Raw genomic sequence first — 144,179 nt, forward strand, 5'->3', positions numbered from 1 at the left:
GAGGCATCAGCGCCTGCTTCTTGGACAGCAGATAGGGAAGGTCATAACATAGGGGAATGGTCACCCTCATACACAGATTTTGTACCCAGGCATTCTGCCCCCCTACTGGGGTGATTGACTGCCTTGTGCATCTGCATGCTGTTGGTACTTAGGTTTGCTGTTTTCTTGCCTCTTCTCAGCTTGGTATGGCACATTCTGCAAACTACAGTTGTTTTGTTTGAAGGACTTTCAGAGAAAAAACTGCCATACACAAGGAACTACACACCCTGGGCCTGTTATCTAGCCATGTGGGGGAGGGCTCTGTGGAACAGTTGACAAACTTCTCCCTCTGGTCAAACCTCTACCTCTTTTGCTTGTTTTGTGCTACGGATCCATCCTTCTCTGCAGTGCTGTGCTTGCTATGTACAGTGGGGGAAATAAGTATTTGACCCTTGCTGATTTTGTAATTTTGCCCACTGACAAAGACATGAACACTCTATAATTTTAAGTGTAGGTTAATTTTTACATTGAGAGATAGAATGTTAAAAATAAAAATATAAATTTAATTTTGAGAAATAAGTATTTGATCCCTTACCAACTATTAAGAGTTCTGACTCCTACAGACAAGTTAGACGCTCCTAATCAACTCATTACCTGCATTAAAGACAGCTGTCTTACATAGTCACCTTTATAAAAGACTCCTGTCCACAGACAGTCAGACTCTGACCTCTACAACATGGGCAAGACCAAAGAGCTTTCTCAGGATGTCAGCGACAAGATCATAGACATAAACAAAGCTGGAATGGGCTATAAAACCATACAAAAGATGCTGGGAGGAAAGGAGACAACTGCTGATGCAATAGTACGAAAATGGAAAAAATACAAAATGACTGTCAATTCACATTGATTTGGGGCACCATGCAAAATCTCACCTCATGGGGTATCCTTGATAATGAAGAATGTGAGAGGTCAGCCTAAAACTACATGGGGGGAACTTGTTAATGATCTCAAGGCAGCTGGGACCGCAGTCACCAAGAAAACCATTTGTAGCACATTACATTGAAAAGGTTTAAAAACCTGCAGTGCCCACAAAGTCCCCCTGCTCAAGAAGGTACATGTGCAGGCTTGTCTGAAGTTGAACACCTGCATGATTCTGTGAGTGATTGGGAGAAGATGCTGTGGTCAGATGAGACAAAAATTTAGGTCTTTGGTATTAACTTAACTTGCCGTGTTTGGAGGAAGATAAATGCTGCCTATGACCCAAAGAGCACCATCCCAGTGTCAACCATGGAGGTGGAAACATTATGTTTTGGGGGTGTTTCTCTGCTAAGGGCATCAATGGGAGACTGGATAGAGCCTTGTACTGTAAATTCCTGAGTGACAACCTTCTTCCCTCCACCAAGACATTAAAAATGGGTCGTGGCTGGATCTTCCAACAAGACAATGACTCAAAACATACAGCCAAGGCAACAAAGGAGTGGCTCAAAAAGAAGCACATTAAGGTCATGGAGTGGCCTAGCCAGTCTCCAGACCTTAATCCCATAGAAAACTAATGGAGGGAGTTGAAGTTCCAAGTTGCCAAGCGAAAGCTTAAAAATCTTAATGATTTAGAGATGATCTGTGAAAGAGCAGTGGACCAAAATTCCTCCTGACAAGTTCGCAAACCTCATCATCAGCTACAAAAAATCTTCTGACTGCTGTGCTTGCCAACATGAGTTTTGCCACCAAGTATTAAGTCTTGTTTGCCAGAGGGATCAAATACTTGTTTATCACTGCAAAATGCAAATAAATTTATACAAAGTGATTTTCTGGATTTTATGTTTGATATTTTATCTCTCAATGTTAAAATTAACCTACCCTTAAAATTATAGACTATTCATGTCTTTGTCAGTGGGCAAACTTACAAAATTAGCAAGGGATAAAATATTTATTTCCTCCACTGTATGCCACTGAGCCAGGTTGGTTCGGTGGCCTCATCATCAACCACATCATCTTCCATGTCATCAAATTGATCCTCCTTTTGAGTAGTGATTTTAGGCTGACCTGATGGCAACTGTGCATCATGATTATCCTCCACCTCTTCAGACATGAATTTACTGTCCCAAACGTGGCTTTCTTCTGACCGTGGGTGCTCAAATGTTTTTGCATCACTGCACCCCACCTCTTCATGACCCTCTAATGGTGCACTGTGAGAGTCCAGAATAATTACAAGGGAACGTAAACAGTTCCTCATAGTGGCCAACGGTGGGGTCATATGTCTCCTGGGACTCTTGATAGGGGAGGAAGGAGGGTCAGGTTGAGGATTGTGAGGCCCAGCCTCTTGGCTACTGAGACTAGACCGTGTGGAAGACTTGGTGGAGCTGCTTGTCAGCATATTGGAGCCTTTGTCATCCAACCCACAACATCCTCGCTCTTGTCTGGGTTCGATAGTGGTGTAGCATGCAGACCAAGTTTTGACAGGAAGCTAGAACAAGATAAAGTCATTTTCCTATTTGCCAACCATTAAGAGTTCTGGCTCCTACTGACTAGTTAGATTCTTCTAGCTCCTACTGACTAGTTAGATTCTTCTAATCAACTCGCTACTGGCATTAAAAAAAAGCTATCTTACATAGTCACTAGTGATGAACGAGCACTAAAATGCTCAGATGCTCGTTGCTCGGGTCGAGCAAATTGGAATACTCGGGTACTCGGACAGAACAAGGAGTCCAATGTAAGTCTATGGGAGATCCAAGCATTTTTACCGCGATCTTCCCCCTGGGGGTCCTTTTAAGGTCTAAAAACGTCTGAAAATGATGGAAGCGCTGCTCAAATGACATGGGGACATTATGAGGATTGCCCCTGGAAGAATTTCTGACTCCTAGTTCACATCTTTAATCAATGTTGTCAGAATTTCATGCCATTTTTACAAGTGCACCAAAAAACATACCAAAACTAAACCAAAACAGATTTTGCTGGGAAATATGTTAAGGTACATCCTTTCCAGGTTAATGACTTGTATGTAAGGCAAAAGAAATAACCCCGGACCAAAATGTTCCTCCACCACTTGGGCTATGTTCAGACACAGCGTTTTTGAAGCGTTTTTCAACTTTAACATTGCTTTCAGCCAATACAAATGCATTCACTGGGAAATGTCATTGTAACATTTAAAAACCCTAGCTGGTCATGTGGTGTGTGACACATAAGCTGACCCATCTTGTTTCATTTATGAAGGAGAGACTCTTAAACTCACAGAGCCTAATTTTACCCTTGCATCAGGCGGCATTAATCTTCTTAAAGGGCCATTATTAAACAGAGGGTCTCCTAAACTGTTATTACCTATGCAGAGAGTGGATGGGCTGCCAAAAATTACCACGCAAAACCAATACCCCTTTGTTGTGAGCTCATTTTTGGGTTTGCCTCTGGCTTCTGGTGAGGGTTATGGAGCTGGCTGTGCTGACAGAGGAGTAGTGAGTTCTCTATCTTGACTCCCTCTGTTGGTGAAGGGAGGTAATGAAGCTGATCTAAATGGCAGAGACCGGCCACCTGAGGAAGAGGACTGCGATTGGACATCAGGAGTTTCTGATTGGATTTAAGGCAGCCGACTCCCTAGTTTCTGGCTGGTGATTTTTCCTGACTGTGGCTCCTGGTTTCCAGTTTGGTTCCTGCCTTCCTAAAGCTAAGTTTTCTCTGCTATTGTTCATATGAGTTTTTGTCAGGTTTACTTATTTTTTGTGTTCAGCCAGCCCTGGCTGGAACTGGGCTGAATCCCCATTTTGTCTTTGATCAGTTGATCGCTTTGCTCTGTCTTCAGAATATACCTGAGTGCTGATATAGTGATTTGAAGTCTAGCGACTTCAGGGCCTTTTTCTATCAGACGTGTTGGACATGCTTTTTGGCAGGGTTTTTTGCGTGATTGCAGACAGCAGCTTTTCTTTCATGTCCTTTCTAGTTAGCGAGGGCCCCATCGTTTGCTCAGCCTATCTTTCTACCTGTGTCTGTGTTTTCATCTTGTTTCACCGACAATACATGTTGGGGGTTATCTATTGCTTTGGGGTCTGCTCTGGGGCAATTTAGATTTTCCCTTTCTTTCTTTAGGCTTATTTAGTTCTCCGGCCGTGACGAGGCATCTAGGACCACCGTAGGCACACTCCACGGCTACTGCTAGTTGTTGTGGATAGGATCAGGGGTCTGCAATCCGCTAGTTACCAACCTCTCTGGTTTTCTGGGCTTAGCTTGCTTTTTGTTTTTTCCTCCTCGGTGACTCATTCATAACACCCCTTTCACGAGAGGTCCAGGAGGGCTTCCAGAAAAACTGTTGCATTGAATGCAAGGCCTGGCTTGACCCAAAAGTTACATGCACCCCAACTGGATGGCCACCGGAAAATCCACATTATTTATTTAGTAATCCCTAACGCCTTTCTTATGCATTGACTGCAAGGTCTGCCCTGCTGCCAAGTTATATTCCCCCCAATATGCCTTTGAACCCAGGTACTGGATGGGCCCAGGAAAATCCACTTCACATTATTCATTTTGTACTCCCATTCTGTTTTCTTATGCATTGACTGCAAGGCCTGCCCTGCTGCCAAGTCATCTGTACCCCAATATGCCTTTGAACCCACATACTGGATGGGCCCAAGAAAATCCACTTCACATTCATTTTGTACTCCCTTACTCTTTTCTTATGCATTGACTGCAAGGCCTGCCCTGCTGCCAAGTCATGTGCACCTCAATATACCTTTGAACCCAGGTACTGGATGGGCCCAGGAAAATCCACTTCACATTATTCATTTTGTACTCCCATTCTGTTTCTTATGCATTGACTGCAATGCCTGCCCTGCTACCAAGTCATATGCACCCCAATAAGCCTTTGAACCCACATACTGGATGGGCCCAGGAAAATCCACTTTACATTATTCATTTTGTACTCCCATTCTGTTTTCTTATGCATTGACTGCAAGGCCTGCCCTGCTACCAAGTCATATGCACCCCAATAACCCCAAATCCCCTCTTGGAAGAAACATGGAGGAGGGCCTCTTAACCAAAAATGTCCCATTAAAAAGGAACGGGTCTCCTAGACTTGTAATGCCCATACACTAAGTGTGTTGGCTGGCAAACATGTTCCCCTGTGAGGTACACCTCAACCCTCTCCATAACAAGTATTTAACGTTCAGCAAAAACACCCACCCTTGTTAGGATTTTGACAATGGTGTAGCAGCATGGAGCACGTTAACGCTGGTTATCTAGTGGCGGCGGATGATGAGACGTAGAGGAAGGAAGGATTAAAAACTATGCCCAATTTAAAGGAGCGGTTCTCCTAGACTTGGAATGCCTATACACTAAGTGTGTTGGCTGTCAAACATTTTCCCCTGTGGGGTACGCCTCAAACTTTTCCATAACAATTCTTTTTTGCCCAGCAAAACCACCCACCCTTGTTCATGTGACAACTCCTGGAGTGGACCCTCTGGGCTGTGATACCAACCCACTTCGGGCGAGCAGACCTAGTGAGGACCACCCCCTATACAGGGAGTGTCAAGGGCAGGCCCAGGGGACTAAAGTACCATGAAGTGTATGGGCTGGCGAATATTTCCCCTGTGGGATACACCTCAACCTTTTCCATAACAAGTATTTTACGACCAGCAAACCCACACATCCTTGTTCGAAATCCGACAGTGGCTGTTACAGCATGGAACACCTTAACCCTGTTGATCTAGTGGCGGTCGATGATGAGACTTGGAGGAGTGCCTGACTAAAAAATAGGCCCAATTTCTAGGAGCAGATCTCATAGACTTGGAATGCACATACACTTAATGTATGGGCTGTCAAACATTTTCCCTGTGGAGTACACCTCAACCTTTCTCTGAACAAGTATTTTACGCACAGCATAACCACCGACCCTTGTTAATAATTCGACACTGACTGTTGCTGCAAGGAACACGTAAACCCTTTTGATCTAGTGGAGATGGATGATGAGACTAGGAGGAGGGCCTGATTAAAAAATAGACCCAATTTCTAGGAGCGGGTCTCCTAAGCTTGGAATGCCCATACACTAAGTGTGCTGGCTGTTAAACATTTTCCCCTGTAGGGTACATCTCAACCTTTTCCATAACAAGTATTTAACACCCAGCAAAACCCCCCACCCTTGATAGGATTTCGATGCTGGCTGTAGCAGCATGGAACACGTTAACACTGGTGATCTAGTGGCGGTGGATGATGTGACGTGGAGGAAAGCCTGATTAAAAACTATGCCCAATTTAAAGGAGTGGGTCTCCTAGACTTGGAATGCCCATACACTAAGTGTGTTGGCTGTCAAATGTTTTCCACTGTGGGGTACACCTCAAACTTTTCCATAACAAGTATTTAACGCCCAGCAAAACCCCCATCCTTGTTAGGATTTCGACACTGGCTGTAGCAGCAAGGAACATGTTAATGCTGGTGATTTAGTGGCGGCGAATGATGAGACGTGGAGGAAAGCCTGATTAAAAGCTATGCCCAATTTAAGGAGCAGGTCTCCTAGACTTGGAATGCCCATACACTAAATGTGTTGGCTGTCAAACATTTTCCCCTGTGGGGTACACCTCAATCTTTTCCATAACAAGTATTTAACACCCAGCAGAAACCCCTACCCTTGTTAGGATTTCGACACTGGCTATAGCAGCATGGAACATGTTAACGCTGGTGATTAGTGTTGAGCAATACCTTCTGATATCGGGAAATATCGGATCGGATTGGATCGGACCGATACCCCAAAAATATCGGATATCGCCAATTCCGATACCGGAAACCAATGCAAGTCAATGGGACACAAATATCGGAATGAAAATAAACCCTTACTTTCCTTGTAGGCTAATTATACATGAAAGAAAGCAACTAAGAATAATGTAGAATGTATTAATAATGTAGAATGTATTAGGGGAGGTGGAGGAGACATTAAAGGCATAGAGGTTTAGCCCAATCAAATGGAATAGCAGGAATTAATTTTTTTTTAAGACGTTCGGAGTTACAAAGATATTGACTATGTTAAGCTTTTTTATATTTTGTCAGATATTTATGTTTCACTATTTCCATGCTCTTCACCTTCTTTTTTACTTCTCCCACACTTTCTCCTTCATCATCCTCTTCAGGGTCATCTTCTTGGTCTTCTTCGGGGTGGTCTTCAGGGTTGTCGTCTGAAGGGTCGTCGTTTTTGGGGTCGTCGTCTTCTTCATAGAATCATAGAATCATAGAATCGTAGAGTTGGAAGGGACCTCCTGGGCCATCTGGTCCAACCCCCTGCTCAAAGCAGGATTCGCTAAATCATCCCAGTCAGATGTCTGTCCAGCCTCTGTTTGAAGACTTCCATTGAAGGAGAACTCACCACTTCTCGTGGCAGCCTGTTCCACTCATTGATCACTCTAACTGTCAAAAAGTTTTTTCTAATATCTAATCTGTGTCTCCTCCCATTCAGTTTCATCCCATTGCTTCTAGTCTTTCCTTGTGCAAATGAGAATAAAGTTGATCCTTCTACAATGTGACAGCCCTTTAGATATTTGTAGACAGCTATTAAGTCTCCTCTCAGTCTTCTCTTTTGCAAACTAAACATTCCCAAATCCTGCAACCTTTCCTCATAAGACAGGGTTTGCAGACCGGTCACCATTCTGGTCGCTCTTTTCTGAACTTGCTCCAGTTTGTTGATGTCTTTTTTAAAATGTGGTGCCCAAAACTGGACACAATATTCCAGATGAGGTCTGACCAAAGAGGAGGAGAGGGAAATAATGACTTCACGTGATCTAGACTGTATGCTTCTGTTAATACATCCTAGAATTGCATTTGCCTTTTTTGCTGCTGCATCACACTGTTGACTCATATTCAGTCTGTGATCTATTAGTATACCCAAGTCTTTTTCACATGTGCTGTCACTTAGCCCTATTCCTCCCATTCTATATATGCTTTTTTCATTTTTATTGCCCAGATGTAGTACTTTGCATTTCTCCCTGTTAAAAACCATTCTGTTAGTTGCTGCCCACTTCTCCAGTTTATTTAAATCTTTTTGAATCCTCTCTCTCTCTTCTCTAGTATTAGCTATCCCTCCTAGCTTTGTGTCATCAGCAAATTTAATCAGTTTACCCTCAATTCCTTCATCTAAATCGTTGATAAAGATGTTGAACAATACAGGGCCCAGGACAGAGCCCTGTGCTAACCCACTTGAGACATTCTTCCAACTGGATGTGCAGCCCTTTACGACCACTCTTTGGGTCCGATCACTAAGCCAGTTATGAATCCACCTAACAGTTGCCTTGTCCATTCCATACTTAGTCATTTTTTCAATAAGGATTGTATGAGAGACTTTGTCAAATGCTTTGCTGAAGTCAAGATATACTATATCTACAGCATTTCCTTGATCCACCCAATCAGTGATACCGTCATAGAAGGAAATTAAGTTAGTCTGACATGACTTATTAGTTACAAACCCATGCTGACTCTGTTTAATCACTTCATTCTTATCCAGGTATTGACATACATGTTGTTTAATAATTTGTTCAAAGATCTTTCCTGGTATAGAAGTCAGACTCACCGGCCTATAGTTCCCTGGGTCCACCTTCTTCCCCTTTTTGAAGATAGTAACAACATTTGCTCTTCTCCAGTCTTCTGGCACTTCTCCTGTTCTCCAATAATTTTCAAAGATTATGGAGAGGGGTTCAAAAATTTCTTCTGCTATCTCCTTCAGTACTCTGGGGTGTAATTCATCTGGACCTGGAGACTTGAATTCATTTAGGTTAGCTAAGTGTTTCCTCACTATCTTTCTGTTTATAGATATCCTGGATTCTTCTGTTCCCTTAATAGGACAGTGAATAACAGTTGATGTTACATTTCCTTTCTGAGAGAAAACAGATGCAAAATAGGAATTTAAAAGTTCAGCCTTCTCAACATCCTGTCTTACCATTTCATCATTTTCATCCTGTAAAAATCCTATAGCATCTTTGACTTTTCTTTTACTTTTGACATATCCCCAAAATCCTTTATTATTGTTTTTGACATCTCTTGCAAGCCTCAATTCATTTTCAGCTTTAGATAATCTGATTTGTGCCCTGCAGGTTCTGCAGACAGCATTATATTCTTCTTTAGATATGCCTCCCTCTTTCCATTTTATAAACATTTTTTTCTTCCTTTTTAGCATGTGCTTAAGTTCTGTGTTCATCCATCCTGGTTTCCTTAAATGCTTCCTATTCTTCCCTCTTTTCGGAATTGTTAACAACTGTGCTTTGAGAATTTCATTTTTCAAGATTTCCCATCCCTCCTGGACATTTTTGTCTTTTAGGATATCCAGCCATTGGATCCATCCAATTCTCTTTCTGAATCCCTTAAAATCTGCCTTTCTGAAATCTAACCTTGACGTCTGAGTCTTCACAGGTCTTCCACCTCTAGTTATCCAAAATTCTAAAATAGCATGGTCACTACCTCCTAGGGTCCCAGCCACTTTTACCTCCTCAACCATTTCCTCCCTGTTTATAAGGATTAGATCCAAGGTAGCAGTTCCCCTTGTTTTCTCCCTTACCTTTTGGAAGATAAAGTTGTCAGCAAGAGAGGATAAGAATTTCCTTGACCTGTTAGTTTTGCCTGAGAGAGATTCCCAACAAATGTCTGGATAGTTGAAATCTCCCATGACAACTATGTCATATTTTTTGGAGAACTTGGCCAGTTGATGCATAGAGAGTTCATCCATATCTTCAGCTTGCACAAGCGGCCTGTAGTAAATGCCTACAATGGTGTCCTTTCCATTGTTCTGTCCTTGTATTCTTACCCAAACAGTTTCCACAGAACTCCCAGTCTCTGAAGCTTCAATCTCTGTGCAGATATACGTGTTTCTAACATACAATGCGACACCCCCTCCTCGTTTATCAAGTCTGTTTCTTGCAAATAAGTTGTATCCTTCTAGTCTTGTATTCCAATCATGTGTATTGTCCCACCAAGTTTCAGTGATTCCAATGACATCATATTTCTTTTCCTGTGTTAGTAGTTCCAATTCTCCTTGTTTGTTGCCCATGCTTTGTGCATTAGTATAGAAGCATTTTAGTTTGTGATTGGTTTCTCTTTCTCCAATATTTTTATTAATTAGATTCTTTCGTCTTTGTTCTTCCTTTCCACTTCTAATAGCAGAGTTCTCAATAGCATTTGTCAGGTGTATGGCTTTTTCTGGTCTTTTGCTTCCCTTCCCATGTTGTTCTAGTTTAAAGCTCTCCTTACAAGTGTAGCAAGGCGACTTCCAAATACATGCTTTCCAGTCTTCGTAAGGTGCACCCCATCTCTAGCAAGTAGTCCATCGTATAAGTAGTTCACTCCGTGATCCAGAAATCCAAATCTTTGCTGACGGCACCATCGACGTAGCCAGTTGTTCACCTGCAGAATCTTATTCCACCTCCTTGTTCCATGGCCATCCACTGGGAGGATGGAAGAGAAGACCACCTGCGCTCCCAGTTCTTTCACTTTCTTGCCTAAGTCTTCAAAGTCTCTGCAGATGGTTTCCAGGTCGTTTCTTGCGGTGTCATTTGTCCCCACATGTAGTAGCAGGAATGGGTAGTCATCTGTAGGTCTGAAGAGTCCTGATATCCTGTCAGACACATCTTTAATTTTTGCACCTGGAAGACAGCACATTTCTCTTGAAGTTACATCCGGTCTGCAGATAGCGGCCTCTGTTCCTCTCAACAGGGAATCCCCCATGACCACCACTCTCCGTTTCTTCTTCACAACATTTTTCTTTCTCCATCCAGGAGGACTCTGAAGGCGTACAAGGTTGCTGTTTGTGGGCAAAGTCTTATCCTGATGTATTTCTTCATCGTTTTCCTGCGTGAGAGCCTGGTACTGGTTTCTGAGCAGTATGGGTGCTGACTGCCTCCTGATCCTCCTGCTTCTCTGGGTCACATGTCTCCATTCCTCTGTTTCTTCAGGTGCACTTCGAATTTCTTCTCTTTCTGTAACATGAAGAGATAATTCTGCTCTGTCCAAGAACTCTTCACCTTCCTTAATGATCTTCAACGTAGCTAACCTCTCTTCAAGATTTTGCAACTTTTCCTCCAACAGGGACACAAGCTTGCATTTGTGGCATGTGAAGTTTGGCTTTTCCACTGGTAAATCTGTGAACATGTAGCAAGAAATGCAGCTCACCAAATGGCTCCTGGCCTCTTCCATCTTGAGATTTCTTAAAAACGATGAAAGATGAGCCAAGGTTTTTCCAATTTCCTCTTTTCAGCTGCAACGGCCAAAACCCAGTGATCGTTGAGCTCGCAGAGACTCTTCACTTATCCCAGAAGGCATTGGGAATATGAAAATGATCTCCTCAAGACTCTTCCCCTGGTTTTCCGATTTCCTCTTTTCAGCTGCAACGGCCAAAACCCAGTGATCGTTGAGCTCGCGGAGACTCTTCACTTATCCCAGAAGGCACTGGGAATATGCAAATGATCTCCTCAAGACTCTTCCCCTGGTTTTCCGATTTCCTCTTTTCAGCTGCAACGGCCAAAACCCAGTGATCGTTGAGCTCGCGGAGACTCTTCACTTATCCCAGAAGGCACTGGGAATATGCAAATGATCTCCTCAAGACTCTTCCCCTTCAGGGTGGTCTTCAGGGTCATCGTCTTTAGGGTCGTCGTCAGGGAGATCCAGAGTGATTACCAAAAGCCATTTCAAAAAGCTTGAACTTGGAAATGTAGCAGAAGGTACAAGACGGCTGAGGAACTGCTGAGAACCATCGGACAGTACTGGAACCAGGATGGGTAGCTGAAGGCACAAGCGCCAATGGAACTACCGAGGACCAGCTGATGGTACTGGAACCCGGTTATTAAGCAAGAGGTACCTGTGCCAGAAAGCACTACCAAGGACCAGAAGACATTGGTGGAACTCGGATACCGAGAAAGAGGCACCTAAGCCAAAGGCTCTGCCTGAAACCAGCTGACGTTACTGGAACCCAGGGGGACATATTCAAGATTGACTTCCAAAGAACCAGCTAATGGTACTGGAACTCAGATAGGCAGCAGAAGGTACACATGAAAAAAAAGTTGCAAGGCCACAAGCCGGCCGGAGTTACCGAATCCCACAGTCCTACAGGGGGAGCTTGTCCTATTGGCACTACGGAACCAGCCTTCATTGCCAGATCCCGCAGCCCACATAGGAAGCACCTAAACTGCAGGCACCATAGAGTCGGCTAACCCGACTGCAACACGACAGTACAACGTATTGGAGGCAAAGTGACGTTGACACTACCCGGAAAGAGCAGGCGTGCTGGAACCAGGCTGGGCAGGAGGGAGTACCCATGCCAAAGACACTTCTGAGCAGCAACTGGCGGTGTTGGAGCCCAGGGATTACAGTAGAAACAGAGTGTAGCCAGAGGCCTAATTGGAGCAAGTTTAATATTTGTAGTAGTGTGAATGTGGACAGAGCAGGACAAATTGCCATCCACACAGCAGGGGATCAGCTGATGTTACTGAACCCCATTAACACTGGAGCATGTGTTGACTGTGCAGACAGCACTTCTAAGCAGCAACTGGCGGTGTTGGAGCCCAGGGTAAATAATAGAAACAGAGTGGAGGCAGAGGCCTAATTGGAGCAAGTTTAATACCTGTAGTAGTGTGAATGTGGACAGAGCAGGAGAAATTGCCGGACAAACAGCAGGGGATCAGCTAACGTTACTGAACCCCAATAACACTGGAGCATGTGTTGACTGTGCAGACGGCACATATGAGCAGCAACTGGTAGTGTTGGAGCCCAGGGTAAATAATAGAAACAGAGTGGAGGCAGAGGCCTAATTGGAGCAAGTTTAATACCTGTAGTAGTGTGAATGTGGACAGAGCAGGAGAAATTGCCGGACACAAAGCAGGGGATCAGCTGACGTTACTGAACCCCAATAACACTGGAGCATGTGTTGACTGTGCAGACGGCACTTATGAGCAGCAACTGGCGGTGTTGGAGCCCAGAGATTACAGTTCAGGTGGTAGAAACATGAACACAACAGGAGACCTGGATACTGTTGCCAACAAATTATTTAATCTGGAAGAGGACTGGCAAATTCAGGCGAGATCCAGGCCTTGTTCATTTTCAGAAAAGTAAGCCGGTCAACGTTATCGGAGGATAGTCGCATGCGACGGTTTGTTAGTACACCACCTGCGGCACTAAAGACGCGTTCCGATAATACACTGGCAGCAGGGCAAGCCAGCACCTCCAATGCATACTGGCTAAGCTCTTGCCATGTATCCAGCTTAGAGACCCAAAACTTGAAGGGGGGAGAGCCGTGTGGGAGAGCACTGAGAGGGCAAGACATGTAGTCTGTCACCATCTGACGGAAACGTTGCCTCCTGCTGACCGGAGCCGTCTGTGATGGTGTAGACATTTGTGGCGGGGACACAAAACTTTGCCACATTTGGGCCATACTGGTCTTGCCTTGTGCTGAGGCGCTGCTTCTGCTCCCTCTTTGTGCAGAGCTTCCTCCACTACCTTGACGCACTGAGCTGCTTTGTAAAGCACTAGCAGCACTGCTCTCGGGTGGAATGGAGAACATGATGGAATGCACCAGTGTGTCTTGGTACTCCCACATTTTACGCTCCCGGTTCAACGGTGTTATTAGGCTTTGTAAGTTGTCCCGGTAGCGAGGATCTAGGAGGGTGTACACCCAATAATTAGCCATGTTGAGAAAGTGGGTGATGCGGCGGTTGCTTCTCAGGCACTGCAGCATGAAACAACCATGTGCTGCAGACTGCCAACAGACTGTGGCAAAGCCCAGATTGTATCAGCAGACTGCGGTAGAGCGCTGTGCACAGAGCCCGGCGTGTGTCAGCTGGCTGCAGCAGAACCCGGCGTGTGTCTGCTGGCTGCAGCAGAGCTGTGTTCAGAGCCCGTCGTGTGTCAGCAGACTGTGGCAGAGTCCGGCGTGTGTCAGCTGGCTGCAGCAGAGCTGTGTGTGACATGTGTCGCCCATGGCAGGCACATCTCTATGGCTGCGTGCGTGTACTGCTGGCCACGGAACAGCTTTGCTGCAGAGCGGTGTCTCTGTGTGCATGTGTGTAAGCTATATAATGAATCTGGTTATAAAATCGCTTCACTGCAGAGCTAGCTATATGTATGGGAATAGGTTGGCTATTTGTTATACTGTATGTGAAAGCTCTGCTGCAGAGTGATGTCTCTGTGTGTATATTTATTGCTGTGCGTCCGAGTTCTAGATATACAGTATAACTTGTATGCAGCCAATCACACACACTGCTCTGCAGTAGAGCTGTCATATACAATATAACATGTAGCCAATCTATTCACACACAGTACTTCAGGATCGCTGGTAAGTCGCTATGTGATCGCTGGTGAGCTGTCAAACAGACAGCTTCACCAGCGATCAGCACAGCGATGCCGAGCGCCCGGCATCGCTATGTTCGTTAGCGCTGATGCCATATCCCTGTAAAAAAATAGAATTAAAATAAAAAATATCGTTATTCTCACCTTCCGACGTCCCGCGCAGCATTCCCGCCTCTTTCCACGCTCCGGTCCCAGTAATCCTTTGCGAGAATGACCGCGAGTATGTCACGGTCTCACGGAAGCGCGACGTCTTGCGGTCATTCGTGCAAAGGATCACTGGGACCGGGAGCGTGGAGAGAGGCGGGATGGCGGCACAGGACGTCGGAAGGTGAGAATAACAATATTTTTCATTTTTTTTATTATTTGTTACAGCTGATCGCTGGTCTCCCGCCTGTCACACGCAGCGATGCGTGCTGGCCAGCGGGAGACCAGCGACGAAAAATATGTCCAGAGGTTTCTTGCAGCGATCAGCGATACCGGCAGGGGGGCCGGTCGCTGATCGCTGTCACACACAGCGATCTCGCTGGTGAGATCACTGTTGTGTCACAAAAGCTGCTATGTGTGACTCCCGCTTAAGACTTGGGATGATGTACAGTATGCTCTTATAATATGCGCAGCACTGGTTTTTATTGGTGTATTTATTTGTGTCTTTTGTATAGTTTTTCTATTGTCCAAGACCTTGAAGTTCTATATGGCAAGAGGGTTTGCTGAACTATTTTCATTGTTAAGGCACAGCTGTTGATTTCTGAAACTGAAACCACACAGTGAGTACGGGGGGTGGGCGCCATTATGCAGTTTGCCTCAGGCTGTAGAGAGGCTAGGTTCACCTCTGCCCTGTGGGGTACACCTCAACCTTTTCCATAACAAGTATTTAATGCCCAGCAAAAATCCCCATCCTTGTTAGGATTTCGACACTGACTGTAGCAGCACAGAACACGTTAAGGCTGGTGATCTAGTGGCGGCGGATGATGAGACATGGAGGAAAGCCTGATTAAAACCTATGCCCAATTTAAAGCAGCGGGTCTCCTAAACTTGGAATGCCCATACACTAAGTGTATGGGCTGTCAAACATTTCCCCCTGGGGGTAGATATCAACATAGTGTGGCCTTTTTTTTTTGGGGGGGGGGCATCATAAACACCTTGCAAAACTGTAACATGGTTTCATACACAGTTGCTCCTGGGAAGGTGCAGCTTTTTAGTAAAAATATGGCGGACGAATCATTCCATAAAGTGATCTGGAAAAGGGTCATGGTGATGACAGGCATGGGAAAGTACATGTATAATATTAGCAGTGGCTCTGGGAGGTATGAGATCCTGGAAACAGCCAACAACGAATTGTCATTTAGCCACCATCAATTACCATAATAGGGATCACGCCTGTAATAAGATCGGTGTACCAGATGCGCGTGTGAGACTCGTCCTTAGAAATTCCCATCTAAAATATGTTGCTAAACACGCACGTGTCTGTATAAAGGGCAAAGTGCAACATGTTCGTGGGATGCTGAATTATACAAAGCAGATCAGTGTAGGAGTAGGAGGAAAACCAAACAAACTGATGGGTGATCATGAAAAACTAAATTTAAAGAGGAGCGCACCGTCCATAACTATAAACACACCCGTGCAGCATGCTTCTTCATCTTCACCCATACATAATACCAATAATATACAAATGTCACAGTCTAAAAATAATTGTCTGAGTGTAACCAACACTGTTAAAAGAATGCCACAAAACGTAAATAACCACGACCCTTTGAAAAACCTGGTTTCCTCTTTACAACATATGGACAATGATGGTATTGATGACGACTTAGGCAGTGAATGTCTGGAAAATCATTTTCTCTAGGGCAAAGTTTACCTCTTACTAAAGTGGTACCGAATGAGGCTTACACATCTCTCTGGTATACTCAGCGTGAGATGCTTGACAGATGATATATTCTGATTTGTCCATGTCCACTTTTTGAAAGAGAGCTAAAAAGAAGGATGAATATGCAGGAAGACGTGTGATTTTGGTCAGTAAGAAGGTGATGTTAGGTACAGATGTGTGGTAAAGGGAGACAATGAATATCCCTCTACCTGTCTTCTTGCTTTTCAAAGACTCTGCCGATAACCCCAAAAAGGACATCTGCACCACCGGCCATGACCATGACCGCATCTGCAGGGGTAGTAAAGCTACCAGTCTTACCATCACCAGCATGATCAGGCACATGGCAGCAAAGCAACAGACTTTGTTAATAATAATAATAATACTTTATTTTTTATATAGCGCTAACATATTCCGCAGCGCTTTACAGTTTGCACATATTTTCATCACTGTCCCTGATGGGGCTCACAATCTAAATTCCCTATTTTTGGAGTGTGGGAGGAAACCGGAGTGCCCGGAGGAAACCCACGCAAACACGGGGAGAACATACAAACTCCTTGCAGATGTTGTCCTTGGTGGGACTCGAACCCAGGACTCCAGCGCTGCAAGGCTGCAGCGCTAACCACTGAGCCACCGTGCTGCCCCTACTTTGTTGGTTGAACACCAGGCTCCATGAACAGTGTCTGCAGGTAATACAACTGCTTCTTCAGCTGTTGTGCATGCAAGCCAATCCCCTGTCCATGGCGCATGTGAAGATGCCTCCAGCCCTGCACCTGTCATTGCACCATCATCAAGCACGTCCACATCCTTGTCCCAGCGCAGCCCTTAGTTGTCCATACCCTAGTCATTGGACCATAAGTGGAAATACGCAGCCAACACCCCACAGGCCACAGTACTAAATTCTCAAATTTCTCATCTGCTTGCGCTCAAAATGTTGCATTCTAGGCTCGTGGGAAATGGACGCTCTCCGCAACCTGATGGCAGTGACCGTAACAAGGTACTCGGTCCCCACCTGGCACTATTTCTCCCGGTCTGCCATCACGACATTAGACAAGCAAGCAAGTGTCCCACAACATTACCTGGGCCATCAACAATGCTGGTACAGGGAAAGTGCACCTAACCACAGACACGTGGACAAGTGCTTGTGGGCAGGAACGGTACATCTCACTGAGGGTACACTGTGTTTGCATAGAAAAAGTCATGACCCAGTCGGACATTGGGAGACCATGTCACAGATGTATGGAGGAGACAGGTTGGGAAAGGCTTTGTATGTCATATTTAGGGTTTTCAACTGTAGCCTATGGGCAATAGGAAGGCAGTGAAGGGCATGGAAGAGAGGAGAAGCTGTGGAATAATGGAGGGATAGTTGGATTACTCTGGCAGCAGAGTTTTGGATAGATTTGAGTGGTGCAACAGTGCATGAGGGGAGGCTACAGAGTATAAGGTTGCAATACTCGAGGCGGGAGATTATGAGGGCAAGCACAAACATTTTTAAGTTTCTTGTAATGTACGGACCCTGGAAATGTTTTTGAGTTGTAATGGACAGGAGGAGGCAAGGGCTTTGATATGTAGCTTGAAAGAGAGGGCAGAGTCGAGGATCACCCCGAGGCCACGAACATGAGGGAATATTTGTCCCGGTGTGCCGTCCCGTCATTACACAGGCATGTCCCACAACATTACCTGTGCCCTCCACAATGCTGTTACTTGGAAAGTCCAACTAACCACAAACACATGGACAAGTGCTTATGGTCAGAGATGGTACATCTCACTGAGGGTACACTGAGTTAACATAGTGGAAGTCGGGACCCACTCCGATCTTGGTATGGTGCCCAACCTCCCAAACAGGCTGTGCTGAAGTTAATATGCTTAGGTGACAAATCCCACAATGCTGAACAGTTGTGGACAGCTTTGAAAGAGCAGGTAAATCGGTAGCTGAGAATGCTGAACCCACAGCCAGGCATGACTGTGTGTGACAATGGCTGGAACCTGGTGGCTGCTCATTGGTGAGGCGAGTTCACACATGTGCCATGCCTGCCTCATGCGCTTAACCTAATTGGTCAATGTTTTTTGAAAAGCGACACAGCGTACACATTTTAGGAAGTCAGCTACAGCTTCATCTGCCTTTGCCATGATTCAGCAGTGCTTGCAGCGTCTGACTTACCAACTGGTATGTGATGCCCCCAGGCCTTGGAACTCTACACTGCACATGTTGAAAAGGATTTGTGAGCAGAAGAGGGCAGTTGGTGACTAGTCTACCAGCATCAGCAAGGTTGTCGGTATTCAGTTCTGTCTTCACACGTAACATCTGAGGAGTAGACATGGATGTCTGACATATGTAACATCCTCCAAAACTTTGAGGAATCCACCAAGAGGATGAGCATCAATGACACCATAATTAACGTCTCCATCCTGCTTATCTGTGTTCTAGTTTGAAGATTGATAGTTATTATAGAGCGAAAACATATTTACAGTTTAACAGTTTCAAACACAATAGTCCTAAGTAACAACGATAACAATAATACAATAATTAAACCAAAATAAAATGACCCTGCTGGTGACAGCTTACAATCTACACTAAATAACAATGATGACAATAATTAAACCCAAACAAAACAATCCTGCTCGTGACAACTTACAATCTACAATGAGGTGGGGGAGATAAAAACTACAGGGGTGTATTTACAAGAATGTATTTACAATGATGTTTGTGCAATGATATTACTGAGGTTAGTTGAAAGTCGTGAAGGTCTGAGGACAAGGAGGAGGAGGAGAGCATGGTCATTCATCCTCTTGGTGAGGACACAGAAGTATTGACTGTTAGCAGTCTTGCACGCATGGCTGAGTTTATGTTACGCTGCCTTTCCTGTCACCCTCGCGTTATCAAAATTTTGGGTGACAGGCAATACTGATTGATGACATTTCTAGGCCCACGCTACATGGAGAACTTTTCATCTCTTATGAAGTGGCAAACAGGTGTACTAAAATGTTGGAGAACCAGAAGACCCTTCTTGCGGAATTATTAAAAATATTCACATCTGAAAACGCTGGTCGCAGAGGTCACAGTTTGTTGGCCAAGCAAGGAGTACAGGTGAGAGAGACACAACTTCAAGCCAGCAAAGGCAGTAGAACACTGGCAAAGTTCAGGGAATGTTTTCTCAGACCCTCCCAACGCCCTGGCCCTGAGGCACCAGGGACTCTCACAAGGAGTGCAAAGTTTGGGAAAATGCTGAGGGAGTACCTTGCTGACCATACCAACATCCTCTGTCATTCCTCTGTGCCTTATAATTATTGGTTATTCACGCTGAACACGTGGCATGAACTGGCTCTTTCTACTGCGCACGTGCGCTGTACTCACGGTCAAGGAGCACATGACTCCTCGCTCTCTAGCGGTTACTGGGCACACAGCGCCTTGCTAAATGGCAGTACCGCTTTTATTGGCGGGAGACTATGGGAACAGTCCTTTACAGCGCACCTGCTCTAAGGACGGAGCACGCCACTCAGCCTCCTATGCGCTGCTCATCCACACCAAAAATCTGCTTTCTCTTAAGCTGGACCCCTGCCTTTAGGTCACCGGGTCTATCTGCTGCATTTAGTAGCAGTGTCGGCGCTTTGTGTGCATAGTACACAGCCCCCCTTGCTGCTTACACGCTCACAGCTGGGGACTCACCGCTGCTTTGCTTTTTTTCCCCTCAGATTCCTGCCAGGTTCCCTATCTAAACATGACCCCTCTTTCTGTGTAATGGGGCTTGTCCGTTTCCCTATTCTTTCCGCTGGGAAACAGGGGACGCAGCCTTGACAGTTCCGGACACGGTTCTGCACAGTTACCCGCAGCCCGGTCATCCTGACTCTGTACATATCTGGCCAATCAGTTCTCTAATGCAAGCAGCATAGAAGGCATGTTTTTCCAATTTTCTAGAGAAAATTATACAGTACATCCAGAAGAGTTTCAATTGTAACATCATTTGTGTGAATAATTATTCATACCTATTTGCTGCACAATATATTCATCTTTTTCAAGGTTTTGGAATATAATGTTGTAAGAGTGAAAGTAACTTGTTGAACTGTATTTTACCTCAAATGTGAAACTACTTGTCAATTGTCATCTTTACTATTTCTCCATTCCGTGTCCGGCTAGCCACTTCATTGATGTTATTAAGTTTCTTTGGCAAGAAAACAACAGCTCCATCCATATCACGTGCTTTTCCTATTAATTCATCATGCTGCTAAAGTAGAGGTGAGATTAGGGACTTAGATAACATCTGGGGACTGTAGTCAACATGACGTTGTGCCAACACCCACTGGGGTCTAGCTACCAAGTTGACATAATTTATGCACATCTGAACAGAGTTGTCAGAAAAAAAAATCCTTCAATTACATGTTTGATGGATTGTCCCGTGGAAACACCGATATAGTATTATTATTATTAATTTATTTATTTATATAGCGCCATTAATTCCATGGTGCTGTACATGACAAGGGGTTAGATACAAAGTAATAGATATCGTTTACAGAGAAAAAAATTACAATGACAGACTGGTACAGAGGGGAAAGGACCTTGTCCTTGTGGACTTTCATTCTGCAGGAGAATGGGAAAGAGACAGAAGGTGGGGGTGCAGCAACTTGGGTGGTGGTGTTGAAGTTACATCTCTGACCACCACACTTTCTAATTGACATCTCTTGAAGTGCAGCCAAAATGTCAAAATCTCTAGCTTCATTTATAGAAAATGCATGGGCTCCGTTTTGACGTCATCGCCCAACCAGTTCAGTATTAGTAGGTGAGGGCTTGTCAGAATCCTGCCCAGGAACACCAAGCTTCCGTAGTTGCGAGTACCGTTCCCATGATCTTCCACGTGCTCTTGCTCTGGCTCTTCCAGGCATGATTTCATCAAGAAGATTTAGCCTTCATAATACAGACAGATTACAACACCGCCTAAGCATTCTCCCTCTGCTACTCAGACTCTCTATCTGTGCATTGACTGCCTCTATGCAGAAGATGATGATAGATGGTAGTAGTTGGAGCATTAATATAACAAAAAGCGAAATAAACGGGCACCATCCAGCAATATCAATTTAGGTGGGATCACCTCATGCATATAAGTGAATTTACATTGAGACACATAAGAGAAAAGTATACGCACAAAAATAGGGATCACCACCAAATAATCAAATAGTTCAATAATTTTATTAAAGTGACACCACAGACAAACACTTTGTTAAAAACAATTAAAAAGTCTGAAAAAACAGACACAAATCACAAAACAATGGGTCATATTGTTGAATAGTAAAATACTATGAGCCCCAAATATAGCCGTGTACACACGTGACAGGTATCTATCAGTTTTCATAACCCAGGATCTATTCAGCAATTATAATCACAATCACAATGTCCAAATGCTGTTTGCCTATGAACCTTAGTCACAAATTTCAAATATCACAACAGCTGGATATAAGTTGTGAAAAAATACAAACAATTACTGTGTCATACAATATATTGCCAACATATTACCAGCAAGTCAGATCCTGGAGACATGGATTCACCTGAGCATGCTACCACATGGTTCCTGAGAGTGAACAGACATACGGCTACATTACAAGGAGCCCCCAAACCCACTCGTATCGACACAGTGATGTGTCTTTCTCAAGGTCAGTGCAATGCTCTGTTGTAGCCCTTAATATATATATATTTGAGATTAATAATTCTTACCAGCTGAGCTCGCTCGTGTCGAGGAAACAGATAAGCCTTGAGCTTAATGAGACGGCATCCTGCCGTTGGTAATGCGCAGGCGCCTGAATGTGACCACGGAAGTATCCAAAAATACCTATTACCAGTGCGCAGGCGCCCAAATGTATCAATGGAGATTTAAAAATTCTCCCTTCTAGAGACGCCGAGTCAATGTAAGTGCGCATGCGTCCAGAGCTTTTAGTCATTGGAAGCCATAGCGCAACCGCACCAGCCCATGATCCACTCCCACTATCAATGCGCAGGCGCTTGTACATTGTAACGAAAATGCCCCAGTCTCCCCTCCGGGACCATCGTCCTAATACAACAGCACATGTGTGAGAAATCTCACACAGTCGTGTACCACCGCGCAACCACAGTTCATAGTATAGCATGTCAGTTATATCAACATGGGCGCATAGGAACTTATTGTGAGACTATTTGTATAGCAGCCTGTGCCTGCGCAATGTTAGACACATGTGCTGTTGTATTAGGACGATGGTCCCGGAGGGGAGACTGGAGCATTTTCGTTACAATGTACAAGCGCCTGCGCATTGATAGTTGGAGTGGATCATGGGCTGGTGCGGTTGTGCTATGGCTTCCAATGACTAAAAGCTCTGGACGCATGCGCACTTACATTGACTCGGCGTCTCTAGAAGGGAGAATTTTGAAATCTCTATTGATACATTTGGGCGCCTGCGCACTGGTGATAGGTGTTTTTGGATACTTCCGTGGTCACATTCAGGCGCCTGCGCATTACCAACGGCAGGACACCGTCTCATTAAGCTCAAGGTTTATCTGTTTCCTCCACACGAGCAAGCTCAGCTGATAAGAATTATTAATCTCAAATATATATATATTAAGGGCTACAACAGAGCATTGCACTGACCTTGAGAAAAACACATCACTTTGTCGATACGCGTGGGTTTGGTGGCTCCTTGTAATGTAGCCGTATGTCTGTTCACTCTCAGGAACCATGTGGTAGCATGCTCAGGTGAATCCATGTCTCCAGGATCTGACTTGCTGGTAATATGTTGGCAATATATTGTATGACACAGTAATTGTTTGTATTTTTTCACAACTTAAATCCAGCTGTTGTGATATTTGAAATTTGTGACTAAGGTTCATAGGCAAACAGCATTTGGACATTGTGATTGTGATTATAATTGCTGAATAGATCCTGGGTTATGAAAACTGATAGATACCTGTCACGTGTGTACACGGCTATATTTGGGGCTCATAGTATTTTACTATTCAATAATATGACTAGAGTTGAGCGATACCGTCCGATACTTCAAAATATCGGATCGGAATGGATCGGCCGATCTTTAAAAAAAGTATCGGTATCGCCGATGCCGATACCGGAAGTCCCATTCAAGTCTATGAGACTTCCGGTATCGGAATTGGAAAAACCCTTTCCTGCCCTTGTACAGCCTCTCGGGGGTCTGTACGGGCCTTCCGGGGGTCTCTGCCAGCCTGCCGGGGGGCTGTGCCGGCCTGCTGGTGGGCTGTGAGGACTGCCCGGGGTCTGTACCGGCCTGCCGGTGGTCTGTGCAGGCTCCGGGGGGGCTGTGCCGGCCTGCCGGGGGGTTTGTGCAGGCTCCGGTAGTCTGTGCAGGCATCGTCCGATGGGACTACAAGTCCCATCGGGCGATGCCTGGTACCATGACAGTGATTGACACATTAGCCAATGATGGGACAGTAGTAGTCCCATCATCCGGCTAATGTGTTAAATGTAAAAAAAAAAAAAAAAAATACTACATACATACATACTACATGCATGCTACATACATACTACATGCTACATACATAGTACATATATACTACATGCATGCTACATACATACTACATGCATGCTACATACATACTACATGCTACATATATACTACATGCTACATACATACTACATACATACTACATGCATGCTACATACATGCTACATGCTACATACATACTACATATATACTACATGCATGCTACATACATACTACATACATACTACATATATGCATCATACATACTACATACATACTACATATATACTACATGCATGCTACATACATACTACATATATACTACATGCATGCTACATACATACTACATGCTACATATATACTACATACATACTACATATATACTACATGCATGCTACACACATACTACATGCATGCTACATACATACTACATGCTACATATATACTACATACATACTACATACATACTACATGCATGCTACATACATACTACATATATACTACATGCATGCTACATACTACATACATACTACATACATACTACATACATACTACATGCATGCTACATACATACTACATACATACTACATGCATGCTACATACATACTACATGCTACATATATACTACATACATACTACATACATACTACATACAGTCATGGCCAAAAGTATTGACACCCCTGCAATTCTGTCAGATAATACTCAGTTTCTTCCTGAAAATGATTGCAAACACAAATTCTTTGGTATTATTATCTTCATTTAATTTGTCTTAAATGAAAAAACACAAAAAGAATTGTCCTAAAGCCAAACTGAATATAATTCCACACCAAACATAAAAAAGAGGGTGGGCAAAAGTATTAGCACTGTGCGAAAAATCATGTGATGCTTCTCTAATTTGTGTAATTAACAGCACCTGTAACTTACCTGTGGCACCTAACAGGTGTTTGCAATAACTAAATCACACTTGCAGCCAGTTGACATGGATTAAAGTTGACTCAACCTCTGTCCTGTGTCCTTGTGTGTACCACATTGAGCATGGAGAAAAGAAAGAAGACCAAAGAACTGTCTGAGGACTTGAGAAACCAAATTGTGAGGAAGCATGAGCAATCTCAAGGCTACAAGTCCATCTCCAAAGACCTGAATGTTCCTGTGTCTACCGTGCGCAGTGTCATCAAGAAGTTTAAAGCCCACGGCACTGTGGCTAACCTCCCTAGATGTGGCCGGAAAAGAAAAATTGACAAGAGATTTCAACGCAAGATTGTGCAGATGTTGGATAAAGAACCTCCACTAACATCCAAACAAGTTCAAGCTGCCCTGCAGTCTGAGGGTACAACGGTGTCAACCCGTACTATCCGTCGGCATCTGAATGAAAAGGGACTGTATGGTAGGAGACCCAGGAAGACTCCACTTCTTACCCCGAGACATAAAAAAGCCAGGCTGGAGTTTGCCAAAACTTACCTGAAAAAGCCTAAAACATTTTGGAAGAATGTTCTTTGGTCAGATGAGACAAAAGTAGAGCTTTTAGGGCAAAAGCATCAACATAGAGTTTACAGGAGAAAAAAGAGGCATTCAAAGAAAAGTACACGGTCCCTACAGTCAAACATGGCGGAGGTTCCCTGATGTTTTGGGGTTGCTTTGCTGCCTCTGGCACTGGACTGCTTGACCGTGTGCATGGCATTATGAAGTCAGAAGACTACCAACAAATTTTGCAGCATAATTTAGGGCCCAGTGTGAGAAAGCTGGGTCTACCTCAGAGGTCATGGGTCTTCCAGCAGGACAATAACCCAAAACACACTTCAAAAAGCACTAGAAAATGGTTTGAGAGAAAGCACTGGAGACTTCTAAGGTGGCCAGCAATGAGTCCAGACCTGAATCCCATAGAACCCCTGTGGAGAGATGTAAAAATGGCAGTTTGGAGAAGGCACCCTTCAAATATCAGGGACCTGGAGTAGTTTGCCAAAGAAGAATGGTCTAAAATTCCAGCAGAGCATTGTAAGAAACTTATTGATGGTTACCGGAAGCGGTTGGTCGCAGTTATTTTGGCTAAAGGTTGTGCAACCAAGTATTAGGCTGAGGGTGCCAATACTTTTGTCCGGCCCATTTTTGGAGTTTTGTGTGAAATGATCAATGTTTTGCTTTTTGCTTCGTTCTCTTTTGTGTTTTTTCATTTAAGACAAATTAAATGAAGATAATACCAAAGAATTTGTGTTTGCAATCATTTTCAGGAAGAAACTGAATATTATCTGATAGAATTGCAGGGGTGTCAATACTTTTGGCCATGACTGTATATACTACATGCATGCTACATACATACTACATGCATGCTACATACATACTACATGCTACATATATACTACATACATAGTACATACATACTACATGCATGCTACATACATACTACATGCTACATGCATGCTACATACATACTACATGCATGCTACATACATACTACATGCTACATGCATGCTACATACATACTACATGCTACATGCATGCTACATACATACTACATGCTACATGCATGCTACATACATACTACATGCTACATGCATGCTACATACATACTACATGCTACATACATACTACATATATACTACATGCATGCTACATACATACTACATGCTACATACATACTACATACATACTACATGCATGCTACATACATACTACATGCTACATGCATGCCACATACATACTACATGCTACATACATACCACATATATACTACATGCATGCTACATACATACTACATGATACATGCATGCTACATACATACTACATGCTACATACATGCTACATACATACTACATGCTACATACATACTATATATATACTACATGCATGCTACATACATACTACATGCATGCTACATACATACTACATGCTACATACATACCACATATATACTACATGCATGCTACATACATACTACATGCTACATACATACTACATACATATTACATGCATGCTAAATGCATACTACATGCTACATACATGCTACATACATGCTACATACATACTACATGCATGCTACATACAATACATTCATACAATACATACATAGACATACAGTACATATAACATAGAGTAACATACTTACCAATACTTGTCACATTGTTCCCTGAAGCCATTGTCTTTTACAGAATAAATATTAACATAACAAACCACAAAAATACTCACCCATGATCCGAAGCAGTCCACGAGTGTGTCCCATGACGATCTTGGGTAGAGAACTGCAGCATCAGCTGATGCTGCCGCTCTCTACGGGCTGCAGGAATCCAATGACGGAAGGTAGGTATCCTTAAGTGGCGGAGGAATACAGTGCGGAAGGATACCTACCTTCCTTCATTGGATTCCTGCAGCCCGTAGAGAGCGGCAGCATCAGCTGATGCTGCAGTTCTCTACCCAAGATCGTCGTGGGACACACTCGAGGACTGCTTCGGATCATGGGTGAGTATTTTTGTGGTTTGTTATGTTAATATTTATTCCGTAAAAGACAATGGCTTTGGGGAACAATGTGACAAGTATTGGTAAGTATGTTACTCTATGTTATATGTACTGTATGTCTATGTATGTATTGTATGAATGTATTGTATGTAGCATGCATGTAGTATGTATGTAGTATGTATGTAGCATGTATGTAGTATGTATGTAGCATGCATGTAGTATATATGTAGTATGTATGTAGCATGTAGTATGTATGTAGCATGCATGTAGTATATATGTAGTATGTATGTAGCATGTAGCATGCATGTAGTATATATGTAGTATGTATGTAGCATGTAGTATGTATGTAGCATGCATGTAGTATATATGTAGTATGCATGTAGTATGTATGTAGTATATATGTGGTATGTATGTAGCATGTAGTATGTATGTAGCATGCATGTAGTATGTATGTAGTATGTATGTAGCATGTAGTATGTATGTAGCATGCATGTAGTATATATGTAGTATGTATGTAGTATGTATGTAGCATGTAGTATGTATGTAGCATGCATGTAGCATGTAGTATGTATGTAGCATGCATGTAGCATGTAGTATGTATGTAGCATGCATGTAGCATGTAGTATGTATGTAGCATGCATGTAGTATATATGTGGTATGTATGTAGCATGCATGTAGCATGTAGTATGTATGTAGCATGCATGTAGTATATATGTGGTATGTATGTAGCATGCATGTAGTATGTATGTATGTAGTATTTTTTTTTTTTTTTTTTTTTAACATTTAACACATTAGCCGGATGATGGGACTACTACTGTCCCATCATTGGCTAATGTGTCAATCACTGTCATGGTAGCAGGCATCGCCCGATGGGACTTGTAGTCCCATCGGACGATGCCTGCACAGACCCCCGGACATCAGCACAGCCCCCCGGCAGGTCGGTACAGACCCCCACAGGGTGCACAGCCCCCCGGCAGGCCGGCACAGCCCCCCCCCCGGCAGGCCGGTACAGACCCCCACAGGGTGCACAGACCACCGGCAGGCCGGCACAGACCCCGGGCAGTCCACACAGCCCCCCGGCAGGCCGGCACAGCCCCCCGGCAGGCCGGCAGAGACCCCCGGAAGGCCCGAAATGACGGCGCATCATGATGCGCACACACAGCGCATCATGATGACGTCATTTCGGCTGTCAATCAACTTTGAACTTCTGATTCCGATGCCCTGCCCGATATTGAAAAAATATCGGATGTCGGTATCGGAATTCCGATACAGCAAGTATCGGCCGATACCCGATACTTGCGGTATCGTTATGCTCAACTCTAAATATGACCCATTGTTTTGTGATTTGTGTGTTTTTTCAGACTTTTTAATTGTTTTTAGCAAAGTGTTTGTCTGTGGTGTCACTTTAATAAAATTATTGAACTATTTGATTATTCGGTGGGGATCCCTATTTTTGTGCGTATACTTTTCTCTTATGTGTCTCTAAGTAGTTAGAGCATTTAGCACAGTCATGAAGCAGCCATAACAACTTAAAACAGATTTTTTTCTACCAACATACTGTAAAATATGTGTTTTGTTTTTTTTTTTGGATGCAAAAGATTGCTGGATATAACAAGAGTGACAGACTGCAAAATAAGGGAATTTATCCCTAAAATGCCATAATTTTTGGCACACAGATGTATGAGGTGTGTCAGAGATATACCCCACTGCAAAATATGTGCCCTGTTTTTTAAAATAATGCAACATATTGCTGTATATAACTTGAGTAACAGACAGGAAAACACTGGAATACTGGCCTGAAGAACCCAAATTTTTATCTCACGGATGTATGAGGAGTGTCAAAGATATGCCCCACTGTAAAATAAGTAGCCTGTTTTTTATGCAACAGAGTGCTGGATATAACTAGATTAACAGACTGCAAAAAAAAGTGAATTTAGGCCTAAAATGCCAAAAAATTTTGCACACGGATGTATGAGGCGTGTCACAGATATGATCCCACAGTAAAATGTGGCCTGTTATTTAAAAAAATGCAACATAGTGCTGTATATTAGAGTTGAGCGAAACGGGTCAAAAAATTTCAAAAGTCGCCGACTTTTGGTAAAGTCGGGTTTCATGAAACGAAACCCGACCCTAGGGTGAGGTCGGCCACGAGCTCGGCGACTTTAGCCCCAAAGTCGCGATTCAAAAGTTTGTTTTCCGCCCTTTTTCAGCCAATCAGGATCCACGGACACTGTGGGCAACGTGATGACATAGGCAGGGGTCACCACCATCTTTGAGAAGGGCATGCAAGTGATTGGCTTGCTTTGGGGGGGCGTCACAGGGGGTATAAAAGGGCGTGCACGCCGACCGCCATGTTACTCATGCTGATCTCAGAATAGGGAGAGCTGCTGCTGCTGCTGATTCTGTAGGGAGAGCGTTAGGCAGGGAACAAGACACCAAAAACTGCTTCTGCTGCTAGCGATTTTGCCTGTACAACACACCAGCCACTGTGTGTGCAGTGCAAGTGGAGGCTATATTTTGCTGGATCAGCTGTGTTGGTTGTTAGGCTGCCTTATAAGGCTTCCTGATAGCTGCATTGCTGTTTTCCCACTGCTCTGCAAACTGCTTTTTTAAAAGCAATCCAAATTTTTTTTTTTGTCCTGGTGAGGTACTGAGCGTGCATTTTTTCACACCATACAGCGGTGCACGCTCCTCTCTCAGTACCGTGTAACGGCTGTTATCACGGCCACAGCGAAGCTATCTGTGTGTCACTCTGTAAGAATAAGTCGAGGACATGTACAGACCTACACCTTCTAGTTTTGTCTGCTTTTCAAACAGTTAAGTATATTTGCTGTTTGATCACATTCAAAACTATAGAGAGACAGCGTGTGTCAGTCCGTATACTTAAAAAACACGGAGCTTGACAATTTTACGGACACCGGACAGCGGTGTACGTGCACGCTCTTCTCTCAGTACCGTGTAACGGCTGTTAACACGGCCACAGAGAAGCTATCTGTGTGTCACTCTGTAAGAATAAGTCGAGGACATGTTCCGTTCTTACAGACCTACACCTTCTAGTTTTGTCTGCTTTTCAAACAGTTAAGTATATTTGCTGTTTGATCACATTAAAAACTATAGAGAGAGACAGCGTGTGTCAGTCCGTATACTTAAAAAACACGGAGCTTGACAATTTTACGGACACCGGACAGTGGTGTACGTGCACGCTCCTCTCTCAGTACCGTGTAACGGCTGTTATCACGGCCACAGTGAAGCTATCTGTGTGTCACTCTGTAAGAATAAGTCGAGGACATGTTCCGTTCTTACAGACCTACACTCTAGGGAGATTCCTATTCTGCCCAATTCTATAAACACCTTGTAGTTTGTCATACACTAGCCAATTTCTGCCTGTGACATAGCGGTGTGATATTCACTGGGCCTCACACAATAGAACAGTGTCCACAAGTGTGTTCAGAAATTTTACATCTCCCCTGTCCTATAGTGATATTTTTCACACCTGCGACATTGAGCCTGTGACATAGAGATGTGATATTAACTGGGCCTCACACAACCGTGTCCACAAGTGTGTTCAGAAATTCTGCATCTCCCCTGTCCTATTGTGACATTTTTCACACCTGCGACATTGAGCCTGTGACATAGCAGTGTGATATTAACTGGACCTCACACAACAGTGTCCACAAGTGTGTTCAGAAATTCTAAATCTCCCCTGTCCTATATTGACATTTTTCACACCTGCGACATTGAGCTTGTGACATGGCGGTGTGATATTAACTGGGCCTTACACAACAGTGTCCACAAGTGTGTTCAGAAATTCTACATCTCCCCTGTCCTATAGTGACATTTTTCACACCTGCAACATTGAGCCTGTGACATAGCGGTGTGATATTAACTGGGCCTCACACAACAGTGTCCACAAGTGTGTTCAGAAATTCTACATCTCCCCTGTCCTATAGTGACATTTTTCACACCTGCGACATTGAGCCTGTGACATAGCGGTGTGATATTAACTGGGCCTCACACAATCCAACAGTGTCCACAAGTGTGTTCAGAAATTCTACATCTCCCCTGTCCTATAGTGACATTTTTCACACCTGCGACATTGAGCCTGTGACATAGCGGTGTGATATTAACTGGGCCTCACACAACAGTGTCCACAAGTGTGTTCAGAAATTCTAAATCTACCCTGTCCTACAGTGACATTTTTCACTCCTGCGACATTGAGCCTGTGACATAGCGGTGTGATATTAACTGGACCTCACACAACAGTGTCCACAAGTGTGTTCAGAAATTCTAAATCTCCCCTGTCCTACAGTGACATTTTTCACACCTGCGACATTGAGCCTGTGACATAGCGGTGTGATATTAACTGGGCCTCACACAACAGTGTCCACAAGTGTGTTCAGAAATTCTACATCTCCCCTGTCCTATAGTGACATTTTTCACACCTGTGACATTGAGCCTGTGACATAGTGGTGTGATATTAACTGGGCCTCACACAATCCAACAGTGTCCACAAGTGTGTTCAAAAATTCTACATCTCCCCTGTCCTATAGTGACATTTTTCCCACCTACGACATTGAGCCTGTGACATAGCGGTGTGATATTAACTGGGCCTCACACAACAGTGTCCACAAGTGTGTTCAGAAATTCGACGTCTCCCCTGTCCTATATACACCTTGTACCTGGTTTTACATTACTATATAGTTTGTGGGATTTTGTGGACATTTTTACCAAAAATGAGGAAGGCTGGTGGAAGAGGCCGTGGAATTGGGCGGGGGTTGCCAGCTGGTAATGATGGTGTTGGTGGTGGATCTGATGGTAGTGGCAAAAGCAAAATAGGACCGAATGCAGGAGGTGTTGAGCCTGCGTCATCATCTGGCTCCGCAAGGCCTCGAAGGCTTAGTTTTCTATGAGTTGGCAAACCGCTTTTAAAGCCAGAGCATCAGGAAAAAGTTTTGGCTTACATTGCTGACTCAGCCTCCAGCTCTATCGCCTCCTCTTCTGAAGTTGTAAAAAATAAAAGCACTGAGTCGTCATTGGAGGGTCATGTTCATGAACCACACCTTTCCTTGTGTCCTTCACCCCAACCAAGATTGAAGGATGACGCAGGCCATACAACTGATTACTCCATGGAGCTGTTTTCACATACCATGCCTGGGTTATCAAGTGAAATGGTGAATTACCCAGGCCAAGATGAATCTGACATGGAGTGCACTGATGCACAGCCACTGATAGATGATTCTGCTGGTACATTCAGTCAGAGCACTACATTGTCCTCACAGTGTAATGAGCCAGATTCTGACCCTGATGAGACTCAGGTGCCCCTTCCCGCATACTATACCACCATACACGGTGACACAGAGGAAGGTGCACATGACATTGAAGAGGAGGTGATGGATGACCCAGTTGTTGACCCAGATTGGCATCCATTGGGGGAAGAGGGTGCTGCTTCCAATAGCTCAGATGAGGAGGAGGAGCATCCACAGCAGACATCGACATCGCAACAGCTGTTATCTGGCAGGCCCGGAGCACTCCAAAGACAGGTTCCAAAAATTAAAAGAGTTGCTGGACAGCTTGTCCAGACGGTCAAAATAGCACAGCGTGCTAGGCCGCAAAATGTCTTCCAAAGTAGGAAGAGTTCAGTGTGGCACTTTTTTGAACAAAATCCTCATGATCAGGCCAAGGTTATCAGTAAGAAGTGCGCAAAGACCTTTATGCGAGGGGAAAATCTGAAAAATTTGAATACCAGTTGCATGCTTAGGCATTTAACCAGCATGCACTTGCAAGCGTGGACACAACACCAAACCTCAAGTACCACATGTGCAACTGATCACAAAGAAGGTAGTCAGCAACGCTACATTGTTTCCCCCACTGTAAGCCCACCGGTTAGCACAGCAGCAAATGTTGAGGTGTCTTTGCAAGGCCAAAGCAGTCAGGGAATCCCACTGTTATATCAACGAAAGACTGAATCTAGGCCATCAGAAAGAACACCAACTCCATCACCATCATCAACCCTCTCTCAGTCCGCCCTGTCCACCGCTAGTTCCACCATATGCAGCTCTCAAGTCCAGCTCACCCTCCCAGAGACTATGAGTAGGTCAAGAAAGTACTCAGTCTCTCATCTGCATACACTGGGTTTGAACGCCCACATTGCCAAACTAATCTCGCTAGAGATGATGCCCTATCGGTTGGTGGAAAGCGCAGCTTTCTGCGAACTCATGGCCTATGCAGTATCACGCTATGACCTACCCAGTAGGTCACTTCTTCTCTCGCAAAGCCATCCCAGCCCTCCACCATCATGTGAAAGACCGCATTGTCCATGCACTCAAGCAGTCAGTGAGTGGAAAGGTGCACCTCACAACAGATGCATGGTCCAGTCGGCATGGCCAATGCCGTTACGTGTCCATCACTGTGCACTGGGTTAATGTGGTGGATGCAGGGTCCACAGGGGACAGCGGTGGTGGGACAGTGCTGCCTAGCCCACGGTATAGGAAATAGTTGGCTGTAGGCGTTCGACCCTCCTCCTCCAGAAGCGAAAGCTCGTCCACAGAGCGCAGTCGTACGAGCACTCCATCTGCAGCTGCCACTGTTGCACACGAGGTGTCCCCCTATTGAGCAGCTAGTGGAAAGCGTCAGCAGGCTGTGTTGCAGATGATGTGTTTGGGCGACAGACACACCGCGGAGGTGCTGGCCGAGTACTTTCAGCGACAAACTGAGTCATGGCTGGGCAGTATACATCTTGAGGCAGGCAAGGTTGTTAGTGATAACGGCCGTAATTTTGTGGCAGCCATAGCCCTTTCAAAACTCAGCCACATACCTTGCTTGGCTCACAACTTGAACCTGGTGGTGCAGTGCTTCCTCAACAATTATCCGGAGTTAACAGCCCTGCTCCAGAAGGTGCGAAGACTGTGCGCGCACATCCGCCGGTCGCCTGTACACTCCATTCGTATGCAGAAGCTGCAGCGATTGCTCCACCTTCCCAACCACCACCTCATTATCGACATTGCAACAAGGTGGAACTCCACCCTGCACATGGTGGAGCGGCTGTGCGAGCAGAGGCAGGCCATAATGCATTTGTGGGAGGATACACGGCCAGGCACTTTGAGAGCAGACATGGAGTTGACAGGTGTGCAGTGGTCGAAGCTGAAAGACCTCTGTAAAGTCCTTCAGTGTTTTGAGGAATGCACACGGCTGGTAAGCACAGATGATGCCATCCTAAGCATGAGCATCCCACTTATGCGTCTGCTCATGCAAACTTTGACGCACCTTAAGGAGCAGGTGTCTGCAGCCAATGTTGATGAGGAGGAAGAGGAGGAGGGAATCCTTGATGACATTCATCCATTGTCTGCTCAGGGACCTATCCTGGACGAGGTGGAGGAAGAAGAGGAGGAGGAGGATGATGATGGGGATGATTACTTAGGGGAGGAGGATGCATCTCGTGGGGCAAGTGAAAATGTTGGCATGGCAAGGTCTGGTACAGGGTTTGTGCATGACTGGAGGGATGTGGATTTGCCAGAAAGTGCTCCTCCAACCAGCACTCGCAGTGCATCATTGACACCGGGAACATTGGCCCACATGTCAGATTATGCCTTGCAGATCCTAAAAAGGGACCACCGCATTGCCAAAATGATGAACGATGACGACTACTGGTTGGCCAGCATCCTGGATCCACGCTATAAAGGCAAATTACAAAACATCATGCCACACGAGAACCCTGACCTAATATTGGCTAATAAACAAGCAACTCTGGTAAACCGGTTGGTTGAGGCATTCCAAGCACACAGCAGCTGTGATGGTTCTCACACGAGCCGTACGGGCCGGGGGCAGCTTGGCAGAGGTGTTCGTGGTGCACACAGTAGAAGTGGCGTTGGAGACAGGGGTTTCATGACAATGATGTGGACTGATTTTTCAAGTACCGCTCACACAACTGGTAATACTGCATCGATGGAAAGTGACAGGAGACAGCAGTTGTGAACTATGGTTACAAACTACTTTTCCTCCCATATCGATGTTCTCCCACACAGGTCATTCCCCTTTGGCTATTGGGCCGCTAAACTGGACACCTGGCCTGAATTGGCCCAATATGCCTTACAGGAGCTCGCTTGCCCAGCTGCAAGTGTGCTATCGGAAAGAGTCTTCAGTGCAGCTGGATCAATCCTGACAGAAAAAAGGACCCGTCTGTCAACCCAAAATGTGGATGATCTAACCTTCATTAAAATGAACCATGCATGGGTTTCCAAGGATTTTGTCCCACCTTCCCCTGATGACACATAGAGTGACAGAAAAATGGCTTGCTTTGGTCCTCCTCTTCCTGGGACTTGAACAATTTCGCCTTTTGCATCAGCTGAATGTCCAACATCAACATATGCCACTTTCTAAAACTCCTTAACTGTGCTGCCTCCCCCCCATGGCTAGGGTCACCACCTAGCACATGAAAACGTGCGAGTGCCGTTGCCCTGGACAGGTGGGTAGCGGGCACTGTCACAGGGTCCCTCAGAGTGCAATCAAGTGTCTTTGACGGTGGTGGTGCACACCCGCCGTCAGACACACCGCCGTACTATGAGGGGCCCAGTGCCAGTACCGACGCCCACAAGTGTGCCCCCCTTGCTTGGGCAGGGCCCCAGCATTTGCAATCTTTACCTCTCCCTGCTCCTCCGTTGTGTAGTCTGGGCCGTCAAATCCATACTGTGCCTGGCACCGTTTGAGCCTGCCTCCTGATCTATAGACATATATTTTGAATGTGTACACTATGCTATCCATACATGTTATCCGGGGATACGGTACCCTTTCTCACCTTTGTGCAATCACGTGTAATCCATACTGGGCCTGACACCGTCTGAGCCTGCCTCCTGATCTATAGACATATATTTTGAATGTGTACACTATGCTATCCATACATGTTATCCGGGGATACGGTACCCTTTCTCACCTTTGTGCAAACACGTGTAATCCATACTGGGCCTGACACCGTTTGAGCCTGCCTCCTGATCTATAGACATATATTTTGAATGTGTACACTATGCTATCCATACATGTTATCCGGGGATACGGTACCCTTTCTCACCTTTGTGCAATCACGTGTAATCCATACTGGGCCTGACACCATTTGAGCCTGCCTCCTGATCTATAGACATATATTTTGAATGTGTACACTATGCTATCCATACATGTTATCCGGGGATACGGTACCCTTTCTCACCTTTGTGCAATCACATGTAATCCATACTGGGCCTGAGAACGGCTGGCGAGCTGTTAAGCAAGCTACAGCACCTGTGGTTTGCACACGTAAGTTTTTCATTTTTTCAGGAATGGCGGTTAGGCCTAATTCCGGAACTGCGGTTGACCTGCACTTACTGGGAAATCATCATTCGCGGGTAATAATTGTAATCCCAGATCCCCATCACTAACTTTGTTCAGCGGGTTATCTGCACCTGTAAGCGACAAACGCTGGCCTTTTCAGCGCACATGCAGCCACGGACATGTAAGGGCATGACACACCAGTTATTGGCCAATCTCACGTGCCAGAGCCTCGCGTGTCCCTCTAGTAAGCCGGACTTGGACCGCGGGGCATGACGGAGTCTTGTTCGTTAACGGAATTAAGCTTGCAATGTGTGCATCTTTTTTGTTGCTTGATGGTTGAGGTTGCCCATGTTGAGTCAAATTACGCCGTAGGCTCCACTCCTGGTGGTGCCCGTCTGGACATTTCTTTAAGGTTCAGCTTTGCAACCATACTGCCCACGTAAAACAAACACTTTGCCTTCATGAACGCTGTTTGGAGGGTCATGACTCGTGGGAATAATGCCGCCCAATCAGTTAACCTGCTAGAGAGATCCTTCGTTGCTCCCAAGCATGACATCACACTCCCTAGGAGGAAGGTAATGCCACTGTGGCGACCGTACTCCTGGGGGCGACACAAGTGGACTGATGCCCAGCCACTGCTCGATGAATCTGCTGGTACATTGACCCAGACCACTACATTCCCCTCGCATGCTACACGGCCTGAATCTGACGCTGATGAAACTCAGGTTACCCTTCCCATATACAGTTCCATCTTACACGGTGACAAAGAGGAAGCTGCAGATGAAAGTGCAGGTTCGGCCCACCCGCAGTCAGACACACCACTGTACTATCAGGGGCCCTGTGCCAGTGCCGTCGCCAATGAGTGGGCCCCCCCTGCTTGCTCAGGATCACAGCACTTGCAAGGTTGAAATACTGTGCAGTGAGATGGAAGATGGGGACGACGGGGAGTCCAGACTAGTACAGGGATTCCCTAGCGAGGAGACTTATTTCATTGTTTTCAATGTTGAGACAGCAGTTTTTGGGGAGCACTATACTCTGGAGAATGATAGATGGGGCCCACCATACACTGGAACATTCCAAAGGTGGACATTAGACACTGGAGCAGCATTTACAGGGCCCATTATACACTAGAGCATTAGAAATGGGGCCCATTATGTTTGGAACATTATTTGGGCCCATAAGACAGTGGAGCTTCATCCTTGGGGACCAACATATACTGTAGCATTATGTGGAGCTCATCATTTACTGTTTCAAACATTATATGGGACCAATGATTCTGTATGGAGAAATAGATGGGCCTCGTCATGAGATGTAAAAAGTGAATTATTTTTCATTGCACTATACCGCTATTTCTCTGCCGTATCAAAGCATGATGAGTTGTGGTATGTGTTAAAGGGGCGCTCATTCGCCCAGGGCACATGAAAACCTGGAGCCAGCCCTACCCCCCACAACTTTAGCCAAATAACCCAATTTTTCAGTGTGTAACTTGTATTATGAAGTTAATTAAGGTTGACAAGCTTAAGTAAGAAGAATTGATGCTTTTGGCATTCAAATGGGCACTGTAGGTGTGTTTCCTGTCCTCCTCTCACTGCCGACTTTAATTCCCCATTGACTTACATTGGGTTTCGTGTTTCGGTCGGACCCCCGACTTTTCCCTATAGTCGCCCGATTTTGCTCGACCCGACTTTTGGAAAAGTTGGGTTTCATGAAACGAAACTCGACCCTAAAAAAGCAAAAGTCGCTCAACTCTACTGTATATAACTTGAGTAACAGGAAAACACTGGAATACCGGCCTAAAAATCCCAAATTTTTATCACACGGATGTATGAGGTGTGTCACAGATATACCCCACTGTAAATTAAGTGGCCTGGTTTTTTTATGCAAAAGAGTGCTGGATATAACAAGAGTGTCAGACTGCAAAAAAAGTGAATTTAGGCCTAAAATGCCAAAAATTTTTGCACATGGATATATGAGGCATGTCAGGGAAAGGGCTCCCACTAGGAATTTTTTTGACCCATACTGGCAAAATTTTCGGGGCCCCCTTGAGACTCCGCCAAGGCTCCATCCCAGCCCCGCCTCCACCCCTCAAACTGTCCACAGTTCCACCGCTCTCTCTCTTGGAAAAAACTCCACTTTCACCAATCACACATTAACAGTTCCAATCACCAGATCACACATATAGTCAGCAGCTTTTGTTTTGACCAAAAGATTTTTTAAGCTGCCACCATGACAAGGTAGACTCTTTTGGCCGAGCTCTACTCTACTCTATCCTATTAATCATTTGTTAAAATATCCAATGCAATTTAGGTATATTTTTATTTATTTAAATGACCAATATTATCACATACTGTACAAGGAACAAATACCACTGCACCATGACCAGACCACATATTACCACCACATGGTAACCGAATAATAGCACATAAAAGTGACAAATACCATGACCAGACCACATATTGCCACCACACAGTGACCGAATAATAGCACATACAAGGAACAAATACCGCCACACCATTGCCGGACAACATATTACCACCACATAGAGACTGAATACTACAATACTGATCATTATTTAAAAAAAAACAATACTAATATCACCATAAGTGCCATTATACACATGAGATCTATACTTAGTATGCAGTGTTTGTGTACAGGTAATACAATGATCACTGGTGACATTATACTGTACACAGAAGCTCTGCATATAGTGTCAGTGTACATTTAATAAAGTGATCACTGGTGACATAGTGCACAGGACCGCTGTATATAGTATACAGTGTATAGTGTCAGTGTACAGATAATGCACTGACTCACCAGTGACATCTCTAGGTGAAGTCCTTCATCTTAGCTTTTCATCTTTCATCCAGCACAGACCGCCGTCACTTCTTCCAGCAAGGGCTCGTCTCTGCAGGAAATAACACAGTTATCTAGAGCACCGCTTGCAGAACACATTACTTAATTTTTTCCTAAATTCTAAACTACACCAGATGAAGAATAAAAGGTGACATAGTGTTGCTCTGCAAAGTAACAGGACAGTTTCCCCCATTTAAAACAATATCCTCAAAAAATAAAATAAATACATCACTACAGTAATAATATCCCTTACTTAGCCCCTATGATAATAATATCCCCAATCCTGGCCCCCGTGTCTCTCATTCCTGACTCCAGCCATATGTTCTCCCATCCTGCCCTCATGAGTATCCATTCTGCCCCATATGATGGCCCATCCTGCCACATATGATCTCCCCATCCTGTCCTATCTGTCCTATGATTCTTCCCCATCTGTCTCCATCGTATCCATCCTGCCCCATGATCCAGCACCATGTGTCTCCCATCCTGCCCCCATGTCTCCCATCCTGCCCCTTGTCTCCATCCTGCTTCTTTTCTCCATCCTGCCCCTTGTCTCCATCCTGCCTCTTGTCTCCCATCCTGCCCCTTGTCTCCAATCCTGCCCTTAGTTATAAACCTAGCACTCAACTTTGGTATATTCAGAAGAATATTTATTGCAGTATGCAAACAAAACGTTTCGGTCAAATTTTGACCTTCTTCAGTTACTACAAAGTTAAATACATAAACATAAAAAATAATAAACATAAAGAATAGGAAAAGTTCAAAAAAGAAAACAAACAAAAATAACTATATACATTGAATATTGTCATTTATATAGCAACATCATTAAATGCAGAAAATATTGACCAGAAACCACGCATAATCAACCCTAGGATTAATATAAATAAGAAGAGGAGAAAAGAAGTAAGCATCCATATGGGATGTGTAACGTACCGTGCTGTACTGTACTAGATACGTGGCAATAGGTAATATACCTAGTGTGTAGCTTGATGTGCTCTTAGTCTATTAAAAAAGATGTATGAGAAAGTGAGCCTGGATAGTAAAGGATAGGGAGTGCATGTATAACAGAGGGGTGCTCTATTACCTTGTTGTAGCCCTCTTCTCCTCTTAAGCGCTGAGAACGCTATACCTAGCCAGACATGTGGTGGATACCGTGTCTGGAGGAACGTTTTGCTACTACTGGCTACAACAAGGTAATAGAGCACCCCTCTGCCTCTCTGTAACTACACATAGTGGTACATATGTATTTTTTTCTCACTAGAGTGACGGCCCGTATTTTGTATGTATTTTAGCACATCTTGCAGGCTGTGGGACGGATCGCCCCAGTAAGTAGCACTCCCATGTTATACATGCACCCCCTATCCTTTACTATCCAGGCTCACTTTCTCATACATCTTTTTTAATAGACTAAGAGCACATCAAGCTACACAATAGGTATATTACCTATTGCCACGTATCTAGTACAATACAGTACGTTACACATGAGTGTAATGAGTCATTCACCAGAGACATTCATACATGTATACAACGCTCACGCCTCATAATCTGGTAATGCAGTCTATACTAGCGCATGGCCGAGCAGCCATGCGACCCTTTTATAGCAGCGCCCTTCCGGGACCTTCCTGATGGTCCAATCCAAGCTGGAGAAGGACCTGAGCATGTGACCTCCGATCTCCAATGGGAGATCGTCCCACGGGCATGCTCAGTGGACCGAATGGAGGACAGTCCCTCGATTAACTCGCTGCTGACCAGCATGTGTTGCTATAGCTGGACCAGAGGTGGCAGCAGCAACCAAACCCACAGAGCCAGACTGGGCAGAGCACCAGGACTGATGAGTCTGCCGAGCAGCCTCCTCTGCGGCTGAAGAGGAATGGGAGACCGCTGGAAGCAAGGCTCGGGATTCCCGCCGTGCAGCAACAGGAACCCGATGCCGAACAAGCCCCCAGCTGTCTGTTTTAACATTCCTGGTTGTCAAAAATAGGGGGGACTTCATGCCGTTTATTTAAATTTAAATAAATAAGTTAAAAAAACTGTGTGGGACCCCTCTATGCTTGATAGCCATCTGATGAACACTCTCATTAGCTTTGCCTGCTCTTGCTGCTATCAGCATCAACAGGCATACGCTGATGAGTGTACGGTATTAGTCTCTCATCAGCCCGATGCCTGCGACCGGCAGCAACCTTTTACTGCCAGTCACAGCTGCTGATTTACACGCTGTTATCTGTATGTCAGTGTGGGAACCACAGCGATCTGATTAATGGAAACAATCTTGCCACCAATCAGAGCTCATGTTTGCCACGCTGTCATGCAGATGACAGCATGGAAAACAACAGTTTTTTGGGTCCCCCATTCATCTGAATGGGGTCCAGGTTCAAGTTTAGATACTGTTCTGGTACCTGAACCAACATTTTTTTTATTGTTCAGCCGGTTCACCCATCACTGCAGGTGAGCTGGAAGGGAGAAGTGACTATGCAAAGCAGACAGGGTGAGAAAGCCAAAAGAGCGCACAGTCAACCCGCAGTTTCAGCAGCAGCTGACATTTCTGTATAATTTTTAAGGATGCTCTTCATTACCATATTTAGCACATGTGCCAGGCAAGGAATGTGAGTCAAACCAGCTGAGCCCAAAGCGGTTTTGAAATTTTGTCTGTTATCACACACCACCAGGTCTAGAGGTCTAGAGGCATCAACCACACGTTTGTTATGTGATCCCTATCCACAGCGTCTGTGCAGTGTGGGATTTTTTCAACAAACAGATGAGTTTCAGAACAGCCTGCTGTAGTTTACGCCTGACTGTGGTGAAGTTAGTGGTGTAGGGGTTACTCTGACCGGATGACGAGATGGAGGAAGCAGAGCAAAAGAAGGAGGCAACATACACAGAGAAGCATCCCAAAAACATCCAGGAATCCTCTGAGGAGGTAAGACATGCATGAAAATACTTTCTGCCTCAGGCCCAGCCACCACACTATTTGGCCAGTGGGGAGAAAGAAATATATAATGTCTCTGTCAATGCTTACTGGTCCATGCATCAATGCACACCTGATTTTGTCCTCAACATGATCTAGGCAGGGCATGAGTTCGTGCAAAGTAGTGGTGGCTTGGAATCATGTACTGTTGTTCCCGTTATCTCAACAATCTGTTGGCCCTTTAAAAATCCCTTGTGACCACATGTATAAAATGGGATCTAGTGTTTGGGGGATGTACTGCTCAATGATTCAATGGGGTGGTGTGAAGATACTCAATGACACTGCTAGTGGTGGTGCTGTCACATTGTCCTTGCAAACAACTAGGTGGCCCTGTTGCTCTATTGGGAGATGGCCAACACTGATGATGCTATTATTTTTATAGTGTACTCGTAGTAGTGCAAAATGGCAAACACGTCCAGCATGGAGGCCCACTCGGACAGAGATAAGGCTATGGGCCGGCTGTGGTGTGTAGTAGCAGCCAACTCAATGAATAGGGGCTGACCTCAGGACACTTGTACCCTGCTCCCTCACTTGCTGTGCATCTGGGACAGCATGAGCACCACCTCATCCTCAGAACTGCCCACGTCACTTGGATTGCCTTGAATCTATGTGTGGACAAAGACAGCATCTCTCAACGCATCATCACACCTCTCCAGTTTGTTACTCTGCTGCCCTACTAATCTACTTCTGTCATCGCTACTCCTCTGCTTTTCTCCTCTGCAGATCCCTTAATTGTATGCCAATTCCACAATGTATTTGTTAATAATACCTGCCGTGGATGTAATCATTCTCCTCCAGTTTCCAGACTGCTCCACCGGTCGGTCCGTGCTGGGGGCAGAGCTAGGGTGCGCTTAATTGAAGAGACTATACACGGTGGTGCCTCACGTGTTGAGGTTTAGAGCATTGTGGGAACATGAGATGCTGTACTTCCCACTGGTTTCCCGGCCTGGAAGACAAGGGACGCCGTGTCTCCTGATTGACAGGAAACGAAGGACGCTGCCTAGGCTGCTGTTAGCCGATGGTGGGAATTTGTGCATTCAGATGTTCAGGCTGGCAGGGAGTGTCTCCCTGGACATGACTGGGAGGAATGCATGACCTGATTATAACGTTTTGGATAAGTGCTGACTTTATAAGGCCTGCTTCTAATCCAGTTCAGTGTTGTTTATTCAGTTCCCTTGCATAGGTGTATTGTGAGTGCTTCCTGATTGCACTCTGATTGCTTCTCAGTAGTTGGTAATGGTTGTTATTGGTTCTTGTTTATTAGCTATTGTCATGAGGTTTCCCTTTGGTTTTTATTTAAGATATTTGCTAGCTTTGAATTTTGAATTTACTCTTATACCTGACTCCACATCGTCTGCGTCACCAGACATCAGCTACCCAGCAGTCTGGGAAGGGCTCTGTAAAGCCCACTTCCCTCACTAGAGTGGGAGAAGAATAACCCGGCCCTTAAGGACTTGCCAAGTAATGGTGACTTTTACAAAGTGTGTCTCTGACTGCGCATTTGCTAGTCTAATTCCAGTTGCTACAGAGTAGCTATTCCTGAGCATAGCAGTCTCCACTTCAAGCTACTAATACTGACCTACAAAGCCATCCATAATCTGTCTTCCCCATACATCTCTGAACGAATCTCCAGATATCTTACACAACAGTGTTTCTCCTCTCAAGACCTCCTTCTCTTCTCCACAATTGTACAGTTGTGGCCAAAAGTATTGACACCCCTGCAATTCTGTCAGATAATACTCAGTTTTTTTCCTGAAAATGGTTGCAAACACAAATTCTTTGGTATTATTATCTTCATTTAATTTGTCTTAAATGAAAAAACTCAAAAAGAATTGTCCTAAAGCCAAATTGGATATAATTCCACACCAAATATAAAAAAGAGGGTGGACAAAAGTATTGGCACTGTTCGAAAAATCATGTGATGCTTCTCTAATTTGTGTAATTAACAGCACCTGTAACTTACCTGTGGCACCTAACAGGTGTTAGCAATAGCTAAATCACACTTGCAGCCAGTTGACATGGATTAAAGTTGACTCAACCTCTGCCTAATGTCCTTGTGTGTACCACATAGAGCATCATACACATATTTAGTATCACCGCATCCGTAACGACCCGCCCTATAAAACTGTATCATTAGTTAACCCCTTTAGCGAACCCCTTAAAAAACAAAAATAAAAAACAAAGCAAAAAATAATGATTTATTATCATACCGCCAAACAAAAAGTGCAATAACGCACGATCAAAAAGACGGATATAAATAACCATGGAACCGCTGAAAACGTCATCTTGTCCCGCAAAAAAGGAGCCACCACACAGTGTCATCAGCGAAAAAATTAAAAAGTTATAGCTCGCTGAATAAAGCGATGCAAAAATAATTATTTTTTATATAAAATTGTTTTCATTGCATAAAAGCGTCAAAACATAAAAAAAAACATAAATGAGGTATCGCTGTAATCATTCTGACCCGAACAATAAAACCGCTTTATCAATTTTACCGCACGTGGAACGGTGTAAATGCACCCCTCAAAAGAAATTCTTGAAATGCTGGTTCATTCTGCGTCACAAAAATCGGAATAAAAAGCGATCAAAAAATGTCACATACCCGAAAATGGTACCAATAAAAACGTCAACTCATCCTGCAAAAAAAAGACCTCACATGACTTCGGTGGTTCAAAATATGGAAAAATTATAGCTCTCAAAATGTGGTGATGCAAAAACTAATTTTACAATAAAAAGCGTCTTTTAGCGTATGACAGCTGCCAAAAATAAAAACCCGCCATAAATAGTAAATCAAACCCCCCTTTATCACCCCCTTAGTTAGGGAAAAATGCTAAAATAAAATAAAAATTATTTATTTCCATTTCCCATTAGGGCTAGGGTTAGGGCTAGGGTTAGAGTTAGGGCTAGGGTTAGGGCTAGGGCTAGGGTTAGGGCTAGAGCTAGGGTTAGGGCTAGGTTTAGGGCTAGGGTTAGGGTTAGGGGTGAGTTGGGTTTAGGATTGGAGTTAGAATTGGGGGGTTTCCACTGTTTGGGCACATCAGGTGCTCTCCACATGCATCATGGCGTCTGATCTCAATTCCAGCCAATTGTGCGCTGAAAAAGTCAAATGGTGCTCCTACCCTTCCAAGCTCTGCCATGCGCCCAAACAGTGTTTTACCCCCCATATGGGGTATCACCCTACTCAGGACAAATTGCAAAACAACTTTTGGGGTTCCATTTCTCCTGTTACCCTTGGGAAAATAAAAAATTGGGGACTAAAAGATCGGGGGCGGAGCCTGAACGCTGGAGAGACAAGAAGCAGAAATCCTGAGCTCCCAGATCAACGTCATAAAAGTAGCTTTGAAATCATCAGAGCTCCTTTCTTAAACCATCCCCGCGATCGGACCCGAGTTTGGACCCTATCGGATTACTTGGACCCTGATTGCTGCACCACAAAAAGGGATCTTTGTGCCTGGGGTCCTGCCGGCGGGAAAACACTGGAGAGGCGGAAGGATCTCCTGAGAGCAGCACCATTGCCTCTGACAGAGAGACCTCAACCCTAATTAAAGATTAGAAGCATGGAGGTTAATCAAGGCCAGCATCCCCCCCTAGGATAAGGTGCCAGTACCCCTCCCTGAACGGGACACATAAAAATATTAACGGCCTTGCACCCGGAGATCTAGCGCGACAGGCAGGTGTCCCGTCGCAGCATGAAAAAATAGTCCCGACGGACTCACAATCGGCGTGGCACCTGAGGCCTGAAGCAGACGCGCAGCAACACGTCCCGGCCGCTATCCTCCACCCTGAAGATATTGGGGGGGTATGACACTGGAGGAGATAGGAGCCGCTGGGGAACCACGGTGACGCCATTACAACAACAGCCGCAAACAAGACGCCTCCTCTTGGGCGGAAAGGTCTGGTACTAAAGGTAGGGGTGCTTGGGTGTGCCATTATATCCCCTTGTCTATCTAAACAAAGACTCTGCAGCTGGGGAATTAACCCCAAATAACCAGAAAAGTCTTGGGTCTGCCTGACTGAGGTGGTGTGAGGAGAGAGGTGGGCACCTTAGGAGACGCAGATCTATCTTCAGCATCCCCCCCGTTGGAGCGGCCCCCACCACCCCTCCACTCCATCTACTAGCTTATATACACCATAATAATATGGACAATTATAACTACGGATACCCTGAAGCATTTTATTTCTATTTTAATAACCTGAGAGACCAGAAAGTGTCCTGGGCTGCCATCTAGTGGCAAAGCCACAACAATAACTCTCTTCTTTTTTCCTCTTCGCCACGACAGCACCCACTGAGAGAGGGGATCCGCCCCCGGAACAGGAAACCTACAGAGAGATAAATGGGGCGGTCCCCCTCGCTCCCTCAGTTTTGGTTTCCTGTTCCTGGAAAGGAACCCACAGAAGAGGATTCCTGGTCTGGTAGCCGCCTGCGTGCAGAATATGAGCAGCAGGGGCCCCAGGACTGGAGGCAGCATCGGGCGGAGAGGTGTGTTCCCCCCCCAGAGCTGGTAATGCAGGTGAGGCCGGAGGTGACAGCGGTGCCAAGGCTCACTAGGGGAGAGGGACATGGCTATACCCCCCCCGAGGGGGCAGGCGCATTACAAGTACCATATGGGGCATACTGGGCCGCGCGCCCCCCCCGAGGCAGAAGAGCTCGAGCGCCGTGCTGAGCAGCGCCACCGGGATTCATACCTGCGGCAGGGGTTAATGGAGAAGGACCCTGTGGATGGCGGGGCGCAGATGCGCGGTGAGCATCGCCGGCCGCATCACTATTCACGGTGACCGAGCGTTCCCCCAGGTGAGGCAACCCGGAAGTGGTTGAAGACTTCCGGGGTCAGGACAGGAGGCAGAGACCGCGGGACAGCGCCCGCGCATGCGCAGTAGGAAAAAAAAAAAAAAAAAGATGGTGGACGAAAAAAAAAAAAAAAAAAGAGGAAGAGGAGCAGCTATAGCAAGGCTTTAAAAGGAAGCCGCAGACACAGCGCTAGTGCGCAGTCATGTCATCCTTAGATGACCCAGCTTTGCTCCCGTTAGGTCAGCCAGTGGAATCCCCACATGGCAGTAGACAGAGCAGTGCTACAAGGAGAAGCAGTAGCACCAGGAAAAGTGGCAGCTCCAGGAAGGAATCTAGTGGACCTTCCAGGCAAGATGAGCCCTTAGAGAAAAAACGCAAGGAGAAGAAGTCGTCCCATGCCTCGCCTCAGCCTGGGTCGCGGACACCGCAGCCGGTAGTTTACTGACGAAACTCACGGGTGAGTGTTTTTTGGTCAGAATAAATGATTGATGGCCTTCTCTTTCTGGCCCATACCCCTTTAGGCTAAAAGAACGGAGAAGGCAAAACATAGAGAGTGTGCCTTATGTTCTCAGCCCCTCCCAGACGGCCACCCTAAGAGATTATGCCAATCCTGTATTGAAGAGGCCTTACAGGAGGAATCCTCACGGAAAAAGGAGGATATCTGGGCAATGATAAGAGAGGAGCTACGGGCCTTAGGCGGTTCCAGTAGTTTGGGGGGTCACTCCTCAGTGAGAGAAATATGTTCGCCAAGAGGAGGAGTTTCGCTGGCGTCAAAGTCGCCGTCAAACTGGGGATCTAGATTCCGATAAGTCCCAGGAATACCTGTCCTCAGAGGACGAGGACCAGACGTGTTTCCCCACGGACAGTGTCAATAATTTAGTGAAGTCTGTCCGAAATACTATGGGGTTGCCAGAGAGTAAGGACCCCAAGACCCCTCAAGACATAATGGTTACGGGCATCTCCCGTAGAAAAGTCCGGGCATTCCCAGTGGTCCCAGCTGTAAAAGAGCTAGTGAAAAGGGAGTGGGAGAAACAAGGTCAGAGAACGTTTCTCCCCTTAACGTCAAAGCGTAAGTATCCCTTTGACGATGAGGATTTAACAGCCTGGTCAAGAGCCCCCAAAGTGGATGCGGCAGTGGCCTCTACCTCTCGTAGATCCTCCTTGCCGGTAGAGGATTCGGGAACTTTGGCTGATTCTTTGGATCATAAAACCGATACATTCCTTAAAAGATTGTGGGAAGCATGTATGGCAGCCTTTAAGCCCGCAATAGCAGCCACGTGCAGGGCAAGATCAATGTTGGTGTGGCTGAATGACTTGGAGGACAATATTAAAAATGGAGTAGCTAGGAATAGACTCCTTTCCTCTATGCCCCTCATTAAGGGAGCAGCGGCCTTCCTCTCCGACTCCTCCGCGGACTCCCTCCGGTTATCGGCTAGAGCGGCAGAACTGACCAATGCAGGCAGGCGGGCCTTATGGTTGAAGGGGCGGAAAGGAGACACACAAACAAAGACTAGACTGTGTGCTATACCCTGCCAGGGTAAGTACCTGTTTGGCACGGAACTGGATGAGATTTTGACAAAAGCGGGGGAGAGGAAGAAGGGTTTCCCTAACCCGTATGTTCCGTTCAACAGGAGGGCCTACAGGAAGCCGCCGTTTGGTAAAGAGAAGGACTTTAGGCCCCAGGACCGCTGGGGAAATAAAGACCCCAAGCAAAGGGGCAACCTATTCGGGAAACGTCCCTTCAGGGGAGACAGGTCCCGATAAAACCATTACACCGGTAGGTGGCAGGCTATTAAAATTCAGCCGCCAATGGGAGAAGGTGACATCAAACCCATGGGCCATAAATATTGTGTCATCAGGCCTAAGATTAGAATTTGTTCGGCATACACCGAACTCCTTCCTATTGACTTCTATGAAGTCTGGGACACAGCAGGAAGCACTGGAGATGGAGATTGCAGTACTGCTAACTAAACAGGTCCTGGTAGAGGTCCCAGGGGACGAAGTAGGAATGGGCTTTTATTCTCCTCTATTTTTAGTCCCAAAACCAGATGGCTCCTTTAGGACCATAATAAATTTAAAAAAGCTTAATACCTTCTTAAAACTGAGGTCGTTTAAAATGGAGTCGATAAAGTCTGCAATAAAGCTTTTGTTCCCCAGGTGTTATATGGCAGTCTTGGACCTGAAGGACGCCTATTACCATCTCCCCATATATCGTGGGCACCAGAGGTTCCTGCGGGTAGCAGTCTGGTTCAGAGGTCGGATTCAGCATTTCCAGTTTGCGGCAATGCCATTCGGACTATCCATGGCTCCTCGGGTATTTACAAAATTGATGCTGGAGGTTATGTCGTATGTAAGGCTGAATGACACACTAGTGGTCCCTTACTTGGATGACCTACTCATAGTAGGAAAGTCTGTTTCACAGTGCGAAGCCAGAATATCTAAGATTATCTCATCCCTGAGAACACTAGGCTGGCTAATTAACTGGGAGAAGTCCAGGCTAGAACCAGTAACCTGTCAGAGGTTCCTAGGCCTGCAAGTGGACTCCGTAGCTGAGGAATGCTTTCTGTCACAAGCCAAAGTGATAGCCATAATCAATAAGATATGGAATACTATAGAAAGACCTGTAATATCATTGAGACAGGGTATGTCCTTGCTGGGATCCTTAATATCGTGTATTCCAGCGGTGCAATGGGCCCAGTTCCACTCCAGAGAACTACAGTGGGCTATTCTGCAGGAAACAGACTGCAGGGGCGGTTGGAGGGGAAGATGTCCCTATCGCCCGAGGTGGTTGAATCCCTAAGATAGTGGTTAAATCCTTCCAATTTATCGAAGGGAGTGCAATGGTGGGTGACTCCCTCCAAAATACTCACCACGGATGCCAGCCCCTTGGGTTGGGGGGCCCATCTAGAGGAGCACATGGTACAAGGCTGGTGGAGTAATGATGAAATAGAGACCTCCTCTAATGTAAAGGAGCTAACAGCAATTTTCTATGCGATATCTCATTTTATCCCGCAGTTAAGGGGCGCCCACGTAAGAATCCAGGCAGACAATACCACCGCAGTGGCCTATATAAACCGGCAAGGAGGCACGCGGTCAGTGCCACTGATGTCTATTGCGGGAAAGATCCTGGAGATGGCCGAGGTACATCTTCCTTCCTTGTCAGCACTCCATATAAGAGGAGTAGACAACTCCTGAGCAGACTATCTCAGTCGCCAAGCCCTATATCAGGGCGAGTGGGTCCTCAGCAGGCACGTCTTCGAAATGATAGCGTCAGAATGGGGCACACCAGAGATAGACCTATTCGCGACCAGAGCCAACAGGCGCGTAAGAAGGTTTGCTTCACTCTACAGGTCAGACAACCCAGACATTCTAGATGCCCTCCAAGCACCCTGGACATTCCAGCTAGCCTATGCCTTCCCTCCAATGGTTCTACTACCAACAGTAGTCAGGAAGATAAGACAGGAGAGGGCGAGGGTCATCTTGATAGCCCCGTTTTGGCCAAAAAGACCGTGGTTTTCATGGCTGAGAGCCATGTCAGTAACCGACCCGTGGATCCTGCCGCTGCACCAGAATCTTCTCTCGCAGGGACCCTGCTACCATCCACAGGCCAAAGCCCTGCACCTAGCGGCCTGGAATTTGAAAGGGAGCTACTGAGGCAGAAAGGTTTCTCAAAGAACCTAATCAATACCCTGCTGCAAAGTAGGAAGGAATCCACAACAAAAATATATGCTAAAGTGTGGAAAAAGTTCCTGGCCTTTCACCCAGCAAAACTAGCCGGGGAAGTACCTATTACGGCCATTCTAGAGTTTCTGCAAAAAGGCCGAGAATTAAGGCTCTCGGTAAGCACTCTAAAGGTCCACGTGTCAGCCCTAGGAGCCCTATTTAACTATAACGTGGTGGCAAATAGATGGGTGACCCGTTTCATCTCAGCTTGTCAACGCTCGGAACCGGTGCATATTCCTCAGCTACCAGCATGGAACCTTACTCTAGTTTTGGATGCTTTCACTCAGGCACCATTTGAACCCATAAGCTCGGCATCAGTGAAGTGCCTCTCGTTAAAAACTGCTACGCTAGTAGCCTTAGTATCGGCTAGAAGAGTGAGTGATCTTCACGCTCTATCAGTGGACCCTCCGTTCCTGTCAATAACACGAGACAGTCTGATTTTAAAGACAGACCCGTCCTACCTTCCAAAACGGGCAACTAAATTTCATAGATCTCAGGAGATATACCTACCTTCCTTCCATGAGAACCCGTCAACACAAGACGAGGTGAAATATCACACTTTAGATGTGAAAAGAGCAGTGCTAGCCTACCTAGATAGGACCAGTCCCTGGAGGCAGAGTAGGTCTCTTTTTGTCTCCTTCCAGGGTAGCAGGAAGGGGTCTGCAGTTACATCAGGCACGATATCCAGATGGATTAGAGATGCGATCACAATGGCATATTTGGCAAAAGGAGAAGACCCTCCACTGGGGATTAAGGCGCACTCTACTAGAGCCATATCATCCTCCTGGGCCGAGAGGGCGAACGTCCCAATCGAACAAATATGTAAGGCTGCAACCTGGTCTTCTCCGTCTACCTTTTATAGTCACTATAGACTAGATTTGTCCTCTACCGAGGATCTAACCTTCGGTAGATCAGTCCTTAACACGGTGTGCCCTCCCAAGTGATTATCTCTGGAAATCTCTCAGTGGGTGCTGTCGTGGCGAAGAGGAAAAACCGGATTACTTACCGGTAATACTCTTTTGTAGAGTCCACGACAGCACCCGCTCACTTCCCTCCCGTATTAATTTTGCACACATGGGTCTCCTTGGTGGTGGAGATTATGAGTTAAGTTAGATATGTGATTAAACTTAGTAAGCATAAGAAGCTACATAGGGGTAAGATAGATGAATCGCCCAAACAATTTGACTAAAACATGTATGGCGGTTCCTCCGTTGTTCTCGGTAACACAAACTGAGGGAGCGAGGGGGACCGCCCCATTTATCTCTCTGTAGGTTTCCTGTTCCGGGGGCGGATCCCCTCTCTCAGTGGGTGCTGTCGTGGACTCTACAAAAGAGTATTACCGGTAAGTAATCCGGTTTTTTAAATCATCATATATAAGCCTGCAAATAAAATGGAATTCTAGCTAAATACGTAGCCAGCTGTGGGAATTCTAACCTCCAAATTGCTCTATTCCTGTCTTGTAGATAACTGCAAATATGGGGAAATCTAGCGTAAAAACGCAAAAAAGCGTGTCCAAATCAGCTAAATCCATCACACAAACAGATGTGGATAACTTCCTTAAAAAACAAACCGTTTCATCAGACTCTCTCAAAGCGCCTAAACTCCGTGATTTGGCTTCATTCGAAGATCCGGATACCGAACCGGAGAGTGACTCTGACATAGGTAGTACAACAAGAGATGCCTTAGTCACTCGGTCGTTCATCAAACGTATATTATCTAAAGCTCTTGAGCCAATAGGAAAAGAACTTGCAGAGATAAAACAAGATCTGAACCTTCAAGGCCACAGACTTGAGACACTTGAAAACTCACAGATTACCATGGCGCAAAGGTCTAACACCATCTTGGAATATCTAAAGGTGCATGAAAACCAACTACATGCGATTCACACGGCGTTAGAGGACCATGAAAACCGAGAACGTCGTAACAACGTGAGAATTAAAGGTCTTCCTGAAAGAGTAGCGTAAACAGCACAGGAGTAGAGTTGAGCGACTTTGGTCGGATTGGGTTTCATGAAACAAAATTCATCCACTCAATGCTGACTTTTAATCCCCATTGACTTGCATTGGGGTCGGGTTTCGGATGAAACTCCGACTTTTTTTGCTCTAGTTGGACTAGTTTCATCTGAAACAAATTTTGTTTCATGAAACCCGATCCGACCAAAGTCGTTCAACCTACACAGGAGATATTCAAAGGTCCACTTATTGAATCAGATCCACAGGAAATCGAACTGGTGAGAGTCCATAGAGCACTCCGGCCAAGGCCCTCCCAAGGGGAACAACCTCGAGATGTGATTTGCTGCTTCCTCGACTATCGGGTAAAAGACCTAATTCTTCGTAGAGTGCGAGAAGCACAGGAGATTTCATTAGAGGATACACAAATAAAATTCTTCCAGGATCTTTCGGCCAATACCCTTAAAAAGCGGAGAATTTTGAAACCGTTCACTGATGCACTTGTGAAAAAAGGTCTCTGCTTCAGATGGCTGTTCCCCTTTGGCATTCATATTACAAATGGAGATAAAAGTATCCAAGCAAGAACATCACAAGACATCAAAGCGGCCTGTGAAACACTGGGGATTGATATGGAGGTCTATCCTGATCTGGAGACTTTTCACTCGGCATCCCTACTCCATCCGCTGCCAGATATCCCGACGTGGCAAGTAGCTCTGATGCCAAAATAACAAAGGCAGAAAAGGAAACTGGTGAAGACTCCACCACCTAAGGATCCCAGAGATACTACTTGAACATTAAATTAGATAGAGGTTTTCCAGTTAGTTACTTGGTTTTATCCTAGTCAGGATGTAGAAAATTGGTTAATGTTAATCCAATGAGGTTGGTGCGTTTTTCCTTATACGGGTAAACACTTCTGCCTCATCTATTTGATAACCCATTATGAGACACTAGCCTAGAGCTATTTTTCAGCCCAGACCGGGCATTCTTTTGGAATAAAGCATTCCATATTTAGCTTTGTAATGTTTATCTAGAGTTCCCCTTAAGCTAGCACATTGTGAAACAATGCTAGTAGTTAGTTATAGTTCGTTGATACACTGGTCAATGGTACCCTACTGTATACACATATGGATATTTCTAATGTTCTGTTTTCTTCTTTTCTAATTCCATGTTCTACCTCTCTTCTTCCTCCCCCCTCCTTGTCTTCCTTCCCTGGATGCCCATCACACCCTTATAGGCACAAGAACTGATCTTCAATGCAAGAAACAAGGACGCTGCTCCATACAGAGCCATGGCAGATTTTGATAAGGTGCACACAATTATTTCATTTAATGCACATGGGTTGAATTCTCCAAACACGAGGCGCCACACACTGCAGCTATTTAAAAAACCTGATAAGCTACCTTCCTTTAAACGCTCAATATTTGATAAATGGTTTCATGCGACAACCACCCAATCAGGCTCAAGAGGTGTCTCGGTGGCAGTGGCGAGGGGAGTGTCCTTTCAGTTAAAAGAAACCATAGCAGACCCTCAGGGCCGTTATGTTTTTGTCAAGGGACTACTGAATGGTACCCTAGTAACGTTGTGTAGCTTGTACGCTCCAAATAAAAAGCTGTTGAAGTGGCTAATCTCAACATTTAAAAAAATCGAGAATTTTAGAGAGGGTACGTTAGTGGTTGGCGGGGACCTCCACGTGGCATTAGAACCGTTGGTAGACACCACCAAGCAGAAAAGTTCGATTTCACTAAAAGATCTGTAGAATAAAGTCGCAATTGGGATCTTTACAACTGATCGACTCATGGAGATATTTAAACCCCTCTGACCGGGACTACACCTTCTATTCCCACCCCCCATAAATCACACCATCGTTTAGACTATATTTTTATACCCAGTAAAATGCTTTCTAACTTTCAACAGGCAAAAATAATCCCGAATATTTACTCTGACCATTCAGCGGTATTATTAAAATTTTCACTTGCCAAATCTTATCCCCGACACAGAATATGGCGGCTTAACGAGTCTGTGCTCGGGCATTCTGAGGTGCAGGCATATATAAACAAAATGCTCTCCCAATACTTTGAACAAAATGCCACGCCAAAAACTTCTTCACAAATATTATGGGAAGCGCACAAATCAGTTGCTAGGGCGGAGATGATATCTATCACCTCCTATCTTAATAAACTCCAGCAAAAAGAAATCCAGGATCTTTATGAAAACATAGCACAGCTTGAGCTCCAACATAAACGTAAAATTGACCAATTTAACCTAGAGGCGTGGCAACATAAAAGACAACAACTTAAAGATATATTAAATTTGAGATCTGCTAAGCTCTTTACATCATGGAAAACAGAATGTACGTTCATGGATTATTATTATCGCAGTTGAGAAGGCGGCAAACACGTATGCTGATCAACTCAATTAAAAATGAACAAGGAGTAAGCTTGCAAAATCCAGAACACATAGAGATAGCATTTCTCGAATACAATAAACAATACAATCTGCTCTGTCAGATCTCCAAAAATAACAACTTACTAGACCTTTCACACTGGGTGAATTGCAGTCTGCCCTGTCAAAGTGACCGAAAGGGAAAGCACCAGGCCCAGACGGGTTTACAGCATTATACTATAAATCCTTCTCCACCCTCCTACTTCCGCATTTACTAAACATTTGCAACGCAGTTCTACAAGGCCATTCTTTACCGAACCAAATGCTTACAGCCAGAATTTCTCTAATACATAAAGAGGGGAAAGACCCAGAGCTGTGTAGCAGTTACAGGTCGATCACCCTTCTCAATGTAGACCTAAAGCTCTTATCTGGTCTGATGGCTAAAAGGCTGGCAAAATTACTGCCAAGTTTAATTTCTTTAAACCAGACTGGTTTCGTGGGTGGAAGGGAGGGGAAGGATAATGTGCATAAGGTATTACACCTTCTTCAATATGCAAAAAGTCGTAAGCTCCCATTAGTACTCCTTGGAATGGATGCGGAGAAAGCCTTTGACAGGGTAGACTGGGTTTATCTACAGGAAGTATTAGCCAAAGTCGGAATCCCAAATATGTTTATAACAGCCATAATGGCAGTGTACAATATCCCACGGCACATATTAGGATAAACGACTTTATAACAAGTGCATTTGCCATAAAACATGGAACAAGACAGGGGTGCCCACTGTCCCCATTATTTTTTGTACTAGCAATGGAACCTCTCCTGAATGTCATACAACTACACACGGAAATAAAGGGCATTAAAATAAATAAGACACACTATAAAACAGCGGCATTCGCTGACAATCTTTTAGTACTGATGACTAAACCTACAGTGGGTTTGCCAGCCTTAATGGCCCTCATAGACCAATATGGCAATCTATCCAATTTTAAAGTAAATATTTCCAAATCTGAAGCATTGGACTTACATATACCCCCGAACACCCTAGCAAGATTACAAAATATTTACCCTTTCACTTGGCCAAAACAATATATCACATACCTGGGGGTAAAGATAGGAAGATCAGATAGAGATCTTTTCCAACTGAATATCCCACCCCTGATCGCCTCAATAGAATCTACTATGAAGTCATGGAAGGATTCATATGTTTCATGGATGGGGAGGAAAAATTTGCTGAAAAGTCTAATCTTGCCTAAGATTATATATATTTTCCAAATGCTCCCTATAACCATTCCTAAATCGTGCCTTACTAAAATTAATTCATTATTTTGCAGCTACATTTGGAAGAAACAGAAGACCTTAACACTAAATAAGTCAAGGGGTGGAATGGGTGCTCCAGACATATTAAGGTACTACCAGGCGGCAATGTTAACGAGAGTAGTGGACCTGCTGCAGACTTCTAGCAATAACCAGTGGATTGAGGCAGAGGAGGCACTTGCCCCTTACCCTTTGAGATCCATTTTTCTGAGATGCTCCCATAAAAATCCAAGCAAAATACTCCACAACATACACACCACAGCAACTCTAAAATTATGGAGATCTTTGGTGAATACTCTTGCCACCCTCTATCCCCATTACTTAAATTAGAAGATATAATGCCACACGCATCTTACTTCCGGGATAACAACGTGATGAAACCTGGCTTTATAGCAAATGTAGCGGTTGATAGGCTCTTGATGGATGGGACACTCCCCTCGTTTCATATACTTTAAGAAGATACCGGGCCTCTCAAACCTGACTTTTATACAATTCGGCTCTATTAGAGACTCCTTGACAAAAGATCTCTTATTGTCGGACATTACACGTCCCTTAACTGCATTTGAAACTCTTTGCGCAACAATACATAAGCCCAAAAAAATATTGTCAACTATTTATCCGATTCTGAATATCTCAGACTGCTGGCACAAAAGAGCTTACATAACACACTGGGAAAAAGATATGGGATACAAGTTCACCTCAAGTCAAATTTCCCACATTTATAATTCCTCTCATGGCCCAACACAGTGCGTTAGGGCGCAAGAGAATTCTTTTAAAATAGTAACCAGATGGTATATCACACCCAAACAAAACAACCACTGGAGGACAGACACCTCGACTAAATGCTGGAGATGTGAAGGCGCTGATGGTACATACTTATGTGGCGCACCCAGGAGTATGGTCGCCACAGTGGCATTGCCTTCCTCCAGGGAGGGTGATGTCATGGTAGGAAGCAATGAAGGGTCTCTCTAACAGTTAACCATAACATGCAACATAGTTCCCACTCCAGGCCAGCAGAGGGAGCTCTGAACCAGAATTGGGGGAGGAGTGCTCTCTGAGGGCCAGGAAGGGAAATGAGGAGTTAGTGTGAGGAGGGCAACGAGTGTAGACATGTGGAGAGAAGCTGGAGGTTGAGCTGAGGATAGAGAGCTACCTGCCAGTGAAAGCGCATGATCTGGAGCCTGGTCTCCATGGTTGTATGGATACTGAAGGTCCTGCAACATAAACCAGAGGAATAGGAAGCTGTAAATGCTCTACTCCCAACTAAGACTCGGAGGCACAATAGCGACGGGTGAGCCAAGAGAGATAGAGGGCTACAGCTGTCTGCCATACGAGGTAGTTCTAAGATAAGATAAGAAGGAGGAACTTCAGTGTAACACAGTACTGGATGTACCTCAAGCCAGCGCTAGGAAGGAGACTACACAACCCATCTGATAGAGAGATCCCTGAGTTGCTTCCAGGCTAGCCTGCTCCTGTGCCATCTGTAACCAGGACCCTGGACTGCGTTTGCCAAGTAAAGGTAAAGAAACTGCACCCTGTTGTGTCCTTGCCTCCTTCCTGCAACATTCTCAGCACTGCTACATCTCTGTGCCAAACACTGCACCCTCTTCCTCAACATTCCGCTACACTGCCCTGGGACCAACAGCCCTACCTGTGGAGGGCTACAACATCATTGCTGCACTACACCATCTGTCCCAGAGGATCTGCTTGCAGCGTCAGCTTAATACCTCCCTTGCCGAACACCACAGGTGGCGTCACAAATCACCTATAAACTTTATTCCCAACTCAACCTCTTTTACATGGGCGCCCAGGGCCACAGACTGGGTCACCGCTGCTGTAGCAATCCCCTCTGAGAGACCGGCCTGGTACCGAATACCCCACAGCCCTGGGAGGGCGACCCACTTACATATATGGTGGACATGCCCACCCCTACTACAATTCTGGTATGATGTGGAAAATTTTATTCGAAAAATAGTGGGCAAAAGGCTTAAACTGAAACCGGAAATAGTGTTGTTAAATTTCCTGGCATCGACTGGATGTAAGAGTATATCCTTATTTGTGCAGCACATTTTATCTGCAGCAAAATTATTGATTCCTATGTACTGGAAGACAACAACTATTCCGTCTATATCCCAACTACAGGAAAAGGTTGATATGCTATATCAGGTAGCCAGGATTGCAGCCCTAGTAAACGGCTCTCATTCAACTTTTGAAAAAATCTGGCATCCATGGATCTGTTTCAGATCCAATTTTAACAGTTAACAAGTCTATAGTAGCCTCTTTACTCTGCATTAATTTGACGGTGACATATTCCGTGCCAATCATAGTACCCCCCCTCCCACTCCCTCCCTGTCACTCTCTTTCCCTTCGATCCTACCTCCTCTCTGCTTTATTTCTCTTATCTCTTTCTCCCTTTACTTCCTATACTAATTCTATTTATTTGTTCAACATCATGACATAGTTTAAGTGAACAATGCTGTTCAGATAACAAGCCCAGATTTATACCCAGATAAAAACTCATCACGTGATGAAACTTTTGAGTTATGGTACTCACCATCCTTCTTTGTGTTAATGCCCAATGTCATGATGCATATTTTGTTTTCTGTTTAACTTCTGGAAATGAAGATTGTAAGTTGCACAATAGTTTGATATGCTATGTAATTCTGAAAAATTTCAATAAAAACAACATTGAAAAGAAAAGGGGACTAAAAGATCATGTTTGTGGAAAAAATATGATGTTTTTATTTTCACGCCCGGGCGTTATAAATTTCTGTGAAGCACTGGGGGGTTCAAAGTGCTCACCACACATCTAGATAAGTTCCTTGGGGGGTCTAGTTTCCAAAATTGGGTCACTTGTTGGGGTTTCCACAGTTTAGGTGCATCAGGGGCTCTCTAAAGGCAACATGACACCCGCAAACCATTCCATCAAAGTCTGCATTCCAAAACATCACTACTTCCCTTCTGAGCCCCGACGTGTGCCCATACAGTTGTTTTCTCCCATATATTGGGAATCAGCGTACTCAGGACAAACTGGACAACAACTTTTGGGGTCCAATTTCTCCTGTTACCCTTGGGAAAATAAGAATATTGGGGACTAAACGATCGTGTTTGTGGAAAAAATATGATCTTTTTATTTTCATGCCCGGGTGTTATAAACTTCTGTGAAGCACTGGGGGGTTCAAAGTGCTCACCACACATCTAGATAAGTTCCTTGAGGGGTCTAGCTTCCAAAATGGGGTCACTTGTGGGGGGTTTCCACAGTTTAGGTACATCAGGGGCTCTCTAAAGGCAACATGACACCTGCAGACCATTCCATCAAAGTCTGCATTCCAAAACGTTACTACTTCCCTTCCGAGCCCCGATGTGTGCCCATACAGTAGTTTTCTCCCATATATGGGGTATCAGCATACTCAGGACAAATTGGACAACAACTTTTGGGGTCCAATTTCTCCTGTTACCCTTGGGAAAATAAAAAAATTGGAGACTAAATGATCATATTTCTGGAAAAAATATGATTTTGTTATTTTCACGCCTGGGCGTTATAAACTTCTGTGAAGCACTGGGGGGTTCAAAGTGCTCACCACACATCTAGATAAGTTCCTTGGGGGGTCTAGTTTCCAAAATAGTTTCCAAAATGGGGTCACTTGTGGGGAGTTTTCACTGTTTAGGCACATCAGGGGCTTTCCATAGCGTCCGAACCCAATTCCAGCCAAAAAAGTCAAATGGCGCTGATTCCCTTCCGAGCTCTGCCATGCACCCAAATAGTGGTTTACCCCTACATGTGGGGTATCAGCGTACTCAGGACAAATTGCGCAATAACTTTTGGGGTCCTGTTACCCTTGGAAAGATAAAAATTGAGGGAGAAAAGATAATTTTTGAGGAAAAAATATGATTTTTTAATTGTACGGCTGTACGTTATAAACTTCTGTGAAGCCTTTGGGGGTTCAAAGTTCTCACCACACATCTAGATAAGTTCCTTGGGGGTCCAGCTTCCAAAATAGTGGCATTTGTGGGGGTTTCCACTGTTTTGGCACATCAGGGGCTTTCCAGACGCGACATGGCGTTCGATCTCAATTCCAGCCAAAAAAGTCAAATTGCGCTGCTTCCCTTCCGAGCTCTGCCATGCGCCCAAATAGTCGTTTAAACCCACATATAGGGTATCAGCGTACTCAGAACAAATTGCACAATAACTTTTAGGGTCCTGTTACCCTTGGGAAAATAAAAATTGGGGGTGAAAAGATCATTTTTGTGGAAAAAATATGATTCTTTAATTGTACGGCTGTACGTTATAAACTTCTGTGAAGCCCTTGTGGGTTCAAAGTTTTCACCACATATATAGATTAGTTCCTTGGGGGGTCTAGTTTCCAAAATGTGGTCACTTGTGGGGGTTTCCACTGTTTAGGCACATCAGGGGCTCTCCAAATGTGACATTGCGTCCGATCTGAATTCCAGCCAATTTTGCATTGAAAACGTCAAATGGCGCTCCTTCCCTTCTGAACTCTGCCATGTGCCGAAACAGTAGTCCCCCCCACTTATCAGATATTAGCGTACTCAGGACAAATTACACAATAAATTTTGCAGTCCAATTTCTCCTGTTACCCTTGGCAAAATAAAGAAAATTGGACCTGAAGTAATTTTTTTGTGAAAAAAAGTTAAATGTTCATTTTTTTAAAACATTCAAAAATTTCCTGTGAAGCACCTGAAGGGTTAATAAACTTCTTGAATGTGGTTTTGAGCACCTTGAGGGGTGCAGTTTTTAGAATGGTGTGACTTTTGGGTATTTTCTATCATATAGACCCCTCAAAGTGCCTTCAAATGTGATGTGGTCCATAAAAATAAAATGGTGTTGTAAAAATGAGAAATCTCTGGTCAACTTTTATCCCTTATAACTTCCTAACAAAAAAAAATGTTGTTTCCAAAATTGTGCTGATGTAAAGTAAACATATGTGAAATGTTACTTAAGTTTTTTGTGTGCCATATCTCTGTGATTTAAGGTCATAAAAATTCAATGTTGGAAAATTGCAAAATTTTCAACATTTTCGCCAAATTTCCATTTTTTTCACAAATAAACGCAAGTTATATCAATGAAATTTTACCACTATCATGAAGTACAATATGTCACGAGAAAACACTGTCAGAATTACCAGGATCCATGGAAGAGTTTCAGAGTTATTACCTCATAAAGGGACAGTGGTCAGAATTGTAAAAATTGGCCCGGTCATGAACGTGCAAACCACCCTTGGGGGTAAAGAGGTTAATACACCACCTGTTTTCAAAAACAAATCCAGTGGAGGATATCTCCTCCTATGCCTCTTCCATCTACACATCCAACTCAACCTCCTTCTCCACTTGGACCTCTGCCTCCTAGTTCTAGATTGTTTTTTCCTCATTATGTGTTCTTTTAAGTTAATTCCCTAACAAAGCAACCCCCCCAAAAAAAACAGTGTTGGATACCTCCTCCCCTTACTCTTCCACCTACACAGCAACGTCCACCTCTTTCATCTACTCTACCTGGACCTCTGCCACTTGGACCTCTGCCTCCTGGTTCAAGATTAATTTTTTTTCATTTATTTAATTCAATGTTATATTAAGTAATTTCCTTATCCAAACTTGTTTGCACTGCACATGCAGTATTTTACCCCCATTTTGTTTCTTTTTGCAACCCCTCTAGCCTTGACAATGACCATTTTACAGCCATTTTAAAGAACCAAGGTTTGGGTCCCCATTCATTTCGATTAGGTTGAGGTCTGCGGTTAAGTTAAGTTTGAGATCAAAATCAGACCTAAAACAAACTTTTTACTGTGTATTCGGCTAACATGGCGAACCCGAACATCCACTGGTTTGCTCATCACTAAAGGTGAGTTGACCAAAAAATGCAGCTTTATTGTTTTTTCTCTTTATGGCATTTACCTAAATGGTCAATTAATTCAATAGTTTAATAGATCAGATTTTTATGATTGTGATGATACAACATGTTTGTTTTTGTTTTAGCTTTTTGCTTTCTCTATTTTTACCTTTCACTGACAGATGTATTTCTTGTCTTTTTTTTCCCATGGATCTACATGCTTTAACTTGACATTTTAAGTATCCCATGGCATTTAAATTAATTGTATGTGATGCAGTAAAGTGTTTGCTATTATTGTTGCATTATTACATATATACATTCAGGAAAAATCCATCCCTGGGTCCCCTACAAATCACTAAAACAATGTTACTGGTTCCCTGTTCTTTTTTAGGTGCATAATCAGAGTGAGGAGTTTGAATTATGTTAATGCATTTCACTCAACAGAAATAACACAAGCACAATAACAGAAAATCCCAACTTGTCACCCATTGCAAATGGACATCTAGGTGCTTCTTCCTGGTGTATACATAGCCTGTCCCAGTAGTCAATAATAGTGTCCCCCCAAAAAAACAAGAAAAAACAAAAGTTAATTGAAAATATAATACAAATGTTTATATTAAGATTATCATCATCCTCATTGATGATATTTGATTTTCTTGAATAGGCTATTATTAAATTTATTTACATTCTTCAAAATCTCACACTAAAAGGAAGGCACTATTTTTTCAATGCTTGCTTTATTTATTAATGAATTAAGGTATATACAAATATGTAGGATAAAATCTTGTTTAATGACCTTGTGTATACCATTTGTATCGCGGGATAAAATATTTAACAGCCCCCTAGAGAAAAAAAAAGGGAGATAATTAGCACAGTAGGCCCAGGACTAATTAAACAGTGAAAACTTTAAAATGATGCAACAGCAAAAGAGACACAGCATACCATATGTGATTCAATTATAGGGTAGTTAAAAAAAAAGCTTCTACAGAAAAAAAACAGTTTGCTACATAAACACCAAATAAAGGTCAAATTACTCTATCCATCTGTCTATGTAAATTCATAATTAATTTTGACTTTTGGGCAAATAAAGAGGTTACGTTTGTCTTATCTGTCCAAAAATCCTTGTACTACATTTCAGTTATGTCACTTTAAAATTCACATGGCTGTATTTTCAGTCTTTGTGCATTCCGACAAAACATTGGATTTCACCAGGACCAATGTTATGCTTGGGTCATACACAGTCAGTCAGAGGTAAAAATTGCACCATGCCTAAGTTTGATCCAATATTTGGATAGAACTTGTCCATGCAAGTCACTGAATGTGTGGAAAACATCATATTGTACTCTGATCAGTTTCATCAGAGTGTGATTTTCATTATCTACCCAATTCTCACAGATAACAGAATTTATGCTTGTGTGACCCTAGCCTAAGGCCACATTCGATAATTTGTCAGTATTTTAATTTGTCAGTATTTTACATCAATATTTGTAAGATGTAGCCACAGGCCACCGCTGCTTTCAGTCCTCCAAAGTCTGGAGCCGCCCCATATAACTAAGAGGACACGCAGTTCGCATTAATCAACAAAAGTTTACTGGACACTTCAAGTTCATCAGATAGTAACAAGCAGTATCAAGCACAACACTTCTTGTTCCTTGTTGTCTTGACACAGTAAACTTCCTTTACAAAGTCTGTTTCCAGCATTATCATCCATTCTTCCTGGACTATCCCTATGTTGGCTATTTCTGCCTGCCCCAGGGATTTCGTGCCCAGTCCTGCAGTGCACCTTCACTTCTCGCAGTATCAGGCACAACACTTCTTGTCCCTTGTTTTCTTGACCCAGGAAGCTTCCTTTACACAGTCTGTTTCCAGCATTACCATCCATTCCTCCTGGACTATCCCTACTTTGGCTATTTCTGTCTTCCCCAGGGATTTCCTGTCCTATCCCGCAATGCTCTTTCACTTCTCGCAGTTCTGTGTTCATCGTCCCATGTATGCCAGGGAATAAAGGTACTTCTCCCAGTGCCTATGCCAAGCCCTGAGCTCCAGACATTGCAGAAATGTCCGCAAGGGATTCTAGTAAAGCCTCCCACTGCCATGAACCATAGCTCATGGCTGCCCACTGATCTTGAATTTGACCTTGGTTGCTGTATTTCCCTATCTGATTAGCCATCAGGAAGTAGTCTCCTTTTTTATACAAGTATTAGCGTCATCCCATTATTGGCTAGTCAAAAAACATTAACTGCACCTTATCCTATGTCCCCACCTAACTACAGTTACTATCTTATACCAGTATATACTAAGTCTATTGACTTTCTCTAATATTCTAATATATATCTTACCCTATACTGTGTACTACCATAACAGTCAATTCACAGTATACATGTTGCATTTAGGTATTACCTCTACATTACTCTATACATTATCACATGACAATATATACAAAAGATGTAGAACACTATGTACATGACAAGATTGATTACTTCTGGGGTAGGAATACATTAGTGCAGTAACCATCTCAAACGTTTTCATATTGTTGATTTGTGTACCTTCACTACATTCTGAGCTGAAGTTAAGACTGCAGCCAACTTTTTCGTGGCTTCCCTCTCAAATCTCTTAGTGACCCTAGGAGTTGATATTGGTGCACAATTAAATTCCCGTAATTTGAATAGTGCTTACAGAGATATAAATACATCCTATTTATTTTTTAGCCTTTTTCCAGTGTTCCTCATGTTCACAAATTTCCTTAAGATTAACAAACCAAAAATTTTACACAGAGATGACTCTAAGTTTATACCGTAACTGTTACAGTGCTAATGGTTATCTGTGCAAACTTGAAGCTTTCAAAGTACCGTATATGGCTTACATACAGTATGTAGGCAGCAGTCTTCAACTTTTTTACATCTTGAAAAATTTATTAAAATAGAAAACAAGGCTTAAGAAAAATTATGATACAAACATTATATAAAAAGTGAGTACACCCCTCACATTTTTGTAAATAATTTATTACATCTTTTCATGGGACAACACTGAAGATCTGACTCTTTGATACAATGTAAATTAGTTAGTGTACAGCTATTATAGCAGTGTAAATGTGGTGTGCCCTCTAAATAACTCAACACTCAAGTTATTAATGTCTAAACTGCTGACAACAAAAATGAGTACACCCCTAAGTGAAAATGGCCAAATTGTGCCTAAATAGCCATTTTCCCTCCCTGCTGTCATGTGACCTGTTAGTGTTACAAGTCTCATGTGTTAATGGGGAGTAGATGTGTTAAATTTAGTGTTATTGCTCTCGCACTGGTCACTGGAAGTTTAACATTTGACCTCAATGCAAATAACTCTGAGCATCTGAAAAAAATTGTTGCTCAACATAAAGATGGCACAGGATATAAGAAGATTGCAAACACTCTGAAACTTAGCAGTAGCAAGGTGGCCAAGACAATACAGCGGTTTAAAAAGACAGGTTTCACTCAGAACAGGCCTCACCATAGTCAACCAAAGAAGTTTGGACATGTGTGCACATGCTTAGCATCATATCCAAAGGTTGTCTTTTCAAAATAGACGTATGATTGCTGCCAGCATTGCTGCAGAGGTTAAAGGTGTAGGGAATCAGCCTGTCAGTGCTCAGACCATACACTGCACACTGCATTAACTTGATCTGAATGGCTGTCATCCCAGAAAGAAACCTCTTCTAAAGATGATGCACAAGACAGTTTGCTTGTCTTCAGTAAAGTGTGTGGGGGCTAAGAACATGGATTACTGGAACCATGTCCTGTGGTCTGATGAGACCAAGATAAACTTATTCAGTTCAGATGGTGTCATGTGTGTGTTGCGGCAACCAGGTGAGAAGTACAAATACAAGTGTGTCTTGCCTACAGTCAAGCATGGTGGTGTGTATCGTGGTTTGGAGCTATAGGAGTTCTGCTGGGCGTGGGGAGCTACAGTTCATTGAGGAAAGCATGAATGCCAGCATGTACTGTGACATACTGAAGCAGAGCATGATCGCTTCTTTTGGAAACTGGACAGCAAAAGAAACTGAGGGTAAAAGTGCTGGACTGGCTAAGTATGTCTCCAGACCTAAACCCTATTGAGCATCTATGTGGCATTGTCAAATTGAAGGAGAAGGAGCAACTTCTCTAACATCCACCATGTCCTTATGGAGGAGTGGAACAGGATTCCAGTGCCAATCTGTTACACCCACAGGCTGTGAAGATGTATAGTGGACCCACTAGACCACTGATGGTGCAGTGGTAGCTGTATACCCGATGCACAAGAGACAGGAGAATGAGCTTCAAAAAGCTAAGGATGTTTATTAAAGAAAGCAAACAAATGGACAAGGTGCCTGAGGGAAGAACCCTCTGGACCATGACACAGAACCACATAGTGGAGCACCGGGAAAGGTGTACCCCTATACAGGGGCTCCCTCATCGCAACACCAGATGACCTTGATGCCGCGATACCCGGACCAGAGGGACGACCCATACAGACCGTATAGAGGAGGTGGCGAGAATCCCGGAAGGTCTGCGTAAACCCAGAAAGGCTGATCTAACCTACAATGGTAACTGGATGATTGCAAGAGGAGAGCCTTGGTCAGTCTGGGGTAGAAACCGGAGTGTCCAGAAGGATCCAGTTGAGGGAACTGCCAGCAGAGGATTCTGAGGACACAGAGATATTAGAATATTGCAACAGCCTTCAGAACACAGGGCAAAGCGGAGTGTGGCCTGAGTGGGAGGCAGAGATCCCACAGAATGAACATGTTGCTCAGGCACCTCCCTCAAGAGGAGGATGCTTTTTATGCACAGAACATCACAACACAGACAGCCCTAATAGAGAACAGGTGCCCTGCTATTTTAAGTATGTGCAGGAAGCGGGGCATGCCTCATAAGAGCATTACCAGGAGACCTGCTAAGAGGATGCAGGTTCTTAGCAGAGAAAGGAGCCGCTGATTGTCTGGAGCTACAGACAGGGTGAGTAGTAGCAGTGGAGCTGCGAGATAGGCGCCGGTCTCCCTGCGCAGCGGAGACCGGACCTGCGGCTGAAGGCATGACACAATCTGTGAAGCTCTAGAGAACTCCATGCCCAAGAGAGTTTAGGCACATAAAATAATGAAAATAATGGTGGCCACACAAAATATTAAAGCTTTGTGAACAATTCGGCCATTTTCACTAAGGGATTACTCACTTTTGTTGCCAGCAGTTCAGAGATTAATGGCTGCGTGTTAAGTTATTTAGAGGGTACACCAAATTTACACTGTTTGACAAGCTGTACACTGACTACTTTACATTGTATCAAAGTATAATACAGTATCTTCACTCTTCTTCCTTGAAAATATATAATAAAATATTTACAGAAATGTGAGTGGTGTACTCACTTTAGTCATGTACTGTAGATAGTTGATATACATACAATATGTAAGAAGCACACCCATTGTTTCTGTGATAAATTGAAATAAAGAAGAATTACAATTGCATCTGAGTAAATGAAAAATGACAAAGCCCCCTGCCTAGATGGTATTCTTCTACATGTTTTAAGAGTTGAGCTTGGTAATTGATAGACCACAGTATTTAATTCTTCTTAGACTCTCTTGCAATGTCCTTTCTATTTCCAGGGTTGCCCAAACTTTTACATGCCACTGTAAATCTATTTTTTGGCATATTTTGCCTCAGGAAAGCAAGCTGCCTAGTAATTATGCACACATTGATAAAGGATGTCAGGGATAACATCAGGGGGAATCTTGTAGATCCCACCGCTGCACCGATTTGTCAGGGAGAACACAGGGAGATAAAAGAGATCCCACCACTGCCACCTATTTGTCAAGAATAACAGCAGGGCGATGTCACCACCTATTGTGGCAGCCTATTCCACTCATTTATCACCCTCACTGTCAAAGTTTTTTTTTCTAGTAACTAATCTGTATCTTCTCCCTTTCAGTTTCATTCCATTGCTTCTCATGTTTCCATGTGCAAATGAGAATAAGGATGATCCCGCTACACTGTGACATCCCTTCAGGTATTTGTAGACCACTATTAAGTCTTCTCTTAGCCTTCTTCTTGCAAGCTAAACATTCCCAGATCCTTTAAATGTTGCTCATAGGACACACTTTGCCGTCCGTTCACTATCCTGGTCACAAAGAATAAAATGTATAACAAAAGTACTAAACCTGTGTCATGGAAATGACACAGAGCTTAGCGGAGGAAGATGCTCCTTAAGAAAACGGACAGAAATACACAAAGCTGTATCTTCCAGGACTGACAAATTACATAACCCAAAGTCTACTTTTTATTAGATGAAGCTTATGCCTATGTACTATCCCTTGGTGAGCTTATATGGGGCTGAATGTGGGATGTGCTAGGTCTTTTAGAAGATTATTAGATCTCCAACTTTCAGGATATCTTCTTCGCCCTTGGCGATCCTAAATGGGAGATAATGTTGTAATGTTTCTTGTTCCGATTTTACCTTTCTATTAAAGTGAAACATGGCAATGATAGCATGATGCATCTTCATGATATTAAGATGGAGGTGTGAAAATGGTCTTACGGTTATGTGATTGAATGTGTTATGTTCGTCCCTTTGCTATGACATCAAAGATATATCTCCCATAAAGCTTCATCACAAACCACTGGCTCCAGAAAGTCTGAGACAATTTCTTTGAACAGAGGAAGCTCTTGCCTTGAAAATGTACTTAGTATATAAATCCTAGCCTTGGGGGCTGATTCTTAGAGCAGAGCTATGCTGTTTTTACCTGTTCACTGCAAGAGGTCATATTTCAATGGAGGTTGAAGTATCAGTTTTTCTCACTTCCAAAGTTATAATTAATCCCATATTATCAATGTGAGGGTGATATGTCCCCTCTCCAGGGATGTCTGTATGGATTTTATAATTTTTTCTCTATGACAAAGGGTGCTGATATTCTTAGTGCACACCCTATCTCATTACACAAATACACATCACCTAGTATGTTTTACATATGTCACTTTTCAAGAATAAGCTTTGAGGCAGCAAAGACTAGACTTCATCATAAACAGAATCCCCACAAAAGAGGGAAGAGGGAAATGGAAAGTGAGCTCACCAGTGTGCTATGCTTGTTGTCCGTGGAGCTCATCTGCACGGAGCCGCCCCAGTCAAGGGTGCAGTCAAAATAGCAGGAAAAGGAAGGTTGTCTCCAGCGATTAATTACTCCACTTGCGAGGTAGAATAAAAAAACAAAACTTTTAATAGAAACATTAAAAACATGCAGCCAGTGTGGTTAACAAAGACAGATAGTCCGCATATGTGAAACCAACGCGTTTTAGCAACTAGCCTTAATCATGGTGTACCACTGGTTGCATGTTTTTAATGTTTCTTTTAAAAGATTAGTTTTTTTATTCTACTTCGCAAGTGGAGTAATTCATTGCTGGAGATAACCTTTCTTTTCCCGTCATAAATAGAGGGACAAGAAAAAGAAGTAAACTGTTCACAGTCCGAGGTGAGACTTCCAGGGAGGTAGCAAATTCATACAAAGGGCTAGGAATATGGATGGTCAAAGGCAAGGTCCAAGGTCTGGCAGCAAAACATAAGAATAAAAGAACACTAGAGGATACAACACACACACACACACCACTGAGCTAAAGCAACAACTGGCAATGATCTAACCATTGTCCGCTAACTAAATAGCCAGGCAATCATTCAGAACAGGAGACACCAGCAGGTCTGACCTAAATGTGCAGCTGGGCTGTCACTCACAATACTGACAACCCAGCAACTCACTACCACTGATTGAGCAACTGTACTGTCATTCACAATATCAACATCCCAACATGCTGCTTCCACTTATTGGATGGCTGGCATGTCCCTGCATTTTAAAGAGCGACTGAGCTGTCACTCACTGCATCACTAGAGCCTAATGAAGAACAGGATCATGACTGTATGCTTTAAACCTTTAAGCCTTGAAGCTTATGCAGCATGGAGCTGTAAAATATGCATAAAAATGCTGAAATAGTCGAAATACTCAAGTTGCCTAATAATTATGCACACAATGTAAGAGACTATTATGGAGGAATTTTGTATGATACTGCATTAAAAGCAGCAGGGTCATGGACTGAACATTAAAATAATTCAATTTTAGCTGAGGATTTGCAATAAAGGTCAACTTTGCAGTTTTTTCTTTTTATTCACTTTTCTTTTTTCATTTAATAGTATTCCTTGCCATTTTTGCTCCAAATTCTTCAAAATGATGAGTGTAGTTCAAGAATTTTGTGGAAAAAAAAGTGGTTTAGGAAAAGAGGGTATTGAAGATGAGCAAGCACTAAAATGTTTGGATGCTTGTTACTTGAATTGAGCAATTCCTAATGTCCAGATGCTTGTTTCAAGTAACAAGTATAATGGCATCAATGGCAAATTGGAACATTTTTCCTGGTGACCCTACAAGGGGTTCTGGGTGGGGCAATGAAAATTTTAAAATAGATGGAAAAAAGTGAGGAATTGAATGAGAACAGCATGGGCAAGACATCTGGAAGCATCTCTGACTCTCAGGTCGCTGCTGAGAACAATGGTGTTACACTTTTACTCCACTTTAATGACTGATAATAAAATATTCAAAATCGGCAAGAAATTAGAATTTACAGGGAAGAAAATTAAGAATCATTCTTTCCTGCATAATGACTTGTATATAAGGCAAAAGGATGCAATAACTGCCAAAAATTAGATGGAAGAGACTCAGATACACCCTATATTAGAAATAAAGGAAGGCCTCATACACACTATGTTCAAACTGTCATGTATGGTGCTCCTAGACTCATAAAGGCTATGCACTAAGTGCAATATAGAGGACAAAATCTGGCACTCCCAAATGCAGAAAAATAGAAGATTCTTTTTATTCATAGCTTAGTAATCCACATGATGTACATTCAATATATGCGTAACGTTTCGGTCACTATAATGGACCTTCTTCAGACTGAATGTAATACAACAGAAAGAAAAAATAAAGTAAAAATGATATAAACATCAACTGAAAATATGACATATAATGTAATGCATAACCAGTTTCAAAATGACCTATAAAGAACAGGTATAGTCAATGAAGACCAGAGCTGCATAGAAAGACAGGTTCTACATGAATGAAGCCTATGTACATCAGATTAAATAGTAGTTACAAGAAATAGCAAGTGCAAAACATATCATCATCATCTAGACAATTTAAAGATATAAAGTGTCCCTTGTGGAACAGTGAAAAGATGTCATATAAATCGGTATAAGGGGATACAAATATGAATGGAACAACCAATGCACGGGTTGTTAAAGAGATACTTTAATGTAGCTATTATATAGTCATTTAGTTAATCTCAAAAAAGACAGGAGATTAGATAAACAAAGGATTGACATCAGAGATCTATAATAAAAAATATCGGAACAAAATACAGGAAAAAAGGAAAAAAGAGGGGGGAAGGTATGAAAATGCTCAAAATCCAATTACTTGTTGAGGTATTTTGAAAGGAGGGGAAGAAAAAAATCAGAAAAAATAAATAAATTAAAAAAAAATTAAATAAATAAAAAAATAAAAATAAAGTTGCATATTAAAGCAGCATAATAAAGCAAAAACAGTTAATGAAATGGCATATGCCTTACCAATGAAACAATCCTGTTAAAGCTCAAAGCTGACCCAGTGCATCACTGTGGTGTGGACTAGTATAATTAGGCTGCTCTGTTAAGAAACAACAGACAGACAGGTCCAACAAGATATATAGTATAAGGACGGAAAAAGCAATATAATAGAATAAAGCAGTGATGCTTATCATGTGGAACTGTGAAGAAAGCCGCTATTGGGAAATAAAGCGCTCTCAGGTATATGCTATCATGCTGAAGAGAGGTGCGCTGATGGCGGCCTTGTACAGTCGGGGTTAGATACCCGATGGGAGTGCGTGCTAATGTGCACATGTGTGAGCTGGTAAGTGGGGGTAAGCAGAAAGTTAGGAGTGGAGCGCTCTGTGGAGCGCAAACCGTAAGTGCGTCATGGAGGCTGGCCGCGACCGGAAGAAGTCAGTGGAACACATAGTGGAATGCAGTACAGGTACGGTGGTGGATTCAATGGTGTCTATGTCCTTCAAAGCGGCATGACTCACAATGCTGTGACACTAGGTAGAGAAAAGTACACATTAGAATACAAGGCTCGACTCTGCGCTCTCTTTCAAACCACATATACAAGCCCTCGCCTCCTCCTGCCGCCTCAAACTCAAAAATATTTCCCGGATCTGCTCATTCCTCAACCACGAAACCAAAAAAACATTAGTGCATGCTCTTATCTCCCGCCTCGACTACTGAAACCTCCTACTCTCTGGCCTCCCCTCTAGCACTCTGGCTCCGCTCCAGTCCATCCTGCACTCTGCTGCCCGACTAATCAACCTGTCTCCCCGCTATTCCCCAGACTCCCCCCTATGCCAGGCCCTTCACTGGCTTCCTATTGCCCAGAGGCTCCAATTCAAAACCCTAACCATGACATACAAAGTCATCCACAACCTGTCTCCTCCATACATCCGTGACATGATCTCTAGGTACCTACCTGCACGCAACATTCAATCACCTCAAGATCTCCTACTCTACTCCCCCCTTATCTCTTCTTCCCACAACTGCATACAAGACTTCTCCCGTGCTTTCCCCATACTCTGGAACTCTCTGCCGCAACACATCAGACTCTCACCATCAACGGAAACCTTCAAGAAGAACCTGAAGACCCACCTGTTCCGACAAGCCTACAGCCTGCAATGATCCTCGGTCTACTGAACCACGGCACGACCTGCTCTACCCTCTCCTACTGTATCCTCACCCATCCCTGTAGACTGTGAGCCCTCGCGGGCAGGGCCCCCTCTCCTTATGTCCTTGTGTGTCCCTTGTCTTACACGTTTATTATACTTGTCTATATTTCCCCTTATCAGATGTAAAGCTCCATGGAATAAATGGCGCTATATAAATGCATAATAATAATAATAATAACAAGGCAGCTTATATGTGGCGTGATATACAGTGCTGATATAACAGGGGGAGAAGAAAGGAGCTTAACACTATGAATAGGCAGCTTAGTGTCTTATTGAAAAAAGATTAAAAAAATAAAAATAAAAAGAATAAAGGACAAAATAAAGAAAAAAACTTATGAAAAACAGAAAAATCTTATGAAAAAAATAAAAATACAAAAGAAAAAGAAAGAGAAAGAAAATATAAGAGAAAAAATATAGACAATAAGAATTAAGGAAAAATTATAAAAAGAATATGTTATGGAAAAAATAGCCAAAATTGAAACATAAAAAATTGAAAAATGAAAAAAAGGGAAAAATAGAAAATGAAATGAAAAAAATAGATAAAAATTATAGTAATCATACCCCTCCAAGGATATTCTCTAACGCGATTGCTGCTGCTGTAGAGAGTGAAAAAAAGGTTGGGAAAAGACCTCCTGATCGCATAGACCACAAATTTAGAGTCGCAGGTGTAGAACCCCTTAATAGGGAGAGGTCCATGATAGAGCCTAATGCCATTATTTTTTTGATGGATTTACTGAGCATGGTATTGACAGAAAATGTTTTTCTTTTTGAAAATTCCTTTTATCTTCAGATACAGGGGATAGCCATGGGGTCCCATGTGGCCCCCACTTATGCCAACTGTTTCATGGCTCAGTTTGAGTCTGAATACATATGCCCACATATGGATTATCAATCCCATTGTTTACTTTGGCGCAGGTACATCGATGATGTAATCTGCCTTTGACATGGATCACTAGACTCTTTAGAGGAATTCCATATATACCTTAATAACATTTGGCCTGAATTGACCTTCACTCTGAACAGTCACAAAACTGAGATCAGCTTTCTAGATACCAAGATCATACAAGACACCTCAGACTAGTTTACAAAGGAAACAGACCGGAAAAGCTTATTGCTAAATCAAAGCTGTCATCCAGTGGCAGCGCAAAAGTCTATCCCCATTTCACAGTTTGACAGAGTTAAAAGGATCGTTAGTGATCCCCTAATACGTTCTGCATGACTAAACAACATGGAAGAGAAATTTGTAGAGAGGGTTTATCCCCACCATCTGCTTAAGAAATGTCGGGAAGACAACCGTTCCCACAGTAAGTCGATTATGGGTCCCAGGATTCCCTTTGTCCACACCTTCCATCCTTTCATGTATAGACTACACAAGAAAATCCATAAACATTGGCCCATACTTCGGAATAGTTTTCCAAAATTACCCGAATTTCAGGTCCCTTTTCTCCCATGTTTCAGGAGACCCAATAAACTGAGAGATAAGATTGTTAGAGCAGATATTGGCTCCGTACTAAAAATTCCTAGGCAAAGTTTCCTCCAAACACAGAAAAGAGGGACCTTTCTGTGTTTACAGTGTGCACAATGCCCTAATGTTTTAAAAGGTTCCTCTATTTCACATCCTCAGACAGGTGTAGATATCCCTATTAAGGGGTTCTACACCTGCGACTCTAAATTTGTGGTCTATGCAATTAAATGCCTGTGTGGCAAAGTTTAAGTAGGAGAAACAACACAGAGTGTGAAAGATAGGATTTCAGATCATAAGTCTGATATACGCTGTGGATGCCATCATCTACCCATACCTTTTCATTTCCATACTGCGGGCCACACTATAGCCCAGTTACGGTTTCCTGTTCTCGAACAAGTCCCCGCACATAGGAGAGGGCGTAACCAGGTAAAATCATTAAAGCTCAGAGAGGCTTTTTGGATTAATTCGCTGCAAACTATGGAGCCCAAAGGGTTAAACAGAGAATACGATGTTATAAGACTATTCTAACGTTGACATCAGGAGGTCTTTTCCTAACCTTTTTTTCACTCTCTACAGCAGCAGCAATCGCGTTAGAGAATATACTTGGAGGGGTATGATTACTATAATTTTTCTCTATTTTTTTTCATTTCTTTTTTTATTTTTCCCTTTTTTTCATTTTTCAATTTTTTTATGTTTCAATTTTGGCTATTTTTTCCATAAAATATTTTTTTTTAGAATTTTTCCCTAATTCTTATTGTCTATATTTTTTCTCTTATATTTTCTTTTTCTTTTATATTTTTATTTTTTCATAAGATTTTTCTATGTTTTTCATAAGTTTTTTTCTTTATTTTGTCCTTTATTCTTTTTATTTTTATTTTTTTAATCTTTTTTCAGTAAGACACTAAACTGCCTATTCATAGTATTAAGCTCCTTTCTTCTCCCCCTATTAGATCAGCACTGTATATCACGCCACATATAAGCTGCCTTGTATTCTAATGTGTACTTTTCTCTACCTAGTGTCACAGCATTGTGAGTCATGCCGCTTTGAAGGACATAGACACCATTGAATCTACCACCATAGCTGTACTGCATTCCACTATGTGTTCCACTGACTACTTCCGGTCATGGCCAGCCTCCATGACGCACTTCCGGTTTGCGCTCCACAGAGCGTTCCACTCCTCACTTTCGGCTTACCCCCACTAGCCAGCTCACACATGTGCGCATTAGCGCGCACTCCAGTCGGGTATTTAACCCCAACTGTACAAGGCCGCCATCAGCGCATCTCTCTTCAGCATGATAGCATATACCTGAGAGCGCTTTATTTCCCAATCACGGCTTTCTTCACAGTTCCACATGGTAAGCATCACTGCTTTATTCTATTATACCGCTTTTTCCGTCCTTATACTATATATCTTGTTGTACCTGTCTGTTGTTTCTTAACAGAGCAGCCTAATTACACTAGTCCACACCACAGTGACGCACTGGATCAGCCTTGAGCTTTAACAGGATTGTTTCATTGGTAAGGCATATGCCATTTCATTAACTGTTTTTGCTTTATTATGCTGCTTTATTATGCAACTTTATTTTTATTTTATTTATTTAATTTTTTTATCTATTTTTTTAATTTTTTCAGATTTATTTCTTCCCCTCCTTTCAAAATACCTCAAAAAGTAATTGGATTTTGAGCATTTTCATACTTTCCCCCCTCTTTTTTCCTTTTTTCCTGTATTTTGTTCCGATATTTTTTATTATAGATCTCTTATGTCAATCCTTTGTTTATCTAATCTCCTGTCTTTTTTGAGATTAACTAAATGACTATTTAATAGCTACATTTGAGTATCTCTTTAACAACCCGCGCATTGATTGTTCCATTCATATTTGTATCCCCTTATACCGATTTATATGACATCTTTTGTATCCCCTTATACCGATTTATATGACATCTTTTCACTGTTCCACCAGGGACACTTTATATCTTTAAATTGTCTTGATGATGATGATATGTTTTGCATTTGCTATTTCTTGTAACTACTAATAAAAAACAATAACCTTATTCACATTCACGCCACTTGGCAAGTGATAAGGTTTTAAATACTAGAGTAGGGACTGTCCCACAAGGGTTGCCGTGACGTGGCGGGATGGCTTGTACATTATTTTGATCAAAATTATGTTTACTAAATACCCTTATTATTATTACCTTTATGCATTATTTGCAGTATATTTTTTACTTTTAGTTCAGGATATTTGTGTTTTTTGCTTTTTGTTTTCTCTGGTTAATGGTCATGTGTTAATATGCACTTACATTGTGCATACACATTAACTTACTTTTCTCAGTTCAGATTTGTTTTTTATTCATTTCATTGTGCATTCAGTGCATATATGGGTGTGACCGCCCTCTTTCTGAGCTGGGAAAGCCATCCAGTCTGGCCTAAGCTGTTACAAGTGGTTCAGCCGCTCGACCCTTATTCACATTCACGCCACTTGGCAAGTGATAAGGTTTTAAATACTAGAGTAGGGACTGTCCCACAAGGGTTGCCGTGACGTGGCGGGATGGCTTGTACATTATTTTGATCAAAATTATGTTTACTAAATACCCTTATTATTATTACCTTTATGCATTATTTGCAGTATATTTTTTACTTTTAGTTCAGGATATTTGTTTTTTGCGTTTTGTTTTCTCTGGTTAGTGGTCATGTGTTAATATGCACTTACATTGTGCATACACATTAACTTACTTTTCTCAGTTCAGATTTGTTTTTTATTCATTTCATTGTGCATTCTTTCTGAGCTGGGAAAGCCATCCAGTCTGGCCTAAGCTGTTACAAGTGGTTCAGCCGCTCGACCCTTATTCACATTCACGCCACTTGGCAAGTGATAAGGTTTTAAATACTAGAGTAGGGACTGTCCCACAAGGGTTGCCGTGACGTGGCGGGATGGCTTGTACATTATTTTGATCAAAGTTATGTTTACTAAATACCCTTATTATTATTATTACCTTTATGCATTATTTGCAGTATATTTTTTACTTTTAGTTCAGGATATTTGTGTTTTTTGCTTTTTGTTTTCTCTGGTTAATGGTCATGTGTTAATATGCACTTACATTGTGCATACACATTAACTTACTTTTCTCAGTTCAGATTTGTTTTTTATTCATTTCATTGTGCATTCAGTGCATATATGGGTGTGACCGCCCTCTTTCTGAGCTGGGAAAGCCATCCAGTCTGGTCTAAGCTGTTACAAGTGGTTCAGCCGCTCGACCCTTATTCACATTCACGCCACTTGGCAAGTGATAAGGTTTTAAATACTAGAGTAGGGACTGTCCCACAAGGGTTGCCGTGATGTGGCGGGATGGCTTGTACATTATTTTGATCAAAGTTATGTTTACTAAATACCCTTATTATTATTATTACCTTTATGCATTATTTGCAGTATATTTTTTACTTTTAGTTCAGGATATTTGTGTTTTTTGCTTTTTGTTTTCTCTGGTTAATGGTCATGTGTTAATATGCACTTACATTGTGCATACACATTAACTTACTTTTCTCAGTTCAGATTTGTTTTTTATTCATTTCATTGTGCATTCAGTGCATATATGGGTGTGACCGCCCTCTTTCTGAGCTGGGAAAGCCATCCAGTCTGGTCTAAGCTGTTACAAGTGGTTCAGCCGCTCGACCCTTATTCACATTCACGCCACTTGGCAAGTGATAAGGTTTTAAATACTAGAGTAGGGACCGTCCCACAAGGGTTGCCGTGACGTGGCGGGATGGCTTGTACATTATTTTGATCAAAATTATGTTTACTAAATACCCTTATTATTATTATTATTACCTTTATGCATTATTTGCAGTATATTTTTTACTTTTAGTTCAGGATATTTGTTTTTTGCTTTTTGTTTTCTCTGGTTAATGGTCATGTGTTAATATGCACTTACATTGTGCATACACATTAACTTACTTTTCTCAGTTCAGATTTGTTTTTTATTACTTTCATTGTGCATTCAGTGCATATATGGGTGTGACCGCCCTCTTTCTGAGCTGGGAAAGCCATCCAGTCTGGCCTAAGCTGTTACAAGTGGTTCAGCCGCTCGACCCTTATTCACATTCACGCCACTTGGCAAGTGATAAGGTTTTAAATACTAGAGTAGGGACCGTCCCACAAGGGTTGCCGTGACGTGGCGGGATGGCTTGTACATTATTTTGATCAAAATTATGTTTACTAAATACCCTTATTATTATTATTATTATTACCTTTATGCATTATTTGCAGTATATTTTTTACTTTTAGTTCAGGATATTTGTTTTTTGCTTTTTGTTTTCTCTGCTTAATGGTCATGTGTTAATATGCACTTACATTGTGCATACACATTAACTTACTTTTCTCAGTTCAGATTTGTTTTTTATTCATTTCATTGTGCATTCAGTGCATATATGGGTGTGACCGCCCTCTTTCTGAGCTGGGAAAGCCATCCAGTCTGGTCTAAGCTGTTACAAGTGGTTCAGCCGCTCGACCCTTATTCACATTCACGCCACTTGGCAAGTGATAAGGTTTTAAATACTAGAGTAGGGACCGTCCCACAAGGGTTGCCGTGACGTGGCGGGATGGCTTGTACATTATTTTGATCAAAATTATGTTTACTAAATACCCTTATTATTATTATTATTACCTTTATGCATTATTTGCAGTATATTTTTTACTTTTAGTTCAGGATATTTGTTTTTTGCTTTTTGTTTTCTCTGGTTAATGGTCATGTGTTAATATGCACTTACATTGTGCATACACATTAACTTACTTTTCTCAGTTCAGATTTGTTTTTTATTACTTTCATTGTGCATTCAGTGCATATATGGGTGTGACCGCCCTCTTTCTGAGCTGGGAAAGCCATCCAGTCTGGCCTAAGCTGTTACAAGTGGTTCAGCCGCTCGACCCTTATTCACATTCACGCCACTTGGCAAGTGATAAGGTTTTAAATACTAGAGTAGGGACCGTCCCACAAGGGTTGCCGTGACGTGGCGGGATGGCTTGTACATTATTTTGATCAAAATTATGTTTACTAAATACCCTTATTATTATTATTATTATTACCTTTATGCATTATTTGCAGTATATTTTTTACTTTTAGTTCAGGATATTTGTTTTTTGCTTTTTGTTTTCTCTGCTTAATGGTCATGTGTTAATATGCACTTACATTGTGCATACACATTAACTTACTTTTCTCAGTTCAGATTTGTTTTTTATTACTTTCATTGTGCATTCAGTGCATATATGGGTGTGACCGCCCTCTTTCTGAGCTGGGAAAGCCATCCAGTCTGGCCTAAGCTGTTACAAGTGGTTCAGCCTCTCGACCCTTATTCACATTCACGCCACTTGGCAAGTGATAAGGTTTTAAATACTAGAGTAGAGACTGTCTCACAAGGGTTGCCGTGACGTGGCGGGATGGCTTGTACATTATTTTGATCAAAATTATGTTTACTAAATACCCTTATTATTATTATTATTATTACCTTTATGCATTATTTGCAGTATATTTTTTACTTTTAGTTCAGGATATTTGTGTTTTTTGCTTTTTGTTTTCTCTGGTTAATGGTCATGTGTTAATATGCACTTACATTGTGCATACACATTAACTTACTTTTCTCAGTTCAGATTTGTTTTTTATTACTTTCATTGTGCATTCAGTGCATATATGGGTGTGACCGCCCTCTTTCTGAGCTGGGAAAGCCATCCAGTCTGGCCTAAGCTGTTACAAGTGGTTCAGCCGCTCGACCCTTATTCACATTCACGCCACTTGGCAAGTGATAAGGTTTTAAATACTAGAGTAGGGACTGTCCCACAAGGGTTGCCGTGACGTGGCGGGATGGCTTGTACATTATTTTGATCAAAGTTATGTTTACTAAATACCCTTATTATTATTACCTTTATGCATTATTTGCAGTATATTTTTTACTTTTAGTTCAGGATATTTGTGTTTTTTGCTTTTTGTTTTCTTGTAACTACTATATAATCTGATGTACATAGGATTCATTCATGTAGAACCTGTCTTTCTATGCAGCTCTGGTCTTCATTGACTATACCTGTTCTTTATAGGACATTTTGAAACCGGTTATGCATTACATTATATGTCATATTTTCAGTTGATGTTTATATCATTTTTATTTTATTTTTTCTTTCTGTTGTATTACATTCAGTCTGAAGAAGGTCCATTATAGTGACCGAAACGTTACGCATATATTGAATGTACATCATGTGGATTACTAAGCTGTGAATAAAAAGAATCTTTTATTTTTTTGCATTTGGGAGTGCCAGATTTTTTCCTCTATATTATACTGGGACTGGTTTCCTTTTCTGAGCACCCCTCATCTATTTTCGGAGTGACGTGTTATGGCTGGCAGAGCACACCAAATAATAAAATAATAGTAAGCTGCGTTCGCAGCCCGGGGTCCACTGTGCAGGGGTGGTAAACTGCTGCTTAGTAATGGCGGAAGTATAAAGCGGTATACAAGAGGTCACACGTGGGTTAGCATCACCCAGTATGAACAGAAGCGAACTCTGTTACGACACAGAGCCGCACCACCGCTGGACATAAATGCCGGAGCTTGTTAAAATCACAGCACTCGGCAAGAGAGCGCACAGTATGAGGTCACAGAACTCAGCCCCAAGGACATGAGGTCTGAGTCCCTCTAGACCTACTGAGAGCGTGGCGTCGCACCTGCGGACGCCACTATAGATGCTGACTATGGTGGAGTGTCGAGCACGTGCACAGTGGCGTGCAGAACCACCGGTGGACACTGATGTCAGTCTCAGATTCTGCCTCTACCTACACCAAAGCCTGGGCGCTTAACAGGCTAGGCTGCACAACACATGCGTACCAAGGGTAGGGGTTTCAAATGAGTCAGTCACCAGAGACATTCATACTTGCATACAACACTCACTCCTCATAGTCTGGTAATGCAGTCTATACTAGCACATGGCTGAGCGGCCATGTGAACCTTTTATAGCCGCGTCCTTCCGGGACCTTCCTGACCTTTCTGATGGTCCAATCCGAGCAAGAGAAGGACCTGAGCATGTGCCTCCGATCTCCAATGAGAGATCGTCCCACGGACATGCTCAGTGGACCAAAAGGAGGACTTAGTCCCTGGAGTAGCTCGCTGCTGACTAGCATGTGTTGCTATAGCTGGACCAGAGGTGGCAGCAGCAACCAAACCCACGGAGCTAGTCTGGGCAGAGCGCCGGGACCGACGAGTCTGCTGAGCAGCCTCTTCTGCGGCTGGAGAGGAATGGGGGACCACTGGAAGCAATGGTCAGGATTCCCGCTGTGCAGCAACAGGAACCCGACGCCTAACATTACCCCCCTCTCCTAGTGCCCCCTCCTCTCTCAGCCTCGCTACACTCAAATTCCGCAATGAGAAGTGGAGCGCAGATGTTCTCCACTGGCTCCAAGGTCCGAGCCTCTGGACCATCACCCTTCCAGTCCACCAAATAAAACTTTTTACCACGCACCACCCTGCATCCCACGATGGCATTAACCTCAAACTCGTCCAAGGACAGGACAGATGTTCCGGCAGATGACTCGGAGAACCGGGACATGAGGACAGGCTTAAGGATGGACACGTGGAAGGTGTCGGAGATAGCCAAATGTGGTGAAAGGGCCAGACGGTAGACCACAGGGTTGATCTGCTCAAAGACCTTGAAGGGGCCAATGTAGCGAGGTGCAAATTTTGTGGACTCGACCCGCAGTCTGATGTTATGGGTGGAGAGCCACACCAAGTCACCAGGAGCAAAGGTCGGAGCAGGGAGCCGGTGCGTGTCAGCGGATGCCCGGATAGCATCGTGAGTGTTAGGAACAGCAGAACGCACTAAATATAAATAATAGGAAGTGCGTTCGCTGCCCAGGGTCCACCGTGCAGTAGGTGTAACAACTGCTGCTGAGTAATGGCAGACTCGCTATATGACGGTATACTGCGCTCGGGTTAAATGTCACCCGAGGTGCACGGAGTGGACTCTGTTAAAACTCGCAGAGGCGCTTTAGTATAAATAAAGCATAAACACCGAGCCTGTTTAGCTTCACAGGTCTCAGCTGGCATGCACACACGGTATATGGTCACAGGACACGGCCCAAGGCAGTGGTCGGTGACCGTCTTGACCTACCGTGCGTGTGGCGTCGCTACCACGGACGCCGGTAAGTGCTGCTAACTGCAGCGCAGCAGAAACTACTGCCACTGTACGACAGTGCCATGAGGCATAACACTATCGGACGCTAGTGTAACGGTGAGGTATGCACTGTGGCGTATGGCTTGCCACTGACTGACGCTGACTATAATTCTAATTCCCTAACCACATACGTAATATCAGAAGGAAGGGGTTTCAAATGAGCCAGTCACCAGAATCATACATCCGTCATCATTCACACATAGCAAGTATAGTCTATACTAGTGCATGGCCGAGCGGCCATGCAGGCCTTTTATAGCCATGCACTTCCGGGACCTTCCAGACCTCTGAGATGGGCCAACCTGAGCACGTAACCCCCGATCTCCACTGGGAGATCATCTCGTGGGCATGCCCAGTAGCGTGGCGAGAGGACTCAGCCTCTGGAGTGGTTTCCTGCAAAGCAGGTTGCGCTGCCATTGCTGGTCCAGAGGTGGCAGCAACATCCAGACCCAGAAAGCTGTTCTGAGCAGGGCGCCTGGATTGCTGACATTGCTGTGCAGGTCGGGAAGGAATGGGAGACCGCTGGATGTATGGCTCTGGATTCCTGCTGTACAGCTGCAGGAATCCAAAGCCTAACAGTGAGTGCGATCCCAAATGTCACGTGCCTCCACCGCCCAGTCTGCCACCCTGGAATCGGTGGATGACACGGGCATGGGCACAGGGATGCGCGGATGCTGGCCATAATTTAGGAGGAATGGGGTCTGACCGGTGGAGTCAACCACAGCATTGTTCAAAGCGAACTCCGCCCACGGCAGCAAGGATGCCCAGTCATCCTGCCTGGCCAAGACAAAATGTCGTAGATATGAGACCAGGGTCTGGTTGGCTCTCTCTACCAACCCGTTCGTCTCGGGATAATAGGCCGTGGAGAGATTTAGCTCATTGCTGAGCAGGTTACAGAGCTCTCTCCAGAACCGAGACGCAAACAATTTTGTCCGGCATGCCGTGCAGGCGGAAAACGTGCTTAATAAACAATGCTGCCAGGCCCCGTGCAGAAGGTAACCGGGAGAGAGGTACCAGGTGCACCATCTTGGAGAAATGGTCGGTGACAACCCAAATGACCATGCTGCCACTGGATTGGGTAGCCTCACCACAAAGTCCATACCGATCATCTCCCAGGGCCTGTCCACTACCGGCAGGGGGTAAAGTAGCCCAGCAGGCCACTGCTGAGAGGACCTATTCTGGGCGCAAGAGACGCACGCCTGAATATAGTCCGACGTCACGGGCCATATGCGGCCACCAGTACGTCCTCGCCAGAAGCTCAGAGGTCCGTTTTGTCCCGAAATGTCCACTCACTCTGGACAAATGAGTCCAATAGATGACCTCCGGTCGCAGATGGGCAGGGACAAATGTCTTGCCAGGAGGTACTGACTCAAGGGCGACCGGAGCCACAGTCCTCAGGCTCTCGGATGGGACGATCAGCCGAGGCTCCTCCTCCTCTTTCTCCGATGACACCGTGGCGTGGGAGAGAGCATCGGCCCGGTCGTTCTTCTCCCAGTAGAGAAAATGGAGGGTGAAGTGGAACCGGGAGAAGAACAACGACCATCTGGCCTGGTGAGAATTTAGCCGCTGGGCTGTTTGCAAATACACCAAGTTCTTGTGGTTGGTGAACACCTGGAAAGGGTGGCGAGCCCCCTCCAGGAGGTGTCTCCACTCCGAGAAGGCCAACTTCATCACTAGCAACCCCCTGTCCCCGATGGAATAATTCCTCTCCGCCGGTGTGAAGGTCTTGGAGAAAAAGAAGCATGGGTGCGTCCGACCGTGCATGTCCTTCTGAAACAGGACCGCTCCGGCACCGACGGAAGAGGCATCCACTTCCAGAATGAAGGGTTTATCTACATCGGGGCAATGTAGAATGGGAGCGCTAGCGAAATGGGACTTAATGGAGGAGAAGGCCTTGGAGACAGGTTCCGACCACAACTTGCGATTTGCACCCTTCTTGGTGAGGGCCACCAAGGGGGCTACCAACGTCAAGAAGTGGGGGATGAATTGGCGGTAATAATTTATGAACCCCATAAAGTCCTGCACCACTTTGAAAGAATGGGCTCCTGCCAATCCATCACCACCTGTAGCTTGGCAGGATCCATGGCCAATCCCTGGGTGGAGATGATATAGCCCAGGAAAGGCAAGGACTCCTGCTCAAACACACACTTCTCCAACTTGGCGTAGAGGGAGTTTGCCCGTAGGAGGTCGAAAACTTTGCAAACATCTCTCCGGTGAGAGTCAATATCTGGAGAGTAGATGAGGATATCTTCCAGATAGACTACAACTGAGGTGGTGAGCATACCCTGGAAGATGTCGTTTACAAAGTCTTGGAAGACAGCTGGAGCATTACAGAGCCCGACGGGCATCACCAGGTATTCATAGTGCCCATCCCTGATGTTAAAATCTGTCTTCCATTTGTCCCCCTCACAGATACAAATCAGGTTGTAAGCCTCCCGTAGATCAAGCTTAGTAAACACTCTCGCTCCCCGTAGCCTATCAAACAGTTCTGATATCAGGGGCAGAGGATACTTATTCTTAACGGTGATGGCGTTAAGACCCCTGTAATCGATAAAGGGACGTAATTCTCCATTCTTCTTCTGGACGAAGAAGAATCCCGCCCCCGCTGGTGACACCGACTTCCTAATGAATCCTCTTCCCAGATTCTCCCTGATATACTGAGACATAGCCTCTGTCTCCAGGAGAGATAGGGGATAGACTCGACCCCGGGGAGGCTCAGCACCAGGCAAGAGGTCAATAGGACAGTCGTAGGGGCGGTGAGGCGGAAGGGTCTCCGCTGCCTTCTTGGAGAATATGTTTGCATACTGTCGATAGCTTTTGGAGAGAGAGGAAAGGTCTGCGGGGACTTCAGTGGAGGCAACCTGAACGCACTCCCTCTGACATCTACCCTCACAGGATTTTCTCTACCCAAGAATTCTCCCTGAGGACCACTCTATATGGGGAGAGCGATGACGCAACCAGGGGACCCCTAAGAGGACCTGGTTGATACCCTCGGGCATGACAAGGTGAGATAGCATCTCCTGTTGGGAAGAAGACAGTAAGAGTATCAGCGGGGTGGTCTGGTGGGTGATCTGAGAGGGTAGTGTCGCTCAATTCACCACTCTGATGGTGACTGGCTGAGGTAGTAAAACCAGAGGAATTGCATGCCATTGGGCGAAGGCAGATGACATGAAATTGCCCTCCGCCCCAGAATCCACGCAAACCTCCACTGTCAGAGTGGAAGAGCCAAACTCCAGCGTGCCCTCAAAGGACAGCTTGGAGGAAAACGTTGCAGTATCTAGTAGGCCTCCTGCAACAGCCACTAGATTTGAGCATTTTCCTGGCCGCTGTGGGCACCTGTTGGCAGGGTGACCAGACTGCCGGCAAATGTGACAGACCACAGGTGCTCACGCGGACCGGGACCTGGATCCCATGCAAGAATTCCCCATGGCCTCTTGGAGCTCGGACGCCCGATCTGGAGGTTCCGGAGGTTTAGTAAAATTAGGTGCCAACCTAAACCTCTGCCTACACTGTTACCGCTCCAACCTTCGCTCCGAAAAGCGAAGGTCTATGTGGGTGGAGATGGTGATAAGCTCCTCCAGTGTGGCGGGAATCTCCCTGGTGGCCAGGGTGTCTTTACATGGCCAGCCAGACCTCTCCAGAACACCGGAATGTGGGTCTTATCTGACCACTCCAGCTCTGAAGCCAGCATCTGGAACTGGATGGCCCACTGCTGAGTCGTGCCCGACAAGTGGGAAATAACAAATCCCACTTTAGGAGGGGAATCGTGCAGCCAGCAGCTCCAGCTGTATGGTACACTGGCTCACGAAACCCCTACAAGAAGCACTATCGCCCGAGAACTTTTCAGGCAATGGGAGGTAGGACAAAGTCGGGGCAGGGATGGCAGGGGACACACGGGAGACAGCCTCTGTGGCTGCGTGAACAGCGACTGCATTAACATCCACAGCTGAGGCTGAGCGCTCAAGAGCCGCCAGCCTGCCCTCTAGCTGCTGGATGTACCACTGCAGTCGTTGTTTGTCCGCCATTACTAGCCAGACCCTGGCGCTAGTATAATGTTAGGGCTGGCAGAACACACCAAATAATAAAATAATAGTAAGGTGCGTTCGCAGCCCGGGGTCCACCGTGCAGGGGTTAGTAAACTGCTGCTTAGTGATGGTGGAAGTATAAAGCGGTATACAAGAGGTCACACGTGGGTTAATGTCACCCAATGTGAACAGAAGCGAACTCTGTTACGACACAGAGCCGCCCCACCGCTGGACATAAATGCCGGAGCCTGTTAAAATCACAGCACTCTGCAAGAGAGCGCACAGTATGAGGTCACAGAACCCAGCCCCAAGGACACGAGGTCTGAGTCCCTCTAGACCTACTGAGAGCGCGGCGTCGCACCTGCGGACGCCACTATAGATGCTGACTATGGTGGAGTGTCGATCACGTGCACTGTGGTGTGCAGAGCCACCGGTGGACACTGATGTCAGTCTCAGACTCTGCCTCTACCTACACCTAAGCCTGGGCGCTTAACAGGCTAGGCTGCACAACACATGCGTACCAAGGGTAGGGGTTTCAAATGAGTCAGTCACCAGAGACATTCATACTTGCATACAACACTCACTCCTCATAGTCTGGTAATGCAGTCTATACTAGGGCATGGCCGAACAGCCATGCAAACCTTTTATAGCCACGTCCTTCCGGGACCTTCCAGACCTTTCTGATGGTCCAATCCGAGCAAGAGAAGGACCTGAGCATGTGACCTCCAATCTCCGATGAGAGATCGTCCCACGGGCATGCTCAGTGGACCGAAAAGAGGACTTAGTCCCTGGAGTAGCTCGCTGCTGACCAGCATGCATTGCTATAGCTGGATCAGAGGTGGCAGCAGCAACCAAACCCACGGAGCACTGTGCACTGTGCACTAGTCTGGGCAGAGCGCCGGGACCGACGAGTCTGCTGAGCAGCCTCCTCTGCGGCTGGAGAGGAATGGGGGACCGCCGGAAGCAAGGTTCGGGATTCCAGCTGTGCAGCGACAGGAACCCAATGCCTAACACAGGGTCATCCATACACTCTTGAATGCACCAACTGTTGTACCTCGTTCAAATATTGTGGAGCTCCTACTGTCATGACTGTCAGGTGTCCCAGGACCAGGGGCTCCTTCCCTGTCCATATTACTTCTGATGGTGAAGATGCCGAGGCCATGTACCTTACCTTAACTTCTGCATCCACCTTCAGTCTTTACCCTTCCACCACCCAGGGAAGAGGAGAGTAGTAGTGTACCATAATATATTAACCGGACTAACAAGGTAGTACAAACAGGGATAATCAAAGATACAAATATGCTCACACAGACAAAAGAGGAATGCATCGGGGAGTTGAGGATAGGGTTAAACCAAATTAGGAGAAGAAAGGGTATTATCACACACTCAAAACCTAGCAACAGTCACAGAAAAATCCACCAAACTCCTCAAATGACATACAACAACCTCCCCAGACTATTTAAGAGATGGGAGTGGCTAACAGTGAACAGCTAGAAGCCTAAATGCAGGAAAGCTTCTAGGAGCAGATTAACCCTTGCAGTGCTGAAGAAACTTACACCATTTACTATGAAGGTGAAGTGCTTCTCATCAGTGCAGGAGTAGGAGAAATCAGACACTGAGGTCATCTGGCTCCTCACTGTTGCGGTAAACGTGTGACAGTTTCCCACTTCTACGTGGGGCCTCTGGAACCTCAGGACCGGGTTATAAGGGTATGCCATATGAAAACCACAGAAAGAGGAAAAACCTCCAAAAAATTGGTTACAGACCAGACAGGCCCAAATGCATCTGCACTAATCCAGGGTGCAGCGGACCCAAGTAAAAATGGCAGCTGCACAGGTGCATAAATACCAAATGAAACAGCCAGCCTACAATGAGGGATTGGCCGTGTGGTACACCAGTGCAGAAAAAATAAGCCGCATGTGGCAATGTTCACACAGGGAATGCAGGGCTTCTGGCTAACAACCTCTTAGTAACACCATATAGGGGGGCTGCCCAGTGCCAACTAGAATGCATCCCGTGTGAACAACTAATACCTTACATATATTGCTATGTTTGTTGTGCACTTTTTATATTTTTTCCTGGGTGCAGTTGGGCCCAAATGGTTCTGCAAACTTGTGGCCTCTGTTCACACGGGATGCTATAACAACCCCTTTTTGTAGTGGATGAAACAGTTCACAAATATCTCCACCCCTCAAGGAAACAACGAGATAAAGCATCTGCCTTAATGTTCTTGTTCCCTGGCCTACATGTAACAAAATGTTAAATCTGGTGAAGAGCAATGCATTAGACATTTCGCAAACTCTAGATATACAAGTAGAGATGAGCGAACGTGTTCGGAAAATGTTCGCCATTTTCAAATTTTACATGAACGTAGCACATTAGGATTGGTGTTCGGTTTCACGATAATTTTTACTCAAGGTTGGCATAAGTCGGTCACAGTTCGCGTTTCCACTAATGCTTTTGTTATTACTTTAGATATGATACTGGTGCTGTATGATGAGCCGGAAGAGCGGGGAGGTGAGCTTGATGAGGGGAGGGGGTGTGTCTAGGTAGGAGAAGAATGTGGGGAGGTTATAGTAGTGGCGTGCACTTTTTTTCTTCCTTTAACTTTGTGTGTTGATTTTCGGCAACTAATCAAGACGCAAAAAACATCCACAACATCATGATACAAGGTCTTCTGTGATTGGTTGCCAAAGTCACAGTTTCCTGGCCATATAAAGAACAACATCTTGTTTTGCTGGCACCATTTGCTCTGTGTCACAGTGCAGGGAGGTTGCTCCTTTGCTGATGCTATTTCTGAAAGTGAACTTATCCTGTGTGACATCGATCTTCCAGCATCGAAGTAGAAAAAACTGTGTTGCAGTCTCTTGAAGCCCTATTAGCTACTCCAAATCGTTTGTGCTAAAACTGTGCTTCAGTGGCAAATCAGAAGGCCTGATTTCCACTTAAAAATTGTTAGGCCTAATATAGTGTTGCAGCCTGGAGGGCCAATTATTATTATTATTATTTATTATTACAGCGCCATTTATTCAATGGCACTTTACATGTGAGGAGGGGTATACATAATACATACAAGAACAGTAATCTTAAACAATACAAGTCACGACTGGTACAGGATGAGAGAGGACCCTGACCGCGAGGGCTCACAATCTACAACGGGATGGGCAAGGATACAGTAGGCGAGGGTAGAGCTGGTCATCCAGCGTTTTGGTGGATCGGTGGTTACTGCAAGTTGTAAGCTTGTCGGAAGAGGTAGGTCTTCAAGTTCTTTTTGAAGGTTTCCATGGTAGGCGAGAGTCTGATATGTTGTGGTAGAGAGTTCCAGAGTAGAGGGGATGTGCGGGAGAAATCTTGTATGCGATTGTGGGAAGAGGAGATAAGAGGGGAGTACAGAAGGAGATCTTGTGAGGATCGGAGGTTTCGTGCAGGTAAGTACCGGGAGACTAGGTCACAGATGTACGGAGGACTCAGGTTGTGGATGGCTTTGTATGTCATGGTTAGGGTTTTGAACTGGAGTCTTTGGGTAATGGGGAGCCAGTGCAGGGATTGACAGAGGGGAGAGGCCGGGGAATAGTGGGGGGACAGGTGGATTAGTCGGGCAGCAGAGTTAAGAATAGATTGGAGGGGTGCGAAAGTGTTAGAGGGGAGGCCACAGAGCAGGAGGTTGCAGTAGTCAAGGCGGGAGATGATGAGGGCATGGACTAGGGTTTTTGCAGATTCTTGGTTGAGGAATGTACGGATCCATGAAATATTTTTGAGTTGAAGTCGGCAGGAAGCGGAAAGGGATTGGATATGTGGTTTGAAAGAGAGATCAGTGTCAAGGATAACCCCGAGGCAGCGAGCTTGTGGGACTGGAGACAGTGGGCAGCCGTTTACTTTAATGGATAGGTCTGTTGGGGGGTCACGTGAGATTGGTGAAAGATGATTAATTCTGTTTTGTCAATATTAAGTTTTAGAAATTCTGATTAGTAGGGAGGTGATATCTGGTCCAGAGATGTAGATCTGTGTGTCATCAGCTTAGAGATGATACTGAAAGCCATGAGATTCTATGAGCTGTCCGAGGCCGAAGGTGTAAACGGAGAAGAGCAGGGGCCCAAGAACTGAACCTTGCGGGACAGATAGGGGGCGCGGTGAGGAGGTGGTGTGTGAATGGGAGACGCTGAATGTCCGGTCTGCTAGGTATGACGCAATCCAAGATAGGGCCAAGTCTGTGATACCAAGAGATGAGACGATCTGTAGTAATAGGGAATGGTCCACTGTGTCAAAGGCAGAAGACAGGTCCAGGAGGAGGAGGACAGAGTAGTGTCGCTTGGCCTTGGCGGCTAGTAGGTCATTGGTGACCTTAGTTAGGGCAGTTTCAGTGGAGTGGTGTGGCCGGAAGCCGGATTGCAAGTGGTCAAGGAGGGAGCAAGAAGAGAGGTGGGAGGATAGTTCAAGATGGATGTGTTGTTCCAGTAGTTTTGAGGCATAGGGGAGAAGTGATATAGGGCGATAGCTAGATACAGAGGATGGGTCAAGAGAGGGCTTTTTGAGGATACGTGTGATTGAGGTATGTTTAAATCTTGAGGGGAAAACATCAGTTGTTAGTGATAGGTTGAAGAGATGGGTTAGGGTTGGGATGAAAACTATGGTGAGGTTTGGGATGAAGTGGGATGGGATCGGGTCAAGTGCCCAGGTAGTGAGATGTGATCTTGAGAGTAGAGTGGAGAGTCGATCTTCTGTAATGGTGGAGAAGTTGGTTTTGGGGGAGGAGGGCAGGGCAGGTAGGAGGAAGGGCACTGGGGGTTGTTGACCAAAACTGTCTCTGATGTTATCAATCTTCTCCTTGAAAAATGAGGCAAAGTCTTCAGCTGAGATGAGTGGAGAGGGAGGAGGTGCTGGGGGGCGGAGGAGAGAATTGAAGGTGTTGAATAACTGTTTAGGGTTGTGAGACAGGGAGGATATGAGAGGTGAGAATTAGGTTTGTTTTGCTGCAGCGAGTGTGGCCTTGAAAGTAGTGAGGGACTGTTTGAATGTGATGAAGTCCTCATTGGAGTGGGATTTTTTCCATCTCCGCTCAGCAGCCCTGGAAGCCCGCCTCAGTTCTTTGGTCAGACTGGTGTGCCAGGGCTGTCTGTTAATTTTGCGAGTTTTGGTATGTTTGAGAGGGGCAACTGATTCCAAAGCTACAGCTATTGTGGTGTTATATAGAGCGGCAGCAGCATCCGCATTGTGTAGGGAACTTATGTCTGTAAGAGGGAGGAGGGATTCAGACAGTGAGTGTAGATCGAGGTGTTGAAGATTTCTGCGAGGGTGTGCGAGTTTTTGAGGTGGGGATTGTGGAACTGAGGAGGAGAGGGAAGAGAATGTAAGTAGGTTGTGGTCAGAGAGAGGAAGAGGTGAGTTAGAGAGGCTAGATAGGGAGCAGAGGCGGGTGAAGATGAGGTCTAGTGTGTGGCCATCTTTGTGAGTGGCTGCAGAAGACCATTGAGTGAGGCCGAAGGAGGAAGTGAGAGATAGAAGTTTAGTGGCAGCTGAGAGGGAAGTGTCAATGGGGATGTTGAAGTCGCCCAAGATGATAGTGGGGATATCAGTGGAAAGGAAATGAAGTAGCCAGGTGGTGAAGTGGTCAAAGAAGGTGGTGGCTGACCCTGGAGGGCGGTATATGACAGCTAGTTGGAGGTTGGAGGGGGGGTAGATGCGCACAGAGTGCACCTCGAAGGAAGGGAGGGTAACAGAGGGCAGCAGTGGTATTGGGGTGAAGGAGCAGTTATCTGACAGGAGAAAACCAACTCCTCCACCATGCTTGCAGCTGGGGCAGGGGGTGTGGGAAAGGTGGAATCCACCATATGAGAGTGCAGCAGGAGAGGCTGTGTCAGAGGAGGTGAGCAAAGTTTCGGTGATGGCGAGGAAGGAAAGTTTGTTAGTAATAAAAAGATCATGGATGAAAGAAAGTTTGTTGCAGACAGAGCAAGCGTTCCACAGAGCTCCTGTTAGTGGGACTGGGGAAGCTGGGGCTGGGCGAATGTGTATAAGGTTGGAGTGGTTACGGAAAGTTGTGATTGGGTGTGGATGGGAGGTAGAAATGACTGTGGGAATGTGGTGAGGAGGACCAGGATTTGGAGAGATATTGCCGGCAGTGAGGATGAGCAGAGACAGTGTTAGCAGGTGGGAGCAGGAGAGGGCATGAGGAGGCTGTCTGTGTTTGGAGACAGAGGATTGTATGTTGAGGAACAGATCTAAGGAAGAGGTGAGATGGATTGGAAGGATTGAAGAAGAGATGAACAGTTCCTTACTAGGTGTAGGGATTAGTGGGGTTATCAGAAAGTGAAGGATTATAGGGGTTAGAGTGGAAACAAACAGAAACATTGTTTACAGTTACTCTTTCCAGTTACCTTCTGTTCCCTTCTGGTTCAATTCTGGATTAATTCATATTTTCATATCATCTCACACTTTTAAGATACACACTTCTAGGATACACACTGCAGACTAAAGTCTTGGCAGACTTGTGCTATGCAATATATGTGCTACAAAGTGCATTCAGGTGTGAAGCTGAGAGGAGTGGTCTGTGCTCCTCTTGGTCAGATAATTAAGAGTGGACCAGATGCATATGATCAAGCCAAAGTAAACAAGGTCATAAATATTACTGGGGTAAAGCAGGGGGTTAGTTGAGTGACGTACCAATTAGATACTCCTAATCTTTTGTGCTAAAACTGTGTTTCAGTGGCAAATGAGAAGGCCAGATTTCCTCTTAAAAATTGTTAGGCCTACTATAGTGGTACAGCCACGAGGCGCAATTAGCTACAACAAATAGTTATGCTAAAACTGTGTTTCAGTGGCAAATCAGAAGGCTAGCTTTCCACTTAAGAATTGTTAGGCCTAATATAGTGGTACAGCCATTAGGCGCAATTAGCTACAACAAATAGTTTGCACTAATACTGTGTTTCAGTGGCAAATCAGAAGGCTATATTTCCACTTAAAAATCATTAGGCATAACAGTGTTGTTCAGGCACACTAAGAAAATAAATAGTGATTTTTCATTTAGTGACAGGTGACTGACAGTTGTGGGCCTAAGGTTGTGAAACAGCAGGTTACAAAATGAGATGGCTACTTACAATGATTGGGAAAAAGTGAGGTGGTGGTGGTAGGGGGAATATTCTTGGTGTTCGATGTTTACGTGGGTTAGGTGTTAATGTGAATAAAACCTCAACTGAACAAACACCATCTCGTCCTATCCAAAGACCATTGACAACATCTGTTACTGACCGGTATACCCAACTCCCTTTTTTTGGCACCCGCACAATGGTATGCCTTGTAGATGTGGCTCAGAAAGAGCATGTGCTCCAGTGGATGGCAAGCGCTGCATAAAGGTGCCTCTCCTCTTCTTCCTCCACCTTAACATTACACATAGTACAACCCTCAGAGGAGGCACCTCAATGACCCTTGTTTCCCCGGTGAAAAAAATTTCCAAACGCCCAACTGACTGTGAGGAACCTCCGATGGTCCATTCTGTAGAGCTGTTCACACATTGTATTCCATGGGCATCAGAGGTTTGCTCCGAAAAATCACAGAATCCAGAGGTGGAAAGCATATGTACTGATGCCCATCATTTTTTTCATGTTGGATGCGAGGCTGGACAAAGTAGGATCCGAGCAGAATCCAGACCCTCGTCTCCAGTCATTAGCCAACAAGAGTGGTGGTGATCTTGATGAGGAGGAAAGTGACTCTCAGGGTGAGGAGTGTTAGAACAGAGAGGATGGCAATGAGGTTGTAGATCCCACTTGGTTTGAACCCAGAGGTATGCTGCTCAGCAGAGGAGGTGGAGGAAGAGGAAAATGAGGGGGTTACGTTGCGGTTTCCCACACAGACATGAAGTGACGCAACCATGACAAGCACTGCATCCTCAGGCCCAACTCTACCTGTGGCCAGCACTGGTCACGAGTGAGTAGATCACAGGGGTGGCAAGGGTTATCTAGAGAGTGCGTGTTTTGAGACCACAAAGGATGATCCAACACATGCTATCTGTCAAATGTGCAAAAAAAAACTTAGCAGAGGCAAAAATTGCAAAAATTTGACAACTACATGCATGAACCAGCACATACACGATCAACATGCTTTAGTGTGGGAACCTCACTGGGCGAAAATGCGGACTTGTAGATTTCGCCAACCACCGGCCGTCCTATCAACCCCATCTGCTGCTTCTTCCGTCACCATTCCAATTGTTCACACACAGGTCTCCGGCCCCAAAAACTACAGTTGTTTACCCATCACAGTCGGGGTAACTGAGAGCCGGTCAGCTGTTATGGAAGTAGACATAACTGCTGCTTTTGTGTCACATAGCACAACACATCTTTCTCCATCCACCATAACATTTCAGCCTGCACCTCACTCACAGTCCAGCAGTTTGTCCTGTTCTCCGTACTCTGCCTTATCTCAGCACAGCAGCCAGCTCTTGGTTCTGTAGTTGTGGTCACATAAAAGAATGTTTTCCTCCTACCCATGGCAAAGCTAAGAGCTTGAACTCCACCATCTCCAATCTGTTGGCCAAGGAAATTCTGCCTTTCCACCTGGTGGATACAGATACTTTCCAAATGTTGATGGCTATCGCAGTCCCCCACTACCAGTTGCCTTTACTTCTCAAAGAAACCTGTGCCTGCGCTGCACCAGCATGTCGCCTACAACATCATTTGTTCCCTAAAAAAATCCATGTCTGCCAGGGTGCATTTCACCACTAACACCTGGACGAGCAAACATGATCAGTGGCGTTACATCTCCCTGACTGGGCACTGGGTGACTCTGGTGGCTGTGGGGGGCAGGCGATCAAGGGTCTCCTCCAAAAATCTTTGAATCCCCTATGTTTGAGGGACAAACCTCTGTATCTAACAGTTCCTCCACTGCTTCTGCCTCCTCCACCTACTCTAGGGCTTTGGAGATCGCAGTCAGGTACTCAGGCCAAGTTAGAGCAATGGCTGTCTCCACTAAACCTGGAGCCAGGGAAGGCCGTGTGCGATAACGGTCCAAATCTGGTGGCGACCCTATGTCGTGGCAAACCTTACACACAGGTTGCATGGCTCACATCCTCAACCTGGTGGTACAGCAATTTCTATGCCCCTATCCCAGCCTGTATTTGCTGCTGCAGAAAGCACAGTTGATGTGTGCTCACTTCTGAAAAGCGCACCCTGCAGGTCATCGACTTGCATCACTACTAAGGTCTTTCGACCTACCGGTTAACCATTTGATTAATGATGAATTCCACTCTGCACATATTACAGTGGCTGTGACAGAAGCGACAAGACCTGATGCAGTATGTCCTTTTGCATAGCCGGGGTCAAACCAGTCCGGACGTGGTGCAAATCACCCTTGCAGGGTGGGCACAGGTGAAGGACATCTGCATCCTTCTGTTCAATTTTGAAATGGCTACTAAGATGAAGATGCCATCATCCGCATCACTATTTTGGTCATCTATTTGTTGGAGCACACTTTGAATAGGCTGTGTAAGGACGTGATGGTCCCAGCGGAAGAGTTGGAAGCAGAGGAGCATGGAGAATGGATAACAATATCTCAAATTTCGAATGGATAACAATATCTCAAATTTCCGGACTGTCGTCACATAGACGGGTGCCATAGAAGGGTGGCTTACAGCAATCAAGGGTAGCTCATGGTACCAGAAAAACTGTTAGTGAAGATGCAGAAGCCAAGGAACAAATTGAGGAAGACAAGGTGATGGACGCACAACAGTCAGAAGATGAAGAGGATAATGATATGCTCTCTGTTTTCTGTGGTTGGCGTGAGGGGATGGAGGAAGCAACCTTGAGTATTACCCCGCTACCAACGCAGCATGGACTTGGACTTCATGGAAGTACCCAACACATGAGAGCCTTCTTTCTGCACTATCTTCAACATGATGCATTTATTCTTAGGGTTATAAATAGTGCTGACTACTGGGTTGCCACTCTGTTAGATCCACGGTGCAAGAGTAAATTTAGCCAGATACTTCTCCCCTTGGAAAGGAATGCATGCATGCTCGAAATATGCTTGTAGACAAGCTTAAAAGCGGTTTTCCCCAAGACAGCAGTGAGGCACACAGTGTGCATCCCATTTGTAGAGATCCAACCCCGGGAACATCAAGGCATCATTGCCAAAACATTAGCAGCAGCAGCAGTGTAAGTGGCATAATCAATTTCTGTGCGTCGCTTAGCACATTTTTTAGACCAGCCTGTGCACCAGCAGAACAGAGTAAAAGTCTGTCACGTTGTGAACGACTGGAGTGGATGGTGCAGGAGTATCTGGAGCTCAATATCAATGCCATCAGGGGAGGTTTTGACCACTTTACATTTTGGTCTTCAAAAATGGAAGTGTCCTGAGCTCGCCTGTCACGCCTTGGAGGTTTTGTCATATCCAGCGATCTCTCAGAAAGTGTCTTCTGCACTGCTGTTGGTGTCCTGACGGATAGGCGCATCAGGCTGTTCCCTCAAAGTGTATACCACCGAACTTTCATTAAAATGAAGAAGTCATGGATCTCTGATGACACTCGTGCCCCAGTCACAGTTTGTTCAGACTAGGCTATGGCATCATTTTTAGTGTCATGTATTCATCTTGCATTATTGCAGTCTGTGCCATCTTTGTGGTGTCTTCTGTGACTGCTGTTATTACTGCTGCTGTTACAAATAATGTTTTTAAATGTGGAGAGTCCAAGCTGGGTTTCCATCTGGTGGGTTTCCCGTGTAAGTAGGTCTCCCAGACAAGAAGGCCTGCACTTACTCCCAGTCAATTACCTGTGCTATTTTTCTTACATTTTTCTATCAATAGTAGTCTATAAAACCAATGTTTGTGCTTTCTGAGTGTGGCTGGAATTAAAAAAAGGTGTTGCATGAGGTATCAGGTCTCCCAGCTAAGAAGGCTTACACCACTCCCTTAACTACCAGGTCTTCATTAAAATTTCAATTCTAAACTATAAATGATGGTCCAGAGCCTGATATCTCATGCATGGGCCATGGCTGACTGCTGCTGTACCATTCACTAATTTCTACTGTGGGCCAGTTGATGCCACTCTCACTGGTGTCTGCTACTAATTTTAGCTGTTTGGGAAACTTTTGTCACCCCTATGTGTTTTGTTTTTGCCTCCCATTGAATCTAATGTGGTTTAGGTGCGTTCTTTGAACCGTTCGGCGAAAGGAATTCCATTCAGTGAATCCGAACCAAACCTTGAAGGGTTCTCTCATCTCTAATGCCAACCCACTGCCTTTTTCTATCATAGGTGTAAATGAGGCCAATGGTGGATTGAGACACAGTTCTTTGAAGGGTTGTAAGGCTGTGTGCACATGCTGCGGATTAGGTGCGGATTCATCTGCGCGGATTTTGTAAAATCCGCAGGTGAAACCGCAGGTCAAAATACCTGCGGTTTTACCTGCGGATTGCTCTGCGGTTTTGCCCTGCGGTTTTTCATCTCCTCAATGGAGGAGATGGCAAACCGCAGGAGAATCCGCAGAAAGAATTGACATGTCAATTCTTTCTGCGGATTGAAAACCGCAGATAATCCGCCCGGAAAATTCCGCACCGTCTGCATTGCGGTTTTTGATTCCCATAGGGAATCATGGTACTGTACACCGCAGTAGAAACCGCTGCGGGTCCGCAGCGGCCAAAACCGCTGCGGAACCGCAGCAAAATCCGCAGCGTGTGCACATAGCCTTAGCTTAGGCTCCCTGCTATCAATAACGTCCCCAGTTGCTGTTTTTGTCCACAAATCCATAGGTTTAGCTTCAAATGAGTTAGATTTATATATTTATATATACAACACTGCTGAACAGATCCAAAACAATAAATAGTGGGTCCAGTGTATGTCCAGAGACCGAAGCAGAGAAAAGTAATGTATTTTGGAAGTTTTAGAGGCTTTTTAAGTGGTCATAAAAAGGTTTTGCTCCTCTGCCAGAACACTGTAGAGGCTTAGCTTTCAATGTGGATGTGTCACATTTTTGCTATTTCATCCGGAGAGCAGCATGTTGTATGCAACAGAGACCCTGATTCCAGCGATGTATCACTTACTGAGCTGCTTTGAGTAGTTTGAAGGAAATCACACTTTTATTAGCAGGAGTTTATCACTGCAGGACTAGATGTCTTTTGCCAAACCACAGACACAGTGCACAAAACACAGCCACTCAATGAGAAAAACATAAAAAGAAATATAGTGTGTATATGCACAGATTAGGCAGATTAAGGAAAAGATTTTCTTATAAATATAAGTATATAAATATTTGATTTTTATTAATTCTACATAGTTACTATTTCTGTTTGCTGTTTCTGGTATACTTTCTAAGTTATTTTAAAATGATGTATGCATGAGTCCAGACGCACGCACATCTGTCTTAATGTCAGCCCACAGGCATAGAAGCTGCTTCTTTCAATATTGATACAGTAAGAGGTCAGCTTGACGCTCTTCTGCACTGACCCTTCTCTGCACAATGACAGGTAATTTGGCAGTAGTTTTACAAAGTGTTCTATTTTCATAAGGGAAATGAGAAAACAAATTGTCCCATGGAAGGTTTCTGTCTATCGCAATTACTTGATTGTTTTTTCTTGCTACCCTTACATGATTTCATTTATTGAGTAGTTTTATTATAGAGTGGAAACTACAGAAAATAACATGCAATATTATACACATAGGAAAGGTTCCATGTTGGATTACATATTATGTATAAGTCAAATTTACACTGTTGAAAGCACTGGTAGCTTTAACATTACAAAAAACAACTAAACCTGACATGTAGAGAAAGTTGTCTGATCTTCTCATTTCTAAACTCGTATATTAAAAGCAGCAATAACATCAAAGCAAACACTTTGAAGAGTAGTGACTAGTGAGGATGGAAGTTAGAGAACACCAGGATTGGGAGGCCATTTTCCATTTTTTCATTTCTGTTTTTTGCTCCCCTTCTTCCCCAAGCCATAACTTTTTTTTATTTTTTCATCAATATGGCCACGTGAGGGCTTGTTTTTTGCAGGATGAGTTGCACTTTTGAACAACACCATTGGTTTTGCCATATAGTGTACTGGAAAACAGTAAACAAAATTCCAAGTGGGGTGAAATTGCAAAAAAAAAAAGTGCAATTCCACAATTGTTTTTGTGGAACATTGGAAAAACCAGCACCAAACAACTTATAACATACCTTTTCAAACTTTCTCGCTGGACCATCAGTGTACGGCTTGCAAAATCCCGGGTGCAACACCTGAAATGATCAGCGTCATACAAATTCCAGGCCAAGGAGGAAAAAATAGGTGGCACTCCGTGATGCTGTAAAACAATCCTTTCTTTATTCAATGCAAGTAGTACATGGATGCAGGACAGCAGGTGCCGTGGAGGACGACGGCCATTTCGCATCGATCAGATGCTACAATCGGTCCTGAATATAATGATGAATATTTTCACATGGAAAGAAAATTAAGGCTGTGTGCACACGATGCAGATTTGCAGCGTTTCCGCAGCGGATTTTACCGCGCAGAAACGTTGCATATCCGCATTGTGAAGTACAGTACCTTTAAAATGAATGGAAAAAAAAAAAACGCTGTGCAGACGCTGCAGATTTTTCCGCGCGGTTTTCCTGCGGTACAAAATCCGCAGCATGTTACTTCTTTTGTGCGGTTTTCTATCTCCCCTGTCTCCAAATCCGCAGGGGGAAAACCGCAATGGAAAACCGCACAAAAACCGCATGAAAACCGCGTGAAAAATGGAAGAAATCCGCAGGAAAAATGCAGGTCATTTGACCTGCGGTTTTCTTCCATTCTGCACGGAAAAATCCGCAGGGCTCAAAACTCCGTCTGCACTCAGCCTAAAGGAGTTGTCCCATAAACAAAGTATGTTTTAATTAATCGAGCTTAGATATTGGAATAATATATTATGTAAGAGCAGCATAAGGTCCAATTTAATTATGTAATAAAGGATGAAAAAACCTTGAATAATACAGATAATAAAGTTAGATATAAACAAAAGTGATACCCCCACAGTGAATTCCTCCACACAACCTTCCACACATAGCATAATGACCCTTCAGTACCCACCTCCCTCAATTCCCTCGAAAAAGAATGGTGACCTCATCACAGTGACATTATCCATTATCCCCAAATAGCCCTCTATAAAGTATAATAGCCAAAAAGAGTGCTCCATAAAGTATAATGGGCCCCACATAGTCCTCCACACAGTATAATGGGGACCTAAATTGCTTACCATACAGTATAATGGGCCCACGTAGTGCTCCATACAGTATAATGGGCACCACAAAGTGATCCATACAGTGCAACGGGCAGCATATAGTGCTCTATACAGTATAATAGCCTCACATAGTGTTCCATACAGTACAAAGCGCCTCACAGCGACCGGCTGGGTGTTGTGGGCCAAATATACTTTGGCGACCCACCCGGCATAGCGGGCCAATTATAGTCGCCCTGTGTGCCAGTTTTTGCCAGCAGGCCAGAATATGACATTTGTACCCTTTACAGAAAGCTGACAATGAGTGGTAGGGGGCATGACTAGACCACCTGATAGGTTTATTAGTCCTTTAGTAATAATCTCGTGCTGATAAAACAATGATTTTATACTAGCTAAATTAAGCAGCCCATCAAGTAATCTATCTCTGGAATCTCTCTATGCTCCTAGAAGTAAGTTCCATCTAAAATCCCTTTTAAAGGGAATCTCACCCCATTTTTGGCCTATGAGCTGCGGCCACAGCCATCAGGGGCTTATCTACAGCATTCTGTAATGCTGTAGATAAGCCCCCGATGTAACCTGAAAGATAAGAAAAGCGAGTTATATTTTGCTCACCCGGGGGTCCAGTCCGATGGGTGCGATGGTCCAGTCCGGCGCCTCCCTTCTTCTAGCGATGACGTCCTCCTTCTTACTTCTGCCGAGGTTCCTGCGCAGGCGTACTTTATCTGACCTCTCTGACCTTTCCCGGCACCTGCGCACTGCAGAATGCTGTAGATAAGCCCCTGATGGCTGTGGCCGCAGCTCATAGGCCAAAAATGGGGTGACAGATTCCCTTTAAACAGACAAATAATTGGCAAACCAGCTTTCATAAGTATACTCATTATGGATTATAGGCCTGTGTAAATCTAAAAGCAATCATCCAACAAACAACAATGCAACTTATGCCAACAAAAAATCATTGTGACAGTAATACATTGTCTCTTGAAAACAAGAGATGATTACCACATGGTGCTGTATGAGGACATAATGATTGTCTTGACAATCATTCTTCTCTATACAGATTTTATTGGCTCGTGTTAAAGGGCAAGTAAACATTTACAGTGCCTTGAAAAAATATTCATACTCGTTGACCTTTTTCACAATTTTTCCCATTACATCAACAAATTTAAATGTATTTTATTAGGATTTTATGTGATATACCAACACAAAGTAGCAAGCATTTAAAAGTTGAAAAGGGAATGATACATGATTTTCTAAATATTTTTAAAATATAAATCTGAAAATTGAAATGCTCTTTTGTCTTCAGCTCACTGTAGTCTAGTACCTCTAGATAAAATCCTGAATGAACAATTACCTCTAGAAGTATTATAATTAGTAATTTGAGTCCTCCTGTGTGTTCTTTACTCTCAGTATAACTTCAGCTTTTCTGTGAAGGACTCAGAGGTTTTTTGAGAACATTAGGGATCATGAAAGCTAAGAAACACACCAGACAGGTCAAGGATAAAGTTGTCAAGCAAAGTAAAGTGGGGTTAGGTTATGAAAAAATAGTCCAAGCTCTGAACATCTCACAGGGCACTGTTCAATCCATCCCCCTTCACAGTCTCCATTCCCATTCACAGTCTCCATAACCCTTCACTGTCTCACTTTATCATGGTGTCTACAGTGAAATTTGCTGATGGCAGTGTACTTAGGTGGAGCTGCATGAACAAGTGCTTCTGGTGTCATGGAGCTACATCTCATTGATAGTATCATGAATTCACAGATATACTGCTCTAATTTGAAAGTAAGGATGCTAACATCACTCCAAGCCCTTGATAGACATGCACTTTTTCCAATATGACAATGATCCAAGACATATCTAAAGCCACGGTTGTATTTCCAAAGAAGAGCAGGGTGAAAATAATTCAGTAATTTAGATCTCCTGATCTAAAACCCAATCAAAACACCTATGGAAAATTAATAATAATAATAATAATAATTTTATTTATATAGCGCTGACATATTCCGCAGCACTTTACATTTTAGAGGGGACTTGTACAGACAATAGACATAACAGCATAACAGTAATCACATAGATCATAACAGATACCAAGAGGAATGAGGATCCTGCTCACGAGTTTACAATCTATGAGGAAAAAAGGTAGACACGAAAGGTGGGTGGTAACAGTTGCCTTCATTGTTCAGACCAGCCATAGTGTTGAGTATATAACAGTACGGACACAGAGGGATAATAGATGCATAAAGCATGTGGGAACAGGATGCGGGGAATCTGGTTATGGTAAAACTTTTGACTGGGCCACCCAGGGATAGTTAGGCAAACCCCTTAACACCCAAGAGTGGTTTACATGTTCATGACCGGGCCAATTTTTACAATTCTGACCACTGTCCCTTTATGAGGTAATAACTCTGGAACGCTTCCATGGATCCTGGTGATTCTGACATTGTTTTCTCGTGACATATTGTACTTCATGTTAGTGGTAAAACTTCTTTCATATAACTTGCGTTTATTTGTGAAAAAAACGGAAATTTGGTGAAAATTTTGAAAATTTCGCAATTTTCCAACTTTGAATTTTTATGCCCTTAAATCACAGAGATATGGCACCCAAAAAACTTAATAAATAACATTTCCCACATGTTTACTTTACATCAGCACAATTTTGGAAACAAAATTTTTTTTTCTTAGGAAGTTATAAGGGTTAAAAGTTGACCAGCGATTTCTCATTTTTGCAACACCATTTTATTTTTACAGACCACATCACATTTGAAGCCACTTTGAGCGGTCTATATGATAGAAAATACCCAAAAAGTGACACCATTCTAAAAACTGAACCCCTTAAGGTGCTCAAAACCACATTCAAGAAGCTTATTAACCCTTCAGGTGCTTCACAGGAATTTTTTGAATATTTAAAAAAAATGAACATTTAACTTTTTTCACAAAAAAAATACTTCAGGTTCAATTTTTTTTATTTTACCAAGGGTAACAGGAGAAGTTGGACTGCAAAAGTTATTGTGCAGTTTGTCCTTAGTACGCTGATACCTGATATGTGGGCACTGTTTCGGCGCATGGCAGAGCTCAGAAGGGAAGGAGAGCCGTTTGACTTTTTCAATGTAAAATTGGCTAGAATTCAGATCGGACGCCATGTCACGTTTGGAGAGCCCCTGATGTGCCTAAACAGTGGAAACCCCCCACAAGTGACCCCATTTTGGAAACTAGACCCCCCAAGGAACTTATCTAGATATATGGTAAGAATTTTGAACCAACAAGGGCTTCACAGAAGTTTATAACGTACAGCGGTACAATTAAAAAATCATATTTTTTCCACAAAAATGATCATTTCACCATCAATTCTTATTTTTCCAAGGGTAACAGGACCCTAAAAGTTATTGTGCAATTTGTCCTGAGTACGCTGATACCCCATATGTGGGTGTAAACCACTATTTGGGCGCATGGCAGAGCTCGGAAGGGAAGCAGCATCATTTGACGTTTTTGGCTGGAATTGAGATCGGACACCATGTCGCGTTTGGAAAGCCCCTGATGTACCAAAACAGTGAAAACCCCCCACAAATTACACCATTTTGGAAACAAGACCCCCCAAGGAACTTATCTAGATGTGTGGTGAGTAGAGTTGAGCGATACCGTCCGATACTTCAAAGTATCGGATCGGAATGGATCGGCCGATCTTAAAAAAAAGTATCGGTATCGCCGATTCCGATACCGGAAGTCCCATTCAAGTCTATAGGACTTCCGGTATCGGAATAAGAAAAATCCTGTTTTTCCCTTGTACAGCCTCTCTGGGGTCTGTACGGGCCTTTCGGGGGGCTGTGCCGGCCTGCCAGGGGGTCTGTGCAGGCTCCGGTGGTCTGTGCCGGCCTGCCGGGGGGCTGTGCCGGCCTGCCAGGGGGGCTGTGCAGGCTCCGGTGGGCTGTGCCGGCCTGCCGGGGGGCTGTGCAGGCTCCGGGGGGCTGTGCCGGCCTGCCGGGGGGCCGTGCAGGCTTCGGGGGTCTGTGCAGGCATCGTAGTATGTATGTAGCATGCATGTAGTATGTATGTAGTATGTATGTAGTATATATGTAGTATGTATGTAGCATGTAGTATGTATGTTGCATGCATGTAGTATATATGTAGTATGTATGTAGCATGTAGTATGTATGTAGTATGTATGTAGTATGTATGTAGTATGTATGTGGTATGTATGTAGTATATATGTAGTATGTATGTAGCATGTAGTATGTATGTAGCATGCATGTAGTATATATGTAGTATGTATGTAGCATGTAGTATGTATGTAGTATGTATGTAGTATGTATGTGGTATGTATGTAGTATATATGTAGTATGTATGTAGCATGTAGTATGTATGTAGCATGCATGTAGTATATATGTAGTATGTATGTAGCATGTAGTATGTATGTAGTATGTATGTAGTATGTATGTAGTATGTATGTAGTATATATGTAGTATGTATGCAGCATGTAGTATGTATGTAGCATGCATGTAGTATGTATGTAGTATGTATGTAGCATGTAGTATGTATGTAGCATGCATGTAGTATGTATGTAGTATGTATGTAGCATGTAGTATGTATGTAGCATGCATGTAGTATGTATGTAGTATGTATGTAGTATGTATGTAGTATATATGTGTTATGTATGTAGTATGTATGTAGTATGTATGTAGTATATATGTGGTATGTATGTAGTATGTATGTAGTATGTATGTAGCATGTAGTATGTATGTAGCATGCATGTAGTATGTATGTAGTATTTTTTTTTTTTTTTTTTTTTTTTTAACATTTAACACATTAGCCGGATGATGGGACTACTACTGTCCCATCATTGGCTAATGTGTCAATCACTGTCATGGTAGCAGGCATCGCCAGATGGGACTTGTAGTCCCATCGGACGATGCTTGCACAGACCCCCGGACATCAGAACAGCCCCCCGGCAGGCCGGCACAGCCCCCCGGCAGGCCGGTACAGACCCCCACAGGGTGCACAGACCACCGGCAGGCCGGCACTGCCCCCCGGCAGGCCGGTACAGACCCCCACAGGGTGTACAGACCACCGGCAGGCCGGCACAGCCCCCCGGCAGGCCGGTACAGACCCCGGGCAGTCCACACAGCCCCCTGGCAGGCCGGCACAGCCCCCCGGCAGGCCGGCAGAGACCCCCGGAAGGCCCGAAATGACGGCGCATCATGATGCGCACACACCGCGCATCATGATGACGTCAGGCTGTCAATCAACTTTGAACTTCCGATTCCGATGCCGACTTCCGATATTGAAAAAATATCGGAAGTCGGTATCGGAATTCCGATACAGCAAGTATCGGCCGATACCCGATACTTGCGGTATCGGAATGCTCAACACTAGTGGTGAGCACAGAAGTTTATAATGCGCGGGCGTGAAAATTAAAAAATCGTATTTTTTCCACAAACATGATCTTTTAGTCACCAATTTTTTTATTTTCCCAAGGGTACCAGGAGAAATTCGACCCTAAAAGTTGTTGTCCAATTTATCCTGAGTACGCTGATACCCCATATGTGGGAGAAAACTACTGTATGGGGACACGTCGGGGCTCGGAAGGGAAGTAGTGATGTTTTGGAATGCAGACTTTGATGGAATGGTCTGCAGGTGTCATGTTGCTTTTGGAGAGCCCCTCATGTACCTAAACAGTGGAAACCCCCCACAAGTGGCCCCATTTTGGAAACTAGACCCCCTAAGGAACTTACCTAGATGTGTGGTGAGCACTTTGAACCCCCCAGTGCTTCACAGAAGTTTATAACGTTCGGGCGTGAAAATAAAAAAAATCATATTTTTTTCCCACAGAAATGATATTTTTGCCACCAATTTTTTATTTTCCTAAAGGCAACAGGAGAAATAGGACCCCAAAAGTTGTTTTGCAATTTGTCCTGAGTAGGCTGATATCCCATATGTAGGGGTAAAACACTGTTTTGGCGCATGGCAGAGCTTGGAAGGGAAGGAGCACCATTTGACTTTTTCAACGCAGAATTGGCTGGAATTGAGATCAGATGCCATGTTGCGTTTGGAGAGCACCTGATGTGCCCAAACAGTGGAAACCCCCCAATTCTAACTCCAACCCTAGCCCCAACACACCCCTAACCCTAAACCTAACCCTAAACCTATCCCTAACCCTAGCCCTAACCCTAGCCCTAACCCTAGCCCTAACCCTAGCCCTAACCCTAATGGGAAAATGGAAATAAATACTTTTTTTATTTTATTATTTTTCCCTAACTAAGGAGGTGATAACGGGGGGTTTGATTTACTATTTATAGCGGTTTTTATTTTTGGCAGCTCTCACATGCTAAAAGACGCTTTTTATTGTAAAAATAGTTTAAGCATCACCACATATTGAGAGCTATAATTATCCGTATTTCGACCCACTGAGTAGTGTTTGGTCTTATTTTTTGCGGGACGAGTTGACGTTTTTATTGGTATCATGTTCGGGCACATGGCATTTTTTGATCGCTTTTTATTCCGATTTTTGGGACGCAGAATGAACAAAAACCAGCATTTCATGAATTTCTTTTGGGGGGTGCGTTTACACCATTCCGCGTGCGGTAAAATTGATAAAGCAGTTTTATTCTTCGGGTCAGTACGGTTACAGCGATACCTCATTTATGTCATTTTTTAATGTTTTGGCGCTTTTATGCAATAAAAACCATTTTATATAAAACATAATTGTTTTTGGATCGCTTTATTCTGCGAGCTATAACTTTTTTATTTTTTTTCTGATGATGCTATGTGGCAGCTCGTTTTTTGCGGGACAAGATGCCGTTTTCAGCGGTACCATGGATATTTATATGCGTCTTTTTGATCGCGCGTTATTGCACTTTTTGTTCGGCGGTATAATAAATCATTATTTTTTGCTTTGTTTTTTATTTTTATTTTTTAAGGGGTTTGCTAAAGGGGTTAACTAATGGGACAGTTTTATAGGGCAGGTCGTTACGGACGCGGCGATACCAAATATGTGTACTTTTATTGTTTTTTTTTTATTTCCAAAAAATGAATTTATTAGGGAATATTTTTTTTTTTATTTATTTAGCGATTTTTTTAAAATTATTTTTAAACTTTTATTTTTTAACTTTATTAGGTTGTCCCAGGGGGGACATCACTGTCCTGTGACAGATCAGCTATCTGTCAAGGGCAGTGTGCAGGTTTCCTCCTTGCCTGCGCTTTGCAGGCACTGAGGAAGCCAGCTCCCTGCAGGACCCCGAAAGGCCCCCGTCGCCATCTTGGATCCGGGGACCTGCAGGGAAAGAGCCCCCCCGCAGCAGCGCTGCACATTGCGCTGCTGTGGGGGGCTCAGTGAAGCATGGAGGGAGTCCCCTCCCTGCCGATGCTTCCCTTTAAGCCCCGGTACACCGCAATCGTGTTTGATCATCTTGTGCAAGGGGTTAACGTGTCGGGGGCAGTCCGTGACTGCCCCTGACACATAGTGCCGGATGTTAGCTGTGATAATCAGCTGACAACCGGCCGCGATCAGTGGCGCTCACCACGTGGGCGACGCTGATCGCGCTAGACGTACTATCCCGTCCATGGGCATAGGGGCCCGGGTCCCATGGACGGGCTAGTACATCTGATGTCAGAAAGGGGTTAATTCTCTGAGCTTTGAATAATCCTTGTTCGCTCTTCTAGGAAAGTCCTCTATTCTTTTAAACAAGGCACTTTCTATAACCTCTACTGAGCCACAGCATTCATCAAGTCTATTCCAAATTCTTTTGAGGCTGACATCTGGATAATTTGCATTAATGTCTCTGATTCTCTTTGCGTGTTCAGCAGACTCACTTCCTAGCCATTTTACCAAGAGATCCACTTCTTCACTACATGATAGACCTGTGTCTCTTATGGTATTTTTGAAGGAGGCTCACCAAGCCCTGTAGTTTTCAGCGCGATCGCTGACCTTTACAAGTCCCTTAGTGGCCAACACACGTCGAGCAAGGAACTTGGCAAAGTCCATCGTGGCTTGATTGGCACTGATGCCAGCTGATGGAGTGTTGTCAGAGTACATGAGTGCTATGCGATCATACCTGTTAGATGTCTCAGGTTTGGTCCAACTGCTGTAGTACCTTTCTGAAGCGAAGGGATTCTCTTTAAGCCAGGACAGATTCCGGATCTTCTGTTCTGGAGAAAGATTATTGTAGTCAGTATCATCCCAATGTGTATTTCCTTTCTTTTGGTAGGGAGATTGATAGTTGGCTTTCTGGGGGTCCGAATTATCTGGTTGGCTTGACTTGTTGACAAAATGCTCTGTCTTCGCCTGTGGGTCTGGATCGTCATTTGATTTGGAATGCTGATGGATGTACTCTGCAGTACACTGCAATGGATCGTGAGTAACTTGTTGTAGGCCTAGCACACTGCTGCGTCTGCTGTGTTCATCGTCAGAATATACGGCAGCTTCTAAGGCTTCTGCTTCTGCTATGGCAGCTGCTGTTTCTTTTTCAATAGCAAGTTTCTGTAATGTTGCTTCAAGGCGTGCTTTCTCTGCATCCAGGCATGCTTGTTGTAGTTTCAATTCTATCTCTTGCTCAGCAAAGGTGCTTCTTGCTTTTGCCACTTCAGCTTTTGCACGGGCCCCAGAGGCGGCATTGCTGACAGATGATGTCTTGGAGGAACCAACTCTTGATCTCATCTTGAAAGAGGATGCTCGTCCTTGAGACAAGATTCAACAGTTAGGCGACCGCTGTGATATCCCTTTGTCGGCTCTGCGTGGATAATGGCGGGCTCCGTATAGTCCGATTATTCAGTCCGACCGTTAGGAGGTTGCTGCAATATCCGTATGCAATAACCGTATGCTTGGATAATGGCGGGCTCTGTAACGTCAGATCTTCTGAGCATGTTCTCAGCAGTTGTTTCACTATACTGTCCTCATACACGTTAGCAGGGTGTGCAATGAGACATGTAGCTAAACCCCCTGTCTTCTTTAAGAAAAAGAGGCTGTAAAATTGTAACCTTCTTTTATTGATTGCAGATGTGACAGGAAAGGGTGAAACTATAGGATGCAATAACAGGAGCATTTCAGAATATATAACTGCACAGAGCATAAAATACAGATAGTCTGCAATACACAGTATCATGAGGTACTACATAGGTACCATGAGGTAATACATAGGTACCATGAGGTAATACATAGGTAACATGAGGTAATACATAGGTACCGTGAGGTAATACATAGGTACCGTGAGGTAATACATAGGTAACATGAGGTAATACATAGGTACCATGAGGTAATACATAGGTACCGTGAGGTAATACATAGGTAACATGAGGTAATACATAGGTACCATGAGGTAATACATAGGTACCCTGAGGTAATACATAGGTACCATGAGGTAATACATAGCTGATGATTACCTATTTAATACAACAAATGTTATAAACACAGGATTATAACACCTAGATAGTGCTTACCAACTATGCTTAGAGCAGGCTGTTTAAGAAGCATGAAGAACACGAATGGTGTAAGTTTCTCCTAAGGCTATGTGCACATGTAGTTTTTTTGGTGTGCGGATTTTGGAGAGAAAACCGCAGGTAAATCCGCAGGACAAAAGTCCTGCGGTTTATCTGCGGTTTTGCCTGCGGTTTTGCCCTGCGGTTTTACACCTCATAATGGATGAGGTGTAAAACTGCAGCGTTTCTGCACCAAATAATTGACATGATGTGGATTGTAAACCGCAGCAAAACCGCGCGGAAAAATCCGTAGCATGTGCACAGCGTTTTTTTATTTCCATAGGAAATAAAGGTACTGTACAACGCAGCACAATCTGCTGCGGACCCGCAGCTGCAGAAACGCTGCCGAACCTCAGCAGAATCCGCACTGTGTGCACATACCCTAAGACACATGGAGGAATAATGGCTGCTGTTCCCCTGACAGTGTTATAAACAAGACTATGATGTAATAGGAACAATCCCACAATACATTGCAAATTAAACTAGAATCTATGCATTAAACGGCCAGCAGGTGGTGCTGTTACCTTACAGTATGAAATATATGAAGGATTAATACACACAAAAATACAATGTCTGTAATAATCGAAGACACAAAAAATGACTAGACCTTCTAGACAGCAATTATATGGCTGGACAGAACAATCTATAAACTAAATCCCCATGTGGTGTCATGCACACTTTATCTACGGAAAACATATTCCATTAGGATTGACTTAGGCGTGTACCCTCATCATATTTAAGCTTTATTTATATTTCTTTAATACCTGCATTTAGGCCAACCTTACTTGCTGTTTTACATATTGTATATACTTTATTTTGTACCATGCAATTTGGTATCCTATTATTGTGCACAATATTCTTTTTTTTTCTTATTTATGTACTTAGATATACTTTGAAAAAGGCTTGCTGTAGCTCAAACATTTTTTTCTGTTTTCACAGGTCAGTGACAGTAAAAGCATATATCAAAGAGCTTCTTTCGTCACTTGTGTGCCAAAGTATATTTTTTACGTTTATAGCTACTAAAGATGATCTACACATTATCAAAAGTATACATGTACACTACAATATTGGACACGACTATTGTATATGTCAATTAATGAAATGTTGTTTGGATATGTCACATCTTTGAAGACAGCAATATCAATACCAAACACATTACACCAACTCTTCACACATACAGTATTTTTGCAGTTTGGTTAAGATAGGAGATTACTTTCCAAACTTGGCACAACCTCTTTAATCCTTGGAGTTGTGCATCTTAATAGTGAGTGCTAACTCATGTACATTTGCTAGATAACTATGGTGCAGACATTTTTCTGACCTTTACTAGTGGTAATATACTTTCTTTTGACGCCTTTGGAATGCTACCAAGGAATATGGGGGTGCTTGCTATGCAGACCTATGAAAAGTTATCTCAGTTGAAACTTTTGCACATAACTCTAAGTGACAGAATGCAAAACCATTATTGTTTCTACCTCACTCCCCCCATTGCTACCTAATTACTTGACCCTCAGCGTATCTCCCACATCACCTACAGTATTTATGGTTGATTGCTATGATGTCATCAATCGCTCCATCTGGCTATGATGTTTCACTCACCTGGACTTATATGTGGTGCAATATACACCTGTCGCAAATCTAAAATGCAATAACAGAAGCATTGGAATGAAATTGAAAGGCAGAAGATACAGATTAGATATTAGAAAAAAAATTTGACTGTGAGCTTGATCAATGCGTGGAACAGGATGCAACGAGAGGTGGTGAGTTCTCCTTCAATGAAAGCCTTCAGAGGCTGGACAGACATCTCTCTGAGATGATTTAGTGAATCCTGCATTGAGCAGGGAGTTGGACACGATGACCCTGGAGGTCCCTTCCAACTGTAACATTCTATGATTCTATCAGTTTACAGTCCTCTCTGCTGTCTGGTTTCCGTCTTTCTCCTCCAATGGCATTGAAGTGCATCACTCGTTGATGATGGATTGATCCGCTTTGCATTTCTAACTGATTGTGGTTACAATTTTGAAAAAGAAGTGGCTTTTGACAAAAAGGTGGACTGATACTTCAAAATGCATTTGACATTATATGTTATAATCCACCCTACTTCAGGATCCTTTTATCAAAATTGTATATCCACCTTTATTAAGATTTGTGTGGCATTACAACCTATGACCTATTACATGCACGGAAACCGCAAACTGTGAGCAACCTAAGGCTACTTTCACATTAGCATTTTTTAGCTCAGTGCTTCGTGCGCAATAGAAACACATCATGCGTTTTGCATGCATTTGCGTTTTTTAGGCGCATGCATTTTAACCAGCTTCTAGCCATGTTAACTCTTAAAATGCATGCGTTTTGTAAAGCATGTCCATGCGCACGCCTGCGTTCCCATAGACTGTAATGCGTTATTTTTTCACATTCCGTGCGCAAGTGTGCGCATGCGCTTTTTTGACGCCGTTGGACAGACCCAAAAATGCAACATGTTGTGTCTGGTGTGCCTAGGCACACACCTTAAAAAAAGCATGCACACAAAAATGCATACGAACGCATGCAAGCGCTATACCATGCGCACGCCATGTTAAACATAGGTGCGCATGACGCATGTGCATGGACGTGCACGATGCGCTGCGCAAAAAAAAGGTAATGTGAAACAGGCCTAAAGCAGATGTGGACTATTCTTTAATCAATTAATTGTCAACAAGTGATTTAAATATGGATTTAAATGATTTTCTGTGGATTCATACAACATCTAGTGAACCCATACTTAAACAATGACTACAGCTGCTTCACAAGCATCCTGGGTGAAACCACAAACCGTGAGTTACCTATGGTGGATGCAGATCATTTCCAATTATTTTTCCACTTACAACTTCTTGTCTACAGGAAGGAACATTTATTATTATACCAAACATTGGGATTGTTTATATTTTTTTTTACTGTGATTTTATATAGATTTTATTTAGTTAAACATTTATATCTGGACTGAATTTACTAATATGTAGGTGCTATATAAATTGTAGATGTAGGAATACTTATGTATGTATTTTATTCACATCTGTTAAAAAATCTGTATTTTAACACTGAGAGTTGGCATATTACTTCTACTTTGTTTATTGAATTTATGTAACTAGGTGATACCTTCAGCACATCAATTGTTTAGCAGAGGGGTCCATGTAATATTTGAGTCTTTATTTGTAATAGAAAGTAAAAATAAAAGGTAAGAAGTAAAGTAATACTTTCTCATTTTAGAATTTTGGGATTTGTAGATACGGTATCTGTTCTATTAAGAAAAAGATGATCACCTGACTGTAAGGGTTTCCAGTGTGAAGTATAAGGGCCCCGTTACATGCAACAATATTGTGAACGATATTGTTGCAACGTCACCAGTTTGGTGACGTTGCAGCGATGTCGAAACGACATCATTGCATGTGACACGTAGCCATGATCAACGATCAGTTGGCTGATCGTTAATCGTTGCCTAATGGTCTGGGCCATAAATGTATTGCTGGTCTCCTGCTGGGCAGCACACATTGCTGCGTGTGACAGCAAGAGACCAACGAACAGTGAGCTCCCAGCACCATACAGCAGACGCTGGGAGCTGGTATCCAGGGTAAACAGCGGGTAACTAAGAGCCGCGCAGCGCTTAGCTACCCGCTGTTTACCCTGGATACCAGTGTGCTTGCTGGTCCTGATCGCTGGTGAGTCTGCCTATGTGACAGCTCACCAGTAGTATTGAGCAAATATCGAGTATTGGCCGATATTCGTTGTATCGGAGTTCCGATACCGAGTACCGATATTTTAACAATATTGAATACCGGAATCGGAAGTTCCCATAATACAATGAGCCAGTTGTGTTAGCCATGTTAACTAATGGCATGGCTGTGATTGGCTGCTGCAATGATGTCATCATGATGCGCGGTCTGTGCGGGCCTGCCGTTGGTCTGTGCGGGCCTGCCGGGGGCCTGTACGGGCTGCCAGGGGTCTGTGCGGGCTGCCAGGGTCTGTACGGGCCTGCCGGGGGTCTGTGCGGGCTGCCGGGGGTCTGCGGGCTGCCGGGGGTCTGTGCAGGCCTGCCGGGGTCTGTGAGGGCCTGCCGGGGGTCTGTGAGGGCCTGCCGGGGGTCTGTGTGGGCCTGCCAGGGGTCTGTACGGGCCTGCCGGGGGTTGTGTGTGTGTGCAGGCAACGTCCGATGGGACTACAAGACCCATCGGGCTATGCCTGCTACAATGACAGTGATTGACACATTAGCCAATGATGGGACAGTAGTAGTCCCATCATCCGGCTAATGTGTTGAATGTAAAAAAAAACCATACATACTACATACAAACTACATATATACAACATTCATACAACATACATACAGCATACATACTACATAATACATACATACTACATATATACTGCATTCATACAACATACATACATACTACTTACATACTACTTATATACTACATTCATACAACATACATGCATACTACATACATACTACATATACAGTATACTACATTCATACATACTACATAATACATACATACTACATATATACTACATACATACTACATACATACTACATACATACTACATACATACTACATACATATACTACATTCATACAACATACATACTACATACATACTACATATATACAACATACATACATACATACTACATACTTACTACATACATACAACATACATGCAACATGCTACATACATACAACATACATACTACATACATACTACATACAATACATACATATAGACATACAGTACATATAACATAGAGTACATACTCACCATCACTTGTCACTTTGATCCCCGAAGCCAGTGTCATCTCACTGTAAAAAGTATTAAAATAACAAACAACCGATATACTCCCTGATCTGCAGAAATCCACGGGTGTCCCATGGCGATCTCCTGCAGTTCATCACTGAGAGGTTACTGTAGTTCACTGGTCTCACTTTACGACAAAAGCTGCGTGGGAACTTTCTCACACAGCAATGCCAAAAGTGAGACTAGGGACTATTTTTTGCAGTGGTGGAAAAATACAGTGCGGAAGGATACCTACCTCCCGTTATTGTATTCCTGGTGCCCCTAGAGAGCGGTCGCATCAGCTGATGCTGCTGTTCTCCACGGGAGATCGTCGTGGGACACTCGTGGAATTCTGCGGATCAGGGAGTATATGGGTTGTTTGTTATTTTAATACTTTTTACAGATGACACTGGCTTCGGGGATCAAAGTGACAAGTGATGGTGAGTATGTACTCTATGTTATATGTACTGTATGTCTATATGTATGTATTGTATGAATGTATGAATGTATTGTATGTAGTATGTATGTAGTATGTTGTATGTCTGTAGCATGTTTTATGTATGTTGAATGTCTGTAGTATCTATGTAGTATGTACTATGTATGTATGTATGTTGTATGAATGTAGTATATATGTAGTATGTATATAGTATGTATGTATGTTGTATGAATGTAGTATATATGTAGTATGTATGTAGTATGTATGTAGTATGTATGTATGTTGCATGAATGTAGTATGTTATGATGAGTCACTGAAGGAGGAAAAAACAAAATACTAGCCAAGTCCAGAAAAACCAGAGAGGTTGGCAGCTATCGGATTGCAGACCCCTGAACCTATCCACAACAACTAGCAGTAGCCGTGGGGGGTTCCTACGGTGCCCTAGACCCCTCGATCACAGCCGGAGAACTACATAGCCTAAAGACAGAAAGGGGAAAAACTAAACTGCCCCAGAGCAGACCCCAAAGCAATAGGCAGCCCTCAACATATAATGACGGTGAAGCAAGATGAAAACACTAACACAGATAGAAAGATAGGTTGAGCAAATGATGGGGCCCAAGCTAACTAAATAGGACAGGATAGGAAAGCTGCTGTCTGCCATCCGCAAAAACCCTATCCAAAAAGAGCCAACCGACTGATAGGAAAAACAGGCCCTGAAGTCGCTAGGCTTCAAATGACTATATCAGCACTCAGGTATATTCTGAAGACTGAGCAAAAGATCAACAGATCAGAGACAAAAAAGGAATTCAGCTCACCCCCGGCCGAGGATGGCAGAACTCCCGAAAAACAAGGCAAAACAAAAACAAAACTGAAGAGTACAAAGCAGAGCAGAAAAACTTAGCTTTGAGATGCAGGAATCATACTGGTCTCCAAGAATCCAGCAGGATCACCAGCAAGACAGAAGGGCGTCGGCTGCCTTATATCCAGTCCTCAATTCCAGCCACCCAGTCATCATCTAGCTGCCCAGGTGTTTGGTAATCAGCCTCACTACCTTCCTTCACCAGAGGAGGGAGTTCATCAGACCTCAATGGTGAAGGGAAAAATGAACTCACAACAGTACCTCCCCCTTGAGGAGGGGTCACCGAACCCTCATCCATGCCACCAGGGCGATCCGGGTGAGCCTGATGAAAGGCACGCACCAATCTTTCGGCATGAATATCAGAGGCAGAGACCCAGGAATTATCCTCCTGACCATAACCCTTCCACTTAACCAAATACTGGAGTCTCCGTCTAGCCAGACAGGAATCCAGTATCTTCTCTACCTCATATTCCATGTTACCTTCAACCAATATAGGGTCAGGAGGTGCCACCACAGGAACTACTGGTTCAACAAACCTCTTCAACAAGGACTTATGAAACACATTATGAATTTTAAATGTGACAGGAAGAGCCAACCGAAAAGAGACCGGATTAATAATCTCCAAAATCTTGTAAGGTCCAATAAACTTAGGAGAAGCCACCTTCATAGCGATATTTTTTGATGACAACCAAACCATATCACCCACCTTAAACTGGGGACCAACGGTCCTACGCCGGTTGGAAAACTGCTGGGCATTTTCCTGGGAGAGAGACAACTTATCCACTACTTGGTCCCAGATCTGGTGCATTCTCTCCACCACAGTGTCAACACCTGGGCGGGCAGAAGGCTCCACCTGCCCTGAAGAAAATCAAGGGTGAAACCCAAAGTTACAAAAAAAAGGTGACATCAATGTGGCAGAACTAGCTCTATTATTTAAAGCAAATTCAGCCAAGGGCAAAAATGAAACCCAATCATCCTGATCAGCAGAAATAAAACATCTCAAATACGACTCCAAAGTCTGGTTTGTTCTCTCTGTCTGCCCATTGGTCTGAGGGTGAAACGCAGAGGAGAAGGACAACTGAGTTCTCAGCTTGGAACAGAAAGTCCTCCAAAATCTAGACACAAACTGAACTCCTCTGTCAGATACAGTGTTCTCAGGAATCCCATGCAAGCGAACCACCTGTTGCAAAAACAAGGGCACCAACTCAGAGGAAGATGGCAACTTAGGGAGTGGTACAAGATGGACCATCTTAGAGAATCTATCACAAATCACCCAAATAACAGTCATTCTCTGAGAGACAGGCATATCAGAGATAAAATCCATTGAAATATGGGTCCATGGCCTCCTGGACACCGGCAAAGGCATCAACAAGCCACTAGAGCGAGAACAAGGTTTAGACCGGGAGCAAGTCCCACAGGACTGCACAAAATTCCTGACATCACGAGACAAGGCGGGCCACCAAAAAGACCGACTCACCAGATCTCTAGTACCAAAAATACCTGGATGACCAGCCAATGCAGAGCAATGAGCTTCAGACATCACTCTCTTCCTCCACTGGTCAGGAACATACAACTTTCCACTGGGACAATGCTCAGGTTTGTCCTCCTGAAACTCTTCCAGAGCACGTCTCAAGTCGGGCGAGATGGCAGAAAGAACTACCCCCTCACCTAAGATGGTAGCAGGCTTAGTCACAACAGGAGAATCAGCAAGGAAACTCCTAGAGAGGGTGTCTGCCTTGACATTCTTAGTGCCCGGAAGAAAAGAGACCACAAAATCAAAACGTGTGAAAAACAAGGCCCACCTAGCCTGTCTATGATTCAAGCGCTTGGCCGACTCCAGGTAAATGAAATTCTTGTGGTCAGTAAGGACCACGACTTGATGTTTGGCTCTCTCCAACCAATGTCTCCACTCCTCAAATGCCCATTTCATGGCCAACAGTTCCCGATTCCCCACATCATAGTTACGTTCGGATGGGGAGAACTTTCGGGAAAAGAAAGCACAAGGATTCATTTTAGATGTCACAGGATCTTTTTGGGACAACACCGCTCCTGCACCAATCTCAGAAGCGTCCACCTCCACCTGAAACGAGAGTGAGACATCAGGTTGCCGCAAAACCGGAGCAGAAGTGAATCTTCGCTTCAGCTCCTGAAAGGAAGAAACAGCCTCCGGAGACCAATTCAGCACATCAGCACCCTTCCTAGTCAAATCCGTCAATGGCTTGGCAATACCAGAAAAATTAGCTATAAATTTCTGATAAAAATTAGCAAAACCCAAAAACTTCTGGAGGGCCTTCAAAGAAGTGGGCTGAACCCAATCATAAATGGCCTGTACCTTGTCCGGGTCCATTTCAATAGTTGACGGAGACAAAATAAATCCCAAAAATGAAATCCTCTGTACCCCAAAAAGGCATTTCGATCCCTTGACATACAGGGAATTCTCCCTCAAAATCCGGAACACAGTCCGAACATGTTCCACATGAGAGTCCCAATTCTTGGAGAAGATCAAAATATCATCCAGATAGATAATCAAAAATTTATCCACAAAGTCTCAGAATATATCGTTCATGAAGCACTGGAAGACAGAAGGGGCATTAGTGAGCCCAAAAGGCATCACCAGGTACTCAAAATGTCCCTCCGGAGTATTAAACGCCGTCTTCCATTCATCCCCATGCTTAATGCGAATAAGATTATACGCCCCCCTGATGTCAAGCTTGGTAAACCAGCAAGCACCTTTAACTCTGGAGAATAGATCAGAAATCAGGGGTAACGGATACTGATATTTAACAGTAATTTTGTTGAGGGCACGATAGTCAATACAAGGCCTTAATGAACCATCCTTTTTAGCCACAAAAAAAACCCAGCACCTAAGGGTGAAGAGGATGGTCTAATATGACCCTTCTCCAATGACTCCTTAATATAGGATCGCATAGCCTCATGCTCGGGTACAGATAAATTGAAAAGCCGACCCTTGGGGAATTTACACCCCGGGTTCAGCTCATTTGCACAGTCATAACTCCTATGAGGAGGCAAAGACGCAGACTCATTCTCACTAAATACATCATAAAAGTCAGCCAAATAGTCAGGAACATCATGTGACTGGGGAGAGGTGGAGAAAACAGGAGCATCACTAAGGGCACACCGACAACCCCAACTCACCACAGACAAAGATTTCCAATCCAGAACTGGATTATGGATTTGCAACCAGGGAAACCCCAGAACAATGGTATCTTGCAAATTATGCAACACCAAAAATCTGCAATTTTCTTGATGGTCTGGGGCGACCCGCATTACCACCTGGGTCCAAAACTGAGGTTTATTCTTCGCCAAAGGAGTAGCATCAATACCCCTCAAAGGGATAGGCGTCCGCAGAGGTGTCATAGGAAATCCACAACGTTTAGCAAAATCCAAGTCCATCAGGTTCAGAGCTGCTCCCGAATCCACAAAAGCCTTGGCGGAAAATGTGGACAGGGAGCAGATCAGAGTAATTGCCAGAAGAAACTTAGGTTGAACACCACCCACAGAAAACGTGTGTGCACAACGTTTCTCTCGTTTAGGGCAGACAGAAATAATATGCGAGGCATCTCCACAAAAAAAACACAGCTTATTACGCCTTCTGAACTCCTGACATTGCGCCCTAGACAAAACTCTATCACATTGCATAGGTTCAGACATTTGTTCAACAGGTGGCAACATCTCTCGTGTAGTTTTGCGTTCACGTAAACGCCGATCCACCTGAATGGCTAATGACATAGAATCGTCAAGACCAGAGGGAACAGGAAATCCCACCATAGTATCTTTTACAGTTTCTGACAAACCGTTCCGAAAGAGGGCTGCCAAGGCACCATCATTCCAGGTAGCAAGGACCGCCCACTTTCGGAATTTTTGACAGTACAACTCTGCCGAATCCCGACCCTGGCTTAATGCCAGCAGGGTCTTTTCAGCTTGATCAATAGCATTAGGTTCATCATACAACAACCCCAAGGCTTGAAAAAATACATTCACATTATTCAGAATAGGATCATCAGGTTTCAAAGAAACCGCCCAATCCTGGGAATCGCCGTGCAGCAAAGAGATGACAATCTTAACCTGCTGCGCAGAGCTCCCTGACGAGTTAGGCTTCAAGGCAAAAAATAATTTACAATTATTCTTGAAATTCAAGAATTTAGACCGATCCCCAGAAAACACATCAGGAGTAGGAATCTTTGGTTCAGCAGCATGTGAATGAGCAAGATAGGCGGAAATTCCCCGCACTTCAGCAGCGAGCTGCTCCTCATGGTCAGACAATTGCTTCATCTCCATTTAGAGAAAAATTCCCCCTACGGCCTCAGAGATATAGAGGAAAAAATATGCACACAAAAAAAAAAATTCTGACACACTTTTTTTTTTTTTTTACACTTCTCTCCTGCTATTGAGTACCCTAGGATCTGCGTTATGGCTGGTGATTCTGTTATGATGAGTCACCGAAGGAGGAAAAAACAAAATACCCCTGAACCTATCCACAACAACTAGCAGTAGCCGTGGGGGGTTCCTACGGTGCCCTAGACCCCTCGATCACAGCTGGAGAACTACATAGCCTAAAGACAGAAAGGGGAAAAACTAAACTGCCCCAGAGCAGACCCCAAAGCAATAGGCAGCCCCCAACATATAATGACGGTGAAGCAAGATGAAAACACTAACACAGATAGAAAGATAGGTTGAGCAAATGATGGGGCCCAAGCTAACTAAATAGGACAGCTGCTGTCTGCCATCCGCAAAAACCCTATCCAAAAAGAGCCAACCGACTGATAGGAAAAACAGGCCCTGAAGTCGCTAGGCTTCAAATGACTATATCAGCACTCAGGTATATTCTGAAGACAGAGCAAAAGATCAACAGATCAGAGACAAAAATGGAATTCAGCTCACCCCCGGCCGAGGATGGCAGAACTCCCGAAAAACAAGTCAAAACAAAAACAAAACTGAAGAGTACAAAGCAGAGCAGAAAAACTTAGCTTTGAGATGCAGGAATCAGACTGGTCTCCAAGAATCCAGCAGGATCACCTGCAAGACAGAAGGGCGTCGGCTGCCTTATATCCAGTCCTCAATTCCAGCCACCCAGTCATCATCTAGCTGCCCAGGTGTTTGATAATCAGCCTCACTACCTTCCTTCACCAGAGGAGGGAGTTCATCAGACCTCAATGGTGAAGGGAAAAATGAACTCACAACAGTAGTATATATATAGTATGTATGTTGTATGAATGTTATATATATGTAGTATGTATGTAGTATGTATGTATGTATGTTTGTTGTATGAATGTAGTATATATGTAGTATGTATGTGATATGTATGTATGTATGTATGTATGTTGTATGAATGTAGTATATATGTAGTATGTATGTATGTTGTATGAATGTAGTATATATGAAGTATGTATGTAGTATATATGTATGTATGTTGTATGAATGTAGTATATACAGGATGTTGTATGAATGTAGTATATATGAAGTATGTATGTAGTAGGTAGTATGTATGTTGTATGTATGTAGTATGTATGTATGTTGTATGAATGTAGTATATATGTAGTATGTATGTATGTCGTATGAATGCATGTATGTTGTATGAATGTAATATATATGTAGTATGTATGTAGTATGTATGTATGTTGTATGGATGTAGCATATATGTAGTATGTATGTATGTATGTATGTTGTATGAATGTAGTATATATGTAGTATGTATGTATGTATGTATGTTGTATGAATGTAGTATATATGTAGTATGTATGTAGTATGTATGCTTTTTTTTTACATTCAACACATTAGCCGGATGATGGGACTACTACTGTCCCATAATTTGCTAATGTGTCAATCACTGTCATTGTAGCAGGCATAGCCCGACGGGACTTGTAGTCCCATCGGACGATGCCTGCACACACATACAACCCCTGGCAGGCCCGCACAGACCCCGGCAGGCCCGCACAGACCCCCCGGCAGGCCCGCACAGACCCCTGGCAGGCCCGTACAGACCCTTGGCAGGCCCGCACAGACCCCCGACAGCCTGCACAGACCCCCGGCAGCCCGCACAGACCCCCGGCAGGCCCGTACAGACCCCGCCCACACACACAGGCATGCACAGTGTCCGCCCACACACCACCCACACTCTTACCCCCTCCCGAACTGGATGTGCAAGTAAAGAAAGGGTTTATTTTCATTCCGATATTTGTGCCCCATTGACTTGCATGGGTTTCCGTTATCGGAATCGGCGATACCCGATATTTTTGTGGTATCGGTCCGATCCAATCCGATCCGATATTTCCCGATATCGGAAGATATCGCTCAACACTACTCACCAGCGATCAGTTAACTATGTCCCAGAGATACCATCCATGTCGGATCATTGGTGGGATCGCTGGGACATTGAAGCATGTAATGGGGCCTTTAGAAACAAGAGTAAAACAGAAATACCAAATGAAAATGTTATTTTGCTTAAGTTCATTATTTTTTGTAAATTATACTAAACAATGTGAAATGAATTACAGAGTCCATGCTACAATGTATTCTCTGCACCACCCCCAAAGTCAATAAATAAAAGAAGACTCCACAGGAGTGCATGTGTTTATTTTTAAACTGATCATGATATAATTCCTGCTGAGCAGCTCTACTACTTTCCCTGTCACTAAAGCTCTTGAGACTAGAGGAGCCAGATTGTAATGAGCATATAAATCTAATTATCTATTGTCTTCTTAATATACATTCAGTTGAAAGTTGTGATTGTTTTTGCACTGAATACATACAACCAATCAGCATATTTATTTGATATTCTTGTATTTGAAAGTACACAACAAACATCATTACAATCTCTGGTCCAAAATTATGTGCTGATTAATTTAATCAATATTATTTACAGGGGATCATTTTCTGACAGAATTCCCAAATTCCTGTTTCAACATAGTAACATAGTAACATAGTTATTAAGGTTGAAGGGAGACTTTAAGTCCATCTAGTTCAACCCATATCCTATCCTAACTTGCCCTAACATGTTGATCCAGAGGAAGGCAAAAAAAACCCATGTGGCAACAGTAAGCTTCACATTGGGGAAAAAAATTCCTTCCCGACTCCACATACGGCAATCAGACTAGCTCCCTGGATCAACGCAATATTAAGGAGACTAGTGTATATACCCTGTAATATTATACTTTTCAAGAAAGGCATCCAGTCCCTTCTTAAATTTTAGTAGTGAATCACTCATTACAACATCATATGGCAGAGAGTTCCATAGTCTCACTGCTCTTACAGTAAAGAATCCGCGTCTGTGAGTATGCTTAAACCTTCTTTCCTCCAGACGTAGAGGATGCCCCCTTGTCCCCGTCACAGGTCTAAGAGTAAAAAGATCATTAGAAAGGTCTTGGTATTGTCCCCGCATATATTTATACATTATAATAAGATCACCCCTAAGCCTTCGATTCTCCAAACTAAATAACCCCAAGTGTAATAACCTGTCTTGGTATTGCAGACCCCCTAGTTCCCTAATAACCTTGGTCGCTCTTCTCTGCACCCGCTCCAGTTCAGCTATGTCTTTCTTATACACCGGAGACCAGAACTGTACACAGTATTCTAAGTGTGGTCGCACTAGTGACTTATATAGAGGTAAAATTATGTTCTCCTCATGAGCATCTATGCCTCTTTTAATGCATCCCATTATTTTATTTGCCTTTGCAGCAGCTGCTTGACTCTGGCCACTAAATGTGAGTTTGTCGTCCACCCATACACCCAGGTCTTTTTCAGTGACTGTTTTGCCCAGTGTTTTACAATAAAGCACATAATTATACAACTTGTTCGTTCTACCCAAGTGCATGACCTTACATTTATCCCCATTAAAGCTCATTTGCCATTTATCAGCCCAAGCTTCTAGTTTACATAAATCCTCCTGTAATATAAAATTGTCCTCCTCTGTATTAATTACCCTGCAGAGTTTAGTGTCATCTGCAAATATTGAAATTCTACTCTCTATGCCCCCTACAAGGTCATTAATAAATATGTTAAAAAGAAGCGGGCCCAAAACTGACCCCTGTGGTACCCCACTGCTAACCGTGACCCAGTCCGAGTGTGCTCCATTAATAACCACCCTTTGTTTCCTATCCCTGAGCCAGCTCTTAACCCACCTACACATATTTTCCCCTATCCCCATTGTTCTCATTTTATGTATCAACCTTTTGTGTGGCACCGTATCAAAAGCTTTTGAAAAGTCCATGTACACCACGTCCACTGCATTCCCTTGGTCCAGTCCGGAACTTACCTCTTCATAAAAGCTTATCAGATTAGTCTGACAGGAATGGTCCCTTGTAAACCCATGTTGATATTGGGTCATGAGGTTATTCTTCTTCAGATACTCCAGTATAGTATCTCTTAGAAAACCCTCCAGGATTTTACACACAGTTGAGGTTAAACTTACTGGCCTATAATTTCCAAGTTCAGTTTTTGTCCCCTTTTTGAATATTGGCACCACATTTGCTATACGCCAGTCCTGTGCTACAGACCCTGTTATTATGGAATCTTTAAAGATTAAAAATAGTGGTCTATCTATGACTGTGCTTAATTCCTGCAGTACTCGGGGGTGTATCCCATCCGGGCCCGGGGATTTGTCAATTTTAGTGATTTGTAGACGCCGCCGTACTTCCTGCTGGGTTAAGCAGGTGACATTTAATGGAGAATTTTTATCCCTGATCATGTTATCCGTCATGGGATTTTCTTGTGTAAATACTGTTGAAAAAAAGTCATTTAGCATATTGGCTTTTTCCTCATCCTCCTCCACCATTTCACCCAGACTATTTTTAAGGGGACCAACACTATCATTTTTTAGCTTCTTACTATTTATGTAGTTAAAGAATATTTTGGGATTATTTTTACTTTCTCTGGCAATGAGTCTCTCTGTCTCAATCTTTGCTGTCTTGATTTGCTTTTTACAGAATTTATTTAATCTTCTGTATTTATTTAATGCCTCATCACTACCTACTTGCTTTAATTCTCTAAATGCTTTATTTTTATCTCTTATTGCGCCCCTTACAGCTCTATTTAGCCATAGTGGTTTCCTCCTATTTCTCGCATGTTTATTCCCATACGGTACATATTGTGCACCAGTCCTATTCAGGATGCTAATAAACGTCTCCCATTTTCTTTGTGTATTTTTATGTCTCAGGATATCGTCCCAGTTAATTGCACCAAGATCATCTCTCATCCGTTGGAAATTTGCCTTCCTGAAGTTTGGTGTCCTTGTAACCCCTACACATCTTATTAAAGGATACATGAAAACTTATTAATTTGTGATCACTATTACCCAAGTGACCCTCAACCCTTACATTTGATATGCGGTCTGGCCTGTTGGTTAATATTAGGTCTAGCAGTGCCCCCCCTCTTGGGTCCTGAACCAGTTGTGAAAGGTAATTGTCTCTCATCGTTGTCAGAAACCTATTACCTTTGCTGGAACTGCAGGTTTCGGTTCCCCAATGTATTTCAGGGTAGTTGAAGTCCCCCATAATAATGACTTCTCCTTGAGTCGCTGCTTCATCTATTTGCTTTATGAGGATATTCTCTGTAGCTTCCATTATTTTTGGAGATTTATAACAAACCCCTATCAGTAATTTATTATTTTTCCCCCCTCCCCTTATCTCTACCCACAGGGACTCTACATTTTCATTAGATTCATATATATTATCACAAAGGATGGGTTTTAAGGATGATTTTACATATAAACACACGCCTCCCCCTCGCTTATTTGTACGGTCATTTCTGAACAGACTATAGCCCTGTAAATTAACCGCCCAGTCATGGCTCTCATCCAGCCATGTCTCAGATATCCCCACCATGTCATAATTATGTTCCAACAACATTAACTCCAATTCTTCCATTTTGTTGGCGAGACTTCTGGCATTAGTATACATGCACTTTATGTATCTCTCTGTACCTCTATTCTTTCTTAAATTATTAACTGTTCTAACCCCACCCCCCATGCCACCCCCACCCCCAATGTCATTATTTGTGCCCAGGTCTCTATCTGCACTGTCTTCCCCTCCTATAAAAGGAATACCCTCCCCCCCGTCCCTAGTTTAAACACTCCTCCAACCTTCTAGCCATTTTCTCCCCCAGCACAGCTGCACCCTCCCCATTGAGGTGCAGCCCGTCCCTAGCGTAGAACCTGTAGCCAACTGAGAAGTCGGCCCAGTTCTGCAGGAACCCAAACCCCTCCTTCCTACACCAATTCCTGAGCCACTTATTAACCTCCCTAATCTCCCGTTGCCTCTCTGGCGTGGCACGTGGTACAGGAAGTATTTCCGAAAATACCACCTTGGAGGTCCTTGCTTTAAGCTTACAGCCTAATTCCCTGAAATCTTTAAGGACCTTCCACCTACCTCTAACTTTGTCATTTGTGCCAATGTGCACCATGACCGCTGGATCCTCTCCAGCCCCTCCCAGTAATCTGTCAACCCGATCAGCGATGTGTCGGACTCGAGCGCCAGGTAGGCAGCACACCGTTCGACGATCCCTGTCTTTGTGACAGATTGCCCTATCTGTTCCCCTAATAATTGAGTCCCCCACTACCAGAACCTGTCTGGCCTGCCCTGCTCTCCTATTTCCCCCCTTACTGGAGCAGACATTCCTCCGGCTTTCAGAGGACATGCCTTGCTGCAGCAGTGCTACTCCTGCACTAACACTCCACTCATCTGCCAACTTAGCAAACTTATTGGGGTGTGCCAGATCAGGACTAGCCTCCCTGGTGCTCTTCCCTCTACCCCGCCTTCTAACTGTCACCCAGCTAGCTGCTTCATTGTCCTGCAGCTCCAACCTAGCATCCCCCCCCTCATCTATCCCATTGAGCGTCTGCTCAGTGAGCAGAAGACTCCTTTCCATATTGTCTATGGATCTCAGTGTTGCCAGCTGCACATTTAGATCCAGTATCTGGGCTTCCAAATGCACAACGTGCTCACATCTCGCACAGCAGTATGCACCCTCGACCGGCTGTTCAAGGATTTCATACATGCGGCAAGACGTGCACTGGATGGCATTGGCAATAGTGGAGCACATCCTAATGGGGATTGCACCAGACAACAAGATAAGCAAAAATAAATTAAAAAAAAAAAAAAAAGTATTAATATAACAGCAATTCAGTAAGACCTCCCTTGGAAACTCCCTGAATCTAAAGTCACTGAATTTCAAGTCACAAACTTACCACAGTTATCACTTACGCTCAGGTCACACTCAGCTCGTTCACACTCGCTCAGGAAGAAGATTTAAAAGAGTTTTTTTTTTTTTTCCCCTTTTTCCACTTAAGCATAAAAATAAATAGACTTTATGGCTAATAATTGCAACTATTTAAAATCACTACCAGCCGAAAGATTAATGAGTTAAATAGCAGCTGTATTAATTTATACTCAGAACTCCCCTTTCGATAGAAACATTTTTAAAAAAATTACCATAATGGCTGTGTGAACAAACTCAGGATTGAGCTCTGTCCTTGCAGTTTTTCTTCTTTAAAGGGAACCTGTCAGCTGTTTTGGCCGCTATAAGATACGGCCACTGCCTTTCAGGGATTATCTACAGCTTCGCGCACTCTATCGCCCCCTTCCTCCCTCTTCCCACCTGGTAACCAGGGACACTACATGCCAGAGCTTCCCTGGCTCTGCCTATCCGCATGCTCACACCTGTCTCTGCCTCCCGGGGTGTCCACACACCTTGTGGCGCCACCAAGCACAAGCAGCTTAAAGGCCCCGTCTCACTAAGCGATATCGGTAGCGAGATCGCTGCTGAGTCACAAGTTTTGTGACGTAACAGCGATCTCACCAGCGAGATCGCTGTGTGTGACAGCGATCAGCGAGCGGCCCCCCTGCCGGTATCGCTGATCGCTGGAAGAAACCTCTGGACATTTCTTTGGTCGCTGGTCTCCCGCTGGCCAGCACGCGTCGCTGTGTGTGACAGGCGGGAGACCAGCGATCAGGTGTAAAAAATAATAAAAAAAAGTAAAAAATATAGTTATTCTCACCTTCCGACGTCGCGTTCAGCCATCCTGCCTCTCTCCACGCTCCGGTCCCAGTGATCCTTTGCACGAATGACCGCGAGACTTTGTTATCCCTCGAGACCGTGACATCTCGCGGTCATTCGTGCAAAGGATCACTGGGACCGGAGCATGGAGAGAGGCAGGATGGCTGACCAGGACGTCGGAAGGTGAGAATAACTATATTTTTTATTTTGATTCTATTTTTTACAGCGATGGCAAGCGATGCCGGGCGCTCGGCATCGCTGTGCTGATCGCTGGTGAAGCTGTCTGTGTGACAGCTCACCAGCAATCACATAGTGACTTACTAGCGATCCTGACACCTTCATATCGGTGTTGGGATCTCTGGTAAGTCACTTAGGCCTCTTTCACACATCAGTTTTTTGCCGTCAGGCGCGATCCGGGTTTTTTTTGTAAAACCGGATCCGGCAAAATGCAATGCCGGATCCAGTTTTTCCCCATTGACTTGCATTAGCGCCGGATCGCGCCGGATGGCATTGCGTTTCATCCGTTTTTTGCCGGATCCAGCAACTTGTCTCATTCCGGCGTCTGGAAAAAACGGCTACTGTAACGTTTTTTGTCTCCGGCGAAAAAGCTGGAAGCGCCGGATCCGGCGCTTCCAGCTTTTTGCTACAATGAAAGTCTATGGGCGCCGGAATGCGCCGGATCCAGAAAAAGACGGATCCAGCCACCGGATCCGGTTTTTTAAGTCTGCGCATGCTCAGATCCAATTGGCCAGCCCCCAGGAACAGATATAACCTGCTAGACGGATCCAGCAAAAAAACGGATCCGTTTCTACAGTTCTCCAAAATTTATGCCGGATCCGTTTTTTCTAAAAATAGCCGGATCCTGCCTGACGGCAAAAAACTGATGTGTGAAAGTAGCCTAAGTGTGACGGGGCCTTAAGTTCTTTGCAGTACCACAGCGATCATCAACCTGTATCCACAAAGGGTAAAAGACAACTCCTAGCAAGATTATTACCTAAAAACCCACAAGCGGTTCACTGTATGCTATTGGTTGACTGAGGCGAGCAGGTTTGGCTTATCAGCGATTACTGGGTATTGTTGTACCCCTTATAAGTTTTATTTAGTTTTCACTGTTTTAAGTTTGGTAATTTACAGCTATTAGCAGTGTTTCTACTTGACCATTTTTCAATGGTTTATTTTAAGTTGTTAGTACAGTTGTAAGTGCAGGTTCCTTCTTTGCATTTTATAAATGTTTATATTTGTTTGTGATGTCTGTAAGCAGCTTTGTTGTAGTGTGCTTTGGGGTATTGTGGTGCCACCTGCAGGTCATTTTTGCAGGTTATTATTTCTTACTGCAGCTTTATGAAAATTAATGTTTAAACTGTATTTTCTGATCAAATCGTGGATGTGTGGTTTGTTTGGTTATTTTCTTGCTGAAGGGGGCAAGTTTACCTTTCAAATGGTGTATCACTTGTGTGTGGGTGCAGTATGAATGAAGATACAAAGTGATCACAGAAAATCAGTGTTTAGAAATAGATCGGATTTCTGAAATTAAAATTTGTGAGCTTTGACAAATTTTTCCATAAAATTTAATTTGTGGTAAAAAAAAAATTTGGGCTAGGGGAAAACTAGGGAAAAGGGGATAGTAGCCAATAATTACTAACAGCCTATTGGTCCAGTGGTGGTCCACCACCTAAAATGCATTTTCTAATTATCTATCCTTACACCTCAGTCACCTTTTTAAATTTACTTTATTACACAATACCCTACACTTTTCTCTTTCTATCTAGTTCTTAAAAGTGCTTTTTACGGTACTTCTTATGACGTTTCATTTGAGAAGAGTCATTTGAGAGTGTCACAACGGTGACTTGCACGGGCACTGCTCACTGCAGTTACCGCTCTGCTCATCACAGTGTCTGGTCCTTTTGCTTAACTGCATTTTGCAGCATTTCCAGCTACTGCTGACTGCTGCTGGTGAGATTTCATCCAGCCAGACTATGCAGGAAATTAACCACTTGTGTCCTGTAGAGGGTAGCTTCCCCAGCTTACCTCTAGGCCGCAGGGTATTTATTAGGCAGCTCCTCTCACCACTCCTTTCCTGATTGTACATTCCTAGTTGCTTGATTCTAGATGTTGTTGGCATGTGTTTGTCCTGTCTCTCTTGCTATTGACCAGGTTCGATTACTGCTTATACTGATCTATCCGCTCCTTACATCAATAATGTATATTGAACAAATGCTGCCTGACCTGATCTTGGATTGTCTGACCATATCTTCACCTGTACATTCATACCAGTGCCTTTGACATTCCAGTCAGCTGCTGAAGACCCGGGAACTGCCCTGGAGTGATACCTGGATCCACCAGCGTTACAGAGAGGAGTCTAAAACATTTGGCTGTAAGAATTAGTGATGAGCGAACGTGCTCGCCACTACTCGGTACTCGCCCGAGTATCACTGTACTCGCTGTACTCGGCGAGCACTGAGGATTTCCGGGACTACTCGGCGGGAACTCGGGTCTCCACCCTGCTTTTTTGGCAGACTTTACAGACCCAATCATGCTGCAGGGATTGTCTGCCAGGCTATGAAACGCCGCAGCCATCTTTGTTGTGGTCGTGCAGTGATTGACTGGCCGCACAGCATCATCAGGCATATAAGAGACTGGATGCTGCCCTGCTCAGTGCATTCAGCTCCGAATTGAGAGAGTCTAGGGAGAGCGGCTGCCTTGATAGGGTCAGAATTGGGAATTTATTAGTTAGTGTGGGGTCTACAATCCTCAATGCTCACACCCAGCTAAACCAACAGTCCATCCAAGAACTAATTCCAGAGTATATAGGTTCCAGTGTTAGGTAGGCAGGGTAGTGTACATTGCTCTATACACATCAGTGCAAGGCCTGCAGGCACTGTATGTGTGTATAAAGATTATTGCATACATCAAGAGGGTCCATTCTCTTCCTGGGTTCTGGTGCTACTGCTGCTACCTGTAGGATATATTAGCCATAAATAGCTAGCCCCAGGTGTAATTGGAATACAGGCCACACATTTTTTGGTGTGGTATCTCTGTGCCAGCTCATATCTGTGCGTGCTCAAAATTTTGCCAGTTTACGGGTGTTTTCTTTTTTTGGGCTGGCTGTCACTTTTGGTTAAGTACAGCAGTATTTAGCCAAAAAAATACAGGCCACACATTTTTTGTGTGGTATCGCCGTGCCAGCTCATATCTGTGCATGCTCAAAGTTTGGCCAGTTTATGGCTGTTTTCTTTTTTTGGGTTGGCTGTCACTTTTGGTTAAATACAGCAGTATTTAGCCCCAAAAAAATACAGGCCACATATTTGTTGTAGCGGTAGCTCCATGGCAGCTCATATCTGTGTGTGCTCAAAGTTTGGCCAGTTTGCGTTTTTTTTGGGGGGGCTGGCTGTCACTTTTGGTTAAATACAGCAGTATTTAGCCAAACAAAAAAAATACAGGCCACACATTTTTTGGTGTGGTATCTCCCTGCCAGCTCATACCTGTGCATGCTCAAAGTTTTGCCAGTTTACGGCTGTTTTCTTTTTGGGGGCTGGCTGTCACTTTTGGTTAAATACAGCAGTATTTAGCCAAAAAAAATACAGGCCACACATTGTTATAGTTGTATCTCCGTGGCAGCTCATATCTGTGTGTGCTCAAAGTTTGGCCAGTTTACGGCTGTTTTCTTTTTTTGGGCTGGCTGTCACTTTTGGTAGAAATACAGCAGTATTTAGCCAAAAAAATACAGGCCACACATTTTCTTGTGTGGTATCTCCGTTTCAGCTCATATCTGTGTGTGCTCAAAGTTTGGCCAGTTTACGGTGGTTTTCTTTTTTGTCCTGGGTGAAACTGTACTTATATCCAGCACTATGTTGCATCATTTTAAAAAAAGGCCACAGTTTACAGTGGGGTCTATCTGTGACACGCCTCATACATCCTTGTGCCAAAAATTGAGGCATTTTAGGCCTAAATTCCCTTTTTTGGGCAATCAGTCACTCTCATTATATCCAGCAGTCTTTTTTATCCAAAAAATAAAAAAATTATTTCAGTCTGTTCTCAGGCGGAGGTCTGGTGTATCTGTGGTGGAAAAATCTTTGCTTCGCAGGCATACGTTGCATAGTTCTGTCTGTTAGCCTTGTTCTACTCATTATTTTGTGTTTTAAAAAAGTAATACAAAACCTAAAATAAAATTTATACCGTCTGTTATCTCAGTCTGAGGCCTGGTGTATCTGTGGTGGAAAAATCTTCGCTATGCAGGCATACTTATCACATATATTGTTTCTCCAAATAAATCCATTTGTATTGAGCTTTTCAAATATTTCAGTAGTCCATTTAAAATGGGCAAGGCAAGGGACGAGGAAGTGGACATGATACTGATGGTGCATGCAGAGGCAGAGGATGAGGCCAAGGCCAAGCTGAAAGTGGGCCACAGCAAAGACCCACATCTTCGCGCTCGACCTTGCTGTCCCAGTTTCTAGGGGACCGCACCACACCACTATTGAATCCAGAGCAGTGTTAAACGGTTGCTGGCTGAATAGCGGATAAAGCTTCCAGTCACTTAGCCACCAACACCATGTCTTCCACATGGTCAAGTCTGAGTAGCCGTGAGTGTGGGCTAGATACTCGGACTTCAATATTCGGACACTCCGAAGAGCTGTTCAGTTTTCCGTTTGGAGATTTGTGTCTCTCGCCATTTTCCACTTGAAGCAGGGCAAGATGATATTCCATGTAGCGATGCACAAATCTTTGAGCAGCCACGGTCACAAGAGGTGGATGATGATGAGACACAATTGCCGAAAAGTCAGGAGGAAGAGCAGGGTGCGGATGTGGAAGACGAGGTGGTGGATGACATAAAGACTGACCCAACCTGGCAGGAGGACATGCAGAGCGAGGACAGCAGCACACATGGGAAAGGAGGCATATCACCCAAAGAGGCAGGAAGAAGCAGTGTGGTGGCTGCAGACAGAAGGCATGCATCCGTTCCCCGTAACACCAACAGGATGGAAGTTGCCATTCCATCTGTTAAGTCTTCGTCCTTGTCCCAGCCCAGCCTTCAGTTGTCTATACCCCAATCATTGGAATGCAAGCGGAAATACACAGCCAATGCCCGACAGGCCACAGTACTTAATTCACACATTTCTCGTCTGCTTCCACTCAAAATGGTGTCTTTTAGGCTCGTTGAGACAGAAGCTTTCCGCAACCTGATGATGGCTGCCGTCCCAAGAAACTCAATCCCCGGTCACCACTATTTCTTCTGTTATGCCGTACCGGCATTACACCAGCATGTGTCCCACAACATTACCCGTGCCCTCAACAATGCTGTTACTGGGAAAGTCCACCTAACCACAGACATGTGGACAAGTGCCTGTGGGCAGGGACGGTACATATCACTGACGGCACACTGGGTTAATGTAGTGGAAGCTGGGACCCAGTCGGACCTTGGGATGGAACACATCCTCAACACGCCGAGGATTGCGGGCCCTACGTCAATCAGGGTTGCCCTCAGAGTCTACAACTCCTGCACCTCCTCCTCTTCTTCTACAGCCACCATCTCTGAAATGAGCAAATCAGTCAGTAGCTGGAAGCACTGCAGTGCTGCCGCAGCCAAGCGGCAACAGGATGTGCTTAAGATAATCTGCATAGGTGACAAACTGCACAATGCAGAAGAGATGTGGACAGCGCTAAAAGAGCTGTCAAATATATTTGGATGACACCGATGAACCTACAGCCAGGCAAGGTCATGTATGACAATGACAGGAATCTGGTGGCGGCTCTCAGGTAAAGTGAGCTGACACATGTACCTTGCCTGGCCCATGTGCTTAACCTCGTGGTTCAACGTTTTCTCTAAAGCTACCCGGAGCAGCCGGATCTGATAGTGAAAGTACACCATCTGTCTGCCCATTTTAGAAAGTCAGCTACAGGTTCAGCCGCCCTTGCCGGGCTTCAGCAGCGTTTGCAGCTTCCGGCTCACCAACTGGTGTGTGATGTCCCCACACATTGGAACTCTACACTGCATATGTTGGAAAGGATTTGTGAGCAGAAGAGGGTAGTTGTTGAGTAGCAGCATCAACAAGGCCGTGTATATTCAGTTCAGACTCCACACATAAGACCTCAGGAGTGGACATGGATGTCAGATATATGTACCATCCTCCAGAACTTTGAGGACTGCACCAAAATGGTGAGCGACAATGATGCCATAATTAGCGTCACCATCCTGCTTCTCAGCACTCTGAAAACCTCTGCTCACAATTAAAGATGATGCATTGCAGGCAGAGCATGAGGACACGGAGCAAGGAAACATACAGGGTGATTACACTCAGCCCAGCCTCATGTCATTGCAACATAGATTGGTAGACAATGAGGAGGAGGAGGAAGAACAGGAGCTACTTTCATGCGCTATAGACGGTACTACAAGCACAGCTGTCATACTGTCTGTTCGCCGGGGATGGCCTGAGGACAGGGAGGAGGAGGATGAGGATGAAGAGGAGGAGGACAGCATGGTCAGTCGTCCTGTTGGTGAGGACACAGAAGTCTTGCCTGTTATTAGTCTGGCACACATGGCTGACTTTATGTTACGCTGCATTTCCCGTGACCCTAGCATTATAAAAATTTTCGGTAACACTCATTACTGGTTGGTGACACTTCTAGACCCACGCTACAAGGAAAACTTTCAATCTCTTCTTCCAGAGGCAGACAGGTGTACAAAAATGTTGCTTTACCATAGGGCCCTTGTAGCAGAATTACTGAAAAAATTCTCATGTGAGAACGCTGGTGGCAGACGTCAGAGTTTGTTATACTGCCAAGGAGTCCAAGCAAGAGAGACATAAGTACAATCCAGCTCAGGCAGGGAAACAATGACAAAGTTATGGGACACTTTTCTCAGACCCTCCCATAGTGCTGCCATAGAGGCAAAGGGTGCTGTCACAAGAAGTGCAATCTTTGGGAAGATGGTGAGGGAGACCCTTGCAGATTGTAAAAACATCCTCCGGGATACCTCTGTGCCTTTTAATTATTGGGTATCCAAGCTGGACACATGGCATTAACTTGCTCTCTACGCCTTGGAGGTCCTGGCATGCCCTGCTGCTAGCATTCTGTCAGAGCGGGTTTTTAGTGCCACTGGTGGAATTATAACAGATAAGAGCATCCGCCTGTCAACTGACAATACTGACAGGCTGACTCTTATAAAAATGAACAAGGGCTGGATTGGGCAAGACTTCTGTACACCACCGAATGAAAACAGCGAAACATAACCTCAAATACAATACTTTTTTGTGGAAGTGTATTCTCATGCACCTCTTAACAACCACATATGGGTATCCACTTCCTGATTTGGTCTGTTTGGTGTTATCCTCCTCCTTATCCTCATCCTTATCATCCACAACCAGTAGAACACCAGGGTGAATGTATTCCGTGATGCAAAAGTCACTTAATTTTTGGCAAGGGTGTTTTGATGATGCCCGTCACTAATTTGAAGCCAAAATAAATGTTACTCCCCCAGGGGGAACTGTCATAAAACTGAGATGGACGTATATTCTTCCAATTTATTCTTACCGTATTTTCCGGTGTATAAGACGACCGGGCGTATAAGACGACCCCCCAACTTTTCCAGTTAAAATAGGAAATCTTCTTAAAAGTCGGGGGGGGGGGTCTTCTTATATGCCGTGTGTCATCTTATATGCCGGATCTGGAGCAATCTGCATATGGCGGGGGAGTGGTCCCAATGACGAAGGGAGGGTGTAAGTAGAGTTATCATCCCCTTTTACATCATTGGTGGCAGCGGTGCCATCTGCGGGTCTCTGTGCTGGGGATCGGCTGATCCACCATCTGCAGTGTGGCGGCTCTGTGCTGGGGGTTGGCAGCGGCGGCTCTTCTTTGTCCATCGTGGGGGTGCTGTGCTGGGGGCGGCTGCGGCGGCTCTTTGGGCAGCGTCGGGGCTCCTCCGGCATTTTCCCCAAAGCCCGGAGGCCCAAGGCAGCTCCATTGCTGTGATGCGGTTGCCTCTGGGAAAATGGCCGCCGGAGCCCGTGCATGCTGACTCAGATCTCGTCTCCCGAGATCTCAGGACGAGATCTGAATCTGAGCATGCCTGGCCATTTTACCGAAGGCCACCGCATCGCAGCAGTGGAGCTGCCTTGGGCCTCCGGGCTTTGGGGAAATGCCAGAGGAGCCCCGATGCTGGACAGAGAGCCACTACAGCCGCCCACCAGCACAGCGCCCCCACGCTGGACAAAGAGGAGCTGCGTCGACCCCTAGCACAGAGCCGCCACACTGGTGAAGGAGGAGCCGCTGCACCGCTGCCACTAGTGAGGTAAATGGGGGATATTAACACCGCTTACGCCCTCCCTTCTTCATCGGGACCACTCCCCCACCATATGCACTCGGCGTATAAGACGACCCCCGACTTTTAAGAAGATTTTCAGGGTTTAAAAAGTCATCTTATATGCCGGAAAATACGGTATATATTCCATTTTTCCTATTTGTGGAACATCCTCTTATGACCTAGTGTATACCTCTCCAATATGAAAATGGTGAAATCCTATTATATTATATTTTAATTTAAATCCCTGTCTCTGAGCTGTTGCTAGGGACAAACATATTTTGTTGAACACATTCTGGCTTCATATCTATGAACCTGTGTTCGCCCCTCCCTTTTGTTATTTTCTTTCATAGGTGGATTCACATTTTGTATTTATTTGTTTGATTTCAGTATGATTTATCATTATGTCTCCTCATTCTCCACAACTAGATGACCAGGGTTAATGTGTTCTGTGCTGCTACAGGCAGTCCAATTTTTGACAAGGGTGTCTATGATGCCCATAGTATATTTTTTTTTAAAATGTACCCCCCATGGGGAAATGTTTGTCAGCCCATGCACTGCGTATATGGGCATTACAAGTCTAAGAAACCCACTCCTTTACATTGGGCCAAGTTTTTAATGAGGCCTTCATCAATGTCTGCTCATTCTCTGTCACTAGATGACCAGGGTTAACGTGTTCTGTGCTGCTTCAGGCAGTCCAATTTTTGGCAAGGGTGTTTATGATGCCCATAGTATATTTTTTAAAAATGTGCCCCCCATGGAGAAATGTTTGTCAGACCATGCACTGCTTATATAGGTATTACAAGTCTAAGAGACCCACTCCTTTACATTGGGCCTAGTTTTTAGTGACGCCTTCATCAATGACTCCTCATTCTCTGCCACTAGATGACAAGGGTTAATGTGTTCTGTGCTGCTACAGGCAGTCCAATTTTTGGTGAGGGTGTTTTTATTATGCCCGTTACTAATTTTAAACCAAAACAAATGTTACTCCCCCTGGGGGAAATCTCATAAAAATGAGATGTACGTATATTCTTCCAATTTATTCTTATATTTTCCATTTTTCCTACCTGTGGAACATCCTCTTATGACCTAGTGTATACCTCTCCAATATAAAAATAGTGAAATCCTATTATATTATATTTTTATTTAAATCCCTGTCTCTGAGCTGTTGCTAGGGACAAACATATCTTGTTGAACACGTTCTGGCTTCATATCTATGAACCTGTGCTCGCCCCGCCCTTTTGTTATTTTCTTTCATAGCTGGATTCACATATTGTATTTATTTGTTTGATTTCAGTATGATTTATCATTATGTCTCCTCATTCTCCACCATTAGATCACCAGCATTAACATGTTCTGTGCTACTACAGGCAGTCCAATTTTTGGCAAGGGTATCTGTTGTGAGTTCATTCTCTGGTTCCTCTTCTGAACTCCCTCTGGTGGTGTCGGGAGGTGGTGCACCTGGTTTGATCGGTGGAGATCTGCCACCTCAGGATGGGGATGATGATTCGATCTCGGGATTCTCAGATTGGATTTAAGACAGCCGATGCCCTATTCAGTTGCTGGTGATTCCTTCTGGCTTGTCAGCTCTTGGTTTTCAGCTCTGTTCCAGTCATCTAAAGCTAAGTTTTTCTGCTCTTGTTCACACTTGATTTCGTTGGTCTATTCAGTTTTTTGTGTGGTCTGCCAGCCCCGGCTGGGGGCTGAGCTGAATTTCCACTCTTATTTATCAGTATTTTGCCAATTGGCTTTTTGTCCCTTACTAGTTCGGTCTCTTTTTGCTCTGTCTCAGAATATTCCAGAGTGCTGATATCGTGGGAGAAGTCTAGTGACTTCAGGGTTAATTTTTCTATCAGAAGTGTTGGACATTATTTTTGTAGGGTTTTTTGCAAGTTGCAGACAGTGACTTGCCTTTCCTTTCCTGTCTAGTTAGTTTGGGCCCCATCATTTGCTCAGCCTATTTTCCTGCCTGTGTTTGTGCCTTCATCTTGTTTCACCATCAATACATGTGTGGGGGCTATCTATTCCTTTGGGGTCTGCTCTGGGGCAGTTAGTTTTCCCTTTTCTTGCTTTAGGCTTATGTAGTCTCCGGCCGAGACGAGGCGTCTAGGAACATCGTAGGCATGCTCCATGGCTACTGCTAGTTGTGTGGTAAGATCAGGGATCTGCAATCTGCATAGTTACCAACTTCTCTGTTTTTCTGTGGCTTAGCTTGTTTTGTTTTTCTTCTCCTCGGTGACCCATTCATAACAGAATCACCAGCCATGCCGCATATTTTAGGGTACTCAAAAGCAGGAAAGAATTGTAAAAAAAAAAAAAAAGTGTCAGAATTTTATGTATATTTTTTCCTCTTTTTCCCTGGGGCCGTAGGAGGATTTTTTTTTTCTTAATGGAGATTAAGCAATTGTCTGATCGTGTGGAGCAGCTCACTGCTGAAGTACGGGGAATTTCCGCCTATCTCACTCATTACATGCTGCTGAGCCAAAGATCCCTACTCCTGATGTGTTTTCTGGGGATCGGTCTAGATTTTTGAATTTTAAGAATAATTGTAAATTATTTCTTGCCTTGAAGTCTAATTCATCGGGGAGCTCTGCGCAGCAGGTTAAAATTGTCATCTCTTTGCTGCGCGGCGATCCCCAGGATTGGGCTTTTTCTCTGACACCTGAAGATCCTATTCTGACTAATGTGGATGCATTTTTTCAAGCCTTGGGGTTGTTGTAAGATGAACCTAATGCTATTGATCAAGCTGAGAAAGCCCTGTTGGCATTGAAAAAGGGGCAGGATTTTACAGAGTTATACTGTCAAAAATTCCGAAAGTGGGCGGTCCTTACTACATGGAATGATAGTGCCTTGGCAGCTCTCTTTCGGAAGGGTTTGTCAGAAACCGTAAAAGATACTATGGTGGGATTTCCTGTTCCCTCTGGTCTTGACGATTCTATGTCATTAGCCATTCAAATTGATCGGCGTTTACGTGAACGCAAAACTACACGAGAGGCGCTGCCACCATTTTGGACAAATGTCTGAACCTATGCAATGTGATAGAGTTTTGTCTAGGGCGCAACGTCAGGAGTTTAGAAGGCGTAATAAGCTGTGTTTTTTCTGTGGCGACGTCTCTCATACTATTTCTGTCTGTCCAAAACGAGAGAAACGTTTTGCACACACATTTGCTGTGGGCAGTATACAACCTAAGTTTCTTTTGGCAATTACTCGGATCTGCTCCTTATCCACATTTTCCACGAAGGCTTTTGTGGATTCAGGAGCAGCATTGAATCTGATGGATTTGGACTTTGCTAAACGTTGTGGTTTTTCCATGACGCCTATTCCTTTGAGGGGTATTGATGCTGCTCCTTTGGCAGAGAATAAACCTCAGTTTTGGACCCAGGTGACGATGCGGGTTGCCCCAGACCACCAAGAAAATTGTACATTTTTGGTGCTGCATAATTTGCATGATACGGTAATATTGTTCTGGGTTTTCCTTGGTTGTAAACTCATAATCCAGTTTTGGATTGGAAATCTGGGTCTGTGGTGAGTTGGGGTTGTCAGTGTGCTCTTAGGAACGCTCCTGTTTTCTCCACTTCTCAGTCTCATGATATTCCTGATTATCTAGCCAATTTTTCTGATGTATTTAGTGAGAGCAAGTCTGCGTCTTTGCCTCCTCATAGGAGTTATGACTCTGCAATTGAGTTGATGCCTGGGTGTAAATTTCTCAAGGGTCGGCTTTTCAACTTATCAGTACCCGAACATGATGCTATGCGATCCTATATTAAGGAGTCATTGGAGAAGGGTCATATTAGACCATCCTCATCACCTTTAGGTGCTGGGGTTTTTTTTGTGGCCAAGAAATATGGTTCATTAAGACCGTGTATTGATTATCGTTCCCTTAACAAGATGACGGTTAAATTTCAGTACCCGTTACCTCTGATATCTGATTTATTCTCCAGAGTTAAGAGTGCCTGCTGGTTTACTAAGCTTGACCTCAGGGGGGCGTATAATCTTATTCGCATCAAGCACGGGGATGAATGGAAGACGGCGTTTAATACTCCGGAGGGACATTTTGAGTAGCTGGTGATGCCTTTTGGGCTCACTAATGCCCCTTCTGTCTTCCAGTCCTTTATGAACAATATTTTCTGTGACTTTGTGGATAAGTTTTTGATCATCTATCTGGATGATATTTTGATGTTTTCTAGTGATTGGGATTCTCATGTGGAACATGTGCGGAGTGTGTTCCGGATTTTGAGGGAGAATTCCCTGTTTGTTAAGGGATCGAAATGCCTCTTTGGTGTACAGAGGATTTCATTTTTGGGATTTATCTTATCTCCATCGACTATTGAAATGGACCCGGCCAAGGTACAGGCCATTTATGATTGGGTTCAGCCTACCTCTTTGAAGGCCCTCCAGAAGTTTTTGGGTTTTGCTAATTTCTATCGTAAATTTATAGGTAATTTTTCTGGTATTGTTAAACCACTGACTGATCTGACCAAGAAGGGCGCTGATGTGCTTAATTGGTCTCCTGAGGCTATCTCAGCATTTCAGGAGCTTAAGCAGCGATTTACTTCAGCTCCAGTTTTGCGGCAACCTGATGTCTCACTTCCATTTCAGGTGGAGGTAGATGCTTCTGAGATTGGTGCAGGAGCTGTTTTGTCCCAAAAAGACCCTGTGACTTCTAAGATGAATCCCTGTTCCTTCTTTTCTCGAAAGTTCTCCCCATCTGAACGCAACTATGACATGGGGAATCGGGAATTGTAGGCCATGAAGTGGGCATTTGAGGAGTGGAGACATTGGTTGGAGGGAGCTAGACATCAAGTTGTGGTCCTCACCGATCACAAGAATTTGATTTATCTGGAGTCGGCCAAACGCTTGAATCCTAGACAGGCTAGATGGGCCTTGTTTTTCACGTGTTTTAATTTTGTGGTCTCTTTTCTTCCGGGCACTAAGAATGTTAAGGCAGACGCCCTTTCTATGAGTTTCTTTGCCGATTATCTTAGTGTGAGTGAGCCTACTACTATCCTAGGTGAGGGGGTAGTTCTTTCTGCCATTTTGCCCGATTTGAGATGCGCCTTGGAGGAATTTCAGGAGGATAAATCTGAGTGTTGCCCTATGGGAAAATTGTATGTTCCTGACCAGTGGAGAAAGAGAATGATGTCTGAAATTCATTGCTCCGCATTGGCTGGTCATCCAGGTATTTTTGGTACCAGAGATTTGGTGAGTCGGTCCTTTTGGTGGCCTGCCTTATCTCGTGACGTCAGGAATTTTGTACAGTCCTGTGGGACTTGTTCTCGGTCTAAACCCTGTTCTCGTTCTAGTTGGTTGCGGATGCCCTTGCCGGTGCCCAAGAGGCCATGGACCGATATCTCAATGGATTTTATTTCTGATCTTCCTGTCTCTCGGAGAATGACTGTTATCTGGGTGATTTGTGATAGATTTTCGAAGATGTCACCCTTTTTCTGTAATTTTGGGTTTCATCCTCGATTCTCTTCAGGGCAAGTGGAATCTTTGTCCTGCCCAGGTGTGGAGACTGTGGTTGAGAGAATGCAGCAGATATGGGACCAAGTGGTGGATAAGTTGTCACTCTCTCAGGAAAAGGCCCAGCGATTTTCCAACCGGCATAGGACCATTGGTCCCTGGTTTAAAGTGGGTGATATGGTTTGGTTGTCGTCTAAGAATATTCCTATGAAGGTTGCATCTCCTAAATTTAAGCCAAGATTTATTGGTCCTTATAAGATTTTGGAAATTCTTAATCCTGTTTCGTTTCGATTGGCTCTTCCAGTTACATTCAAGATCCATAACGTATTTCACAAATCTCTGTTGAAGAGGTTTGTTGAGCCAGTGGTTCCTATGGCGGCACCTCCTGACCCTGTGTTGGTCAAAGGCAATGTGGAATATGAGGTAGAGAAAATATTGGATTCTCGTTTGGTTAGACAGAGACTCCAGTATTTGGTCAAATGGAAGGGTTATTGTCAGGAGGATAATTCTTGGGTCTCTGCCTCCTATATTCATGCCAATAGATTGGTTTGTGCTTTTCACAGGGCCCATCCTGATCGGCCTGGTGTCGTGGATGAGGGTTCAGTGACCCCCTCCTCAAGGGGGGATACTGTTTTGAGTTCATTCTCTGGTTCCCCTTCTGAACTCCCTCTGGTGGTGTCGGGAGGTGGTGCGGCTGGTTTAATCGGTGGAGATCTGCCACCTCAGGATGGGGATGATGATTCCATCTCGGGATTCTCAGATTGGATTTAAGACAGCCGACGCCCTATTCAGTTGCTGGTGATTCCTTCTGGCTTGTCAGCTCTTGGTTTTCAGCTCTGTTCCAGTCATCTAAAGCTAAGTTTTTCTGCTCTTGTTCACACTTGATTTTGTTGGTCTATTCATTTTTTTGTGTGGTCTGCCAGCCCCGGCTGGGGGCTGAGCTGAATTTCCACTCTTATTTATCAGTATTTTGCCAATTGGCTTTTTGTCCCTTACTAGTTCGGTCTCTTTTTGCTCTGTCTCAGAATATTCCAGAGTGCTGATATCGTGGGAGAAGTCTAGTGACTTCAGGGTTAATTTTGCTATCAGAATTGTTGGACATTATTTTTGTAGGGTTTTTTGCAGGTTGCAGACAGTGACTTGCCTTTCCTTTCCTGTCTAGTTAGTTTGGGCCCCATCATTTGCTCAGCCTATTTTCCTGCCTGTGTTTGTGCCTTCATCTTGTTTCACCATCAATACATGTGTGGGGGCTATCTATTCCTTTGGGGTCTGCTCTGGGGCAGTTAGTTTTTTTCCTTTTCTTGCTTTAGGCTTATGTAGTCCTCCGGCCGTGATGAGGCACCTAGGAACATCGTAGGCACGCTCCACGGCTACTGCTAGTTGTGTGGTAAGATCAGGGATCTGCAATCTGTATAGTTACCAACTTCTCTGGTTTTCTGTGGCTTAGCTTGTTTTGTTTTTTTTCTCCTCGGTGACCCATTCATAACAGGTATCTATGATGCCCATAGTATTTTTTAAAAAAATGTACCCCCCATGGGGAAATGTTTGTCAGCCCACGCACTGCGTGTATGAGCATTACAAGTCTAGGAGACCCTCTCCTTTCAATTGGGCACAGTTTTTAATCAGGCCTTCCTCCATGTTGTATCATCCGCCGCCACTAGATCAACAGCCAGTGTCGCACTCTGAACTGTTACGCCACTCTTACCGCGTACCTCTGGAGCTGGTGCACACCACCCGACTTCTTCACTTACGATCTCGTGGCCGGTGCTGATGTCCCATAGGGAGCGCATGCGTGCTCTGTCTTGTACCCAGATGTGCTTCCCAGCACGCACTCTGCTTTGTCTTGTACCCAGGAATGCTTCCCAGCACGTGCTCTGCTCTGTCTTGTACCCAGTCTCGCTCTTCCCAGTACATGTCCTGCACCATCCTGTACCCTGTATGCCCCGTGTGCATGCTCTATGCATTCTGTACCTATCGTGCCCCGAGTACATGCTTTACATATTCCTGTACCCTGTGTGCCCCCGTCT

Source organism: Dendrobates tinctorius, unplaced genomic scaffold, assembly GCF_039654945.1.
Source record: "Dendrobates tinctorius isolate UK_male_01 unplaced genomic scaffold, ASM3965494v1 ptg000163l, whole genome shotgun sequence".
Lineage (NCBI taxonomy): Eukaryota > Metazoa > Chordata > Amphibia > Anura > Dendrobatidae > Dendrobates > Dendrobates tinctorius.